Source organism: Pezoporus wallicus, unplaced genomic scaffold (genome assembly GCF_028554395.1).
Source record: "Pezoporus wallicus isolate ANWC-B61680 ecotype Strahan unplaced genomic scaffold, APGP_CSIRO_Pwel_v1 contig_3488, whole genome shotgun sequence".
Lineage (NCBI taxonomy): Eukaryota > Metazoa > Chordata > Aves > Psittaciformes > Psittacidae > Pezoporus > Pezoporus wallicus.
Window position 1 is genome coordinate 635,908 of NW_026635397.1, and position 118,747 is coordinate 754,654.

The 118,747-nt window shown below is 47.6% G+C and overlaps 1 protein-coding gene and 2 long non-coding RNA genes across 7 annotated transcripts; all 3 read right to left on the reverse strand.

Moving 5' to 3' along the window:
- Positions 1–6,395: 6,395 nt before the first annotated feature.
- Positions 6,396–21,153, reverse strand: LOC130606302 (uncharacterized). Of its 2 annotated transcripts, XR_008973943.1 has the most exons (3): positions 20,213–21,153; positions 9,860–10,097; positions 6,396–7,037 (listed from the first exon to the last, which is right to left on the reverse strand). It is a non-coding gene; the product is annotated as an uncharacterized LOC130606302 (long non-coding RNA). The 2 variants fall into 2 exon arrangements; XR_008973940.1 differs by lacking the exon at positions 9,860–10,097.
- A 5,676-nt stretch (positions 21,154–26,829) lies between these two features.
- Positions 26,830–80,628, reverse strand: LOC130606300 (uncharacterized). The gene is made up of 9 exons (XR_008973939.1): positions 80,419–80,628; positions 74,246–74,365; positions 40,219–40,412; positions 39,301–39,490; positions 37,116–37,254; positions 32,498–32,618; positions 32,113–32,255; positions 29,464–29,744; positions 26,830–26,967 (listed from the first exon to the last, which is right to left on the reverse strand). It is a non-coding gene; the product is annotated as an uncharacterized LOC130606300 (long non-coding RNA).
- A 19,514-nt stretch (positions 80,629–100,142) lies between these two features.
- On the reverse strand, positions 100,143–114,931 carry SPP2 (secreted phosphoprotein 2). Of its 4 annotated transcripts, none has more exons than XM_057422497.1 (7): positions 114,770–114,931; positions 114,556–114,680; positions 113,410–113,532; positions 111,780–111,890; positions 110,176–110,230; positions 109,135–109,242; positions 100,143–100,374 (listed from the first exon to the last, which is right to left on the reverse strand). In XM_057422497.1, exons 1-6 carry the CDS (start codon positions 114,831–114,833, stop codon positions 109,145–109,147), a joined length of 576 nt encoding a protein of 191 aa, XP_057278480.1. In that variant the 5' UTR covers positions 114,834–114,931; the 3' UTR covers positions 100,143–100,374; positions 109,135–109,144. The 4 variants fall into 4 exon arrangements, with proteins under 4 accessions (XP_057278480.1, XP_057278460.1, XP_057278470.1 ...); XM_057422477.1 differs by having other exon boundaries at positions 100,143–100,459; XM_057422487.1 differs by having other exon boundaries at positions 100,143–100,462.
- Between the last annotated feature and the right edge of the window lie 3,816 nt (positions 114,932–118,747).

Sequence of the window (118,747 nt, forward strand, 5' to 3'; positions counted from 1 at the left end):
GAACAACCCCCAAAATTAACTCATGACTTTTATGCCAGTTTCAGGATTTTGCAACAGCCTGACTCATGGCTTTTACTGTTACGAGGATTTAAAGGAGCCCCTTTTACCCTCACATTTAACTCTTTCTGGGAGGCTTTAACTTGCTTGCCTGCTGGAAGTGGTTCTGTCCCTTTTAACAGTCATTTCAACAGAGTAAGGCAAGGGAAGAACACAAGAGGATGGCTGCAGTAAGTAAACCCCATGAGGCTGGCGTTTTCCACCTACCTAGGAGTCAAACAACAAGCCACCAGGACCAGGAGATGAACTCCTGCTTTCCCAAAAGTTTGCTCTTGTCCCTATGCTGAAGCACTCCACTTCTGAATGCAAAGAGATACACCACAAGGCTGTGTGTGTAATAAGTAACTATAATCACTGTTTTGAGGATGGAACAGAGAGCCTTGAAAGTCCAAAAGGGCCAAGTTAATACTGCAGCATCAGACAATCACATCACTGCTCTCATCCTTTCAAAGGGAAGAGAGGAGCCTGAGCCCTTAAACAACACTGAGTGCAGGAGGCTGTTTGGGAACTCATGTTAGAAGAGGATCTTGTAAGGCCCATCACAACCAACCTACAAAGTCAGACTGCTTGTTCTTGGCATTAGAGACATCAGACACAGGTTTAGCCCTAAAGCTTTGTGTAGGGTGAAAGTGTGTGATGACAAAGCTAAGATGCAACACAACAAAAGCCTTGGGTCCCTGTGCTCCTCATCAATTCATCTCCCTGGTTACAATTGCAGTGTGGGTGCTCTGCCACCCCACTTTGCCTCTGCCTACAGACCGTAACCAACTCACAGTGACCACCCAGCAAAGTGATTCCCAGAGACAAAACAAAGAGATGAGCTTCCCAACTTGCTCATCCACAGCCAGGCCTGGGATTGCTGGAGGGAACGGGAAGCAGGGACAGGGTAAAGGCAGTGGGGATAGCTGGATAGCTGCTTCAGTTCTAGCCCAGCTTCAGTCTGAGCCCTTGCTGACCTATCCCTGGGGATTGCTCTCAGCTCACAGAGCTGGAAAGCAAGACACCAGGGAGGGATAATCCCCACTGGCTCACAGGATGATGTGAGGGCTGGAGCAGCTCTGCTCTGCAGCCAGGCTGAGAGAGTTGGGCTGGTTCAGCCTGGAGAAGAGAAGGCTTCTTCAAGGGAGACCTGAGAGCATCTCCAGTGCCTAAAGGGGCCTCAGGAAACCTGGAGAGGGGCTTTGGACAAGGGCCTGTAGGGACAGGACAAGGGGAATGGCTTTAACCTGCCAGAACAGGGGAGATTGAGATGAGCTCTTAGACAGAAGCTCTTCCCTGTGAGGGTGCTGAGGCGCTGGCACAGGGTGCCCAGAGAAGCTGTGGCTGCCCCATCCCTGGCAGTGTTCAAGGCCAGGTTGGACACAGGGGCTTTGAGCACCAGGGGTTGGAGCTGGATGAGCTTTAAGGTCCCTTCCAATACAAACCAGGCTGGGAATCTGTGATATGATGTGATCCCCATTTTCAGCATCATTGTATGTGCTTAGGCCCTACACAGTGGCTAGAAAGGGAAAAACAACTGATGAGACAAAACCAAGTATTACCATGTCGGTGTCAAGGAGGTGACTTCTCTCTAACCCTATCACACATGCCACCCTTAGGGAGGCCCATCACCACATCTCCCCAGCTTCAAGGAAGGAGCCAGATGGGGTTTTGAGTTGGGCTGGGGGGAGCAGCACATCCTCAGGGCAGTGGCAGACCCCACTGTTGCTTTCTGTACATCAAAGCCAGAGCATCCTCCCTGGAGACACACATCACCCCATGGCCTTTACCAACTTGGGGCAGAGAAAGCATAGGGCTGGGTGCCAGCATGGATGGATATAGCTGAGGGTCCCCACTGGTCTCATATTGAGTGGCCCAGGGAGGGAGGAATGCCTTTGCGGTGGCCCCCCAGAGGAATGCCAGGTATGCAGGGAGCAGAGGTCAGGCACGGTGAGGGGCAGCTGTGAAAGGGAAAGATAAAGGCAATAAATCAGGCTGTGGGAAGGGGAGGAGGGCACAAGTGCACAGAGCTGCAGGAGGATGGTACCAGGCAGCCCCCCCCCAGCACAGGGAAGGGGGGTATGAAGGCTTACCTGTGCCACAGACCAGCCTGGGGATGGGGTGATGGAGGGGGAAAGGAAGAAAAAAGCATCCATGGTGGGGAAAGTGGTTTTCCTGTGCTAAAACAAAACAAATCAAAAGGAAAATACATGAAGACAAAACCCCAGAAGCTATGGGTTTGGTACTGATGGAAAGAGCCCTCAGAATAGAGGTTTGCCCTCAGTTTGAGTCTGTTTTCTATTGTTCCCATAATGGGAGATGGCAGCCTGCATTCACTGCTGGAGCAGAAGACACATAACTCTCCCTGGAGAAAGTTACAAAGGGCTATGAAGTCTTTAAAACCCTCTATTTATTTTCTTCTGATACAGGAGGCTTCCCTTAGGCTCAAACCTCCATTGTGCAAGCATTCATTTCTTGCGGAATCCAGCTCTGGAATCCATTCCTTGTGGCTCCAGGTATGTGAGACTACTAAACAGTGCCTTAGAGATTGGATGGACATCTTGGCAACTTCGCTAGTGACCTGCACCCCTCTCTTGAGCCCTCCAGGTGAAAGCGGGTATCCAGACACGTGGCTCTGGGACACAGGAGTAGTCAGGGAGCTCTGCTTGCTTACCCAGAAAGCAGAATAAGCCCCCAGAGACCATCCATGCTGGTCCACATCCATTCTGTGTAAGGACAAGAGCTATAATAAACCCACACCAGATGCTTTGGATCTCATCCCACCTGGTACGGTCAGAGCTGATGAACCCTGGAAGAGATGATACCAATATAATCTCAGCTTCTACAGCAAGATAAGAGAACCCAGGCCCAGTGCAAACCAAGAAACAAACATTAGCCTGCCTATCTGTAGAGAAGCGGATGGGAAACAGTGACCTGTGTAGTCTCATGGCTTTTAGCTTGGTTTCTTAAGAAGCCCCCAGCCATCCACCATCCCAGTGCTGGGGAACCTCTGAGCCCTTGGCCGGGCTCCTTTGGCAGAGGAGCTGAAGTCTCAGTGACACGAGGCGCCCACGAGCCTTGCGAAAATAGGTGACTTGCTGTAGAAGAAAGCAAAGGGCTATAAATATCCTGAGTGAGGGAAGGATCCATCACTCACTCAGCTCTCATTATGCATCAGAGAAAGTTCTTCTAAAAACCCCTGCCACAAAGAAAGGCCCAGGCATGAATCATGCCTTATGAGCTAGCAAAGAGTCCAATCACAGTGGTGGAATCCTAATGGACCCAGACATCTTCTGGGCCTCTGCTCGAAACCATGTATTCATGCTCATTTCCTGGCCTGGGACCATGCAGTGGGCACCCTGACCCTTGGGAAAGATCTCCTGAGGGCAGAGGACCATCTGTTGGACAAGAGATAACATCTCCCTTTGAAGATGCTGCCCACAAAGGGCTTCTCCCTCTAAAAAGACTGAACAGTAGCAAGTACCCAGGCTGTCTGCCATCCACAGCCTTGAATACACTCCCTAAAAGGTGTTTAGAAATGGGGTTAAGAATGGATAAAATAGAAGAAAGAGGAATTGGCATCACAAGCCCATCTCCTTTCTTGATACTGAGTACCCTCTTTTCCCCTTGGGCTGGATTCAAGCCCAAGGACTGGACCCTATGGGTAAGGATAACAACTGCAAGTCCCTGGGCCAGAGGCTGGAAGGACAACACCAACTCCCTGTTCAAAGCCCACTCCCACAGAGCAGGCTGCCTGCCAGCCTTTGTGAGCTGTTAAACAGAACATTCTGGATGCTGTGCTCTGGGTTAGCGATAATTTAGCAGGCTAAAAGAAACTCTTACACCCTTTTCAGTGAATACAGTGAAATCAAGTGAGATGCATTGGGGCAGAAGTGGTGTGTGATGAAGAGGAGAAAAGGAGCAGTGAAAAGTTAAAGTTTGAAGGCTGTGGGGATAAAACCAGTTCTTCACTGTCCAGGATCATAGAGAGGGCTGGATACTGATACAACACAGATGCCTAGAACAACCTAAATAGCCTAGATAACCTCTAATCTGGGCTATGGCATGTCCATCCATCACTGAACTGGAGACATGGAGCCTGCTATGACCTAATTCAAGCCCACACACTGGATCAGCAGCTCTGCACTACAGATCCCAGGGTTGCTCATGGTCAAGGTCTTTGAATCTGTCACAGGGCTTGGAGCAACATGCTCTAGTGGAGGGACCCATGGCAAGGGGTTGGAACTGGATGAGCTCTAAGGTCCCATCCAACCCAAACCAGGCAGTTCCAAGAGGTCAGGCACAGGCTGTGGAGGGGTGGGTTTTGATGAATTTGTTCCACCTGATGAGCTCACCTCTTGGCAGGACAAACCTGCAGATGACAGGAAGCTTTGTGCCTCCTTTTTCAGTTTCTCCCATCCATGCCTCCAGCAATGATGCTCAGTCTTTTGCTCGAGGTAGGAGCAATGGCTTTCCCAAGTCTCTCCTGCTGTTTTTCAGTTTCTGATGTTCTTATCTGTTCTTTCACTTCCCCAAAGCCCTGCGAGTGCTGCAGCCAAGTCACCTCTAAAGTATGAGCCCTCATTCACCAACAGGTCAAACCATCCCCCAGCGTAATCTCGGTAGTGAACAGTTAAAGCCAAAGCTGAAGCCCCACATGTCCCCTCCCCAGGAATTCCTGAGGGTGGGTGCCTTGGGAAAGGAGGGCAGCTCTGCTGAGACAACAGGGGAGATGGATGGAAAGGATAAAATGGATCAGGAGCCTATTTGTGGGCTCTTTGTTGTCTCCAAGAAGCATTTCTTGTGATGAGAGAATCACATCACACAACAGGCACCCACAGGAAGCTACAGGAGCCAGCAAGCTCCGTTTCAGTCATCACTCCTCCCAAAAGCAACAGCTTCCAGCACTGGAAGCTTTGAACTGGGCTCCCCTCATAAATCACTGTGCTGACACTCAGGGATAAGCAGTTCCCAGGTTGGCATGTTAGAAGCGTGTTCAAACTTCATCCCACACCATTACTCAGATGGAGCCCTCAGAGCTTCTGTCCCTGACAGCCCAGCAGCCCTGCTCCACTAGAACCCATCAGCATGCACTGCAAACATGCACATTAGCCTGATGCCCTGATGCTCTGAGACACTTGCCTTGCTCACAGCAGGCCACAGCACCTAGTTTCCTCTCTTAGATTAGTCATTCTTCCCAAATTTCCTTCTTTTGTATACAGGTTCCCTCTGTTTCCTGCTACAGGCTTCATTTTCTCTGCTCTATAGGCACGTGGAAGTGTTTGTGCTGTCAGAGAGACCATCTCATCTGTTCAGCTATTTTTACCCCTGCTGCAATAGCATCTTAAGAACTGTTTTTCCAGAATACTCTCTGGAGGTCAGGAAGGGAAAGAAATCATTTCTGGTACACTCAAATGGATAGAAGGCAATTTCCTACACAACAGGAGCCCATAATCATGCTGAAGTCTTTCAATCCTGATACTTCAGTTGGAAGGAAATCAGAGGCATGCTCTTTAAGCAGTGCCTTCAGCATAACATCCATGTTCACACCAAGCCTGGGTGCTGAAGGTGCCAGTCCACTGGGAGCATTTTGGGGGAGCTACTGAGAAGTAAAAGCTTTTGGTTTCTTTCCAGAACAACTCAGCCTCATCTGAGCATTGCCCCCTGAGCTGCTCTTTCTGTCAGCACACCCAGCCCTGGCACCTGGAAACACGGGAAGATCAAGCCTCTGCAAACAGGGATTTGTTTGGAAAAGGATAATAAAGATATTTCTGGGCTTGGCTCATTCCTCATGACTGCACCAGGGAGTCAGGTTCCCTCTTGCTGCTTCTAGAAGGCAGCGTGGCCTTGCCCACCAGCCTGGTATGTGCTGAGTGTCCTTCGTACACAACTACAGGCAGGCACACGCAGGCACTGCCTCGGGAACACTGCTCCCAGTCAGGGAATGGCTGCTGTGACCACGCTCTGCAAAGGAAATGGCTTCTCTTTTGCCAGCTGCTTTACCCTGGCTCCCACCACTGGGGCTGGTGCAAGCTGGCACTCATCTGGTCCCAGCAAGCCAACCTCCTGCTTACACTGCACATGGGTGCCACAAGGATCAGCCTACACCTGGTGGGTAATTACACAGGGTGCAAGTCTAAGCATCCTTCGGAATTGCCTCTGTGGACACATGTAGCGCGATGTTGTATTGAGCCAAAATGCATTCTTTTCATTACATTAAGCCGAAAAATATCCTTACATTTATTCCTGAGTTAAGAACATTCCCTTTCATCTGGAAAGCACATCTAGATCACCTGCTCTGCAGTCAAGACATAGGAGAAAAAGGGAGAAAATATGGAGTTGCTTTGGACCAGAAGAGCGTTTTCAGTGTATCATTGATGCTATGTAGCATTTGTGGGACACATCTGAGTGTGCCTTAAACACCCCAAGCTTTCAAAATGGTGTATTCTTCCACAGAGTTGCTGGATTTGGGGCCTTTGGCAGATGTCTTATTTAGAAAGCTTCTTTAAACCACGAGGTTTAAAACTGAGTCTTTTGTCCCCAAGTCTGCAAACACCCTGAGGCTGTTGGTTCAGTCAGATACATCCAGCATTCAGTGGTCAATGGCCCTCAGTCATCATTGGTGCTGCTGCTGCTGTCAGAACTGGTGGCACTTTGTGCTCCACCTGCAGCTTCTTCTTGGCTCAAGTCCTCAGTTCCCAGTGAGCCACTGCTCCCTTGTCAATGGTCTTGTCAACTTTGATGCCATTGATGTCTCCCCTGACTCTCCCTCCTCGCACACAGGGCACATCACAGTCAGGTCTGAACTTGTACCAGCCGCAGCTTTGCTCCTGGCAGTGAAGCAAGAAGTTGACATCTCCCTCTGCTTCACAACGAAGCATCCTTCACAACGCTGAGCTGCACAACTCCCTGGGGTGGCTGCACTGTGAGAGGTGCTGGCAGCCAGCTTGGCCCCAGGCATGGCCTGGGAAAGCAGGTGGCTAAAGTGCTGCCCTTCAGCCCTGGGAAATACATGTATTTACAATCATCATTAGAATCATAGAATCCCTGAAATTCCCCTGTTTCAGTTTGAACCCATCACCCCTTGTCCTATCACTACCCTTCCTCGCTGGCATCCAATTCTCAGGCTCTCAAAACTTGCTGGCTTGGCTGCTCCTCCTGGCTCTGTGCTGGACTGGAGCTGCTCACAGCTTGGGAGCTGAAGGACAAGTCTAGGTGGAAATCACCTCCCCCGACAGCCCTGTTTAATGCAAAGTCAATGTCAGTGTGGGCATGACTCTGCTTCTGAGATGCAGTGGAGGTGTTTGACCACAGCCATCAGCTCCTTGCTTGCTCTTTGTTGTGTTTTAATGGCATATCACCAACAGTTGTCTAACCCACCATCCAGAGACCTGACCAGCTTCCCTAGGGCTCTTTCCTTTGTGTTGTCACTGTGAGGGGCCTACAATGGATATCTTCCTCCCATCAGGTCCATACCCCGATCCCAAAACCTTCTGGAGCCACACCAGAGCTGAATCTGGGTTCTCACACATGCACTACCATGTATAGCTCTGCATGGCAAACCCAATCTACTTTAAGGCCACAGTTATGTGTTAATCCTCCTCTGGCCTCTTCCCTATCAAGGCATCATCTAAACTATTCCACAGCCCTGCTGTTGACTTTGATCATTTATTCACAGGCTGGACAGATTCTCTCCGTTATGAATTACAGGGCTCTAATTGGATTGAGAGCCAGGCCTGCACCTTCCCTTGTAATTTAGCTTTAATTAATGCCCATTCATTATTAACTGTTATCAGCCAGGCTTAATATCAGCTGGTTATTACCCAGAGACCAGCACAGATTGTTTTCATCTCCATTATTACCCATTTCAATAATGTCTCCCTCCCCTGTCGACAGATGCACACAGACCGTGTGTGTCAGCATAAAGGATGGCTGTTAAGCAACAACGGGTCTTTCAGAGCTGCCAAAGTCAAAGGGAAGTCTCCCTGTGTCTCTAGGTCAGTGCCCAAGGCAGTGTGAAAAGGAACAATGCCCCTGGATTCCTACAGGAGATAGACACTTCACCTTTTGCTTCTCACTGAGGCACAGAACCTGGCATTGAAAGTGGGAATGCGCTGTTCTGGAGCTATTTTGAAAGAATGGGGGCATTTTCCTGTTCTTTTTCTAGTTTCCATTTTCTCATTTCTGGCTTGAAGGAGAAAAAAAAAAAAGAACAGAAAAAGAAACTTTTCCTTCCTCTTCCCTTTTATCACATTCCCCCCAAAAATAGCAGCAGTAAAAGTACCACAAAGCAAACCCAAGAAAACAGCAATCCAAGTACTCGGGAGAGGGCTTCAGAGCCTGGTTAAAAATAGAGAGCTGAAGGAGAAAGAAGAATGCTTTGCCTCCAACCTGCATCCACTTTCCATCCTGCAGAACCACTCCTGAAAGTCCTCCAGCAAAGCCAGAGGCTTTGAAGCCAATGCAGCCATGCTTCCAGGCTACTCCTGCTCCTCTGACTTCCCCTGCAAGCAGTGTGTTGAAAGCACTTCTGTCACATCCAGGAGATGGATGGAGACCGGGCAGGCACAGGTAGGAGTCAAACTGGAGCATCCACTGAAATCATGTTATGGTGACAAGGGACATCCCAGACACAGGCTGCTGCCTTGTGGCAGACGGAAAGGAGGGAGAAGTTTTGGGTGACGAATCATCTCATCTCCACATTGCCCTGGAACTGTTACCCTGAGCTGAGTGCATCCTCCATCTCTTCCCTGCAAAGACTTCATTTGGTTTAATTACTCTCATTTGGAAGTCAATTCAGATTGGCTTTCCTGAAAATGCCTGCCTAGAGCAGCCCTGGAGGAACCTAAAACCAAATGCAATTGGTTTCAGTTGCATATCAGCTCCCTCAGGCTTGACAGGAACAGGGCAAATGGGTCAACAAAGCACTTAAGAAGATGCTTTCCTAACTTGCTTTTTACTCAGGCATTCAGCACTGTCAACTTCCGAGCCCTCAAGGCTGGAAAGAATCCTACCCAAGGAAGAAACAAGTAGTAGAGGAGGAGCCTGACCTGTTTGTCAGGAGGGTGATGGGTAGAGGAGAGTGTCCCTGCATGTGCACATCTCCAGGCAGTGGGTCCCACAGCTCCTCACCATGGACCAATGCAGCTGGTGACCAGGCAAGGTGGAGCAATGTCTATGGTCACTGCTGTGATTTTCCAAGCTTGTCAGAATCACATGGCAAGAACCAAATATTGGATGCTGCCAGTCCCAAAGGTGTTTTGTTAGCCAGGATGCAGCCTGGCTGATGGCCCAGCATGTCTGCACCCATGGGCCACCAAAGCAAGAGCTGAATGTGGCCGCACCAGTTGATGTGGGGACATGTGGAAGGCTTTACTTCAGCTTTGCTCCGTGGTGGGCAGCATTCAATGGTGCAGGGGCAAGGTTTGGAAAGGAAGAGCACCTTTTCTAGCACTCACTATTCAGAGCAAAAGGCTGATATTACAGTGGGAAGAAGCATCAAGAGCATGTCTCCTCTGCTGCTCCCCCTTCCCCCAGTTCTTTCAGAGCAGGAGCAGTGACTGCCGTGATCTCTGGCTCTCCCATCATCAGGTTTCAGCCACTTCTAAGCCAGACTCCAAAAATCAACTCTGTATGGCCTCATCTGTGACCCAGAAACGAAGAGCAGAGCAGAGTTCACATCACAGATTTCCCTCCTGCCAGCAGCCCTTGTAACCAGCTGATAACCAGAACCAAAGGGCTTGATATGGTGCTGTTCTCCAGCGCCTGGGACTGATACCCTGCCCTGCAGGAAACAGATAGCCAGTGTGGATCCGGGCATCACCTTGGTTTGCTGAAAGCACTCCTGGCTGCTGTGTCCAAGTCCTCTGCTGGCACAAATGGATGTATCCTGACAGCATTCCTGTAAAGCAGGAACTCTGCAGCAGCATTCTGTGGCCTTTCTTTCCCGTTTAGATGAGGGGAAAAGAGCTGTGGTTTGCATTTGCTGACCTTTCCATGCAACAAAGCATATGTGGTCCCTGACCATGATGGTGCTTCTGGTACAACAGCAGGACTGGAGCCTGGGGATGAGCAGAGAATCACATAATGGTTTGTGTTGGAAGGGACCTTGAGCTCATCCAGTTCCAACCCCTGCCATGGGCAGGGACACCTTCCACTAGAGCAGGGTGCTCCAAGCCCCTGTGTCCAACCTGGCCTTGAACACTGCCAGGGATGGGGCAGCCACAGCTTCTCTGGGCACCCTGTGCCAGTGCCTCAGCACCCTTACAGAGAAGAACTTCTTCCTTATATCTAACCTGAACTTCCCCCGTTTCAGTCTGAACTTACCACCCCCTGTCCTATCACTACAGTCATGGATGAAGAGTCCCCCTCTACATCCTTGTAGCCCCCTTCAGACACTGGAAGCTCCTCTGACATCTCCACACAGCTTCTCTTCTCCAGGCTGAACAGCCCCAATGTTCTCACTGACAAGGCAACCGTGGGGAGCTGGAAAGGTGCCTCAGGGCACTACAAAACCTTCTCCCACGCTTCTCCAGGAGCAGCATGCCCAAGGCTGGATTTCTCACATCGCCAGCCTGCACCCAGAAGAGGCACATATGGCATCCAACACTGAGGAAGGGTGGTTGGAAGGTGCCACAGAGCCATCCTGAAGGGAGGCTCCTTGCTGGGTGAGTAGCACTGTCCCAACCCTTGCCAGGACCTGCTGCTCCTGGCACGGTGCCACCTCAGAGAAACCATCCAGCACAGCTCCTGCTCTAATGAATCAGGGGAATCTCTAGCCAGGATTAAAAACAAAGACTGGACCTGCTGGCAAACCCAGGGCATGGGCTGTAATGCTGGTACCCCCCCAGCCTGCTGCAGGAGGAGATACTGATGCTGTACATTCCACAGCGTGGCATCTCTCGGTGCTGGTCCTAGTGCCCCAGGTAAATCCAGCACAAAGTCCTTCAGGCTGGGGAAGAGAAGGGCTGGGGGCATCCTCCTGCAAGGCTGGAATTCATGCTTTTGTTCTCACTCCATTTGCTGTTAATTGCTTCTGGCCACCAGCAGTACCAGTGTAAAGCAGCATCGGCACAAGGCCATGCGGCTGGGAGAAGCTCAGAGCAAGCAAAGGCAGCTTGCAAAACAGGCATTCCTCTGCTAACAGTGGTGTTTCTCATTGCTCCCAGCCCTTCCCAGAGCCTCCCTCAAGTCCAAGGGTCCACAAAGCCGACTGGGTTTGGGATATGGAGACACCAATCTGACCCTGTATCAGAGACAGGGCAAAAAAGGCAAGGACAGCAACAAATGAATAGCAACCCCCAGCTATTCCAACACAAAGGCATGCCATCATGAAGATGTTGCCCTCCAACCTCTCGGATCCTCTTCTCCAAGGCAGGTGGTGTTTTGTATTCCGCTTCCTCCAGCATCCCAATTCCTGCCCTAATGCAGGGAGAGCTCCTGAAATAGCTGCTTCTAGCCACTTTCTTTTGGATGCAAATCATTGGTATTCTGCAAGAAGAGCTCTCACTTGGAGAGCTATCCTGCCAGACCTGTTCCAGCTGATTTCCTCACAGAGCTGAAGCCCTTCCTATAAAAACCTTTGGCTTCAAACCAAGCAATCAGCCAGGATTTGCCTCCTTTCTTTATAATTCCACAACTGTCCCCTCCTCATTTGTTTCCTTTGATTTCTCTCCCTTTCACATCTGCATTACTGCAGAGTACTTACTGAGATTTACGGCTATATCTCATCTGGCATACAGGTAATTCAATACACACTTGCTGGTCCAGTTTGAAAAGCAAACAGCTTCTCTCACCATTCTGCTTTAGGCTCAGCTACTTTAATTGCCTGGGACATACCATGCACAGGGTAAATATTTGGTCCCAGCTCTGAAGCTTTAAGCTCCCTCTTGCTCTCTGCATGCAAATTGGGATCTTGGCAGTGTTAGGGGATGCCCTTTCCCACACTGGAATGAGCGGGTTCACTTCTTCTATGATTCTATGAATTGGGTCATTGGTGAGGAGCAGCAGAGCAGGGGAAGGGCGAGAAGGGGGAGCAGTGTGGCACTGTAGGAGACGCAGGTCACAGAACCAGAAGAGCTGAGTTTGAAAGGACCTCTGGATGCCACGGGTCCAAACCCCTGTTCAAGATCAGTCCAGCCATGGCTGTGTCCAGCTGCTGACTGTCTCGAAGGATGAGCTTGGTTTGTGGGAAGTTGCTTCTTTCCAGGCAGGATTTTCTCAGCTTTTATTTCACTCCATAGAAGCAGGAGAGATTGAGAGCTTATTCAGGAGAAAAGGCAGGATATTAAAGCTAAGACATGCTATGCCTGCAGCCAAGAAGGCAAAAGATGGGAAAAAACTGACTTCTCCAAGATTATGCAGCTCAGTGATTGAATGGGGGAGACAGCCGAGGTTAAACTCATGCCATGGACTGTGTGGCAGCAGCAGTACCAAGAAGATCATTTGTGGGCTTCCACACTGAACAATGAGCAAGGGAAACTAATCTTAGCTACTCCAATGACCCAGCCAAATGGCATGTTGGATTAGCCCTCACCAGGACCATGCTTTGCAGCACGGGAGGTGCTTTCATGATCCGATCACCTACAGTTCTCCTGGTGAAAGGAGCAGGCTTTAACTTACTGCTGTGAGGATGCTTAGAAAGCAGGAGAAGACAGGCACCACTCTGGAGGAGAATGCACACTCTTCTGCACATGGGCCATGCCGAAGGGCTCTTGCTTCACCAAGGTGCAGGTTACCCAGCTCCCCAAAGTGTGGTGATACCTCACAGTGCAAGGAGAGGAGCCTTTCCTCGAGTGCCAGGTCTCCTTGGCAGCTTCTCTGAGAAGCAACAGAACTAAAACTAGTCCCAGAAGGCAAGCTGAGAAACCACCCAAATCTCTAATCCCCAGGCACAAGCCTGGGTATGCCCTGGGATGGGAAATTTATATCCTCTGTCAACAGGAACTACACACAACAAAAGCAAACCCAAGGGAATTGCATTTTGCATCTCACAGCTTTCTCTTGCTGACTGCTGTGCACTAGTTTTTTAAGGTTGGCTGGTTATAAAGTCATGTTCCCAGCTCCACCAGACACTCAGATCCCTGTGCACTCTCCTCCTCCTTTTGTATCTGTTGCAGACCTTATGGTATTTGTAGAACATCTGGCACAGTGAGGTCTCAGTCCTCTTCAGACCCCTGGATAGGAACATACTGTGAAGTTTCTGCTCTGCACCAACTGACCCTGCTCAAACAAGTCCAGAGAAACACCAAAAAGATGCTGCGAGGGCTGGAGACAGGCTGGTTCAGCCTGGAGAAGAGAAGGCTCCTTAAGGGGAGACCTCAGAGCAGCTCCAGTGCCTAAAGGGGCTACAGGAAACCTGGAGAGGGGCTTTGGACAAGGGCCTGTAGGGACAGGACAAGGGGAATGGCTTTAACCTGCCAGAACAGGGGAGACTGAGATGAGCTCTTAGACAGAAGCTCTTCCCTGTGAGGGTGCTGAGGCACTGGCACAGGGTGCCCAGAGAAGCTGTGGCTGCCCCATCCCTGGCAGTGTTGAAGACCAGGTTGGACACAGGGGCTTGGAGCAACCTGCTCTAGTGGAAGGTGTCCCTGCCCATGGCAGGGGTTGGAGCTGGGTGAACTTTAAGGTCCCTTCCAATACAAAACAGGTTGGGATTCTGTGGCTCTGTAACATGCTCAGGCCCTCAGCAGACGCACACAGAGCTAAGAGCAGCAAGAGGAGGATTATTCATCCCAAAAGCTTTCTGAAAGGCCCACAGATGAGGACCAGAGAAAGACAGAGGCCATATACAAACCCCAGCACTCCAGAAGCCTATCTGCAATGCAGTGCAATCAAGGAGTGACTCTGTGGCAGGCTGAACTCTCTTGATGAGCTGATGCAGAGCGCTGCACGGGCAGTTTTCCCTTTAATGGAGGGCACTCCCTTGGAACAAGCACTTGGCACCAGATGAGTGAGGAATGAGATGGCTTTAAGCCTGTAATTTAATTACACTGTGTAGAGCTGCCTAAGAAAAGGACCATTTCCTGAGCAGGCTGCAGTGCTGGTGCCTGGCAGCCTGGACACTCTTGCTGTGTCACACAAAGGCAGAGCAGAGACCTAAGCTCCAGGTCTCTTTCCATGTGGGGGATGTTCCTGCCCTCCTTTCATTTTGCAACCAAGCAAAGATCTTGACCAAGACAAGACAAGGATCTGCTGCAAGAGAGTGCTGTGGTGGTCATGCCTCCCCTGATGATGAAGTGGAGTAGCCCCCATATGCACTCCCATATACACTGCAGGAAAAGCTGGCGTGGGCATCACTTTGGAGCACAGTAATTCCCTCTCCCAACTGTCCTTAGTGCTCAGATGCTCCTTCGTGGCTCAGGGCATGTCTAAGCACAATGACAGGCTGCAGGTGATGGGATGCAACAGCCCTGAGAAGAAGGACTTGGGTGAGGAAAAGCTCCCCATGACCCAGCTTCAGTGTGTGCGCTTCAGCCCAGAACCCCCATGTGCTGGGCTGCACCCCTGGAGCGTGAGCAGCAGGTCAGGGAGGTGGACCTGCTTGAGCAAGTCCAGAGGAGGGCCTTGAAGATGCCCCTTGAAGATGCACCTCTATGGAGACAGGCTGAGAAAGCTGAGAGATTCCTTCTATGATTCTATGAAATGATAGAGCCAAAGGAGCTGTGGATGAGGGACCGGCTTGTAAGGGCAGGGATGCATCAGCGCATCCCTCCAAAAAGGAGAGCAGCGTGGGCGGATTGATGCCTCACCTCTGTCTCAGGGAACACATGCAGGGTAAGCCTGGCCTGAAATGTGAGTGGGATCAGCTCAGCATGAAGATTTGGTCTGAGCCTTTCTGGCTTTCAAGCATGCCTGGGCTATGGCTCCCAGCAGCCCCAAAACTGCCCTGGTGCAAACCAATCCCTGCACAGCAGCAGAAGCCCAGACTAGCCAACAGCAACATCTCATTAACAGCAATTGGCTCCTCACCACATACCTCCCAGGCCCAAGCTTGCACCCACCCCAGTAATTGCTCCGTATTATGTTTTCCGGATGCTCCAAGGTGAAAGGGAGCTTTGTACAGGAGTGCTGGAGGGGTGGAGTCTGGGATGCAGCAAGCTACTCAGGAGTTGTTCCTGCACAAAGTCCTGATGCTGCAAGAAAGGCAGGGCTGCGGCATCCCATTCTGCTCCTCAAAGCCTCAGCAAGAGCTCCCAACCCCAAGGGAGAAGGGGGAGAAAGCAGTTCTGGCATCTCACTAAGTGTCCTGGCCAGTGTCACTGCCTGTACACTGCTGGGGGTGCTTATTCAGGACATACCCCACAGAAATGCCCCCAGGAGATGTTACTTGCCCAGGGATGCCACCAAACAGGGGGAAGGGACTGCTGGTTGCAATCAGTGTAGGTGCAGTGAATCATCCCGCTACCCTGGCAAGGGGTGCATGGGCAACTGGGGTCCAGGTCTCTGACCTGCCACAGCTCTCCTGTGGGAAGATTTATACCCTTCCCAAAGGAGGAGACAAGGGCAGTAGGCAGCCCACCTCATCCTCATGAGTGGAAAACCAACAATCCTGCTTGTACAAGAAACATCCAAAGGTTTCCAAGCTTGTCTGAAAGATTTTGGGGGTGGGGATATTATTACATTTTAGTCCTCAGCAGCATGGCCAACCAGATATCCATGGCCAACCAGATATCCATCTTCCACCTCCACTGTGTCTGACCTCAGGATAAGCAGTGGCTGCATCTGCTCATTCAGGATGACTAAAGCAGATGGTCTGGGGTTTGATCCAGCTTTTCCCAGCCCAGAACTGCACCCACACCATGTTCCTCTTCCAGAGAAAGGGTCTGGGGGTTGATTTTTCCAGCACATCTAACCTCAAATAAAGGGCAGTCACTGCAGTAACACTCGTGAAAATCCACCCTCTTTTATACCAGTACAACATCACTATACAGGCAAGTTCATGTTTTTATCTGGAGCGTGGCCATCCCACCCTGGGAAGTTACACCCCATTGCTTCACAGAGACTCTGGGAAGATGAAACATTACATCAACATCTCATCTGATGGGGTAGAGAGGGACAGAGATAGCCCTCATTTAAGGTGCCCAGCAGCAGTTCTCTGATCAGCAGGTGCAGGGAAATAGGAACCTTGATGTTCAGTGTTCCCCTCATGCTTCAATACCCGGCTTCAGCAGCTGAAAATGCTCTTGAATTGACAATGCTGACACTGGGAAAGAAGCCAAGGAGTGTGGGAAAGTGCCCAGATTCTCCCTCTCCATGTGCAGGAAGAATTTGGGCACTTCATAACCATTACAGTCCTGGGTAAGTTACTTTAGGTTAGAAATGACCAAGCCTTGGAATAAAGGGAAGACAGGAAATAAACCCCTGTATATTTGTCTGTTGACCAAAAAAACATCCATCAAAAGCTCAGCAGGATTGATGGAGCCACTGCCCATAGACAGAAAGCATTAAGGAAAACACCTCGCAATATACACCCTGCTTGAACACCAGCTTGGGCTGATGTGTCTGCCACAGACTCAAACCCTTCAGATCGAGATGGCAGTGGCTGCATTTCACATGACACTTAGGAAGTGAAGCTTGTAACAGCTACCATATATACACATATATGAAACCATAGTCACTTCCTGCAGGCTACTGGAGGGTCAGATAATGGGAAAGGCTTTTGAGCACCAGGTTTTCTCAGCTCCCACCACCACCAGTCACGTCTTACATCTGTCTACAAGACTGGGGAGTGCTGGCCATGGGTGTTGAGTAACCTCCACTTACCACTGGGCTGAACTGGTCCCTCTGGGGAAGTGGTGAGCGGTAGAGAGGACAACGCAGCATTAAAGCATCCTCTCTACATGCACAGGGAGAAAAAGAGTCTGGGGAAATCTGGTCTAGGCAGGGTGCACTCAATGTGGGCAGGTCAGGGCCAGCCTGTTAATAGCCAGCAAGCTCCTACCTGAGAGCTTGCTTTGGAGAAGGAAATCAGGAGGAGCTTATGTCATACTAAGCTAGAAGTGTCTACATGCAGGACTGAAGGCAGAGGCTTGTGACAGGAGGCCAAGTGACTCAGTTGTGGTGGGTGGGGGCAACAAGAGAGAAGGGGATGTGGTTAGGGAACAGGCTATGAGTCACCAAGGAAGCACATATGTTGATAACAGCTGGATAAACTCAAAGCAGAGACATAAGGTCTGCTCAGAAGAACATCCAAGCTATACTGGAAGCCAAAACCTGGAGACAGCAATCCCAAGGGTGAATGCAACAGAGAGTTCTAAGTGCCTGCCACAGCTTTTTCCAGCTTTGCAGCTCATCAAGGGTTGCAGGATGAACATTTATCTTATATGTGACAGCACCTCAGCACCCTCAGAGGGAAGAGCTTCTGCCTTGTCTCCAGTCTGAGCTTCCCCTGTTTCAGTTTGAACCCATCATCCCTTGTTCTGTCACTCCAGTCCCTGATGAAGAGCCCCAGTATCCTTGTAGCACCCTTCAAACACTGGAAACTGCTCTGAGGTCTCCACGCAGCTTCTCTTCTCCAGGCTGAACAGCCCCAATGTTCTCAGCCTGTCTCCATACGGGAGGTGCTCCAGCCCCTGCTCATCCTCATGGCCTCCTCTGGACTTGCTCCAACAGCTCCATGTCCTTCTTATGGACACCAGAACTGCACAGTGCTGCAAGAGCAGGGTGAAGGGGCAGGATCACCACCTGCTGGTCACTCGTCATTTGATGCAGCCCAGGATATGGTTGCATGGGATTGAGACTTCCCATCCTAATCCCTGCTCTCCCACACATGCTGTCTAGTTTGCAGGTCCCCCTGCCCAGGTCTAAAATGTCCCTGAAAACCTCCTTGGGAGCACAGTCAGCTTCAGCTTGCCCGTTCAGTTGGATCTGCCTTCTTTTCATGCTTTCCCAGCAACTATTTAGGAGGCATGTGCTCATTCCTTTGTCCACTTTGAAACCAGAGAGGATTGCTGTTGACTCACAAGAAATGTGTCACAGTCACATGCCTGCTTCTTTGCATCCATCACTGCTGTGGCACTTCCCTTTCGGTGGGGAAATGGGAGAGAAGCAGCGTCAATTTGGCACAGGAAACTCAGCTTTGGTGTGTTCCTGAAACCTCAATTCAGTTTTAAGTCAAAGAGTCTCCATGACTCTGAAGAACAGGCACATAAACACTACATAACAGGGGTGAATTCCTTTCTGTCAAGCCTAATATTTGCCAACATGTGCTGTAAATGCATATTTTATGTCAACAACCCTTGTGGAACAAAGAGATTTATGTGACCACCTTTGAACTGAACACTATCTGGTAAATGCATGCTGCAAAGAACAGGTCCTCCCTCCAACTGCTCAGAAGCAACAGGAACTACAATTCCACTTTGTGAGCTCTCAGTGGGTTAGTTTACCAAGAAAAGCCTTTCTTTACAAATTCATTAGCTAGTGCCTGCCCATAGGGATTATAGAAACACATCAAGGATGCCTTTCCTTGCCAGTATTAACCTTGGTTGCTGCAGGGAGGTATAGGCCCTAAACACAATGAGCTCCGAAAATGTGCCAAAGCGTAAGGCAGTTCAGATGTCTTCTTCCAGGGCAGATCAGCCTCCCGGGAAAGCCAGGATGTGTTCACTATCTTCTGCTAGGTCCAAAGAGCTCATTGCTTTGCTACAGAAAGTCACCTGCACTCAGAGCTTGGCATCAAGAGTGAGCCCTATGCCAGGGCATGTCCTGGCTGGGTTCAGGAAACCCCACAGGGCAGAGGGACCTGTGAAGCTGTAAGTACACCATTCCCAAGCAGGCAGCTTGCTGAGAGTGCACTTCTTAGCCTGTTCCTATCCACTCTCTCCCAAAGGCAAAGACTACTGCTGCTGAGCAGCCCCAAGCCTAAACCTCCTACAGAGAGCAATACAACCAGTGCAGTGATGGTGGGGCATTACACCTCAAAGGTGCTTACTTCTGGCACCCAGAGCATTCACATTAACTTAGATGGGCTAATTACTGCAGTATCACAGTCTCCACAAATCAAGTAGGATCATTTCCTTGCCTAGATAACCTTAATGATGCTCCTGTGCGGCAAGCTGGGAAGGCAGCTAAGAGAGAACTTATAGGTTTAAAGGGCCTGGAAATGGAGCCAGCTAAGATGGTTAGAGGAGATAGAAGTGCATGCAGACAAGTGCACGCATGCAGGCACAAATGTCACACTGGTAAAGTGAAACCATCAGGATGCAATCTTCTCTTTCTTGCCAGGCTACAGTCTGCTTTATGTATTTCTTTACACTAGGACTGTAGTTTTCCTGGGTGGGAATAGCTGTACACAGGTACATCACTTTCATGGCATCAGTGATGTCCTCACTAGGATGAAAAGAGACTGCCGAATTTCCGGCCCATGCCTGCTTCATACCCAGCCCATGTTCTCCAGTCTTATGGCACAGTGTCCTCATGTCCTGACCTTTTCAAAGGGAGCAAACGAGAGGCAAAACTGTAGCCATAAGATACAGGGGGCAGAACTATACCCACACTCAGTGTTGTATTTCCACAAGCCCACTGTTTAGCATCCCACTGTAGGACAGGCTCTCTACTGCCTGCTCCTCTACACCACTTCTGGCACTTTCCCCTTTCTGAGATATAAGGAACATGCTGGACAAGGTCTAATCAAAGCCTCATATGGAGGCAGCAGTATTTCCCTCTCTGCTAAATACATCTCTTAGGCTTGCACTAGCAGCATCCGCCTGTGTCTATAGTCATCCTGCAATTAGTTACTACCCCATTTCCTCTTCATCTGGTAATTCACATGGATGAGAGTGTAGCGAATGGAAGAAGTCTTATTAATAGCTCCAAACACAGCACCTGCATTAGATCTCACACTGCTGCTTCTAACAGTCTCCAAGGTCAGTCCATCCTTCCTGTGGGACATCCACGTCCCCTTCCACCTTGGCAATGCTCTCAACTGTCTCATCTGCAGAAGTGCTCCATACATTCCTCCTATATGTATCCTATTGACTCTTTCCTCCTGTTTCCCATCCACTTGGAAGTTCTAGAGCAGGGCTCAGGTTTGCTCACTTCATTAGAAATAAGAAATCACATATCAGTTAGAGGTGATAAGTTATCTGAGCTTCACCTGTTCAAGCTTGCAGGATCACTTAGACATTCAGCTGCGTTATTCACATGAGCACTCACTCAGAACACTGTCATAGGTTACCTTGACCCAAATCAGTCCTTCCATCTAACGAGTCCTGCTGGCAGGTTAGAGGAGCTGGATACATGTTTTGAACAGGACATCTGTCCATGGCTTAGGTTGTGGAGGTGGTGGAAACACCTCTGTGGACATGGCTGTGTAGGAGTCAGCAACACTTCTAGATTTGGGGAAGAAAATTCTACATTAATGAGCTCTTTGCTTTTAAAAGCCGGGTCTATAAATGGAAAAGAATTAATGGGTCCCATTCCTTTGGCACAGATGCCCAGTGATGCGTGCTTGTGTAAAGAACATCTCTGGCAGAGCCAATGTCACCTAGTCCAAAATAGAACAGGCCCAAAACTCAGCTAAAAATCAAAGCAAATCTGGCTCAGGCTACTGAGGGCAGTGATGAGCAATAACTGTTTGCTCAGGAAAACTGCTTCCAGGAAAACCAGCCCTGTCTTGCAAGGACATGTGTTTCAGGGAGCAAAGAAGCAGGATCTTGACTGCTTGGAAGTCAACACCACTGACTTCCACAGAGCCAGAATTGCTCACCCCAAGCCCTCCAAGACTAATACAGTGGCATCTAATAGAGAAGTATTTAACCGCAGGTATGTAAGAGTAATACATAATGCAGAACATGGCTAAGCTCTTCAGAATTCACACCATCCTCCCACTGACAGCACAGAGCTGTGCCCCCAACCATGTGAGCACACAGGGCTACTGCAGACATCCCTTGGAAAGGGGGAAGGGATAGAAGCATGACTGGGCATTGCAGGACTGGAAGTTTCACACCAGAGCAAGCAAATGCCAGACCCTCTGTGTTCTTGCCAAGAGAGAAATTCCCAGAAGGAAATGGATGCTGTCACACTACTGTCACCTCAACAGCATCTGTATATGTCAAAAGGGTCACTGCTGGGTGCTTCCTCATGCGTTACTGCTCCTCTCTGATCACTCACAGCTCTCAGCAGGAGCTGCTAGCCAGAGTGATGCTAACTCAGCATACTGGAGGCAAAAGTGAGATGATGACCCTTTAAAAATGCATACACCACTGTGCATGAACTCTCTGTGACATACACAACTGCTGAGCTCCATGTGAGGCAATGTAGATGAAGGACCAAGAGCACTTTCTGCCTCACACATCCCACAGACTAACAGCACATGCACATCCTACTGCTGTGACTCAGTTACACTCAGTACTCTGTGAAGGTGCAATAAATTGGTTTGCTTCCAAGCTCTTCCTATCTGTGCCTTGGTGTCAGACAACACTGGAAATAATTTCTGGAGACAGGGAAGGAGTTGCCCTAGGCAAATCTAGGTGCATTAAATGGCTGGTGGAGTCACAAGAGAGTCAGAAGGCAAATGAATTAGAAGTCAAGGTTTGATGCCCTTAGCTTTACAGGAAGTTCCACCAACCTGCACTAAGAAAAGACCATGTCTTCTCAGGAAATGATACAGAAGAGTCAGGATGAAGGGGATAGAATCCCCAAAGTCACTATTCCAGGTGCCTCAGAGACAAAGCAACTTCCTCTGCTTTGTATAAGGGTTTTGAAAGTGAAGCAAAATCATTCAAGCACTAAAGCAATGCCCAGGCAAGGATGTTTTCCTGTACCCCTCAGTGTACTACAGGTAGTAGTAAGATCCAGGAGGGCAATTCCAATAGTGCATTGCCAGCCTTGGCAGCTTTCCCTGGGGCTTGATCCAAAGGGGCCATTTGAGTTCAGGACACAAGAGACTGCAGAGATTCTGTATTACAAAGCAGCCACCTCAGCTGGCATGGACTTCTGTAAGTGTTGAAACACACGCTCCCTCCCTGATCCTTTCCAGTATGGAAGGGAATCTACAGGCTCAGCATCTTTGGCTCCCTGAATGAGGCCGCAAGAGGGGCAGGCATGATGCAGTCTGGCAGCTCCAAACTATGCCTGCTGGGGAGCACAGTCAGTGGCTGTGCTCTCTGGAAGAACCCTCTTCCATTGCCTCTTCAAAAGGATAACCCAACATTCCCTATATATTTGCATGAAACCAGTATCCACACAGTGCTTGGGATTAACGTGGCTGATCTCTCCCATCCACCAGCTGTGGGTTTGGAAGCAGGGGAGGATTGCAATGGGTTTGCTGCCAACACTTTCCTGTGTTCCCACTTGCCCCTACAGCTTGAGGAGGTTGGACAGGTTCCTTTGCCATGATAGAAACAGTAAACAAGACCTTTGCCATGTCTCCTCCCCAGTACAGCATTGCCAGCACTGTGTGAGTCCCCAGCTGCAAGTGAAGAACTGGGGACCATGCAACCTGGTCCCTGTGGCAAAGGGGAGGTGACAGCAGGGAAGGTGCAGGCACTGTGCTCCACGTTCTCACATGGCAGCCCTGCACTCACCCTGAGCCTGTTGGGAAACTCCCAAGTCATGCTGGCTCCTCTGAAGAGCTCCTTTGGTTGCAGCTTAGGTTTACATGGAGCCATAGCTTGAGCTGGCAGGAGCATGAGGGATAGCAGATACCAGAGTTACTTGCACATGAAGCCCGAGCTGTTCCCCTTGGGAGGCACTGAGACCTGCAAGGAACCTGGGGCAGGCATTTATCACCTCCATTCCTGCTACCAGCACCCACTGCAAACCCCCAGCACCTCACAGCATGGCTCTGACCTCCCAGGGATGTGTGTTTTTCTCCTCATTTCCAGAAAAGTGGTTGCTATGGCAACGGAAAGGATTTACATTTTTAAATGCTTCCTCAAGAACATCCATTCAAGAGGCTGAGGATCAGGAGAACAGAGGGATGCGATGCAGCACGATGGCCCCACCATAGGACAAGAGCTTCAGAGCAAGCACAGGTGCCCATGCATGGACATTTGTATACAGGACTGCATCCCCAGCAGTGTAACCAGCAGCTCAGGGAGGTGATCCTGCCCCTCTACTCTGCTCTTGTGAGATCCCACTTGCAGCACTGTGTGCAGTTCTGGTGTCCTCAGCATAAGAAGCACTTGGAGCTGTTGGAGCAAGTCCAGAGGAGGCCACAAGAATGAGCAGGGGCTGGAGTACCTTCTAAGGCAGAAGCTCTTCCCTGTGAGGGTGCTGAGGCGCTGGCACAGGGTGCCCAGAGAAGCTGTGGCTGCCCCATCTGTGGCAGCGTTCAAGGCCAGGTTGGACACAGGGGCTTGGAGCAACCTGCTCTAGTGGATGGTGTCCCTGCCTGTGGCAGGGGGTTGGAACTGGATGAGCTTTAATGCCCCTTCCAACACAAACCAGCCTATGAATCTAAGTTTCTATGGACAGGCTGGAGTATAAGTGCCTCCTCTTCATGCTTCCTCTGCAAAGGCAGCTGCTTACACATGCATTGTGGTAAAGAACATCCAGGGAGAAAAGCTCTGTTACTGGCAGCTTATCAGGGAAAAAAACCAACCACAGAGTCTCTTTTCTTCACTACTTCTTCACAAGATACGAAAATGGAACCCACTGTTCTCTTCTAAATGGTCAAGGACATTCAGGCAGCATCCACCACGTTTCCTTCCCAAAAGAGACTTAGAGAAAGTCCTCTGAGGGATAACTAACTGCCTAACAGACAGGAAATGAGGATAAAAAGACGTGGAACATTTCCACCATGGAAGAAGATCATCTGTGAGATCTGTTCTTATGATCGCACTGCTCACTACAGAGTTACTCACAAGACAGCCACTCAAGCACGTGTTTGGATGCCTGGCCACCAGCAGAGAAGGGAAAGCTCCTAAATCCAAATGTCTTCATGGAAAGGTACTCCTCTGAGCTGCTGCCTGGATGGTGACATGGAGTAGCCACTTGCTCCCTGTGCCCACCTCTGCCTCAGTTTCCACATCCTACCTGCAGGATGAGAAGAGCATGCACAAAACAGGAGGTGGAAACCTTCCAGTGAAAGGGGAACAAAGTCACCCTGGGGACACCCAAAGTGGTCTGGGAGGGGAGACTCTGCTACCTCCTACCCAGCAAGGCAGAAAATGAAACCGTTGCCACGGTCTTCCCATGTTGGAGTTTTTCGAGGTTTTGCTGGGTCTGTGATTGAAGTAGGCAAGGATCCTGTTTACAGAAGGTGCTATAAAGAAAGGCAGCATGGATTTCAAACAGCTCCTACCAGCAAAGAGTAGTTGGGGCAGAGCAGTGATATTAATGCGATATTAATCGCATGTCTGCAAAGCGCAGGCATGAGCATGCCCAAATTACAACACCAAGTGACAGTGCTGCCTACCCTCTGGCTTGGCATAATCTGTTCCCATCCAAAGGAGCCGTGTCGGAATTGCATCACAGGTACTTCATGACAAAAGGCAGAGAGGGCCCAGGGGCAGGAGGGAGCACTCTCAGGGTGGGTCTCTGCACCTTGCCTGCTATTTTAGTAAGAAAGGTTTGGTTAGATTCTGTCTTCTTTGCAAGCCAGAGATGGCAGCTAAGCTCTCCTTAAGCAAAGAACAGAAAGGGCAAGGAAAAACACTTTACCAGAGGACTTAGCTCTATGAAATGCATGTTCCAGTGGGATAAGGAGCTCAGAGAGATACTGAACCACCCCAACCTTGTGTAGGCAAGAGCTGAGGCTCTGCATCCTACTTGCAGCTCAGAGAAATACTGCACTGAAGTGTCTCTTTTCTTATGAGGAAGAACTCCCGTAGGTGTTCTTTGGACAGTTGCTGCAGTCCCTCTGGGACTGTCAGTCCAGAATCTGACACTGCTTTTAGGAGCAGAGCTCACAGAGATGTGATGGGGGACAGAGCCAAGCCAAGAGCCAACCCCTACCCCCCCCCCCCCCATCCCCCATAACAGAGACTTGACTCTGAGGAGAAGCCCTCAATTTGGCTGAATGCCACTGGCAGGACTGAGCCTTGTGTGCCAGATGGGCTTGACACCCCTTCCTCCTCCCTTCTGTGAGCACACAGACATCATGATACTTTCTGTTGTAGCTACCAAACCATTCAATGCAGCTTCCCCTGCCTCTTTAACCAAATGCCATTAACAACAGTTTAAAAGAGGAAGAAACCTTCCCAATCCCACAGATTTAGATCCACTTAGGCCTCCCCATGAAGTTCAAGTGCTCCCCTATAATAATTATAGCCGCTAATGACTCGGCCAGTGACACAGAAAGCCTATGAGTCCTTTGGCAGTACCACAGTGGTCTCTGCAGCAGCTCAGCTTGATTTGAGAACCAGCAAAGCCAGGAACGATGCCAAAGAAAACCATTGTCACGAAGAGACCAGGGCTGCTGAGGACAAGGAGGAATCAGCTCAAGTGGTTGGTGGTGTGTAAGAGACATCCTACAGCAAGCCCAAGGCACTACCAAACTGCAACAGCAGCAGGGACCAGGCACAGGGTTAAAGAGAAGAGCATCTATTGCCTGTGGAACTAACCTACAATAAGGACATCCAGCCAGGGCTGAGCAGTGCCCTATCGGCATCACGAGCCTGAAGGCAGAAGCAAAACTGTGTGTGGATAGGCACAAGTGACGTGGTTTGTATTCAACCTGTGTGTGTATGTATTTGAATAAGTGATTCTCAACTGAGCCAAATGTACATGCCCATTATGCTGTGAGAGTTTAAAAGCAATTAGCAACACAAATCCTGGTGTGAACCCTGCTCTACGTTGTTCGTTTGGTTTTGCCTTTTTCTCCCCATCCATCACAGTACCCAGTAATTTCTTACAAGTCTTTCTTCCTGGCCTGAAGCTGGGATCTCACACAGCCTTTGCCCATGCATTAATCACTGTTCTTGTCACTCTCAGCCTGAGCCCCTGTTATCTCTGCTTTTCTGCCAGCAGCCAGTGATGAGAGGCTGTGCTTCCCCTGCTCCTGTGCTGCAGGACAGGGTGCTCCACACCAGACATATTCTGAAATGGGGATATCAGAGGAAAAAGGCAGACTCAGTGGCAGAGGAGATACGTGTTTGGAAACTGCATGCAAGCATGAGAGAGCTGGGCTGGTTCAGCCTGGAGAAGAGAAGGCTTCTTCAATGGAGACCTGAGAGCATCTCCAGTGCCTAAAGGGGCTACAGGAAACCTGGAGAGGGGCTTTGAACAAGAACCTTTAGGGACAGGACAAGGGGAATGGCTTTAACCTGCCAGAACAGGGGAGACTGAGATGAGCTCTTAGGCAGAAGCTCTTCCCTGTGAGGGTGCTGAGGCGCTGGCACAGGGTGCCCAGAGAAGCTGTGGCTGCCCCATCCTGAGTGAATCTTGGGGATGAGAAGCTGGAGAGGTGGGCATTTGTGTGGCCCAGAACCCGAGTCACAGAGCAGGCCAATCATGAGGAATCAAGCAGTGATGTGCTGCCATGGCAATACCAGGCCAGGATAAAAAGCTATTAGCAAGGCTTGTATAAGGTGGGTAATTAATACAGTCCTCCATGAGGGGGGGTTGTATGAGATTCTCAACCCCACTAATCATGCTAGCAGAGGAGAAGAGGCTGTGGTGGAAGCTGTCCAGGAGCTGCTGCTGGTCTTCACCAGCTCATCATCAGCAGGGCTGTCCCCCAGCAAATCCAAGCCAGACTGCACCAATGCTCACATAAAACACTCATGATCCATCGTGAATGGTGGGGTTTTGGTGTGAGAAGGGGGAAAGGGACTGGAGACAAGCTGTTAACTCTCACAGCAAGTGAGATGGTAACAGCTTTCAAAAGCTCTAGCAGCTGTGGTTCCAGCATCCTGAATGTTCCCAGAAGACAGGTGGCTTGTTGGAGGTTGGTTTTTGATTGTCCACAGTAAGCTGTTTGCTTCTTCTCGGTTTCCTGGTTTTAAGACATCCTTCTTGAGGCAGCAGGGCTGGTCACAGACCTTTCTGAAAGAGAAAGCAGGGATTCTTAGGCAATTGCATGATTTCAGAGCTGAGACTTTAACTGAAAGCAGACAATGAGCTAGTGCTGTGGCCTGTTCGCAATGCTGGGGTTTGTTTCTGGAAGGGGCCTGCTATGGGGAGCAGAAATCTCCCTCTGCCAGCCAAGTCAGTTCCTCCAAATAAGCAAATTCCATTATTCAATCCCAGAATTGCCAGCCTGCAAACACAAGCGTTACCTGTGCTCTGCTCCGTATCCGCCTCCCACCCACCAGCTGTCTTGCTGGTGCACCTCCCATCCTGAGCCTGCTTCAGCAAAGGATGCTTTTCCTCCAGAACAGCTTCCCCCAAACACTGTCCTCCTCTCTGCTAAGGAATGGAGTCTGAGGATGGATTGCTTTGGAAGCTGGTGTTCCCCTGTTATCCAGGCTCCTGTTTTCACTCAGGCCTTTCCTTCTCGATCTGCAGAGATGGTCCCAAGCAAACTTGTCAGCAAGCCAGGTTTCTGCCCCATGCATTGGTTCCCCCATGCCAGAGAGGTTAGGGAAAGTGCAAGGATTAAGACAGGCTGACTAATGGCAACGCCAGGGACAAAAGCAATGGATTTACTAAATGAAGCAGAAATTCCTCCTGTTTTCTCTCCTGCTCTTGCTGGGAAGTATCTGCCTGCTCTCCTCCCAGCTTGTATCCAGAACCTTGCAGGAAATAAAACTGTTCAAATATAGTCTTTCTGGTTGCAGTAGTTTCTAACAGATCAAAACACTCTTTGGCCAGCAGCAGCACTTCTTCCTCCCCCCACATCTGGTATGGCAGGGGTTTATGAGATATTCTTGATAGTGTTTTCTTCCCTCTTCTTTGACCCACCTCAGGTTCTCTACCATTAGAAATGCCTTGCCCTCTTAACACCAGCCTCCTCCCAGATGTATTTGGGGCAGAGCAAAGTAGTAGCTAATATCCTTGGGGAATGCCTGCATTCCCTCTGGCTCACTTTTCCAGGGCTCTCTGGAATCACCCTGCCAATCCGTGTGACCCCCACAGGCCATCAAGTCTTTCCAAGTACTTGCAGAAGAACTGGAAAGTTCATTTTAAAGGAAAAGCAGTGGGGTGGCTCACTCCCTGTGTGCTTCTTCCTCTGCAAAAGAAGCCATATGGCAGTGCTTAACTGCACTTACTGTGCTGGAATTATTTGGCCTTCTGGCTTCCTTCTCCAAGACTGCCCAACTGTGCAATTGCCACCAAGCTGCCACCTGCCTGCCTGGCAAGCACTGTCCCAGTCCCTGCCCTTGGAACTACTGCAGGCAGCTCCATTCCTGGGTGGCTGCAGAGTGCTGCCTTCATCTCACCTCATGTATTCCTGACCTCGCCTCTGTCTGCATTAACTCCCTCAATATTTAGATTTATCTGATGTCCCTGAGGATCCTAGACCTTGGGCTGAACCAGGGCTCAGCACCTCACTGCTAATGGGACACACTGAGGGCTTGAGGTGAGGGTAGCTCCTAGGGCAGAAGCCACAGTGTCACAGTGACAATCACTGGAAAGCTTAGGAATGTTTTTCAGATCCCTTTCAACCTGCTACATCTCAGATTTATAGTGGACTGGCTCTATGTGACCTTCCAAAGAGCCATCAGGCAGGTATGTTGCTGCTGGTACCCTCCAAGACCCAGGCTCCTGGATAAGCTGTTCTGTAAAGCAGCATTTGGGGCCATCAACTTCTCATCTGTCTTGGACCCCATGATGCTTAACAGTACTCTTGTTGTGTACCATTTGGGAACGATTTTTCCCTCAGTCTTGAGGGAAGTTACAGGTAGAAAAAAGCCTAACCAAAAAGCCAACAAACTTGACTGAATATTGGGGAACACTGACGTCTGTTGCTTCCACATCACACAGTGCCATGCCTGATGCCTGCACCTTAACTCAAACCATGCCAGCTCTGCCATAAAGGCTTCCTGTGGGAAGAAATGATGACATGACAAGACATCCCTTTTTGGAGCAAGAAACACTCCTTTTGAACGCAAGTCAGTGAGATTCTGGTGCTCGGGGATTGTCCTGTGTGCCAGGACCTTGCCAGAGTCCACCGAGTGCTTCTCATTCCCAGAACCACACAGAACCATGTGAAGAGCAGCTAGATCCAGCCATGTTTTTAGAGCTGAGTAGATGGAAACTGCGGGAAAGGAGAGCCTGATCTGCTCTGAAAAGAAATGCAAAACCAAAGAACATTTGAGGGGAAGCCCAGCAGTTCCTAAATCACAACAGCAGGATTCTGCCTTATGATACACAACAGCGTGAATGATAAAATCCAGGTCTCTGCTTTCCTAGCAAAGAGAAGACAGCCGGGAGGCTATTCAACATTAGAACCTAAGTTGGGAACAGGGTATGGGACCCTTCTGCTGTGCTGGGAGGAGCAGCAGGGGAAAACTAAATGATACCTACTGGAACTATATGGCTGGGTTAAACAGTACTAAGATTTAATATAAAAAAAAACATGTTTGATATTAAACTCACTATAGTTAGCAGGTGAGGCTCACTTCAGTCCTAGGAAAGAAGATCCACTGTGGGTTCACCTGCAACTTAAACAGATCACTTGACAAGTTAATCTAGATCCACTGTCCTAGGGCAGCCAGCCCTTGATTACCACATGGTGGATTGCACAAGCCTGACGAGACTGGGGTTCTTTGGCTCTGCTGTGCAGCTGGGTCAGCCCAGGCTCTGCCTCTGTGTCTGACGCATCCCCTCCAGTGCTGGCAGCCAAGCCCTGGTGCCCGTGGTGATAACACAGGCTGGACCTGGCAGAGAGGGGAGAGAAGAGCAGCAGCTTTAGCACCAGCTCAGCTGTTCGCATACTGCCTCCAGCAGCATTCACCCTCTTAATGCTCCTGCAAGCTCATACAAGCTTAGCTGGAGAGGAGGATGGGCTTCACACAGTTGGACCAGAGGCGTGTGCCAGGCAGCTCCAGCAGAGCAAATTGCCTTTTTCCTAGGCTTTGCTTGTGTCATTTGATTATCAGGACTCAAAACTCCTGTCCCAGACTTGTGGAGGGGTTACACACAGTCAGAGCACCTGAAGAGAAAGGAGTTGCTGCTACCACAGCACCTGACCCTCCAAAGAGGTGGCATTTCAGTCATGTTGTGCAGAATGTCTGCCAGGCACCATGCCCTAGGATCAGGGACTGGCTCAGAGACAATGCAAAAACAGCACCCATTAATTCCACTTGCTTTGTAAAAAAGTTGTATTTTTAGTGCTTATGAGTGGTGCCAGATTGGCAGTGTTATAAATAGAAGGTTGTATTTATCCTGCTGTCTAGGTACCACAGTGCTAAGTCAGTTTTACGACCTGAATAAATCCAGATTAGATTCTCTCAAGGATGCGTCACCACAGAAATAACATTTCCTCTTTGCATTCATATGCATGGATAAGGAGCACGGATTATGGCAAGGGAGGGGTGCTGCCCTCATAAGCCAGCCTGATGCTTTCTGATCTGCCTTGATGAGACGCAGGCTGACATTCAAACAAGACTGTGGATCCCAGCTTTAGCTCTCCAGGTCCTATCTAAAAGGTGATTCCATACCTTGCATTTTGGGGTAAAAAGCCTACGGCAGCACTGGCAGATGAGGCTAGGCCTCAACCTGGGACAGGGAGCATCACACTCTGTTCCTGGATGATGGCCAGAGCTCAGTTGGCAGATGAAGTTATAGAGTCCTTGCTGACATTGGCCGTACCCACAGTGACAAAACACCAGGGTAGAATTAAGAAGGAGCTTTGCTTCTCTGCAAAAGTGAAAGAAAGGGAGACAGAAGGTAAAAAGAGTCCTATCTAGTAGAATAACTTACAGGGTATTGCTAAGGTGCTGCTTTTCTATCAAGCTGACTGCCAATAAGTATTAAAACTGAAGAATAATCCTTCCCCTCTTAAAAGAAACAGGAGAGAAGGTAACTCCCCCTCAATTCCCTTCCTTTTTTCCTTCACCTCCTGATGCTGCTTCATCAAACCCGTGGCAACATGTCAATTCCCAGCACAACAGGCACTTTCTAGTGGTCACACACCTCCCTCTTTGAACAGGCTGTGCTGCTCCCAGCACCAGGGGATGCTGAACTGCTCAGTAAATGCACCTCCTGCAAAAACCAGCCCTTCAGGATGCCTGCTCGCAAAAGTGACATCTCATTCCTTATGCTCCCATTTGAGCCTGTGTCCACCTGCAAAAACCCACACATGCAACATGCCTGAAGACTGACTGCTCTTCCTCTAGGCTCTCCTCTGCTGTCTATGGCTACCAAGCAGGAAAAGGCAAGGGAAAGGGACTGGTAGATTTCAGTTACCCTGAAATTACCTAGTTCCCTACCTGGGAAGCAGCCTGTCAGGCTGCTTTGGTGTCTGCAGTCTCCATTGGGAGCCCAGAGAGCAAATACACTGGGAAGCCAAGCATATCAAAGAGCATATGAATGACAGCAGCTGAAGGGTTTTGATCCTTTCACTCTCTGTGAGGTTTTTATAGTTCCACAAGCTGGAAGCCTGAGTGAGCACAAGCTGCTTGGCTTCACATGCAACGTTTTGTCTGGTCAGCTGCTTGGCAGGAGGGAGGGTGTTGGGTTTGGATGTACCACACTGCCTGCCTGCCCTAACTCTTGGTGAAAGCTTGCTTCTCCTCCTCATGTCAGAAAGGGGGTCTGGAGGGCTGGGGGTGCTTCAAGCCCACTGGAGCCCACTAAAAGAATGAAAAGTTGATTGTGGAGAGAACCACAGAATCACCAAATCAACCAGGTTGGAAAAGCCCTTTAAGCTCATCCAGTCCAACCATTCCCCAGCACTGCCAAGGCCACCACTAACCCATGGCACTGAGGCCTCATCTCCACGGTGTGTGAACACTTGCAGGGATGGTGACTCCAGCCCTGCCCTGGGCAGCCTGTTCCAATGCCTGAGCACCCTGTGGGGAAGGAATTGTTCCTCAGCTCCATCTAAACTTCCCCTGGTGCAGCCTGAGGCCATTTCCTCTTGTTCCATCCCTTGTTCCTTGGGAGCAGAGCCCAGCCATCCTCCCGTCAGGCAGTTGTAGGGAGTGATAAGGTCCCCCCTGAGCCTTCTCTTCTCCAGACTGAACCCCCAGGCCCCTCAGCCATTCCCCATTACACTTGTGCTCCAGGCCCTTCAATCCTTACCAGTTTTCTCAGATAGGCTCAATATCTGGGTCTAGAACAGCCACTGGAGAAGACTAAAAGATCGGCTGGTCTTGTGCTGCCCTTTGTGTGCACGGGAATGGAAGAAAAATGCAAAATGAATCAGGGTGTGAGGAAAAGGAAACCTAAAATAGTAATAATAAAATAAAAAGAAGTAAAAGGTACTCGTGCATAGCAAGATGAGAAGAACTAAAGCAAGCCTTAGTGGGAGTGTTATTTGCTTGACGTTGCTGTCTGATTTGAGACTCACATGCCTGAGCTCTAAACCCGCCATGGAGTCATCACAGAGTTGCAAACCCAGCCTGCACTGCTAAATGAGGATGTTGGTGAACTTCCTGGTATTCCCAAGTGTCACTGCTTAACTCACGTGCCAGGCTGGTGTGAGAGTTAGTCACGACTGCTTAAGGCATGGAGGCACCAGAGCTCCCTGGAGGATGACGATCCCATTTCACAGCAGCTCTTGAGGTTTCAAAATGAGTTTCCTCTGCCTGAAATGAAAGCAGCACAGAATTGTAGAATCACAGGATGGGTTGGGTTGAGGGGACCTCAAAGCTCATCCAGTTCCAATCCCCTGCCACAGACAGGGACACCTTCCACTACAGCAGGTTGCTCCAAGCCAAGAACTCATCTCAATTTCCCCTCTGGCAGGTTAAAGCCATTCCCCCTTGTCCTGTCCCTACAGGCCCTGATGAAGACAAAAAGATAAAAAGAGGGGGGTAATATGGGGAATTTTGTTGCAATGTCTATTTTGTGATTAAAAACTGACGCCTTTTCAGGACAGAGGGGATATTGTACTGCACAAGGCACTGGTCAGGAGGATGAGACACCCTGGAGGCATGGGAGTAGTTTGCTACCCCAGTAAGTTTGAACACACCAAGCTCAGCAGCAACACTGCTGTGTCTACACAGAGCCAGAGAGCCAGCATGAGGTTTGACATATAGCTCCTCCACTCTTCTTACTTGGAAAGGGAAGAAGTGGAATAAAGATTTGAAGCCACTCAAATAAAGCTATTAAGGATCTGGAAGGATTATTGGGCATCCTGTGGCTTGCTAGCACCCTCATCTGGTCTGTCATCACTGTCAAAACCCTTCCAACCCACAGCCACCTCCTACCTTGCCTCTGGCGCTTGCCTCTCCTGCCTGCAGACAGCTCTCCTCTGCTCCTGACACGAAGAACCTCTCGCTGGAGGATATGGAAGTGAGTCTGTCATTCATTCTCCATGAGCTCTGCCTTGTGCCTGCAGTGGTCTCCTGGACAGTGGGCAGCAAATATATCCTGCAGGGTCTGGTCCATATTGTGCCCATCCAAGGCCAAGCAGCACCCTCAGCGGTGCCTGACCCTCTGGTTCCTGCTCCCCTCTGCACAGAGCAGAGCTCCCAGACATACACCAAAGGAGGAGCAAGAGGCTGGAAACCTGACAGCAAGCTGATGGTGTTGGCTTCACTTGGATCCCTCCATAAGCTGCCAGCTCTGCTAGACAGGAGGCTGCTCTCCCGTTTATTTAGTAATCCAAGTGAACGGCATCTTCTGGGAAGCCCATTTTCAATCATTTACCAAATGAGGTTACAACATTCAGGGGTTTGCCTGAGGATTCACATCATGCTGCTCACAGCACTATCAGAGCCTAGATGGAGTCAGGAGTGGATGGAAGGCCTTGCTGAAGAGGCAATCATTCCCCAGCTATGCATGATGTTAAAACAAGCTGCATGTAGAAAGGCAGCTGCTTCCCTTCTGCCATGCCCATCAGCTCATGGCATGAAGCCTCTGTGATCCTGTGTTCAGTGCTCTCAAGGGTTAATCCCCTCCAGAGGGAGCTGGGACTCTGCTCCACCAGTCTTTTATCATTGGGGCTGAGGACCAGCAAGTGAAGGAACAAAGCACACAACCCATGTTCTGGCTGCGAGACTTCTTCGTGCTTTCCTTTTCAGTGCAGAAGGAAGCTAAAGGGAACAGTACTTAAATGAGAAGCAGGGAGAGGGACAGGGAACATTGTGGCTGCAAAGACTCAACCTCCCATATGATTGCTGGGCATGTGGTGCCAGATAAATGTGCTCCTGTTAAATGTGGCACTCGCTGTGCTCACACAGCCCCACAGAGTGCTCTGGAAGCGGTCACAGCCTCAGATGAAGCAGTTTCATTACAAGATGCTGCAGGGTTAAGACTGAAACATTCTGTGCATGGTGGCTCAGGCTTGAAGGGCTGCTGCCAAGGCAGGGAAGGACACTGAATCAGAGTCATAGAATCAACCAGGTTGGAAAAGACCTTTAAGCTCATCAAGTCCAACTGCATTTAATCCATTTATTGCATTGTCCAGTGGAAAGACGACTCCTCTCCAGACCTGTGCTTCCTGCACAACAGCCATGCACTGCTTTAGACAAAGGCAGAAGAGTTTACAGCTTAGAGGAGCACCTCGTTCCATCTCATCTCACAGAGCCTTAATTGCACTCATGGGACTGTCCTCCACAATGCTGAGCTGAATCCTCCAACCCATGAGATGCAATAAAACAGCACTGAGTTTAGAGCAGAAGGAACATGGGATCCATCTTAGCTTTCTCATTTAAAATCCTTAAAGATGGACTCAAGTCATCTCTCAAGTTGACCACAGGTTATTTTCTTCCGTTGAAGCAAATTGCCCAACAGCCTTTTGCCACTGATATCCCTGGTAGGCAAAGCACACTGAGGTTCTGTGCCCTGCTGAAGGGCAGCTCCTCAGGCACAGCACAGCCCTGACCCTGGAATGGTTTTACACTGCTAATGAACACACTGAATCCCAGCCCAGAACCCAAACCAGCAGCCTCTGCTGGGAACAGCACCAGGATCTACAGCCAGCACTGAGCATTTTCAATTCCTCCCTCCAAAAATCATTGAATCATAGAACCCCAGCCTGGTTTGTGTTGGAAGGAACCTTAAAGCTCATCCAGTCCCAACCCCCTGTCACAGGCAGGGACACCTTCCACTAGAGCAGGTTGCTCCAAGCCCTGTCCAACCTGGCCTTGAACACTGCCAAGGACTGTGCCCTCTTTCTGGTCCTCAGACAAGAGAGATGGTCTCAGCACTGAGCAGAAGCTGGGAACCTGCCGCAGGTTCAGGGGTCCAGCCCTGTGGTGGGTGAATGCTCTGCCCAGGCATCATCCCCCTGCCCTCCAGCCTTGTGAGAAAGTGCTAACTCCTGTCTCCCCAACTCCATCCTTTGGCAGGGCTCCATCAAGAGCTGCAGTTTAGCACAACTAAATTGAAGCAGCCCCAAGAGTGTGCAGTTTATGTATTCCTACATCATTAAGCCTTCTCCTAGCGACAGTGTTTAAAAGGCACAGTGACGTCTCATTCCCCTCCCACTCCCCCCCGTTGCTGTTTGGCTCTTGAAAATTAAAAGATAAGCTTTGTAAATCTCCCAGAGAAGAGGGAACTGTCACTTCAGCTTTAGGAGAAAAGCCAGCAAAGAAACAAAATGCTGCTTTTGGCAGAGGAGAAAGAAAATCCATTCTGAAAGGCTTAGAGACAAAGGCTCTCAACACAATTAAAGGCAAACCTAAGACTTTGAAAGCAGAGGGCATGACACTGGAATACACACATGAGGTAGAGATGAAAGGCTTCATTGTGGCACTGTTGAAATAAAAGAAGTTTCAATGGCTGCATTTGCTAAACCAAAGGAGATGAGAAGCTTGCTAGAGAAGGGCTGGACTCTTCCCATGGGTATGCACAATGACAAGACCCGCTGTGCTCAGTCTTAATTAGGATCCTGGGGCAGTACTAGAATAGCTTGGGGAGAGAGGGTCACAACATTCAGGAATGGGAAAGAAAACAGGGCTCCGATATTTTCTGTGGGAACTTTTCCACCTGAGAAGCCTAAAATCTTCCTTTCCAGCCTGTTGAGCTGAAGCAAAAGGTGTTTTGATTTGTCATGTCAAGGTGTGTGCTTCACAGGAGAGCTTGCTCCGGATGCAGCGCTGCATTGCAGGCATGAGGTGGCTTTCAGCCCAGCCATGGTCTGAAGAGGTGGCTGCCTCTAGAAAGCACTGAGCAGAGTAGTCCTGACTCTAAACTAAGAGCATCACAACCAAGGAGAACCACAACACACCACTGTTGGAGTGCTTGCTCCTAGCAGGCAGTGAAAACTGCCCCTTGCTCTCAAACCCTTTATCTCCAACCAGCAGCACCATGAGCCCCAAACATTCACTACAAGATACTCCCAACCAGTGTGCAAATGCCAGACTGCCAATCATGAAAGTCTGTGCTGGTAAGGGAGCAACACCATTCAGTTAAACCACAGTTTGGCCATCCACCCCCTGCTGTAACTGCCCAAAGCCAGCTCCGGCTTGACCCTAGAGAGTTGCACCATGCTGGAAAGGTGATGATTTCTGCTATCTTATCTATCCTATTCTCAATATAAGGAGGACATGGAGATGTTGGAGCAAGTCCAGAGGAAGCCACGAGGATGAGCAGGGGCTGGAGCAACTCCCTTATGGAGACAGGCTGAGAACACTGGGGCTGTTCAGCCTGGAGAAGAGAAGTTGTGCAGAGACTTCAGAGCAGCTCCCAGTGTCTGAAGGGGGCTATAAGGATGCAGAGAAAAACTCTTCATCAGGGACAGTAGCTACAGGACAAAGGGTAATTAATGGGTTAAAACTGAAACAGGGCAAGTTCAGGTTAGACATAAGGAAGAAGTTCTTCCCTGTGAGGCACTGGCACAGAGATTGCCCAGAGAAGCTGTGGCTGCCCCATCCCTGGCAGTGTTCAAGGCCAGGCTGGACACAGGGGCTGGGAGCAACCTGCTCTAGTGGAAGGTGTCCCTGTTTTCTGAAAAGCAGGGAAAAGAAAGCTCTGTAGACAGTTTTAGCTTCTTTCTTCTGTGTGTTTTCCATTGGTTGGTTTTGTCACCAAGGAGACCAAATTCCTACACATAAATCCACGTTTCTGTGCCAATGGCCATCACAGCACCATTACATAAGGCGCACGTTGTGCTTGTGAGCTATAGCTTTACTCACTGTATGGAGGATTTTCTGGGCTGTTATGTCCACCCAACATCCTTTAGGTCTGCTCGAAGCCCAGGTCCCCAGTACTGAGACAAGAAGTCACCTTGCACCTGAAGTTTCTTGCATGTTCCTCATATCCATGTAGACAGTCCTGCATAAAACACACCAGCACATTAGAGAGAGGAAAATAAACTCTAGTGTGCAAAAGGGGCTGAGGCACAAATTCATTCAGAAAATACCACCGACCCCACAGCACTTGGGTTCCTGTCCTCACTGAGGGAATAGCTCTCTCTACACTCCAATCCTGCTCTATCACTGATTTTTTTTCCCTCCCCCCTCTCAAAACAGCTCCTCAGAGCTCAGTTTTCAAAGCACTGAACAGGAGCACCATTTGATGGTGTTAATGGGAATTCTGTGCCCAGGATGCCTTTCAAGAGAGCACATGTGCTGAGTTTATATCAAGTCCCCCAGGACACAGCCTGTCTCATGTTGTTTGTGCAATGCCTGTCATGCTGACCTCCATCTCCATAGCAATCCACAGAAGCAAATACCTGACTAGAAAATGTGAGGCAGAGCTCCCCCTGCTCATCTCAGTGGGACAATGAGATGGACTGGGCAAGGCAATGTCCACTGTGGGCTGCTCAACTCATCTGGGGCAATGAAGTAGGTAACTGTGTCATAGAATCCCAGAACCCCAGACTGGTTTGGTTTGGGAGGTACCTTAAAGCTCAGCCAGTTCCAACCCCCTATAAAACGTCCCTTTATATTTAACAGCAGCTTTTGGAACAAGGAGCTAGATCTTGCCAACAGATCTGTGGAAGAGATCAGGGAATATCAATTCAGGTGGCTATCATGAAATTCAATCTGCACTTTTGGTACTAGAACCTCAGTGATTTATTCACGTGACAAGAAACCATTAAAGTTTTGCCTCTCACACTTTCTTGTACAGCATCCTAGAAAACCATCCAGCTTCAGGTTCTACAAGCAGTTGCAAATCGAATTCCTCAAAGCCAGAACTGTGTATCCAGCGTGGTCGATGGCCATGGGTCAAAGATTCTATAATGGCTTTCACAGCTGTGAAATCCCAGTGCAAGGCAAACCGACGTCAGATCACTTATATAAATGGTTACCTAATGCTATGTCTTCCTGTATCTGCATCACGGGGAACTGATACACAGCAGAGTAGGCTCCAGTAACACCTTGTGGAAGACTCATCAAGAGGAACTAAGAATCCTGAAGACATCAGAGGTGAAGGTGCTGCCTCTCTAAGCCCCCACAACCAGGCCCAAAGGAGCATCTGCGAGGAGGCCAGGCAGTGAGCTGGTGCACTACTGACAGACACCGCTCTATGCACTTCTTACTGTCTTCTAGATTTGACCCGCCAACCTTTCAAAACACAGTCTGAACACATCTCCAAGGCTGTTTTTTTACATCAGCCCCACACTCTCCTGTTCTAGCATCAACAAAAACCCTGGTTCTCAAAGCAACAGCTGCTTTACATGATCTCAGTTTCAAGCCAGCTCCTTAACAGATACTTCCCTCCCCTTCTCCCCACTAATTTTAGCTGTGTTGCTGTTCCATCTGGTCCCCCTGTGCTTGGAGGATTGCCAGTACCTCCTAGGAAAAACAAAAAGCTCTCTTCGATTTGGGATTGTTGGGATAATGTGAGCAGAAGCGGTAGCATCTGCATCCATTTCCAGTTCCGACTCTGGACCATGCCAAGAAGCGGCAAGCAGCTATGAGTCTGAGCTCTTCCTCCGGTGGCAGTGCAGCATGGATGAGACAACTGCATGTTATGTCTAAGCATGTTTTCCCCATGGGTCAGTCTGAGGTACAGGCAGGGGCTGATGTCTACAGCAGAGAGAGAACTGAATCACAGAAACATAAAATGGTTTGGGTTGGAAAGGACCTTAAGATCATCCAGTTCCAATGCCCTGCCATGGGCAGTAACACCTTCCATTAGACCATGTCACCGTAGGCTCTGTCCAGCCTGGCCTTGGACACTGCCAGGGATGCAGCATTTATCACCTCTCTGGGCACCCTGTGCCAGTGCCTCCCCACCCTCACAGGGAAGAACTTCCTTATATTTAACCCGAACTTCCCCTGTGTTTCTGTTCCTAGATCACACAGTACATGAGCAGAGGTCCCACTTCCAGTAACCACTACTATGGGGAATCAGTAAGAGTTAGAAACTTACATTTCAGAGCTGTCAGACCAGACAAGCATCCTGGAAACCATCAGGAAGCCTGGTCCAGGATGAAGTAAAGGCTCTTGGGCACTTTGCATTGTTGCTGGTACTTCCGAGGAAAAGTTCCTTTGTTTTAAGGACAATAGATTGCCTGCCTCCAGGGATCCAAGTGTGGGTTCCTTTCTTGCCTGTGTTACAGCTCAGGAATGAAAAACAAAGAAGAAATTGAAGAAAGAAGCTACAAGTAACCCCAGGAAAGGGTGGGTTTGTGTTCCCCTGAGCGCAGGCTTTGTTTGGGCAATGAGGGCGATGTGAGGTTCTGACAAAGAGGCTTTTCCCTGGTGATATCAACCACCAACCTGCATGGGTCCAGCCTGCCTGGTAAAGACCTACTGCATATTAGTTAATTCCCTGTGATGCAGATACATGAAGACACAGCATTAGGTAACTATTTATATAAGTGACCTGACTTTGGCTTGCCTTGCATTGGGATTTCACAGCTGTGAAAGCCATTATAGAATCTTTGACCCTTGGCCATTGACCATACTGGATACACAGTTATGACTTTGAGGAATTAGATTTGCACCCGCTTGTAGAACCTGAAGCTGGATGGTTTTCTAGGTGCTTTACAAGAGGCAAAACTTTAAGAGTCTTGGTGTCTGGAGCTGCCCTGGTACCCCTATGGTAGGTGTGGGCTTGCTTGTTCACAAGCTACAGCTTGATGACACCCATCAAGCTGTATGGCCAGGGCTGCAGGGCCATCTCAGGGAACTGCAGCCCTGGAAGCAGTTATGAGCTAGCTCAGCTCTGTTCTCTGCTCCTGCAAGTGGGAGGAGCAAGCATTCAGCTCCTGTCCTGAACTGCCTAATCAGAAGAGACAGCAAAGAGATTCATGCTGACAGCATCTGTCTGAGAGCATGGCCATACCTGCAAGGGAAAAAGCTCTGCAGCACTTCTGAGCTCTGGGAAGGCAGGGGATGCCCTAGAAGGTGAGGAGGCAGCTGGCTTATGCCTATGAACAGCATCTTCCAAAGGGAGACCTCCTGCAGCAGGCAAATGACTTCCTCATTGAGATTTAGGTATCAGGCTCATTCAAAAGCAGAAGGAAGCCCAGGGACTTCCTAAGACCAGCAAAGAAAAGGATTACCTTGTGCTTGGAAACACAGTGACATAAGGTAGTCTTTCTTTAAAACCAATATCCCCCCCAACCCTTCCCCACTCACATTTTCAGGTCCAGTTTGAAGGGATTCACAGAATCCCAGCCTGGTTTGTGTTGGAAGGGACATTAAAGGTCATCCAGTTAAAACCTCTGCTACGGGCAGGGACAGTGAAGAAGCCACAGCTTGTGAAGCACTCAGCAGGTTCCTTGCCCTGTCCATTGCTCACCTCCAGTGTGTGCTCATGAGCAGAAGGGGGCAGGATGCCACTCTGCCACCCTCCCTGTGTAGGCCCAGCTTCCTCAGGAGCAGGAGTCACTTGAATTTTCAGCAGCTGGATAACAAAACTGCTGAACTTGTCCTGAACAAACTATTCCTTGAGGGTTTTGGCTGAACTGAGTTGTAAAGTGACTGCAGCAGGGCTGCAGGTATGGGTTTAGTGCAGAGAATTCAGATGGGCAGTCAGGCTTCTTACAAGGGGCAGATGAAAGCAAACTCACTAGTCAGAGAAATGAAACTCCTGATGCACCGGAACAGTGGGGGTTCTTGAAAGAGGGAGAGATTATGTCAGGAAACAGGAATGGAGGAGCTTAGCCTGAATATACATAGTTGGGTGAAACATGACAGAGGGACATGGGTGGTTATAATTGCAAAATCTAGTTGGCATGCTGAGAAGGTGCACGGCTCCAGATGCTAAATTCATGCTTCAATCTCAATGGCCAGACCCACAGCCTGCTGAAGGGAACAAAAAGGCTCATATTCACTTCCACAAGCCTTGGATCAGAGATGAAGTTTTAACAGCCCTTTGCACCACTGATAAATTGTTCATGGGAGTCAGTGAAATGAATTAGGAAGCTTTAGTTATGTTGCCTTTCTCCAAGAGAGAGGGAAGCATCTGAATAGTTTGGGGGTCTTGTGTCCTCTGTTGCCAGCAGTCCGGTTTAGCCGAGTTCAACACACAAGTTATGTCTGATCAACCATGCTGCTGTAACCTGGAACTCTGCTTCACTCTACCAGTGTGCTCCCTCACACTCAACACACTGCTTAAATCCATCAGGACAGAGCTATTTTCTGAGTGCCAATGCTTTTGCTCCTAGTTCACATGCACAGTGAAGCTCAACCATGGCTGACAGCAGAGTCACAGAGGCTGTTACACTCCATCTGCTTCCCTAATAACCACTCCAAACAGTCATTTATGAGGACTTTTGCCTTGGACTATTGCATTTCTTCAAAATATGTATTCCTCCCTCACCTCAATAGCTGCATTACCTGCTTCCTTTTTTTTGCATCTTCTCTCAGGCATCCCTGCTGATGCAGAGGCTTTAGAGATGCTGGTGTGTCTCCAGCAGACTCACCCTTTTCCTGGGTATCCTCACCCAAGCACATAGCGGAGAGTTATTGGGTTTGGTTACACACAGGACATAGTAGAGGTGCTGTTCCAGCAAGATAACAGACTTACTATGGACCCAGAGGAGGTCATGGAGAAGCTGCAAGGGCTGGAGCAGCTCTGCTCTGGAGCCAGGCTGAGAGAGCTGGGCTGGTGCAGCCTGGAGAAGAGAAGGCTCCAGGGACATCTTAGAGAAGCTTTTCAGTACCTGAAGGAGGTGACAGGACAAGGAGGAATGGCTTTAACCTGCCAGAACAGGGGAGATGGAAATGAGCTCTTAGGCAGAAGCTCTTCCCTGTGAGGGTGCTGAGGCGCTGGCACAGGGTGCCCAGAGAAGCTGTGGCTGCCCCATCCCTGGCAGTGTTCACGGCCAGGTTGGACACAGGGGCTTGGAGCAACCTGATCTAGTGGAAGGTGTCCCTGCCCATGGCAGGGGTTGGAACTGGATGAGCTTTAAGGTCCCTTCCAACACTAACCATTCTGTGATCCTATGAAACAGATGTATCAGGGTGCTGACTGGCTCTCAAGAGCAGATCACACTGCCTACGTATAGGCAGCACTGGTTCAATATGCTGGAAGCAACATGGCTGCTCCCCCTTTTATGCCTTAGAAGCTACCTTAAAACTGTATCTTTGCTCCTGTCAAACTCTTTTATTCCCTCTGCCCTTCTCAGCAGGTATCTAGCACACCTTGCCCTTCTCTCATCAAGGTCCCTCGTTTATCCTGTGCCAGCCACTCTGACCTGTCCTTTGTGGTATCCCTGGATGTTATTTATGTGCCCAGGTGCTCCCTCCTTGTCTCACCTTCCAGGGAGGATTGATTCTTCTCTTCTACCATCTCCACAAGTCAAACCTTGACAGAGGCCACAAGAGAAGGAGCAGAGCTGAGGGTGTCTGCGGCACACACAGCAGTGCTGGGGGCTCACAGGGTGATAGCATGACAGCTACCCCAGCAAGGAGCAGCACTGAGTCCTGCTCCTGTTGGTTCTGCAGCTCCTCTGGACTGCAAATAGCACTAAAAAATGAAGTATATGCAGCATACAGGCACATTCCTACACCCATCCCTTGTTTGGAGGGTTGTGTCTGCCTTGCGTTCATGGCAGCTCCCTACAGACAACCTTAGGTCTTGGTCCAGTCTTTGACAACATCAACCTTTGGCTTGCTAGATCACCATGACACAAGTCATTATTCCAGGTTCCTCCTGCTTACACCTCACCCAAAAGCATACACTTGCACTGCACTCATCCAAACATTTTGCCTTCCTATGATCCATACCCAGCATCCACATGAACCAGATGCAGAAACGCAGCCCCAAATCATGCACAATGAGACATTCAAGCAGCAATGTCCATCAGGGCCACCCTTGCTGCCTGCCTTCTGCTGCTCAGGTGTACAAGCTAGAGCCCTCCTTCCCTTTGAGCCACCTTGGAATGTTCCTTCTGCTCCACATGAAGCATGACTCCTTAATAGATTAGCCTGGATCTGTCACACAGCGAAGCAATACAGCAGGCAAACAGAAGGCCAATGCAGTTGTGCAGAGACAGACCCCAGCCTGTGCAGTGAGGAAGTAATCCTTCTTCTCTGTAGGACCCTGGTAATTGCATCTGGATTTCATTGAGCTCATGGCAGGCCATTCCCAGAAAGGCTGACAAACCCAAGCAAGCTCAAAGCTGATTAACAACACACAGCCAGGGTCTTGAGGGATTGATTTATGTGGAGAGATTCACAGAGCTCAGTAGGGCTTGCTCAGCCAAGTTATGATTAAAGGAGATAAGAGTCTGGAAATACCTGTGGGCTAAAAAACTGATGACCCATCATTGTGGGGCTGCCCAGAGGTTAACTTGAAAGCCTGAAGATAATGAAATACACCGTGTACCAGGAGGAGCCTGCACCAGGCTCAGCCCTGCTGAGAACTGAACACACATGCAGCAGCACCCATGGGTCAGAACATGCCCCAGGGGACAAAGCAATAGGGCCAAGATGGGGAGGACCCCTTGAATGGTCCCAGAGGGGCTGTAGGTAGCCACTGGGGAGGGAAGGGTTGTCTTTTCCACTGAAGGGTGAGGAGAAGGGCATTGGCTGTCATGCAGCTCTGGGACAGACCATGACACTGGGGCTCTCCTTGCTTCTCCTCTTGGTGTGGTGTCCCCCCGATATGGCCAGCTGTAGACTGGTGCTGCCTGCTCCATTAGCATCAGCAAGGCTTGAGCTGGCCCAGCAGTGAAGACTGTGCAGCAACTGGACAATTCAGTTTGCAAAGTGATTCAGCGATATATTGATTTAACTCTCTGCAGACAAATGACCTCTCTCTGGGCTCCAGTCATCAGCATTAATATCTTAATAGATTTACTGTGTAGTCACTTCTCCACAGGGTGAGGGAAATGTGGGCAGCAATGGGGTGAGGCAGAAGGGGGCTTGGGCAAATCAACCCCATCCCTGGCAGTGTTCAAGGCCAGGCTGTATGGGGCTTGGAGCAACCTGGTCTAGTGGAAGGTGTCCCTGCCCATGTCAAGGGGCTGGAACTGGATGAACTTTAAGGTCCCTTCAACCCAAACCAGTCTGGGATGAACAGAGCACAGGCTGCAAGGTTGGGGTTTTCTGAAAGCAGGCAATGAAAAAAAGGGGTGTCAATATAAAGAGGCACCACTTCCTCCTGGTCTTCAATTAACATTTTCTTAACCACAGTCACAAGAGCAACCCACTTGGCTCAACTTCTCCAGCCTGCAGCTCAGAGGAGGATGAGGGACCAGGACTAAATGGTAGCAGACACCAATTGGACTGTGCAGGGGGCACAGCCAACAGCATCCTATGAGCTGGGTGAGGAACACACCTCACCCAGACAGCTCACAGGCTGTTGTTCAGCAGCACAAGACCCCTGCAGAGGGGGTCCTACATTAATGCAGAACATGTTTTCTTGTACACATACAACCAGCACACAAGCCATAAGCCAGGACCTAAGCTGTTATCAGTCATCACAGCCCTGGAGAAATCCATGCTGATTTACACAAGCTGAGAGCATGCAACTTCATACTGCAGGTATTTCATGACCACATAGCTGCTGTGACAGTTAAAGATGCCATCTTGTACCACAAGGGATCAGCTGTATCCCAAATCCAAACAGTCTGTATTATTCTCTGCATCAGTAACCTATTGCTTTTCACTATGAGCTTTCAGACACCATGATTTAGCTCTCTCTTGCCTCCTGCCAATCTATAACCAGGATAGTACAAGTGTTCTGCTCAGAGTAACTGTCATTAGGATACCATGTAGATGTGATACATCAGCCCAAACTCCCAGTCCAGCCCTGACTCTCACTACATAACCACACATACACATAATTATACACAATTACTCTTCCAAGGAGCCTATTTCCAAAGTAAAAAATAGATGTTTGGGTTTTTTCAGACTGCTCTTTCCTGGGCTCCCACAAGCCTCTTCTTTTCCCTGGGATCACTCAACCTTTTCTTCTCCGCACAATGGAAGGGATCCCAAGTTGCTTTTCTCCCCACCCCCCGAATAGGAATCTTCCACAAAAATGAGGTGTAGCTGAGACCTTCTAATGTAATAACCTTCATTTTTCAGCACATTTATGGGACTATCTGCTGCCAGGCTTGGCCATCAAGCAAATGAGCTTTGATGGAAGAATCAGGTGGGAGCTCTATAGTTATAGAAGCTCAAGTCACCTTGAGAGAGCTCTCTCCTAACCCTTTCCTTACATTGAACCAAATGCGTTTCCTCACACCGAGGAGAAAACAACACCATCCATCTCCATTACAAAGAATGCTACTTGGAATGTCCAAACTCCCTAAGATACTTGCAGCATCTCAAACCTGTTCAAGTCATCTCAGCTCTTTACCCAAAGCCAGTCTGTGTGTGAAGCACCAGCGCAACTTGTTGTCCAGCTCAAGAACAAGGCAGTGGGGCCAGGGAATCACACCTCTCACCTGCTCTCCTATGCAAACCTTCAAGGTTTGGAGGAGAGCTTTAATAACAAAGCAAAAAACCCAAACCTGAAGTGAGAGTCACAGATAACACCTATGGCTCCTTGGGAGTGACACAGACAGGTTGGAACAACAGCATTTTCACCTGTTACTCCAGCCTCATTCAAGGCTGCTGATAAGGCACCTACCCCACTCCAGGAGGTACAGGTAAAGCACTTTCATGACACAATTGCCCTGGATACACAACATCAGGAAGACTGCACTTGCTCACAGATTTCCAGGAAATAAGTCCATCAGCATATAAGAAACACTGGATTGAAAAGGAGAATGGGAGTTCAGAAGATTTCTTTTAAAGACAGCAATCAGAGAGAGCCATCTGAGCTGCAGAAGTTACTCAGTTTGCCCTTAGGCTTCAGTGAATGAGTAATTTTCCTTTTCTCTCAGTATTAACATCATTCTTTAGTGACTTCACCTTCTATTGTAGTTTCCCTTTCTCTGCATAGCCAGAAGGTGAAGTGGCAGGTACTGTTAATAGACAGGGTTTTAATACAGTAAAAGGGCTGGTGGTTCCCTGTCAGGTGTTTATTATGACATGTTCCTCCTGTGTCAGGCACTGGGAGTGGAAGGATCTTAGAATCATAGAACCAACTGGGTTGGAAAAGACATTTAGCTCATCAAGTCCAACCTTTACCCCAGCACTGCCAAGTCCACCACTAACCCATGGCACTGAGGGCCTCATCTTCTCTGCTACTTTGGCTGGCAGGATGGAAGGAATGCAGGAGGGCTTCCCAGCAATTCCCATCAACTTCATCTTGCTGATGCTGGCCTTGTAACCCAAGGTCCAGCTAAAAGATTTTCCCATCTAGATTTCAAGCATGCTTGCTTCCAACCCGGTAACTTGAATCATAGAATCATAAGATAGTTTGGGTATGAAGGAACCTTCAAAGGTCATCTGGTGTAACCCCCTTAAATGTTGATAACTAGTCTAACCCCCTTAACCTTTCTAGTGAGGGTCAAGTACCAGAGCTGACACAGCCTCCAAGTAACTCTGATTGTTGCTCGAGGTGTTAACAGAGGTGCAGACTCCAGCTCTGGGTATTTTACAGCATCATCCCTCCCTTCCATGGCTGAGAGGTGTTTGCCTGCACTTTGGCTTCAAGCAGGCTTAATAACACAATAAGCTGATATGCAAAATGCGTGTCTAATCCTGGACAGTTTTCTCCAGCTGACTTTTAATGCAATGTGGTCTCCCTCCCTGCCAAGCCCCCTTTTAGGTTAACTTTGTTCTCTGCCTGACAGACTGAATCCCCTCATCAAACACATGTGAGAAGCTGCTGCTCTGTGGCAGCAAAGGAAAGGCATCCTAGAGAAACACACTTTCCCCTCCACATCCATGGCGTTCGCATGCAGAGCACCACCACAGCAGAGGGAGGCAGGGAGAAAGCTGAGCCCTTTGCTGGAGGAATAACTGGGCACTTAATTGCATGCACTGATTTATCCCACGTGCACACAAGTACAGCTCCTGCTTTGATGCACCCGCCCAAGAAAGCAGAGCAGATGTGCCTCATGTTCTGCAACCAGCATCGGGAAGCTTTCAACACCATGAGGCCCGCAGGCAGGGAAGAAAGCTGCCTTTGGCTGAGGATGAAGGCACCTTCTTGCTCTGGACAATGACAGCTGGACCCAGCTCACGTTCCCTTCAACTGCTCTGGTCTTTCAGTCCTTGCCTCTCTAGACAAAGCAGAGTCTGACCTTACTTGAGCAGTGACCGCTGTTCCTCCTTCCCCTGGAGATGAGACTCCCATTTAAACTCCCAGCCCAGAGAAGCTGTGGCTGCCCCATCCCTGGCAGTGTTCAAGGCCAGGTTGGACACAGGGGCTTGGAGCAACCTGCTCTAGTGGAAGGTGTCCCTGCACATGGCAGGAGGGTGGAACTAAGACTGACATAGTGTCACAGCCACAGCTCCTCTAGACCCTGCTGGTGGATGAAAGAAATCCTTTCTCTACATGGCTATGAGCTAAGGCAAACTCTGCTCCTCCCCATCAATGTTCAGAAGGGAGAGAACTATATTAAGTTTTGCAAGAAGGAGGATATTCCTTTTCCCCTGTTACTAAGACACTATTTCAGTATCTGGGGTGACAACACATGGGACATAGATATCAATGAAAACTTAGCTTCCCAAACTTTCTGCTTTGCTCAAAAAGGCATTTTCCACAGGGAGAAGATTCAGTTGACTCTAGCACAAGGTCTCACATGCACGCAATGTCCTTTCTAATGTTAACATCCCCTGATTCCACACACACAAGGCTGCAGACATGGATGAACAGAGGTGGATGGACTCAGCTGCACGTGCATGAAAGGAACTTAAGAGAAACATCTCACAAATAAGTATGCAGGTTCCTTCTTGCCCATCACATCACCTGAGCGCAGCCTTGCTCCCCACCTCCTGGCTACCCAGCTCACTGCAAGAGCCCCTGCAGTGGACTGATTCAAGAGAAGCAGGAGTTGGCTTTGCAAGAGTATTTCTGACAATGGCCCATCCTGATTTCCCCATCACTAGGTTGTAGTCCACTTGCCCCCTGTAACAGTTAAGGCTGCAAGTTCTCCAAGCCAGCCTACCTGAGCCCTCCAACACCAGATCCAGCTGTGGAACCCTCAGTCAAGACATGCTCACCTCAGCACCCAGATGTGCACTGCTCCAACTGCAACGCTATGGCTGCCCTCCTGGCCTCACAGAGCCACTGTAAGTGAAGGAGCAGAGCTTCTCACAGCACCAAGCAGAGGCAAGAGATGTTCCAGGAGCTGCCATCAGAGTGCTGAGAAGTGGCTCAGGCACCAGTATAACTGCAAGCTCAAGACCTAGAGCCCATCTGACCTTATCTGCAGTGGATCTGTGGAGAGAAACACACGGGTTTGTATCTCAGAGGAGCAGAGAACAGGGGCTCCATCCCCTCTGTGCAGCCTGCTTGCAGCCTGGCTCTCTTTGAAACACAAAATACATGGCTGACCTTCATGTATAAGCATATGGACTCCTCTAAAAGTACTGTTTGGCCTGGCTTTTGCAAGAGTTTTAGTTACTGCACCAGCTTCATAACAGTTTTCTTTGGAGGGGAGAAATGCCTTGGTAACCTCCAGAGTAATTACAATGTTCAGCTTCCACGTCTTGCTTCCTAAAGGCCAAGGAAATTGCTAGGGGCAATAAATAGCAAAGGGTGGCCTGGCAGTCTGGTCCCCAGTGCAAAGTCCATCATTTGAAACTGGCAATGAGATGCTAATCTGCCTTTTTTTAAGGACCAAAGAACATGGATGCATTTGAAGTGGTTGTACTTAGAAGTCCCACACCAAACACAGCCCACTCTTTTCTTCAAGACAAGATCTTTTGGCTTTGATGTGTCCCTGAGAAGCTTCCTCCCAGCCACTGTTTCAGCTTGTGGGGGTAGGGGATCACTTGCTATCTCAAGAAGAAAAAGAATTGTCTAGGTCTGAGCTCTCTGTAACTAACCATACACTCACAGGACCATCCATGCTACACCTGTACATGCCTTAGTACAAGAGAGCTGCCCAGAAAGCGATACAGCTCCAGAGCCCACTTACCTGTGGGTTCCCAGATGCTGCTATATATAGCTCAATACAGGAGCAGCTCTCAGGGCACCCCTATTTTACAGAGAATGTGAAGGGCCAAGTGGGATTTCTCAACCTCTGCCTTACTCCTCCAGTTTCCAGCAGCACACCCTATCCATAATGCAAGGCTGGTTCCTCAGGAAGAATTAGGAAGCACCGGAGATTTCCTCAGCCACAAAATACTCTTTCCTCCATCATATTGTATCCCTGGGCTCCCAAGCAGGAAGATGCAGAGGCTGAGAAGCCCGCATGTGGTTTCCCATAACAAGCCTGGATTTCAGGCTGTGTACCCTGCAGCAGGTCAGAGAGCCCTGCCACATCTCCAAGCAGGAGCCATGTGTCCCCTTGTCACATAGCAATTCCCCAGTGTCAACAGGAATGGCCTGGATGACGTGCTTGGTGTTGAGGAAGGATTACACATGGTTGCTGGCAGGTATCAATACAGAGCAGCCATACAATCACTGAACAGGCTGCACTGTATGGCGCAGAAGAAATAAAAGATATTCACAAAGCCACTGGCAGCACAAAGAAAGCACTGGAAGGTGCCAAGTCAGAATACAGGCCCATGGAATTTGAACTTCCATTACAAAGGACCCCTCACCTTTCAGCAAGATAGCAGGATGAGCCAAGCAATTTGCTACCTTCGAGGTTCTCCTGCTTGAAGATGTGGTGGCCACTCAGGCTGGTCAGAAAGCAAATGCACTTAAGGACATATGCTTAAATAGCTTTACTGCTCCGCCACAAGGACTTCTTTTAAATCACCTCTTTTGGCTGGAAGCAGGCCTGAAAACATGAAGGTTGCTCTTGTCCCCCAGCCCTCTGTGGTTTAATGTCATGGGTTAGTGGTGGACTTAGCAATCCTGGGGTAAGGGTTGGACTTGATGATCTTAAAGGTCTTTTCCAACCTCACTGTATGGTGCCAGCACTTGTGCTGGGTGGGTTTGCTCCTCTTTCTGAGGAGAAGCAGGTGCTTTAGAGCATAGATATCTTCCTCTCTTTCTGTTAGCTAAGAACCACTTTCTTACCTTACTCAATGTGCATTCCCCCCCCCATCTCTGTTCCTTTTTTTCCCCCACTATTGGCCTAATTCCATCATCACTCATTCCTGCCAGAGGTCACAAATACAGGATGCAACAGCGAGCAGCATTCTTCACAGATCAATGTGGAGATTTCAGTGATTTGCTGTAACATCTGACCATCTTACACTGCATGTTACCTGAGAAGTTTACACCAGTAAACACCTAGTAGTAAAAATAGCTAATACCAGTGAAGCACCAATAAGAGATCAAAACCCACAAGGAAAAGGCTAAACCATGCTCTGGTCTATGTGGAAAGGCTGGTCTGCCTTATAGCCTTCCAAAAAATGCAGCTTGTATTGAAAGTCTGACTGGGTTTAAAAATCACTTTAGTTGAATTAGTTTTAAGTAAGACAAAGTGTCTCACAAAAGTAAACATGACTCTTAGTGAAAAATAGGACCCTGTTAGTCTCCATGGGAGGGTTGTGCGGTCTCAGCATGCCCCGAGTGACTTGGAAGTCAAAGAAAGTCAAGAGTCAGTTCAGGTTTTGCTCCAACTTCACAGAAACATTTACTGGTACTTGGGTAGGAGTTTGCTTGCCAGAGTCACTCTCAGAAGGAACAGGCTTGATTAGACCATGCATCACTCCAGTGAGGACACGAGTCCTCCCGCTCAGAGCTTGTCATTAATCTCAGACAGCATCACCCATATGTGGCACAGAGCAAAGGACCAGGCTGGGGGAAGCACAAGCCTGTCTCATTAGCAAGAGCCATGGTTAAGCACAGCAGTCCCACTGCTGTGAGCACTTAAGGTTTGTGAGCACTGCTGTGACACTTCCCTGTCCCCTCAGCTGACTCTCCAGACCTGCAGGAGGCAAGAGGCCTCCTTTGGAGCCAAGCTGGCAAGTTGCTCTCTGCTGCGTTCAGCATTTAACAGCCTCTGGTTGTTTATTGCACTTAAATGCGATCCGGGCGGGAGGACTCGGCCCATTTGCTCTCATTGTGCCTGCTCTTTGCTAGCCTCCTAACTGCAGCATGGGCAGAAACATGCCTTCAATGCAATTAAGACACAAACACAAAGCTTGTTTTATTTGAACCTGCTGCAGGAGAAATGCAATAAAGTCCCCCAGTGCTTCATGCTGGACAGTAGCACTGGGGCAAGCACAGGAAAGACCCTTGCTGTTGAGATCTGCTTTCACAGCAGGAGTGAAGAAGGATTTACACTTGGTTAGGGATACCCAGGAGGCAGATAGCTTAGTTCAGTCCTACAGGGAGTCAGTCAGCAGCAGTGGATGGACAAGTGGGGCACTTTACAGTGGGGGATGAGAAGAGATGCTGTAGAGCAGGGCAGTGGTGGTATCTCAGGGATGGTGCAGTGTACTCTAGATTTAGGGTCCAGCAGACCTAAGGTCAGTACAAAGCAATACAGGGTCTTAGATTTGGGGCACATGCAGAGAGTAAGGCAGAGGCCCTTCACAGCATCCAATGCACCTAGGCTGTGTGATTAGCTAAGGTCTAGCATGAGGCCAGCCCTCTGCTTGCTGACAGCACGAGACAACTGCTTTTTCAGCTCCTTCAAGGACAGATATTCAATCAAGTCGTGCATATGAAATAGAAGGATCCCGATTAACTGCATCTTTGTGAAGGTAAGGATTTAAGGTAATCATAGTAGAGGTTTTGCAGGAAGATCAGAGCAACTTCCAATAAAATCCCTGTGCTTACAAATGAAAATGGGACAGACTTCAAGAGGAAGGAAAAATTTCTTTGGCTCAGTCTGGAAGATATTGACTTTAGTAGTCAACAGCCACTGTTGGCCAAAGCTGGACCTTGGGCAACAACGACAGAGTACTGGAGGGGTTCATAAAGCTGGGGTTGTAGTCTTGACTTCCCATGTATAGTAACAGTCAGGTTTTCTTTGGAAAGAAGCTGCCTCCACACCTCACCTCAGAGGGTGCACCAAGACCCAAGAACATGGAGAAATTTAGTTCAACCAAGGGTGCTTCTACTTCTCTCGCGAGCCACCCCTCCCTTGCAGCACTGTGTGCAGTTCTGGTGTCCACAGCATAAAAAGGACATGGAGCTGTTGGAGCAAGTCCAGAGGAGGCCACAAGGATGAGCAGGGGATGGAACACCTCCCGTATGGAGACAGGCTGAGAACATTGGGACTGTTCAGCCTGGAGAAGAGAAGCGGCATAGAGACCTCAGAGCAGCTTCCAGTGTCTGAAGGGGGCCACAAAGATGCAGAGAGGGACTCTTCATCAGAGACTGTAGTGACGGCACAAGGGGTGATGGGCTCAAACTGAAACAGGGGAAATTCAGGTTGGAGGTAAGGAAGTTCTTCCCTGTGAGGGTGCTGAGGTGTTGGCACAGGTTGCCCAGAGAAGCTGTGGCTGCCCCATCCCTGGCAATGCTCAAGGCCAGGTTGGACACGGGGGCTTGGAGCAACCTGCTCTAGTGGAAGGTGTCCCTGCCCATGGCAGTGGTTGGAGCTGGATGAGCTTTGAGGTCCCTTCCAACACAAACCAGTCTGGGATTTTATGACTCCACTGTAAAAGAAGGCCAGGTCAGCTTATGGCCAAATTGTCATGAACTTTGAGTGCCTTTGCTCTGAAATATGCTCAAGCCCTATGGAAAGCTACAGATCTGTATAATTAGAGGGGACTGACAGACGTGCTATGGCTGATGGCAAGTTGAACACCCAGGAGTTCTCACTCATTCCTGCAATAATCAGCACAGCTACCATACTGCTGCAGGATTTCAATACGCAAAAGGCCAGTTTTTAATGCCAATTAAATTTAGGATTAAATTCCCCCCTCCCTTATTTTTCCTTTCTCCAGAATCTCTCGAGGCTTCAAAGGCACCTTTCACATCACACCAGGATATTTTCTCATTACAGGGAACAAGCTTATCAAACAAGTGCTACTTCAGTCCATAAGCACTGACCCAGATTTCGGGTCTCTGTTAGGAGAAGTTGTCCCATAAGTATTTCAGCCTGGATAACAAGGACATGGCACAGAATAAGGCAGAAGCACATGCATCAAAGGAGCCCAGGAGCTTGGCCTTCATGTTGGTCAGATGCATAGAGATGGGCTCATCTCCAAGCCCAAGGAAATAATGCCCCATACAACAGATGAGATGTTTTTCACATGCTGCTGCAAGCTCAGACCTAGTTTATAAGGGCTGTAGTAAAAGTGTGTGGTGCGATGTTTGAAATGGGCTGGGAATGGCATCAATTGACTGGTTGGCTAAGCCTCCTCAGAGTCTAGCTTCCAGGTTGCCAGGCTCAGGAGGGGAACATGGAGTGTGAAATAAAACATTGAGAAGTCATAAAGAAACCCAAGGAGATGAGCAAAGCAACAAGATGGGTTCCTCCCACCCCAGCTCTGCTAACTCAAAGGCTGAGCTACAGAGGATGAAGTGCTCCAAGAAGCCTGGGACTCATTTTCTCAGAGCAGTGGCCTTTTTCTGTCAAACAAAAGCAAAACCCACAAGAACATGGGGGTTTTGGCACTGGAATTGCCTCTTTTTATCCAGAGTCTGGCACAGGAGCACTTGAATAGATTGCTGCATGAGTGCTAAATAGCTCTTTCCTAGAAATCCCTGCTCCCTGAAGCCTTGCTCGAGATACTGACTGAGCCCAACGGAAAGACTATGAGGAAACAGAGCTATAACATCTTGTGACTCGCAATTGCCAATGCTAACCTATCATTTAGGGATATCTGCCCAGGGCTGCAGGTCTCTTTCTGCTGCTCTCTCTCATCCTCAGTCTGCCTCCTGGCTAGATTTGCTTTTGTCATCTGCTGCAACTGAGGTTCTGCCCTGCCCCATCTCAGCCTGCACACATGAAAAGCTTCTTCCTAACCCATTAAAAAGTGTAAGACTGGGGACAGAAACTGCATATTTGGAGGTTTCTGGGGAAAGGACAGTTCAGACTTGCTAAATCACAACATTCAGCTATTGGTGAGCAAACTCCTGTTGCATCTCCTAAGGTCCAAGTGACCCACCACAGTGAATATGGCCATGGTTAAATCCTCTCCAACTCATCTGCAATGCAGCCCAGAGCACCCAGACACTGCCACTGCAGGCAGCTCACCTCCCAGAAAGCAGGGCTTCAACGTCTGCCCAGTTTTCTTTCCACATTACTCTGCATGACCCTAGAGCATCTTCTCTTACTTTGACAAGTTGCCATCAGCTCTGCCTGTCCCTCCAGGAGCACTTGGTGCTACCAACCAACCTTGCATTTTGCTGCATCTTCATCTCTGTCAGACTGAAAGGGATCAGTCAGGACTTATTTGGAATCTACTTACTCATAAAACACAGCTAGCACAGAAGCATTTACCATAGTCCTTCCTAAGTCACCACAGATGCAACATGACCTGGAGAGAGGACTGTATTCACTCTCCTCTCTTGCATGCAGCACTGCTGAGTGCAGCACTGGGCAGGGATTAGAGTGGGACCAGTGGCAGAAGGATACTGGTGTTACCTTGTGGGGCACTTGTTCATAGAGGGCCCCTATTCTGTCAGGTAAGGACAGGCATCTTGAAAGAGCCATCCACAAGGAGGTAACAGTAGTAAAAGCCTGTCAGCACCCAAGGAGAGGAGAGCAGGGGTGATCAGCAGCTCATCACTCCCCCTCTCTGCTCCAGGACATGGCTACACATCTGTATTTCAAAAGGCAATGCAAGGCCCATGAGGTCTCATGGAACATGACACTCCAGCATCCAAACCCATTAAAGCAACCACTTCATGGTCTCACCCAGCACATGGGCAAGGGCTAAACAAGCTGTTCCATGCATAGAAACACAACCACTGGGCTCTCCTGGTGCCTTTTCTACTTAGATGTCACTCCAACCAGTGATTCAAAAGAATTAAAGTAGAAATTAAAGGGGAAATACTGATCAAAAGAAGGAACATTGACCTGACAGGCTCTGCCACCCCGTCTTGAGGAGCTTAGCTTGGCTTCTTTGAGCTGGCTTAAGAGTTTCTCAGCAAAATAAAATAGCTTTGTGCTTAAGGACCCTGAAGTAAAAGTCCAGTCACTCCTGGCTTGGCAACACCTTTCCATGGCTTAGACATGACAGGTAACTTTGATGTAATTTCATGCCCCATGTCCATCCCCTGTATGTGTCCATATAGGGATTCTTGGCTGCAGAAGGAAGACTGTACCATCAGACAGAGCAAGCAGCATGAGACACAAGTGTCTGGGGGTGGAGGGATTGGATAGCATCCCCTGGACTCTCCTTTGTGGCTGCTTAACAGCATGCAAATCATCTCCAAGTGCACCATAGTCTGTTGTGACCCTAAGTGAGACCCTGAGGTTTTCCAGCTCCTTGCACACTCTTTTGGCAGAAGTGGCACTGCACAATGTGGGCAACCAGCTCTGTTTAGAATGTCCCACATGAGCAGACTCATTTTGCCCAGACAGGATACTGTCTACACTAAGCATGTGTACACAGGGAATCATTCATGCTGATGCACAGTATCTGATGCTCCTGGCTTTGACCCCAGATCTGGAGAGCTGCTTCTGCCACCTGAGTCACCAGAGGAGCAGCCAGGCACAGCTGCCATCACCCCAACACACAGGCTGGAGACACTGCAATAGCAGTGACCCTGATTCTAATAGACCATGTCACCCAGACAGGCCAAATACAGTCAGATTTGTCAGCACAGCTAGAGCCAGGATATAAAGAAAACAAATCCTGAAAGTCCATGGTGGATCACAGCTGGGCCCTGCAGTGAAACAGATGTCCAAAGCTCAGTGAAAGGATAGGCAAAGCACATCAAAGCTTCAAACAGCTATTTTAATAAAGCCAGTCAGCTGCCTAATGCTGTAGCAACCCTTCTGAGGCATGGGAGGTGAAATCCACCTCCCAAGAGCCAGCAGACACAAGCTCCTCCATCCTCACTACTCATCATACTTCAGGAGGCAACATGCTGTTCCTTTTTAAGGTCAGGACAAAATTTGGGATGGGGGTGAGGCCATCAGGACTGCTCATGTAAAACAGAGGCAACTCTCCCTTGGCGTTGCTTACCAAAAGGAACATATTCCAGCCATGAGATCCATGAACCAGCAGAGCACACATCAGACCAGGCAGATAAGCTCCCAGCAGTGCATTCAAATGCTACTTGGCATTAGCTTTTAGGACTCCATTGCTGGGAATCCCTTGTATCAGCGACTGTTAAGAATCTGCAAGAGGGAAACTACACAGCAGCTCTGATTGCCCAGCTCAGTTTGGATGTGATGGTACCCAGGTGTGTTTGTATCAACAAGCCTTGGAGCTCTGCTTCAGGGAGAAGCTCTGATGTATCCCAGCACTTCCAGTTCCCCGAAAGACACAGATACCAGTTTCTGACACCTCAGGACTAACTGCATAGGAAAGATGGATTTCCCTGTGAAAGGAGACGTGAGAGGGGAGCAGAGACCAGCAAGTGAAGGACAGGTCTCTGTCACTATTTGAGCCCCAGAGCATTTCATCTGCTTCCCTAATGGCTTGTCTACAATAATATTTCCTTGGAAGACTGCTCACTGAAAGCAGATAATTGCTTTAAAGCAGCCAGAATTATTCATTTTGAATACCCCAGCTATCCTCCTCCCTGCATCACCATGCACTTCTGACCATCCCCTGGAGCTGTCATTCCCTCTCCTGCCCCAGCAGCAGCAGTCTGCCTTTCCCTCCCCCCCCCCCCCCCCCACCTTTTCCTAGAGATACCATTCTCCAGGCTGAGGCCAGCAACCCAGAATTCCTCCCTGAGGCCACCTGGTAGAAGACAAGTATCCAGGTTGCTGGAGGCATCCATGCATGCCAGAAACAAAACCAGCCACGCTGGACCCATACTAGGATTTGTCATTCCAGCTTTGTCTGGTATGGGTCTCCAGAGACCTGGGGGAAAGGTTGGAGTAAGGAAGATGTACTTCTGATGGAAGAGGATCAGATAAAGGGATACTAAAGCAAACTAGACATACATTTGTCCATGAGCCCTGGATGGGATGCACTCATGAATGCTGAGGGAGTTAGGAGATGTCATGGCAGGGCCACTTGTTACCATCGATGGATCATGGTGACTGGAGAAGTGCCCAAGGGCTAGAGAAAAGAAAATGTCACTCCTATATTCAAGAAGGGCTAGAAGCAAAACCTAGAGAAATACAGGTCAGACAGTTTCACCTTAAACCTTGGAAAGGATGGAGCAGCTAATCCTGGAAACCCTTTCCAAGCACATAAGGACAAGAAAATCATCAAAAGTAGGCAGCACAGCTTCACCAAAGGGAAGGTAGCTTGACCAGCATGTGAAACTTCTACAATGAACTTACTGGCCTGATAGATGAGGGTAGAGTAGTGAATATTGTCTACCTGGACTTCAATAAGGCCTTTAACACCATTTCCTGTAAGGCATTGTTGGGGCTGACGTTCCACAAAGCAGCTCTGCAGATAAAGATCCGAGGGACTTGATAGACACCAGGTTGAAAGTGAGCCAGCGATGTGCCACTGTGGGCTGCATTAGACAACATACAGCCAGCAGGACCTCCTGAAACACAGGAAGTTCCCTCTGAATCCTGGGAATATTACTGTATCTTCTTCAGAATTAAAACCATGCACTAGCTCATCAGTCTTCATGCATTCAACTTGCCAAGCCACCAGCCACCCTCACTGCCGCATCCTGCCACTAATAACTGTTCAGAAGCACAAGTGACACTTCATGCCTGAAGATTATGTCAACCAGGACACCTGAATTGTCTTCATCATCTGATTTATGGTGTTTGCAGTGGTTGTGCTAAATCATTAATGGGAGGTTAGCACTGAATTCATTTGAGGAGTGCTGAGCTGAGTCACTGTTACTCTCCCACTTCACTTTATCCTTGCAAATCAGCTTCACTTGAATGGATTCCTTATTCTGCACCCAAAAATAACACACAAGTAGAGGTTCATTCGTGAACTTTGCTGAGCAAGTGCTGATTTGTGGCACCAAGTACATTCAAGTTGATAGGACACATTCAGCACTTCACAGGCAAAAACACTCCATGAGAACCAAAGGTTTCCAAGCAAGACAGATTTGATATTGGGAATTACCTTCAGCCTCTGGAATTCACCCAGTGAGTCATACAACTCCCTCCTATCCCACTGGTGCCAAGGAAAGCGTAATTCTCTCTTCAAGGGGCTCCCAAAGGGTTTGCCATTACCCATCCAGACTTCATGGCCAATGAAGAGGGCAAATCCACTCCTGATGGTGAAACAACTAGACATGCCCCAACAGCCATTATGGCGGTCACTTAATCATGCCATGTGCGTGGGGTCAGATAAGCTGACCTGGAGAAGTCAGCCACAGATCTGGAGACATGGTTTCACTGTGAGGTGCCAGAGTTGACACTGAACAAATAATCAGAATCCCAGACTGGTTTGTGTTGGAAGGGACCTTAAAACTCATCCAGTTCCAACCCCTGCCATGGGCAGGGACACCTTCCACTAGAGCAGGTTGCTCCAAGCCCCTGTGTCCAGCTTGGCCTTGAACACTGCCAGGGATGGGGCAGCCACAGCTTCTGTGGGCATCCTGTGCCAGTGCCTCAGCACCCTCACAGGGAAGAACTTCTGCTTAAGAGCTCATCTCAGTCTCCTCTCTGGCAGCAACATCACCATCATAGACATAATCATCAATAAAACTATCACCAGTCACAGCAAAGAGCCCATCAGATTGAAACAGGAACTTCCTCCCTTCTCTTCCAGCACAAAGCTTGGTTGCAGCAGGCTGTGAGCAGACAGCAGGGCCAGCTGCCTGGTTACCCACTGCTGGCCTCCAGTTTGAACCTGGAATTGCCACCAACAGTTCGCAAGCTCCAGAGGCAACAGTTAAGATCTAGCATGTACCCATTCATTCACACACAAGTGGGTGCCTGCTTCTTGGTCAGAGAAAGATTAAACCCAAATCCCAATAGCCTCTTTCCCACAGAAATGACATTAACATAAGGACTTGTAAGAGTATGCTAGATCTATCCCAGAAACTCATGTGGTTGCAGGGATCACCTTACATCAGCATCATTCTGAAACCCTGCTGGGGACCAGCTGGAGCTGCTTCAGTTGTGTTCAGAGCACACTGCGCACACAAGCTCCAGTCATTATGCCTCTAAATGACTCAAGTAAAGACTTGTTGCCATTGCTACTCAATTGGATCCCTGACCCAGCATTGGGCAACCACCAGTACATCCCACTCTTTCAGTGTCTGTCATGGGCAAAGAGCCTTTGGAGGAAAAAAAGCCTTAATATTCCCCGCAAGAAAATCCTGAAGAGTATCTGCTGTGCAATCATTCCCTGCAGGGATGCTATTAGGAAATAAGTGATCATAACCCAAAACCTACTGCATGGAAATTATTGATCACACAAATATCCTGGCATTCTCAGGCAGTACGTGCATAGATACTGTCACACCAGAGCTACTCCAAAGAGCAGCTCTGCTGCTTCCGTAGTTGCTTCACTTCTTTATTACAAGTTTCAGTCTTGTGTGTGACTATCAGAGCAGAAGTCTGCAGCAGGATGGAAGACAGAGCTCTGACTTCAAAGACTTGTAAGGACAGGAACCAGCCCAGCACTGGTGCAGATCCTGACTGCTGACAGGCAAGCAATCCTGCTGCAGACTGTTTTGATTGCAAGGCGAATGTGACTTCTACTTCTGTAAACACAGCTTATTTTTTACCCCTCTTAAATAAGCCGAACAAAAGAAACCTCTGAAACAACCCAAAGTAAGCAAGCTCCAAGTGATTCTGTCACTAGGTGATAGCTCTTAGGGCACATGAGGAGTTGCCAGGAGCCATGCAGCAGGATGCCTGTGGCTCTGCAAGAGAGCTCCTGCACCCGGAAGGATGCAGAGGACATACCAAAACCAAACAGAGGACAATTCCAATCTGTCATTGCAAGGCCAGTAGAGCGTGACCTAAATGCAAGTTAGCAAAGAAAGAACTGCAATAGAGTCTATCTCCTCTGCAGAGTCCCATGGAAACTCATGGGAAAGGAAAGCCTTCCAGGTTTCCTCCAGCAACAAGAGCTGCTGGAGAGACAGGACAAGCATGCTTATTGCTTTCCCCACATCCTGGTTCTTGCATGTTCTTGAGCACCATCTGCTGGCATTTGGTCCATGAGCTTTCCACACAGCTGGTACGCAAGGCAGGAGATTTGGGCTGAGGATAACCCACACCATGAGCAGTAGCCCTGACATGGCAGTGTGAGCACATCCCTGGCAGTGTTCAAGGCCAGGCTGGACACAGGGGCTTGGAGCAACCTGCTCTAGTGGAAGGTGTCCCTGCCCGTGGCAGGGGAAGTGGAACTGGAGGGGCTTTAAGATCCCTTCCAACACAAACTAGGCTGTGATTCTAGGCTATAGCTTGCTGCTTTGGAAAGCACAAGTGTTCCCTCCTCCATCCTCCCTGAAACCCCTCTCATGTAGTGCCCATGCTGCCCTCAGAGGGCAGGCTCATACCAAGAACACGCTGCATGCCTTGGCTGATGAATGGCTGCAGGAACAAAGGATACCAGTAATGTGCAGAGCCAAAAGCAGCTTGGCAGCAAAGCTGATTTATCACTGATACACTGCTCTGCACAACAGCTGGAGTTAAATCACAACCTGGCTCTTCCCTGTTACAGCCATACTACTGCTGCTTGCCACCAGATATATATGCATTTGCAGTAATTTTCTTTGAGAGTGACACTAGAAATTACATGCACAGTGCAGATAAGGAGCCCTTTGCATTATTACAGATAATGCAATGACAGAGATACTGGGGAATCTATTCTCTATCATTAACCAAAACAGCCTGGGAGAACACAAAAGCATAAGCACATTCCCTTTAGGAACAAGTTCTCTGTGCTTCAGGAACAAAACACCTTTGAAACATTACAGTGAATGAAAAAGAAATGAGATGTGCTGAAGGAGGAAGGGGAGACCTGCTTTCCTTTCCTGCTTCTCTGGGATATTTTAATGGTAACCCTCCCAAGGTAACTCAGAACTCTTCAGTAGGATAGTTCAGGACAGTGGACTGTTGAACCAGCAAGGCTTCTACTGCCATGGGTGAGCAGTGTGAGGACAGAGACACCTAAGAGCATAAGTATCTCCTCCCCATGTTAATAATAGCCAGCATAGCCAAAGGGAGAGGAATTGCTACTGGGGCTTAGAAGTTTCAGTTGACTTTGCAGTCATCATATCAGAGAGGCTCATCAGAGGCTTGTCCCTGCCTTCTGAGCAGTGTGGTCCTTGCACTGTGAGCTTACACATCATGGGCTTTTTGCCATCAGCCTCTGGGTGACATCCTTTGCCACATGTGTCCCGAGACTCCATTCCTCTTCATGCATTTTTCCTCCTGGAAATACACCTTTGTAGGGTACGGCCTGCTATGCCCATTCCCCTGTGATCTGCATGTAGTGTGACCACAGCTAAGACCAAGGTGGATAAATGCACCTTTGATTTCCTCAGCCATAAGCAACCTCACATCTCCATCCTTCAGAAGGCAGAGAAGGTCTCCATCCTCCTCACCTCACAGACTACTTTGCTGAATAAAAGCATAGACATTTGCTGAGGCCTGAAGCAGCGTCCACAGAATGAGGAACACATCTAAAATCCCAGCCCAATGCATGGTGCTCCATGCCTAAGGCTCCCTTGCTACCACACAGATGCTGCTCTCTTGGTTTTTAACCCTAATTCCTCTTACAGATGCCATGAGGCCACATAGACTGGAGTGAAACTGCCTGTGCCACATTTCCCTTCACCTCAGCAATAATTCATAATCCTCAGCTTATATCTTATGTCATGGGGGTTATGAAGAAAAGACAGGCAGAGGCACCATCAAGACCTCAACAATCACAGACCCTGTGTGTTTTACTACTGTTATTCTAACTCCCCAGGCATATCCTATACATTCATGGCCAACAAGGTTTTGTATTCCAGTTCTTGTCATCTCTTGCTATTGACTTGAGGCAAACCCATGTGTGGATGAATGTAACCCAAGTAACTGAAACCCACTGCTCTCTCTTGCAGTGATTTCCACAAGATAGCTCTGTACTTCCATAAACAGAATAAATGAGTTCAAAATTGCAGCCATTCAGATGGAAATTACTGCTGGACAACGACTATGTTGTAGTTACTATTCAGTTGTTACTATGTGTAACCAAAGTAAAGACGGCAAAATTCCAATTTCACCAGAGCAGGAAAACCTGCATGTTTCCTCAGCTCTAGAAACATAAAACCCCTGGCAACATAAAACAATGAAAGCATATTGGGATCCAGACATTTACACCAGTCAAACCTGAGCCACATTTGCTTGAGTGCTCCTTTACTCTGATGCTGAGTAGGAAAATAACATCCAGCTGCCAATGGTATGAGAAACCTGGGAAGAGAACCCATGAGAAGAGCTCCACTCACACACTCCCTGATTAAACAACAGCCCTGAACAAACAGCCTGGGCCTCAGTTGCTAAATGATACATCTTGTTCACCAAATGGAAAGAGGACACGAGAGAGAACATTGCTTTGAGCTCATTATTTCCAGGCTGATTCAGCTGTCAAAACACTGTACAATATCCCTGTCATGTGAGAAAAGAGCTAGAGAGTTCAAGGTCCAAGTTCCCTAACCATGCAAAGTCAGAGTCCAAGACATCAGAAGTATCTCATCACCTAGGACTGATGTACTCACCTACACACACTGAAGCACTAGGCCTAGAAATGCTTTTCAGTGGGATTCTTGATTTCCTGTCCCTGAGGGTCACTGCTATAACATTAGTCTCAATGTCTCAACAGAAACAATTCTCAGCAAGGAAAAACAGAAAGAGAAAAACCCACAAAAGGATGTTAAGGATGCTTAACACAGGCTCTTCTTCAAATCCACCAAGTTATTTTTGATCTCTCGGTTAGGGTATGAGCACTACAGCCAGTTTCAGGATCTTGTGTCCTCATCTCTGCTGGGAGCAGACCTACAACACAGGCAAGGTAAATAAAAGCCTTGCGAGCCAAGGGCTAATGGAACTTGGGCTCTGATAGATGGGTTTTCATGGTTACAGCTATAACAGTTTCATGTGTATGGGGTGCTTCTTGTCTCTTCTCTATGTGGATTTGCAGGCATGGAGAAAAACTGGAGAGAGTAAAGGATTTACGCAAGTGTGGTTGAAACTAGTAGCACATTTATCCTGAGCTTGTTTATTCAGGCTTTTGGCTATGAAGAGCTCTGTGGATGGTACTGGTTTTCAGCAGTCAGGACAGACCCACAGCCTTTTCAGTCCTGCGGCCTGGGCTATCCCTAGAGAGGAACATCTCCATCCTCTCCTGCAGCTAAGCACTGAAGTGAGCACAAGCAAGGTGGCATTCCACAACTACCTGTGTGCCTGACAGGCCCTGCCTGCTGCTCTTCCCATCTCCCTGCACTTCTGGAACACATCTGAAGCCCCACGGGGTCTGCTCTGCTCCGCTCCTCCGGCACTGTCTGATGAACTGCATATCCATTAAACACATGCACACAACAGGAGGAAGGTGTGGAGCAAGCAAAGCAGCTACCTGAGATGTGAAACACAGCTCAGCAAATATTTGCTAGGCTCGAAAAAAGGTGACTTTCTCCTAGCAGCAAACCAGAACTCAGCCAGGGAGAGGAAATGTGCTGCACTCACCTTCATCAGCCTCCACAGGCTCAGCACTCTCGCAGGACTTGGAGGCAGCATGAGCTGCTGCAGTCCTCCAACAGCACTTGGAAGGAGCCTTGTTTTCCCAACGACTGCACAGGAGAAAAGCAGGAGTGCTGTGGGATCAATGCTGAGCACGTCTCTTCCCCAAGCTATAAATGTGAATCATTTCTCTATTATCATGGCCTGGAGGAAGTAAATGCGCTCGCCTGAAATTTATGTCCCCAGATCCCTGTACCAGAAAGTCTCTAAGCAATTGTCTGCCAGGACACAAACTGGAAAAACAGACTTTAAAAGATACAGAAAGGGTTACATTTGATCAGTTGGTTGTTCTCCAAATCCAGCCTTTTCAGGCTGGGATAATAGCACTGGCAGTAAGATTTGGAAAGGATCAGGGAGATCTCTCCAGGGAAGCAGCAATGGAGCAGGATGTTGACTCCAGTCACACGATGGACACAAGGCCATAAAGAAGGGCCTTGGGATGGGAATTGCAGATGATTACTCTTCCCCACTGGTGAGAAAGGTGATGGTGGGTCACCTGGAGAGGGACAGCTTACAAATCTGTGTTTCTAGCTCAGAAGAAATAAGTTCAGGAGGTGTCTATATTTATTCACTGGGAATACAGGCCTGAAATTTACACCCAGAGCAGCTGACAAGGCTTGTATTAGCTTAGGGCTAATGTGCACCATCTGTCAAAGTCAGAGCAGAAAACAGCAACTTGTCTCTTTTTGGGTTGGATTGCCTTTCTGCTGCTGTGTCTTCATTGCTTTGCAGAAGTGCAAATCATGCTCTTTATTGCAAAAAGCCATGTTCTTGACTCCCTAAGTGTATCTGATACCTACAGTGAAGAAGCTAGTCCACGCAATATCATGACAAACCCACCCATTTAGTGCAGCTCTTCTGGGCTTTTCCACCTTGGATTCACAAATGCTTCCACCTCCGTCTCTCACAGATATGTCCTTCCCTGAACAGCCCTGGCCATACTCCAGGATGTCATTCTGAACTGGAAATCAGCTGCAAGACCAAACTACCTGCATCTCCCTGCCCGTCACTGAACCATAGTCACAGCAGGGGCTGAATACATCCTTCAAGCATCAGTCAGCAGGTTACTCATCTCTGCACTTAGACCTGCACAGCATTCAAAGTAAGGCAGCCTCCAAATAGGTTCTGCATTCCCTGGCTGGAGCAAGAGCTCCTATTTCTATGCTTGCCCTAGTTGCTGGTCAGAATTCAGTGGTGCATTAAGATCAAGGCTGCTCGGAGCACCTGCACGGCATTTAGAAGAAGAGGATTTCTCCAGAGGGAGTTTTAAAAGCAACACTTGCAGCACTGGTCAAGTTGAAGATGTCCCTGTTCATTGCACAGGGTTTGGGCTAGATGACCTTTAAATGTCCCTTTCCAACACAAACCATTCTATGAATCCATGATGAGTGTATACTAGAATCTGTTCAGAGCACTCAGTTTAAGATCCTGCAATCAGCATGAAGTACCACATCTCATGACAGTGCCCTGCACATTCATTTGAGCAGGAGAAAGCAGGAGGAAGGGCTAGACAACCTGCTGGTAACTGCTGCTGCACAAAGGCACGTGGGTATGGGGTGGTGGATGACAGGCTGGGTTTGTGGGCTACTCCAGTCAAACTGCATGAGGGAGGAAGGATTTTAAATACCAGGAAGCAAGGAATGAAAGTAGGGAGGGGAAGGAGGAGGAAGAGAATAGACAACCAACAACTATTTATTTAGCACAAAGAAACCAAGATGTCAAGAACAACATCAATCAAGTCATCAATTGATGAGACAAATTCTGTAATTGCCTCTACACCGATGTGAGAAGCTTGGGTAATAAACAAGAGAAATGGGAATTGCTCATTTACAGAGCATCAATTTGACCTAGTTGGTACCACTGAAACCTTCTGGGAGGAATCTGCATGATTAGAATGTGTAAAAGAAGTCAGTGCCCATAACCTGTTTGGGAAGGGAAGGGATGACCTGTGATGGCACTATCCATACGAGCCACGGGTGGTTGGAAGGACATTATCTCCAGGAGGTACCCTGCCCTGTACTGGCTGCTCTGGAGCTGATGGGAGAAGGGGCATTAACCTCTTCTCTACAAAACACAAAGTAAACTCTTTCCAGGGGGCAACCCAAGTGATTCATCCTGACATTTCCAAAGCCTCTCCCCAAGACTGTAAGTCTTATCTAAGAAAAGCTGTTCAGAATTGACCACAAGTGTCTCTAAAGCTGCCCCCTGCAGAGCTCTGCCAACACAACCCTTTGTCTGTGAAGAGAAATAGGGGAAGCAAGCTGAACTGAAAGCCAGCCTTTGCTTCAGTGCAAGCAATCAAACTAATCTTTTAATGCACAGACAAAGCAAATGCCAAACTAATGAAACACTGGCTTATGCGTTCAAAGGGGGAAGTTTCAGAGTGAACATACTCAAGGGAAAATAGTTGTGAGAAGTTAACAAAAGTCAAACTGAGGATATTTCCCCACAAAACCCCTCCAAAAATAGAGCTAGACAACCACAAATACCATGAATCAAGACTGCTGTTCTGAAAAGCCTGGGGCTGAGAGGCCCGTTGAAGTGATGGGCAACATGTAATCTTCATGAAGAGAAGGAAAATTAAGGAGGGATTTGATGCAAATCAGTTATTTCATTCCTAGATCATAGTCATTGGGAAGGGAGGGGTACTCAATTCAACATCCAGGAAACTTCACAAGAGCTTAAAGAATCCTTGCAATAGAGATGCTATTTCTGGTATGCCAAGAATAATACAGGGATTAATGATTTGCTCTGCATTTGGGAACAGGCACAGGAATTGCCTTCCCTCCTTATGGCTGACATCCCTAGAAACAGCCACTCTATTCCATTTCTTTTGCACCCTCCAAAGAACAAGCAAGATTTTCTACATGCTTTGGGGCCATTCTCTTAGGAACCAAACTCACTTCCAGCACTGCAGCCTCACAGTCCCAATCTTGGTACTCCACATACAAACATTCCCAGTTCTTGTACCCCCATTCAATAAAGTCCACGAGAAAACAAACTCTCCAGCCCCTTTTGTTAAATTCTTCTCTGTGAAGGTGCTGAGGTGCTGGCATAGGGTGCCCAAGGAAGCTGTGGCTGCCCCATCCCTGGCAGTGTTCAAGGCCAGGTTGGACATAGGGGCTTGGAGCAACCTGCTCTAGTGGAAGGCGTCCCTGCCCACGGCAGGGGTTGGAACTGGATGAGCTTTAAGGTCTTTTCCCACCCAAAACCTATTCACTGAACGAAGGACTTGTACATTTATCACATGAACTACCCGGAGTGTAATCTATCTGCTTTAAAATGTGTCTATACAGGCATGAGCTCTACACGGTAAAGCATTTCCTACAAGCCCCATGAAACTTTACAACTGCAAAGGATTTACACTGCTGCAGCTGCCTCCTCTTCTGTTTTCCAGCCTTTCACTAGAGCCAGGGTGACAGATCAGGGAAGCCCATCATGTTCATGGACTTCAGCTTGTGAGCTTGTCATGTACAGTACCATCTTTCTAGCTAACTGATGCCTTGGTGAAGCTACTTTGCTTCTGAAGCTTAAGACCAATCCAAGCAAAATAACACTGCCATGGTTAAATAATCCCATAGTGGTCAGAAATCCTTTGATGCTCAAATTCATGTAGGAAGAGCCTTAGAAAAATTGGTGGCTTTAGCTTAAAAAGAGTCTACCCAATATGCTAATCATCAAGTGATGAACAGATAGTCTTACCTCTAAATCATGCTGATCTGAAGAGACTCCAACTTTATATATGAAGATTCTTGCCAGCTAATTTAAAGAAGCAAAAGTGAACACAAGCAGAAGTAGCTGCAGGAATGAAAGACTACTACACATCAATTCAAAGAGCCAACATTTTAATAAGAAAGGAAAAGCACTGGATGCAAGAGGAAACAATAAACATCGATCTAAGCATAATAAATACACCAAGTCATATACTGCAGCAGAGAAACATGGGTTAATGTTTCAATGAGTCTGGATCTCCCAGGATGAGTAAGCCCTGCCCTGCAGACGACTTGTGAAAATCAGGTTGCCACAGGTTCTCAAAAGAATCAACTGTAGAAGAGCATCCCCATGAGAACTGAGTCCAAGTGTTGGTAGCTGGGCCAAAAGGGTCCCACAGCTGTAAAGGTGTAATTGAAGACAAGCACTAGAGAAGCACCAAGAATGACAAAGGAACACTTAGAAACATACTCTCTCACATTCAAGCACTTGCAGCAGGCATGACCAACCATCCACTTCATCTTAAGACAGAGTTTGTCCCAAGACCAGCAAATGCTGGAATTTACTTTAAACCAGCCACAGCCTTTACACTCCAGAGCAACCACTCTGCAGTCATGTCTTGACTTGCTGCAGGTATTACTTGGTGACAGGAGCTCTGCACCTCCTGTTGTCCAGGGCATGGGACTAGATGGCTTACCATCTTCAAAACTGCAACTTAAATATCTTCCTGGCCTGACAATCTTCACTTTTGAGTCAAGAAAGAGAATGAAGAGAATATGTCAAAAGACACTTCAATTCTCTCTCATTATGCTGCAAATGCAGCTGCATGTTTGGTGCTTCATTATTCATCTCCAGAAGACTACCTACTTACTGTCCCTTCACATATACAGCCCATGACATGAAGGAGGTATATTACTTTAATAACTTGCAGAAAGAAGTTCCTATATATGCCCTTGACTACCCAGTTTGCATTATGCAAGCTGTCCATGAGCTCAATAATTTTTCATCTCTAAGCTGGTTTAAAGTGCTCTTATCTCTTCCACACCAATTTAAATTCACTTTCAGCAGCATTGCCAAAGATGTCATCTCACAGAAGGCTTGGCAAGTGAGTTTTCTACACAGCTATGTGGTTTTTAGCCTCTTAAGCACATTTGTTCATTTGAAGATCCAGGGATGCAGTTATTCATCCAAATGAGCTATAATATTACATAGAAATATGGAACTTCTCTATTGACAGAGGACAGCACATCTGAAAATATTTGTTCCAGATAGTGACATAAATTTTTCATGATGCAAAATAAGTGGATTCACTTAAACACCTCAAAGCCAGGTTGGACGGGGCTTGGAGCAACCTGCTCTAGTGGAAGGTGTCTGCCCATGGCAGGGGCGTGGAACTGGGTGAGCTTTAAGGTCCCTCCCAACCTGTTATCCTGCTTGTCCTGGGAATACTTTACAACCCCTGAAGACAGATCCTTAAGTCTTGCAGTTCATCATCAGCATCATGGCATCTCAGATCCAGCCAAAGTAAATACACAGATTCTCTAACACCTTTTGCCACTAATGCAAGAAGGGTACAAGGATGAGGAGAGTTCTAGTTTCTTCTCTTTTAGTGCTTTAGTTTTACTCATAGAGTAAAAGTTTTATGCATAGAGTAATTCAAATTCATCTATACATCACCACCTGACAGTTCTGTACCTTTCCCCCTTCCCAAGATGGTTTTCGGCTGTATCTTTATTTCTCCATCAAGGCATCTTAAAAGCTCACCATTTCATTTTGTAATTTATGCATGTTAAAGTTGCCCACTGAAATTCACTACTCTCCATCCCCACTGCTGTGGTGGTTTATGGGGCAATTGCTTTGATATACAGCAGCCTAGCACAAACAGAAGTTTAGCAAGCACAGCAAGGCACCAAGATTTAGAAAGAATTAAAAGAGTCTCAACAAGAAAGCTCCTCAGAGGCAGGCGATTCATTTCCACTTCTTCTACTACTATTTTAATTAATATTTATCCTACCTACTTACATGCAATAATCTGTGCAATGTTAGCACTGGAGTATTCAACAACTGATGCTGTTAATTCTACCCACCGTGGTGTCTCCCTATTCCAGATGCAAACTGAAGCAAACACCAGAGAACATTTATGTTTTTGCAGCCTCTCACTGTGCTGAAAAAGCAGCACCAGCTGTAATAGCATGCTAAAGCAGATAGACATTACAACACAGGAAAGCTTCCCATATACATCTTTAAAGCATCAGCTTTGTCTTCCCTTCATTTGCAAGAAGTGCCTGCTGTCAGCCTAACAACAGCATTTCAGTAGTGCTTTGCAAAGCAAACAGCTAAGAGGCCACTGAAGAGCTCTTCAAAGATTCAGCTTGCAATGCTCCATAGAATCATAGAACGGGCTGGGCTGGAAGGGACCTTAAGATCATCCCGTTCTAACCCCCTGCCATGGGCAGGAACAGCTCACACTAAACCATGTCGCCCAAGGCTCTGTTCAACCTGGACTGAAGCTGCATAACCCCCAGAAACAAGGAGCTGGTATAAGTCAAAGCAGCTGTTCTCCGGGTTGCTCTGGTAGCCATCTGACCACGTAAGACAGGAAGTTGGGAGGTGTCCCTGCCCATGATGAGCTTTAAGGTCCCTTCCAACCCAAACCAGTCTGCCATCCACAAACCTTGTTCAGGTTTCAAACTGTAGAGCATTAGAAGCAGAAGAATCCTGATATGTATCAGGGATCCCTATCAAGATAATTATTTACTATCAGAAACTCTTCAGGCAGCGTGCAGCCTCTTCTAAATATAGATCCATTTAAAGCTTTGAGGGTACAAGAAGAGGAGGGGGAGGAAACCAAAGTTAACTTGGGATGAGAAGCGGCATGAAGACAGAGCCACAGCAGCACAGACAAGGCAAATCACTCCTCAGGATGGAAACTGCCTTGCTTAGATGCTCTACTGATAACTAGCACATAATAGCTCATCACTTAGCCCTTGACCAAAACCAGTTTCCTGGCCTTATGCACCCCTACCAAGGTCTCTGCACTATAACAGTTCCCAAGAGCTGGGTGCCTATCTTTTACAATTGAAGTCAGCAAGAGCTAGATTTTGTGGACTGCAGCGTTTACCTCTAACAGCACCTCAGGTGAGAGGAAACCTGAAGGGCAGCTCTCTTTACTTACATGTACGCTACTGTAAATATAACTCCTCTGTTCACATGCAAGTCCAAAGGACATCCAGAGAAGGGTTTGTTCAGAGTATATGCTTCCATAGACACCATGGGTATGAAGATCCTTTTGAGAATAGCCACTTTGGAAGCCAATTAAACTAAATCAAATAAAAAGCTACTCTGATTCCAAAATGGTGATTTTAATCATGTTGGGTTTCTCTAATTAAAACAGATTCATTTCTACTGCATACATAAGATACAGTATCCTTATGTCAGTGTATTACCCTCACTAGTCAAAAGATATTAACACGTCCATGGTAAAGCTCATTTTTTTCCCCATATCCAGCATAAGAGTTTAAGCCCTTCCTGGGTGTCAGGAACTTGCAGATGGGCTGTAACTGGAATCGAACCCCTTCTATACTAAACATCCACCCAGCTGGGTCATTCCTCTGTGTAACTACATGATGTTTAGTATCAAGTCATATAAAATCACCTGGTGTTCCAGCAGCCACTTCTCTCTTGCCTACCTATTTCTTGCAGAGGGCACTTTGGCTTTGCACTACAAAGTGAGCTGGCTTGCTTGCCTTCAGCCTAGGAGAGCTTATGGTGTAAAGCTCACCCTGAGCTGTACCCCAGGTAAAAGTGTACTAAGAAGAAAATCCATTTCACCCAACACAGGACTGAAGTTCAGCAGCAAACCAAGCCACTCAGCAGCCGTCTCTGAGGTTGGCTTCAGTGAGAAGAGACTTGCAGCAGGATTAGTGATGCTCTCTATAGGGCTGCAGGCAAACAGTCAGTTTCAGATTCTTCCAAGAGGGACAAGCAATTCTAATTTGGAAGATGCTTCGTAATACAGTTGTGGGGCCTTTTTTTCCTCCTGCTTTTTAGAAGTCTGGTTTGAGACTAAAGGAAGGCTTTGAAGCAGCACTGAATCTTAATTGGCCTTGCACGTGCAGAGGCAGCTGCTCCCTGCCACACTAGAGCTGCTCAGAAACATGTATATACCTTTTCCTTCAAAAGACAGTTAAAAGCAGCCTTAAATGCCTTTCTTTATTGCACACGGAACAACTGACTCCACCAGTCCAAGACCATCCACCCCACTGCAATCGATCTCTCTAAAGGAGAATAAAACCACTGGATCAAAACTGAAGACAGGCGTTAAATCACAGGAAATCCAAGCAGCTTTGTGGCAGAGGAAAACAAAGCAATAGAAAGGTCAGTACTGTTCTCTCCCTCCAGGAGAGTCATAACTAGCTGGATACCCTTACCAGTCTTAGGAGAAATGCTATAGCCTTATCCTGTACCCAATGCAAGGAACAGCACGAAGGTCCCTTCCAACCCAAACTATTCTATAATTCTACAATTCATGTCACAGGTGAGGCACAGTGTGAAGTGAGGAAAATGCAGTTAATGAAACTCCTGGTTTAGGTCTGCCAGCAGGAGCAGAGGAGAGGTGATGCAGAGCTCCCGGAAGAGTAATCAAAGCTGCCTAGCACAGGATGTAGTCTATTTCTTCTTTAATGAGCTGCCCCATTCCCAAGGGATGTTTCTTTGCTGCATTAGCTGCAGTAACTAAAAATCAGCTACCAGATGAAACCAAGGTCTTTCCAGAGTACAGGCATGGCAGAGGAGCTTGGAGAGGCCACCACACCTGCATCACACCCTGCAGGGATCACCTTGCCTCCATCCCCTGCCCTGTGTGAGCTCAGCCTTCCCACTCTTGTTTTCCTAGGACAACTATGGCTACTGGTACCTCAGCAGCAGTTACAATGACCACTTGCCAAAGGCTCTGCAGTTCATGCAAGGGTGCCCATGCTTCCTTCAGCATGGCTGCAGAGCTGTAGGACCGGCTGCTCATGACCTCAGCAGTCTCACAGGGAGTACTTGGGCTCCCAAGTTTTCTCTAGAGATGTCTGGTTTGCTTCCCAAAGCAGAAGCCACCCCTGAGGATGTTCCAGATCTTGCATCCAAGTGCAAGAGCTCTTCCCTTGTGCCCAGTACTGAAGGGAAAGGCCAAAGCTTGGTGTTATAGAGTCATATGATGTATTGCAAAGTGAAGAGTAGCTGCTCTGACACACAAAGCAGAACAAAGAGGATTTCTCTTCACAGATGACAGCTGTGAGAAAGCCTGGGCTGCACTCCACTGTTTGTCCCCATTCCCTAAGCACATCCCACCACTCATCTGGCCAAAGCATTTCCAGTAACCATGTGCAGAGTCAGCATTCCTGACAGCCATCGTAGAGGCAGCAAGCAAAGGGACAGCACCAGGGGCTGGGGACTCCACAGTAGAATGTGGAGCATTGCTCAGAAATGCATACAGAAGCTGTTGCTCAGGAACTGTTTGCAAGCTGGCATACATAGAGGTACATAGGACATACAGGTACATGTGATATACGCAGTACAATGTCAATTGAAAAAGTCTATAGATGTACAGTGGTGCAGCTCACTTTAAAACAAGATGCTACCAAATAAAATAGACCTAGGGAAGAGATCAAGTGATCCAAGAAATCCTTAAGTATTCTCTTCATGCTAAATGCAAATGTCACACATCTGAGAAGCCAGTGGCAGCTCAAGTTCAAAGCCCTCTGCAAATCATTTGTCATTTGAGTATAAATGATACTAAGCTCTATTTCTGAGCCAAGTCCCAGAGCTGGCACTGATGACATTCAATTAATCCTTAGAGTAAGAGTCTAATATCACTTTTTAAACCCCACAAAATGAGATGACTGAATATTTTCTAATACTTGTACACAATACAATTTATGAAAAAGATAACAAAACCCATCCATCTTCATTTCTAAGTCATGGCTTGTGCCTTTGTTAAATTTAATTGCTTCCCCAGTGGCTTTAAATCAAGGGCAGATTCTATTAAAAGTAATTACTTTGCTGTGCAGCTGACATAGCAAAGTTGCTTGATAAAGGTTAATCTACTAAGTGATGGCAGCTACTAAATGAGGATGATGATTTCCATTAATAACTTCATGGTAGAGATGATGCTAGAACTTCCACATACATTGATATGATAGCCACAGTGACAGCTCCAGAGCATCTGCTTAGCTCTTGTATCCAGAAGTCTTCGCCCCAGCTAAGTGGTGAAATGGGACACAGAAGACGCTGCTACCATGGGGTCTTGCTGCAGATGCCAAGCTACTTGCAGAGGACAACCGTGGACCAAGTGCTGGCAGCTTGCTTGTTGCCCATGCGGTTGCTACTCACACTTAATTCCAAGGATGTGCAGCTTGGTGCGTAGTCTTGCCAGGGTAAAGAGATTAGTACCTTGCTGCTAGTCCAGTGTAGAAGCACGTGATGAAGTTGCTCCAAGGCATTTGCTTTTTGGGGTTCATTTTTTCCATGGGAATAAGTTTCTGCTGCAAGGAAAGCAGGGGCAGAAAGCTCCTAATGACCAGGAGATGTAGTGGGACAAAATGCAGGAGAAAGGAGGGAGTTATATTGCTTCAAAACCAAGCAAACACCTTCATTTTACTTTCTGTACTTCCTTCCACTTCATCTCTTTTCCTTACAGAGTAGCAGCCATAAACATCCAAATGCTGCAGCAAACCCTTTTTTCTAATACAAATTTCCAGCTATTTCCATGTCTCCTGGGGGATTTTGTCACTTCTGCTGCTCCTGACCCAAAGGAACAGATAGGCAAAAGCACTGCCATTCACTCCAGACTAATTCTGCTTTTAGGCCCAGCATCCCACCCAGGACATGGCTGTTCAGTGCCTACTCTGGCAGGTTTTTAATAAAGCAAGTCTTGTCATGTTCTTAACAGGCAGCTCCTGGAAGCACAGAACCTGGTTGTAGAAGGAAGATGCAGAATGGCATAGAAAGCTAGACTAGCTCTCAACTGCAGGGAAGTTTCACACTGTAAGTCACAAACGACTCTGAATTCAGAAGCGCAAGCAAAAAAGTAAGAATTAGAAGTTTAACACAGTAGCTATTTTTAACATAATGCTTAGAGTAACACCCTGCAAGTGACATGCACACATGTTCTATGAATACAGTCAAAATACAGCCTTCTGCACATGCCTGCCCCTCTGCAAAGGGAGCTGCATGCTGAAAGGATTCTTTTCCATATGTCATTGGGCACCACTGAGAAGAGTTTGGCATCATCCTCCTGGGACCTGCACATAACATCTCCAAGCTCCCTGACTCTCACAGAATCACAGTATGGTTTGTGTCGGAAGGGACCGTAAAGCTCAGCTGGTTCCAACCCCTGCCACAGGCAGGGACACCTTCCACTAGAGCAGGTTGCTCCAAGCTCTTGTGTCCAACTTGGCCTTGAACACTGCCAGGGATGGGGCAGCCACAGCTTCTCTGGGCACCCTGTGCCAGCGCCTCAGCACCCTCACAGGGAAGAACTTCTGCCTAAGAGCTCATCTCAGTCTCCCCTCTGGCAGGTTAAAGCCATTCCCCTTGTCCTATCTCTCCATCCCTTCTCCAAAGCCCCTCTCCAGGTTTCCTGTAGCCCCTTTAGGCACTGGAGCTGCTCTAAGGTCTCCCTCTAAGGAGCCTTCTCTTCTCCAGGCTGAACCAGCCCAGCTCTCTCAGCCTGGCTCCATAGGTGAGAAAAGGTGTTTCAGACGTGTTAAACCCTCTTTGTTTCTACGGCCAGGACAGGGTGCACCAAAGACAATGCACCTTCCCAAATCTCTCCTATGGTAGCAGGGACAGGCTGGAGACTTCTATAGCCACACACAGGTTTACACAACCGCATCTCTCGCAAAGCCCTGCAGTTGCACAAGCAGCACATCCAAGGCCATGCAGAAAAATGTGTGTTGCAGCAAGACATACAGGTAGAACTCTTATTTTCGCAGCATGCCCAGCATCATCAAGGGCTGACTAGAAACCAACTGCATGTGACAGAGAAAGAGGAAAGAAGTTCAGCAGGGAAACAGATGCAAATACTTAAACCAAACTACGTTATTTCACACAACAGCTCCATTTGCTGGCACAGGAACCCAGTTAAAAGGAACCTCCCTGGAGATAACATAACACTAATTGCAGCCCAGTATTTTAGGGTCTCAAACAGTGCCCTGAGGCTGGACCTCACCAGAGAAGCATCAGCTAAAGATGACACTTTAACAGTGCCTATCTCAGGAATAAACAAAACACCCCCAAAACAACCACCCTTCAGATCTTCAGCTACAAACAGCATATTAGATGGAAATTCTTCTGCAGTCTGTATAAATCAAAATGAGAAAGAGTACACCCAACCTCATGGTAACCCACAGAGTGGGATGCTCATGAACACGAAATCAAGATTTAGGAACTAACTCAAAAGCAGAGCCTCTAATTCATCACTCTTTAAATTGGTTTCAATCCCACAAGAAATGCCTCAGGAACAGTGAACTGAACCTGGCAGCCACACAGGGATAGCAAAGAAGCACACAGCACTTCTAGAGAGAACCACAGCACTAAGCCTTGGACACTTGAACTGCTTTCTGTGGAATAGCTGTAATGAAGTTTTATGTCTCCTTTACAGCCACAATAGGATTGGCTGGATTTCAGCAACCTTCAGTGAAAAACATACATAAACCAAACCTTTTTAAAGAACAAAGCTTTCTGCTTTACAGATGATGCAGTGAGAAGTTAAAGAGAAACTGGAAAAAAATGCCCTTCCCCTTAATCAAAGGGGTTTTTCCTCCCTTGAGGCCCCAGAAAATAAAGATAATAATGAAAAAGCTGAATGAAGCACAAGTTTGGCGGAGGTTCACATGTGGATTTGACCTACATACAGTCACTTGCTTGGGATTCATTTGTAGGTTAGAATGTTATAGCAGAGTGCTCGAACTCTGCCTCTAAAACAAATGGGACAGAGCGTCCGATTTCTCTCTCACACCCCTTGATAGACCACTCAATATCTGCATATATTGAACAGATCAAAATTCAGTCTTTTCCCTTTGAATCCTGTATGAAGATAGTTTTCTTTCATGCCCTGCAAATTGCATTTGACTACAAAGGGACTGGGATACTAAAGGAATATGAAACCCTTTGCCAACATGTGAAAAGGCTGTGGGAGGCACCAGGTGCTTATACCCACACTGAACATTCCACTCCACCTCAAAGATTGTGTAAAGCTCTTCAAACCAAAAACGCAGGTGAAAAGGGTTTAAAAAGAGAAAAGAGAGCAAGTGAATAGAACCATAGAATCAGCTAGGTTGGAAAAGACCTTTAAGATCATCAAGTCCAACTGAATAGGGCTATTGCTTCTTGAGTTTCACCTGCAGGTGTTTTCACTAGTCCCAGAGCTCACTGAGACCCAAACACACAATACTTCCCCACTTCTGCTCCCACCCACAACTGGGTTTCTGCTTTTCAAGAGGCTGGTTCTAGTCTGTCTCTTTCTTATGCCACCTTAGAAGAGCCCATTCCCACCCATGGGAAGGCAGCTTTTGTGGATCTCTGGCCTGGCATCACCTCACCTCACTGGTAAGTGGAAGTTACATCATTCCTTTAGCCCGCTTCAGACACTAGAAGCTGCTCTGAGGTCTCCACACAGCTTCTCTTCTCCAGGCTGAACAGCCCCAATGTTCTCAGCCTGTCTCCATACAGGAGGTGCTCCAGCCCCTGATCATCCTCATGGCCTCCTCTGGACTTGCTCCAACAGCACCTGAACTTATTTGGCTCCTAATGCAGCTATATAAGATTGCATAGCTGGCTTCTCTTATCACCAGGACCAGCAGCAGGCCAAAGACAGACATTTGCAGTAGATACAGTAGGGAAGGAGTGAAGTAGTTTTTATTAGAAGAATTGAGCCTCCTTAGATATCTATTAATTTCCTATGAGACACGTTCACCAAGATCTGAAAGCAGGGAAAATACTTTGCCCTCCCTGATAGGTCCCTGGTGATACATTCTCACCATGCTTTAGGCAACCACATCATTAATTTAGATGAAAAATAACAAATGAGAGCATCTCTGCCAGGGCAGAGGTAATCTAAGGCTGGTTTGAAGATTAAAACCCCTGCTTTGGCTTGACAGATGCACGCATCTCATCAGACCATGATTCTTAACCCTTCTTGAGCTGACTGCTGAGGTTTCCTTCATTTGCACCAACTAAGCTTTCCTGGCTCACCTATGATCATTCCAGGACTATTCTCCCAGTTCTAAGTCAGCCCTGGATACTCAGGTCATGTTCCACAGGTTTCTGCAAGCAATTAGTCTCTTGATGCCAGCCTGAACAATCAGGACACCCAAAGCCTGGCCAAATAAACCAGGTGCTAGCATCACAAGCATCTCTTTCTTCCTCCCCCAGTGTCTCAACACCCCCCTTGTGAACGCAGCCTCCTTTTCTCCCACTAGCCACAATGACACTGTTTGTGCACAGTGAGAAACAGGGCAGGCAACTTCACTGGCAGATACCTCTTGCCTGGTGAGGAGTAAGCAGCTGTAGACAGGGCTCATCCCTAAGCTTGGAGTGGAAGACAGGAGGGAAAAAGTGCTATGAAAATTTACTTTATGTTAATCTCCTTCATGGCTAAGGTTCAGTTACCATTAGTCTCACCTTCCAACTTTGCACATATTTGCCTGATCTCAGGAAGATGAAACCTCCCAATGGTCTCTCTGCTTTGCCAACATGCAGCCCAAGTCTCCCTTGGTGTAATTTCAAAGCTCAGATATCATTTGATTTGCCCTATGAAGAGACCCAAACAAGGGAAATCCACAGATTTCCATGTGAAGCAGTAACACGGAACTCTTTGTGGGTTCATGAGCTTTGCACCACTCTGAGGTTGCCTTTTGCAAGATGCCATTTGTGGGGACAGAACAAGGCTGTTTTGGAGAGAAGGAGGCAATATCACAGCAACAGGCAAGGTACATGAATACCTATACAGGTATCTATATCTCCCACACGCTTTGCAGGACCAGGTAGCACTGTTTAAAAGCAGGACAACCACCCCATTTGGCCCCTTCCTCACCTGTTTTCACCAACAAAACAAGATGGAACTCATTGCTACCATAGTCTGAAGCTCATCAGCTTTTCTGCATTATAGCCTGATTATTTGGCCAACCTCAAACAGGAGAAGATACTGAGCAAGACATGACAAAGAAAGCCCAGAAGCTCAGGGAAAACTTTTGCTCGGCTTCAATACCAAGGCACTCATCGGCAAAACACAGCAGAAAGAGGAAAGGTGATATTCTCTACTGCTAAACCAGCATGGAAAGTTGCATTTCTTTCTCTGTGCCGTCTCCTGCGCTGCTTGGCTTTCTCTTTCAGCCAATAGCCTGGTATTTTTGTGGGTATCTCCCTCGAGGTTCTTATGGAGAAGATTCTTCAACACTACTCTCACCCTTTCCATGGGGAGCTCAAAGCCTTTCTAATTCTCCTAGCCCACAACCTGCATGGCTATCCAGCTGGGAAAGCGATGTCTGTCAACAAACCACAGCAAAGGCCTATAGATCTGACCTTCAGGACAAAGGATAGCAATGGGAAGGAGACACTGATGTCAAAGAAGGCAGCCAACTCACATCGGCATCTTCACGCATTTCATGCTTTCACCTGGTATGGATTTGCCTTGCCCTAGAGAAAAGCATTTTAAATAGAATAGAGGAGAAAGTTCCACTTCTTACTACTTTGTGCCCAGAAGGCCAAAATCAACATATCCCTGAAAACAGACTGGAACAGGTACTTAACAGCTGAAGAATGTACTTTCCCTTAGGCTATATATGTCTAAGTGACATTTGATTCAAGTAATGGCAGACTCATTAGTATTTAGAAAAGTAAGTGTGAAACATGAGCTTATTTTGAACAGAGTCAGCATTGTGGTAGCCAAAGCTCATTAATTATGAATTTTATCAACTGCTCACTGAAATTTGTTCTGCTAGCACAGTGTAATTGCCTGCAAAAACAATGGCTTTGCATGAAGACATACCATGCTCAAAAATAACACATATCCTTCCTTCTCCAATAGCTATCCCATACCTGTTCCAGAACAATTACAATGTTGGGAAAACCGTTGAGGTTCTTTAATCTTATCAGAGGAACCACAGCAACAAATACTGAAGGGCATAAATTCAACGCCAGGTTGGACAGGGCTTGGAGCAACCTGCTCTCATGGAAGGTGTCTCTCCCCATAGCAGGGAGTTGGAACGGAATGAGCTTTACGGTCCTTTTGAGCCCAAACTGTTCTGTGATTCTATGATAATCTGGCAAAACATGGATGCAGAGCACTGGAATGAACTTTCCTGATTGTACCTTAACTGCTACATGCATGTAGCACACACCAGGGTCCCAGCAGGCTGCCTGGCATGGTAATGTAGTCCCACCACTCAAACATCATGTTACGCTCACTCTTAAGGCTCCTGTTTAAGCACTGAACTAACAGAAAACAACAACTGACAACTCTGCAGGACACAGGCAGCATTTAACATTAAAGTTATTTATAGACACTAATTTTAATCAGCAAGCAAACCCTCACTAATTAATTTAATTTCACATGCACACACAGACCTACCTTTAGAAAGGGAGTTCAGCATTTTGGTAGTGATGAAGATCACTCTCAACAGAACAGCATTTTTACATTAGATGCTTTGGGAATGCACAAGTACAGCACTTGCAAACACCCCTAACTCCTTGAGTGATTTGATTTGAACAAGTTGCCATCCAGTTCAAAGTTGCTTCACTAATAAATTACGCCTTACACATAGGCTGCTATCAGCAGCTTCTCCCTCCACTCCCTATTGCTCTCTGGGGTGTTTGCCCTTGCTTTAAACACCGTTTACCCAGAGGCACCCCTCGTGCCAGCATCGGGGCACCAGGACACCTGCACCCAGTACAAATCACTTATAACAAAAGGACAAGTAAGTGACTCATCTGTATTCAAAGAGAAGCTGGTGGGCTAAAACAAATTCCTCCCATCTCAGAACTAATAAAGGGTATTCAGTGTTATCCCAACTGGAGTTAGTGAATTAAATCTAACCTGGGTAACAATGATGTCAGGAGTCTTGGATGAGCTGGCTGAGATCTTCATTACCCCCTTAGAACAGCAGGAAAGCTCTAAGTGTCTTGCTGATGTGGTGGCACCACTTCAGATTCAGATTCATCATGATTCAGATTAGGCTACTGAGATGATGACCTTCACAGTGACATTTCTATTAGACAGGGACACTGGAAATGTACAGTGAGGTTTAACTTGCCTCCTTTGTTACCCTAATGAAAGCATTGACACAGCTCATTATTAGAGAGGCCTCAGACAGGAATGTTAATGACTATGAAAGAGTTTCTGTTAATCAGTTGTCAATGAACAATGATATTTCTAGGATCATTTCCAGGTGCAAAGCTGTGAAAGAATATTTTCATCGATGCTCTGCATTACATTTCTTCCTAATCAAGTTCCCAATGATATTTTGATTGGGATGAAAGGAGACATAGAGTATTACTCAAGCTGAAAGAGATCTATTTCTCTCATTAAGTGGAAACACTTCAAATAAAAGACATGTAAATGTCATGAGATGCAAGCCACTAGGACACACATCACACCCAACATGGGAGAGAAAAGCAGTGGGGAACCAAATTTGAGCTGACAGTTCATAGAATCATAGAATCACAGAATGGTTTGGGTTAAAAGGGACCTTAAAGCTCATCCAGTTTCAAGCCCTGCCACGGGGGCAGGAACACCTTCCACTAGAGCAGGTTGCTCCAAGTCCCTGTGTCCAACCTCGCCTTCAACACTGCCAGGGATGGGGCAGCCACAGCTTCTCTGGGCACCCTGTGCCAGCGCCTCAGCACCCTCACAGGGGAGAACTTCTGCCTTATATCTAACCTGAACTTCCCGTTTCAGTTTGAACCCATCACCCCTTGTCCTATCACTACAGTCCCTGATGAAGAGTCCCTCTCCAGCATCCCTGTAGCCCGCTTCAGATACTGGAAGCTCCTCTGAGGTCTTCACGCAGCTCAATGTCACTATAAAAAAGAACTGTGGTGAGAGCACTGGATATAAAATGTGCTAAAATGAGACAGATTCACAAAATACCACCAAGCTACAAATACTCTGTACTTGAAGGAAGCGACTGCAGAATGGGCAGCCATCTGTGCTTGGTTTCACATGCCCAGCCTGCCAAAGCCTGTGATTAACGCTGTCCGGACGGATCTTCTCCTGTCTGCTGTCAGCAGTGCTGTCTGTTCCAGAGCCTGCCCATGGCACTAACAACAGATGTCCTTAGCATTTCAAAAGCTTGCCTCAAACTCCAAGTTTGCATTACAGTTTCTACTGTGTAAGGTCTATCACTGGTAGAGATGGGAAACTTGAATTAAAAAGAAAGTAATTAGTTAAAAATCCTCTTCCTAGTGTATTAATAATTAAGCTAAAATTGTCCACTTGGCATCTTCTCCACACTGGAGGAAACCTCAGCAGAATTACCACCAGGTGGGACAATCAAGAAAGCAGCACAGAAAGGCAGACAGGGCCAGAGCTGAGCTGTTAACGTGAAACAAGGATCTGACGTGTTGGATCCTCCTTCACAGGCAACTCTCAATGCTCCCTACTGCTATTTTGGTAAGATTACAAAGGTTATGCCTCTTCTTTTCAACCTAGGATTTTTTTGCAGTTATTCCTAGAAGGTACCATACACCCCATTGGCATTGCTGTTAAAACATAGGAAAGATCCTGAAAAGCATCACAGGATGGTTTTTACTAATTACACTGCTTTCAATTAGTGCTTTTCAATTTCTTGCCACAGCAGTGTATTTGTTGCCACAGCTTCAAGCCCAGCCAGGATAGATCTGACTTGTTCAAGCCCATGTATCAAGGCACTGATGTGCAGAATATGCTCTCCACTTGCACTCTCCCAGAGAGAATTCCACAAGTAAAGAGAAGAGAGAACAAAGAAAAGATTCACCATAAACCAGTCAGCTGAATAAGAAATAAACAGTCCAGAGGTACGGCAATAGTTAATGCATATTTGAAACACCCAACAGCTACAGGGTGTAAGCTGTGAGGCCAGGTCTCAGTAAAACCTTCTGGGAACACTCAGTTGTATTAGCTCAGAGGAGCAACCAAGTCAGCAGCCTGACAACAAACATTCATATGAAAAGCCTCTACAAACCCACTGATAGCTGTCAAGTTTGAAAGGAAGCAGGAAGCAAGCCAGGGGCAAGTTTGAGCGGATGTGCAAGTTGAGAGGTCCTGGAAAGTATTATGTTAGTAAGCAAAATACTCATCTTCAAATGCAATTGGTTGCTGCTATCGATTAATAAGTAGTGTACTTAATATTAAGGTCTAATTTGAGTAGCAAGTCAGAACATTAATAATTTGGCAAATGGAAAAGCATCTCTAGCTATGTGCATTACAGAGGGCTCACTCTCCAGGTACACAGGTAGGTAGCCAGGTTAGTCTCATCCCCCTAAGTGCTCAGGAGACAATATGAGTTTGGTGCTAAATTGATTTGAAGGGACATGAAGAGTCTCAGGGATGTCTCTCAGAAACCTGCTGCAAACTGTACCGAACCCCTGATTCCTGTCTGACAAAACACCCACAGGACACACAAAACATCTTCCCACCATTTGCAAGATACCACACTAGAACATGACTGTAGGTGGCAGAGGTCTCGGTATTGAATAAAATGAAGGAAAGAACAAGGATGTCCAAAGATCCAGCTGAAAACCATGGGAGACTGGAGTTATGAATGGAGTCCAGGGGTTTGTACCCAGCAAGTGCTTTTCCTACTCAGGAAAGAAGCATTCTGGACCATAAGCTGACTTTGTTTCATGCTCTTCAGAAGTACTTGACCATGTACCTCAAGCATGCAACTCCCACTGGCATTTATTCCAGCCTACATGAGGTAACAAGAGCATACACCCTCCTGCCTGTTTGCCAAGTTCCTCTTGGGAAAACTGATGTCTCGGGCAGCTTTTACAACCTTCCATACAGAAGGAACCCCAGCATATCAAAGGTGATTTTAAGACTCCTTGCAGGCTGCTCAGCCTTGGATCCTGCAGAATCCAACTTCCCACAATTACTGCTCCAAAGAAAGGTTTTGAAATCCCTGTCCAAGTGCATTTTATCACCTTGGCGGTAAAGCGACAGGCAGCAAATCTGACCCTGAGTTTTGAAATCCCACTCCAGTTTGAAGTGTAAAAACCTAAAGGTAGGTTTTTTATTCCCACTTTTCTGTGACTTCCTGGAAAATCAGCATGCAGACACATAATCAAAAATAGAGTTTACATGTGACACAAAGTGCTTTGCTTTCAGAAAGCTGAAGTGCAATTGGGACTAGAAGTGTAACAGGGTATTTGACAGTCACTCTTCCACACCATTTCCAGATCAGAGTAATGATGGGTAGTACAGTCAGACATGAGCCAGGAATGTCAGCAAAGGGTGGTGCTGGCTTTGGCCCTGGGAGTCAGCATCTCTATTGCCACAACAGCATTACTGTTTGCATTCAAAAGTCGCAGCACTTCTTGGTTTATATAAGGGAACCAAGCTTGGTTTTGCAGAGTTAAATTTTAGCTGGTATATAACTGGGTGGTAAAAACACTTCTGGAAATCAGGTTAATTAAACAGTGCCAGAAGCTTATGTATGCATGGTCACTCGCCATATGATCTCAGCACTTTACAGGCTCCTGCAGAATAGGAAACCCTGGCTAGGGGTACTTTCCCCTACTTCCCAACATAATTGAATTGTATAGAAGGACTAGTAGCTTCAAGTAATGTTTTGCTCCATTTGACAGCCACTTCTGTTGGGGTTACCAGCATATGGCTGAAGGCAAACAGCAATGACTCCCATGTTGTGGGTCTGCTTGCTTTTACAAGGACAAAACTGATTCATTCTACAAGATAAACATTTCTCTCAGGGCAGAAAAATCCTGAAGGTTGCTAAAGACAGACAACCTTGATAGCTCTGGCACTATTTTTGCATTGAGCCTATCTCTGTCCCAGCTGTTTATTCAAGTCACACCATTTACAGTAGCCTCTATCACCCACCCCTAAAAGTCCAAGTCATACCACTACTGAAATGACTATTAATGCTACGAAGACTTTAAGAAATAGTAACCACTGCAGGAAGCTTCTGAGGGCTATACTGCTCAGAGCCAAGACCATCCACTGCTGCACACATTGGGTGTGAAAAGACTGGAAATAAGAGAACGTGTTATCGTGCAGTTGGAGACCAGCAACTGATGCTTGGTGCCACCTGCCACTGACTCTCACTGAGGTGGTAAGTGGCAGTTTTCCAAACACATTGCTCCCACAGCATATCCAAAGCCACAATCCATATTGAAACAAGGTCAGCCCCTCTTGCAGAAGGTAGAGACACCCTACACATAGCCCAGCCCCTCCTGTGAGCACAGCAAACCCTTTCTCATCTCAGCCTGATAAAAACTAAATATTGGAGAAAGCGTGCAGGCAATGCAGTAGTAGATGCCAGTGTTCACGTTGTTACAATCACAATCTGTCACTGGTGGATCAGGAAGGATGAAGGGAAGGGAGAGGGGTTTTTCTTCACTTGTGACTCAAACAATCACCAAAATTTCCACTTCCACGCAGGGAATGTTCAGCTTTTAATCCTGATGAAGGCAGAAAAAGTCAAACACGTACATTGAGGCTCATTTACTTCTCAAGTTTCTGAGCCACGGGTCAAATTTTAGTGTCTGCTTAAGTCATGAGGTAATGACTTAAGTCATCAGGGTAATGAAACAGGAGCCCTTTCTGGATGTGCAGGAGTAGCAACACTGCAGCAGCAGTTGTTGCTGCTATGGAAGGGCACTGATTGCTCCAGGGAAGCAAATGGGAAAAGGATGTGGATAGGCTTGGACTGTCACATTTTCACCCCTTGTTTTTGTATCAGGGTTAGGATTAAAGCAATTTTAAGGAGCTACCACAGTGCCACCAGCTCTCTCCTGCTTTGCAAGCACAGATCTCAATCTCTAACTTCTTGTTGTTGAACTTCTTGTTCAACAAGCTACTATTTCATTCAGCCTGAATAATTTAGAACCAGAGAACATGAACAGCACTGAACACACACATGCAAAATAGGAGAAATACTTCAAGCCTCTCTAATTGAGCAAAGGTTTTGCAAGCATGATCAGAAGATAAGACGGGAGCTGTTTCTAAAATGATCACTTCAACTCTCAGCTGCTTCCCATCCCTGCTCAGTGAGCTGCTCTGATCAGTGCCCTTCTTGCATGCTGCATTAATTCCAGCATCTCATTAGCTCCTTGGGTTCCACTTCTGAATTGGATGCGTGGTGTTCACATTTACATCTGGTGTGGCTAAAGGGTATTAGTCTGTTTTCGTTCTCCACATTCCTCCAGCTGCTGGCTTCACCTCTCCTTTTCTCACTCTGCCCTTACTCTCTGAACTGCAGAAGTCCCCAGGGGAGCTGCCTGTGCACAGCAGCTGTGACCACCCTCCTCACATAAGAGCAGGGAGCATTTTCCTGCAGAAACCCAAAGATATCTCCTTCCACAGCTGGTGCAAAGTGGAAGTGTCAAGTTTCCTCATGGCAATAAAACCCCAAACAAGTAAAACTGAAGAGTATTGAATCTGATATTGGCTCAGTCAGATGTTTTGAGGTCAAGAGGAAACTAAAGTGTCTCCAAAAACAGAAGGACTGGGTTTAAAAGAGCTTTCAGAAAGAGCTGTGTTTAAATGTGGGAAAATGGTCAGAAACCAAGACTACAAATGGGCTCTATCCACGGTGTTTTTCTGACTGACACCTGCTGTTTCTAGAAATAAACTAGGCACTAGAAGAGTTTAAGGGATCTGCTGTTTCTAGAAATAAACTAGGAACTAGAAGAGTTTAAGGGATCTGCCTTACAGTAAGAAAGGTATCTACATATTTGCATCTATAGGCCAAATAAAGATGCTTACTGTGAGTTTTAGAACAACTGAGATGAGCCTAGATATAATGCAGTGTAAGAACAGATAACAGGGACAAGGGGAAATAGAGTGCTAAATACTTCTAAATACCAGAGGCAGGCAGGCAGGCAGGGGTTTGGGGAAGAAGTTCTCCTCTCAGATTAGCTTACAAAGGCGATCTCAGGCGAATTCCAGATAAGAAAATCTGCATGAACAGGAGCTCAACATCCATTCTGTAACAAAGGTCCTTTCTCCTCATTTCTTGGCAGGCAGAAAGCATCTTGAGCCCTGTGACACAGAGGTACACTGCATCATCATTTGGAGTGCAGCTTCTTCTGCAGTCCAGCTATGAGAACTCACAGTTCCTCTTGCCTGCAGTGCCTTCCTGGTCTCCTCCTCTCCATCATTTCAGCTGTACTACTACTGTCAAACTGAGCACTCACTGTCTCATCCAGACACCATCAAGACTTCATTACAAATCCTTTTTTCCCTGCTATCTAATATGCTTTAGAAGCCTTTGTGCAATAGGAGATGCTTGGAGTGTGCATCTTGTATCACACACGCCTGGTTTAAATCAGGGCACTGTGGTTACTCAACATGTTCACAAATCTTTCAGGAAAGGAACCTCAGCCAGTTCTGACTGGCATAGCCAAAAACCTCCTTCCAAATAGAAAGCGAGGTCTACATCCAATATATTACAGACTGTTCTCTTAAAACACATCTTCCTGAGCAAATGTGTCTGCTGCTTTGCAAGCTAATCTGAGAGAACTTCTTCCCCAAGCCCCTGACTACCTGGCCACGATAGTTAGAAGTATATAGCACTCTGCTTCCCCTTGTCCCTGTTACCTCTTATTATGCTGATTGCTTATTAGGGAAAACAAATCCAGGAGGAGGATAAACAGGTTCTTTTTCCAGATACCCAGCTGAAGTACTGGCAAGTTCCAGAGACTTGGAGGTTTTGTTCAATGAGCCATCCATCTTAACTTGGTATGATGTGACATTTAACACAGATGATAAATCAGGCCCAGATTTCTCTGTTCTGGAACAAGATCTCAGCTGCCTGGACTGGAGAAACAGCTCGTACAGCAAAGGCCCATGAGCAGCTGCTAGTGCTGTAGTAGCTGCCAGGAAAGAAGTGGGAGGACCACAGACTTGAGTCAGCTTCAGATACACTAGCCTGGCTGAATCAGAAGCAGCCTATTTTTACCAGCATGTAGCTGCTCTGAGGTCTCCACGCAGCTTTTCTTCTCCAGGCTGAACAGCCCCAAAGTTCTCAGCCTGTCTCCATACGCGAGGTGCTCCAGGCCCTGGTCATCCTCGTGGCCTCCTCTGGACTTGCTCCAACATCTCCATGTCCTTCTTATGCTGTGGAGATCAAAACTGCACACAGTGCTGCAAGTGGGATCTCACGTGTGTACATGCACATACACATTTAGTCTCCAGCCATCCCCACCAGTCTGCATTAAATAACCACACTGGCCATGGGAACCCAATGCATGTTTCTATGCTTCTGGAAATAAAGAAGTCATCTGATGGGCCCAGAGACTGGCTCTTCAAGCTAACTCCTCATGAACAGGAGTTTGATTGGCAGTATTTACACTGCAAACATCTGGACCTGAGCAACAGTGATGAATTTGTGTTTTTAACTGCAAAACCCCCCAACTTTGTGGGCATAGTTATGTCATTGCAAAGTCTGCATCTATAAATCTAACAACAGATGCAACGAGTTCCCACAAGCCACTCTTCCCTCTCCAAGAAGTTGGTGGGGGGTGTAAACACAGATCTCTCTTCTATTTAGACTACACTGACACAACTATCAGCATGACAGATTAGCTGTGATTTGTACAACTCACACCAACATTCCACTTGCCTGAAAGAAGTATCTGCCAGGAGAAAAGCAGAATGAGATCTGAACCTCCAAGGCTGCTACTGCTTCTATACAGAAAGCCACTGGAAGCCCAGGAGATCCAATATTCCTAATACACCACAAAACCTGCTCTGCCCAGGGGTTCAGTGGGTGACAGCAAAGCTAAGTGCAAATACCAATAAGTAAAATGAAAAATTGTCTTTCCAAGCTGCCTAAACAGAGAAGGAATAGCTGTACAGATGGTAAATCCCAATACCAAATGATGAGTCAACTCTCAGAACAGGGTAGTAGTGAGGAGACCCTGCAGTGCGCAGTAAAGCCAACACGAAGTTGACGTAAGGGAACTACTTGCCTTCTGGGAGATGCTCTTGCGGTCTTTCCTCTACATCATTCACTCCCACATGGCTCCTCTCAGTTTGTGTCTTTGAGATCCAAACAGTAATGCAATCCCGTGATAGGCTAATCACACCATTTCATTAATCATTTATTTCATCAATCATTTTGAGCAATTTCCCTAGGGCCACCCAGCCTTGCCTCCAGCTGCCAAATTTCAGTCTCGTTTCATCTCTAACCTAGTTTCAGAGCGGCCTTGTCTCCCTGCCTTTCATGTTTGCAGCTTGCATCTTACTTGCACATTTGAACTGGCTGTCCCTGATCAGTGAAGAGGAGAAGGAAGGGGGAGAAAAGAGGGGAGCCAGATTTTTATTGGTTTTTTTTCTGCATTCAGTGTCTTGGAACCAGATGGTGGCTGACTTGTTTAATTCTACTCTAAAAGTGCACTCAAAATGAGCAAGTAACTTCAATCTAGGCAGCACTCCACACCAGCAAGCACCTACAGGTCCCTAACAATTGCAAAGCATTTGTTCACTGTATCTTCATGCAACAGCATGTCTTGGGGTTACATTAAATGGGATTAGTGCAAGGGAAAGTGGCAAAGAATTTTGGTCCCTGCTAGGCTCAGCCACTCAGAACATTATTTACCACCTCCATCATGAGCAGATGCAATATTTTATTAACATATTAGTGGCTTGGGAGGTGTATTTTTAGCACAGCAGCAGCACAGCAGCCACATACGCTGAAGTACAGGGACAGCAGGTAAGAGGTAAGACATCTGAAGAAGGATAAGACAAAGTGCTTACAAGACTTTCAGCTTAGCCTTTACGGAGCTCTGCCATGTGTCATGGGCTGCTAAAGAATAAACTTCCCATCCTGGCAAATCACACATACGGGCAAAAAAAGCCTTCATCTTCATGCCTCCTTTTAGTTGGAAACTGAAAAGGAGCAATTCCATGCAAATACAGGTCTCTGCTGTTTCTCCTTCTCTCTAGAAAGAAAGAGGAGGTACAAGGACAAGAAACCCCCTTGTGCCAAATCAGTCCTTGGCTCTGACAGCTCCTAGGTAAAACAAGCCCACATCCTTCCACCACCGCACATACTGGGGCTGTATAAAAGATGTTAGACGTAAGAGTGCTCAGAGTTAAATGGAAAAACACTTAACGCCAGGTGTCACAGATGCCTTATTCTTAAATGAACAGCCCTAGCATCAAGTACCCCAGACACAAGAGATAGTTCTAAAACCCAGACATGAGTCTTGCAAATTCTCAGGTTGCTCAGAGGTGCACATTGCAGAGATCACGCTCCACTCCTACCAGTCAGGCTTTTGGGTGCATCGGCTTTTGAAGCCCAGAGCCCTTCAGTATCACCAGAGCATGGGTATGAATTCAAAACAGATGGAAGTCCCTCCAGCAGCATTCACATTCAAACTGTGGCAGTTTCCAGCCTACCAGCATATCCCTGTGGAAATACAGCCCTCTGCTCTAAGTTGCTCTTCCCCAGCAGAGCCAACACTGCAAATGTCAATGGATGACAGGCATGAGCACCATGCTGAGCCTCTGTGCTTTTGTTCACAGTGGGACCACACAACAGTTTCAATAAATAGTAAGTTCTCCTAAAAACAGGATTTTTAGGGAAATTCAATTATTGGCAACTTCTTGCAGACTTGTTTCAGCCAGAGAGAGACAAGAAATCCAGAAGTGTCAGAACATCAGCTTGTTGTGCAACAGTAGATAGTAACAAAACAGTGATTTAATGATATGCTATATGCTGTGGCAGTCAAACCTCAGGTTTAAAGGGTGGGGCCAGTTCTGCACAAGCTTCACTTCACCTAAAAAATCCACTGCGCAGGCTGGAAGGGCTTACTCTCACTTGTCTGTTTGGACAGGCGAGGGTCGGTAGGTGACAAGGTGCATAGGTGGCTGCAGATCCAACCTTGCATGCGGGCGGACCAGCACATGGGTAGCTCGAAATCGCTCAGGAGATGACAGCCCTGGTTGGACACTTCCTGATTGTCTAAGCAGCCTTTTTTCCAACCAGATTTGCATATCTTACTTGCCCTTGGTCATTGTGCTTGTAGCAAGCGTGGTTAAAGCCCTTCCCAAATCTTCGCTTGTGAAGCCAAGCCATCATATATTTCATTATATAATATTTCATTATATATTCAAATAGTCATAATGAATAGCCATTTTAAAAAGGATTCGGTCATGTAATTGGACAGAAAACCAAGGCCTAACATTTCAGCTTCAGGTTCTTGTTCCACCCTCTTTCCACGAAATAACGGCATGTGTGATACTCTTTAAACCATGGTCAAACAGCAATAAGCACCCAACCATTAAATGCCCCATTCCTGGCAGGAAATTTCAAGGCCAGGCTGGACAGAGCCTTGGGTGACATGGTCTAGTGGAAGGTGTCCCTGCCTGTGTCAGGGGGTTGGAACTGGATGATCTTAAAGTCCTTTCCAACCCAAACCATTCAATGAAACTATGATTCACGTCTGGTCTTCCTCCAGACACCCCCACTTCATTAAGTATATTTGCAAGCTTTGGCACATAAGATTTTGGACAAAAGGTTGTGTTCTGGTTCTGAATACGTTGCAGCAGCACAAATGCGTTGCTCCGAATCTTTGAAAGAGGTAGGTTTCAAATGCTGCTCCTGTTCCTGTGACAGTCTCTCAAAGCAATAACTTCATCTAAGTCACATTCATTCTGCTAGAAAGGATGCTGTGAGGCCTGGGCTATCTTTTGATACTGCCTGTTCCAGAAAATTCACCATCAGGACCTGTGAATCCTTTTAGTGGAACAGGCTGCCCAGGGCAGTGGTGGATTCACCGTTCCTGGAAGCTAATTTCAATTTATATTCTTGATGTGGACACAAGGCTCTAATTCCCAGGTTTCAATGTTTCTGGCCTGCATTCTTCCCTTTGTGATGAGATTATGGGCTTTTTTCCCCCCATTTATATCAACAGCCTTCAGTTTGGAAGGCTGTCAGTTTTTAATCCATTATTCATTCCAGATCAAGGGGCTCAGCCAGCAGCAGCACCTCCCCATTGCTCAGAAAGAGATTGTCTCCAAAAGCACATAAGATTCTTTTTAAGTCCTCATTAATCATGGCCTGTAATCCCTGGGATCCTGCCAGGCTCTGCGGTTTTCCTGGTGGTCTCCTCCTTCAATTCCAAGTCTCACAGATAGCTAATGCCCTAAAACAGATTGGTCTCTAGAGTCCAACAAGAAATCTTCATTTCCTTCTTAGGCTCTGTTTCTTCCAGCTTAACCTCCCCCTGACTTAATCTGCAGTGAACATCTAGACCACTTCCAGGAGCCCGACTTCCTTGAAAGAGTTAAGACCTATCATAGCATTAACTAGATTGGAAAAGACCTTTAAGATCATCAAGTCCAACCATTTTTTTAAGCCTCCCTTTCTAGCACTGGCTTTCTGCACACTCTCTGCTTGTCACAGAGAACAAGTAATGCCCTTGGAGGCATTGTGTCACCATGCCCATCTTCTCAGAAGCCTTCACCACATGGAGGATTGCCAAGCGCACTATGGGCCATCCAACATTACCTGGATGGAAGCTGTAGGGGAGATCCACTGCTGGTCCTCACAGCAAGTACCACACGTGTTGACAATCAGGCAGATGTGCAGATAATCCTGGCTTCAGCATCGATCTGCAAAACAAAGAGTATTGGGAAGATGGGGAGAGTCATGAGCCCAGGTACTCCATGACCAATCTGATGGCTCCCCAAGCTTGAGGGATTAAACAGGATTAGCATTCTCCTATCAGCATCTCCTATCAGCATCTCAGCCTCTCAGTAAAGGACTGACTTCTGTCTTGCTGCTTCCTCATGGAAGGAAAAGTGTTTGTTTCCCAACAGCTCAGTTGGGAAGCCGTGACAAAGTAAGGACTGGACTCAGGTGCTGCAGAGATCCCTGATGGTGAGCTCCTGATTCACCAAGGAAAGTGACACATGAGATGGTGTGAAGAAAACCCAAAGTAAGCGGGAAAGGAACATCCCATTCCGGGAGAAGGACCAGGTAAGCTCAGGACAAGCACACACATAGCACTCCCTGTCCTGAGAGATGTTTTGAGCCACCCCTGACTGAGACCATAAGCCAGCAAGAGCATGATAGAAATACAGAGGCATAGAATCAACCAGGTTGGAAAGACCTTTGAGATCATTGAGCCCAACCATTACCCCAGCACTGCCAAGCCCACCACCAACCCACGTCACTGAGAGCAAACTGATCTCCCCTCATGGCTGCCCCTCATGATCTCCAGTCACAGCCACCCCTCATCTCATCCCCATAGTGGCCCCACACTCCATAGCTGCCGCCCCTACCCCTCATGGCCACCCCTTGTCTCCTCTGAAGATCTCCCCTGATGGCCACTTTTCACATACCATGGCCACCCCTCCTCTGTCCTTATGATCTCCCCTCACAACAGCCCCTACCCCTTATGGCCACCCCTCATGGCTACCCTCATCTCTCATCATCTTCCCTAATGGCTGCCCCTTCACTTCCCTCACGATCTCCCCTCATCGTCTCCTCTCACCCCTCATGGCCACCGCTCATCCCTCATGGCTACCCTCATCTCCCCTCATCATCTTCCCTCATGGCCGCCCCTCTCCTTCCCTCACGATCTCCGCTCACGATCTCCTCTCACCCATCATGGCCGCCCCTCCTCTTCCCTCACGATCTCTGCTCACAATCTCCCCTTGCCTCTCATGGCTGCCCCCCTCCCCTTCCCACCAACAGAAAGAATGGCCTTTCCCCACCGAAAGACAGCCACAGGCACAGCTCACCTTGGCCAAGATGCTCTGGGCCATCCCTCCAGGGCCACCCCATGGCTGCGGAACCCCACCAGCCACACGTGCAGATGCTCACCCACCGATGTGCTGGTGCCATTTCTGGCAGTGGGGCTGAGGCACCTGGGAAGAAAGGGAAAAACAGAGGATTTAAAAGCCAGCAGAAGATGTGAAAGGATAAAACCCATTGGCAGCTGTGACAGCATCTCATTTCTTCCTGGCTGGGCAAGAGCTCTTAGGGCACCTCATCTTTAGAGCCATCATGATGCCTGTGCTAATGTCCACCAGCAGCGGAGCTCTTGAATAAGAGATGGGAATAATGGGTGAGGGCAAAAGGTACAAAACTTCTACTATAAGATCAAACTCTCTTTGCAAGCAGTGTTTCTCTCGCTTTCCTCTTACCAAAGGCACCTTACAGCCTGTAGTGCAAGGCAAGGGATGGCTGGGACGTGTTATTTAAAGCCATTTTATCAAACAGGACCTCCTGACACACGGGAAAGAGCAAACCCAGATTTGTGCCTGGAGCAGAATTAAGCTCTGGGTTCCCAAGTGCAGAACAAGCACTCTAACTTGGCCAGGGTTTTTTGTCCTCATCCACTGCTCTCTTCACCATTGAAACAAATGACCTTTCCCAAAGGTCAACTGATCACACAGCATGCCAGGAATCAGAAGGGAAAACAAAATAATCCCCATCATTTGACGACTGGGGCTGTCTCCCTGTGCCAGCCTTGAGTTTATTCAATTCTGACACCTAGTGGGCATCACCACTAGTGGGAAGCAGGAGCAGAAGGGGCCCAGCCACGTTCAGCAACTGCCCCTGCAGTGATTAGCACTAATTCTGCCCCGAAGGCTCTTCTCCATCCTTTACACATCTGTGCCTCCTTAAAACCCTCCCAAGCCTCTGCGTTGAACTTGCACATGCAGACATCCTGACATCTGCATGTTCCAGGGGAGAATCAAGACTGGAAAATGCTCAGGACTTGATCCCAGCATCTCACTATGAATCAGCACAAGGGTTTGGCGATTAACACCTATCTTTCATTTCTGAGAGATCATCTAGGGTTTAGTCTGGTTTGTCACCCACCTGAGGTTATGTTGCTGACAGTATTGTGCACACCCGGAAATCTCCGCATTCCTTCAGGATGAGCAATAACCTTTCTAACAAGGGCTAGGCTCCATCCAACTTTCACTTGAGGTGATCTCTGCTCTCTCAAAAACTTTTAGGGCTAGTTTCACATAGCACTGAGCCCTTCTTAGTTGCTGGTACCTCTACCCCTTCCCCAGCTAGCACCACATGAGCAGAATTGCTGTGGGACTGCCAACACACCACACGCATCCTGTGGTGGCACAAAGGATTTGCTCATCCTGAAGAGAAGGCTCCTTAAGGGGAGACCTTAGAGCAGCTCCAGTGCCTAAAGGAAGCCTGGAGAGGGCCTGTAGGGACAGGACAAGGGGAATGGCTTTAACCTGCCAGAACAGGGGAGATTGAGATGAGCTCTTAGGCAGAAGCTCTTCCCTGTGAGAGTGCTGAGGCGCTGGCACAGGGTGCTCAGAGAAGCTGTGGCTGCCCCATCCCTGGCAGCGTTCAAGGCCAGATTGGACAACAGGGGCTTGGAGCAACCTGCTCTAGTGGAAGGTGTCCCTGCCTGTGGCAGGGGTTGGAACTGGGTGAGCTTTAAGGTCTCCACACAGACCAGGCTGGGATTCTATATGACACTAGTATGAGTCTATACTAGCATCAAGCAGCAATTATCACTGAGCACGTATGGCATGATGCCAAAGACTGAGTTTAGGAAATGAAATGCTGTGGCACCCTGGAGCCCAAATACTACAGTTTCCCCAAGTGTTGACTGAAGGGCAAGAAGGGAACTGAGCCTGTTTTTATTGCAACATTACCACATGGTGTTGTCTTTCATCCACACCACACTATGGGAAGTCCTGCTCAAAGACTGCCAGCATAAAGAGGGATTTCGTTTGAAAAAAGGAGGGAGAAAACACATGTGAAGAGGATCAATTCTGCCGTGAGTGTAGGTTTTACTGCTTTTGAAAAGACAGCTAAGAGTCAGCAGTTTCCCACCTTCCACAGGGACAAACTGAGGTACTGGAGGTCTGCACAGGACATGTTCACTATGCAGGGACAGGTCCCCTGACACTGTCTAAGCAGCAGCTGCAGATGCTCCTACTAATTCCTTATGTTATTGAACAAGTCCAAATCAATGCTTCTTCACTTCCTTCCTCATCCTGCAACTGCTCTGCATTGAAAGGTGACTACATTTTTACCTTCTGGTGTGGCAAAGCTCAAACAATCTGCACAAAGCCCCTGTACGCAGCAAGCCTCAGTCTAAGAATTTGTGGTTTTGCTGTCTCCCTTCAGACATAGCTCTCTTTTTTGCTCTCTCAGAGTTTCTGAACAACCTCAAAGTCTACGAGGGGAGAATTTCTACTCTGCACATTCCTTCCACTGCAAGTAGTATCTCTAAGAGGTCAGGGAAAGCTCTCTCTGTCCCTGCTGCTGCATAGATCTTCACTCTCCAAGGAAAATCCAGCAGCAAAACTAGTGCTCTGCTTACACAGATCCTGCCTCCTCCTAGGGGTACTTTGCTCTGCATCTTGCTCTTGGCAGCATCCTTCCTTTCTCTGCTAAATGGAGAATTCTGATGTGCCTTGTACAACAAAGAAAGGTGGTACGTTACTTGATGAACTCCAGTGTAACACCCTGGTTTTTGAGGGACTCAGAGCTTGGGAAGAGTGGCCATGGACAACATAGCATGCCAATGGACAAGTCAACACGTTTCTTGGTGCAAGACTGCAAGAAGAGCTTGATGATAAAGCTTTCTCCCTCTGAGGGAGGCAGTTTTGGAGTCCACATAAGGCTGGGAGTCTCAATTGTGAGGATGTGGCTGAATCCAAACAGAACCACGACTGCGGTAGGATTCCAGGTTGCAGTCACAGTGAGGGTAGATTTGCTCTTGCCACCGCTGTGATGTTTCAGACCAATCTCTCAGACATGGGAGTCGGAAGGGAACATCCGTAGCAATTACCATTGTTATGTTGGAGCAACAAGTGCTTGAGTCAGCACAGAGACTTGAGACCACAAAAGACTTGAGTAATGCAGGCAAAGAAAATATTACTCCCTAGCGCCAGATAAGCATCTGCACAGCAGATGCCACATCAGCTTCTAGGTGTGAAGGTATTTGTTTCTTGGCAGCAAGGAGCTTAAAGTACTCGTAATCCCTTTTGCTGGGGGAAAAAAATGGGGTTTTTTTTTGGATGCTCACATATGATTATATTCTATGATTCTATGATTAGCATAGAGGTGTCTCAAGCAAGCTGGAGAGGGCTGGGCTTTCATTGTTTCTGTCAAAAGAAGGTGTTAGACCCAATGCATGTGCTACAATGATGCCTGCAGACAAGCTCCTGCTCTTGTTCCCAAGGGACATGACTGCAAAGAAGTCCTGCCGTCTAAGTTTTAGCTTGTTTTAGCAATGCTAAGAGATCAGACCTTTCCTATACAAGGGTCATATCTGGAGGTCAGATGCAAGCTCAGTTTTCATTCATTCTTTAATAGTAGTAAGTTGCTTTAGCTCAGACAACAATTGTGAATGTAGAATAATCTAAATGTCCACACATTGCCAGTGACAAGGTACTGGCAGCTTATCCTGTGAGTGATGGAAATCACTGTGGGGACAGATCCCTGCCACCAAACTTCTGTCTGCAGAGGGCAGAGAAGATAAATTGATGATGCTGAAAGTAGCTTCCTGAAGGAAAACATTGCTCCACTCTTGTTTGCTTACAGATGGTTATTTCCCCAAAGATACAACACCTGAAAGAGCTCTATTCTTCATTCCAGGGTCAGCTAGCCCATCCTTAGCTCAAAGACAAGTTTTCTACTCCGCTGTCAAACTCAATAGGCTCTTCTGTCTCTTTTCCCTGATGTACAGAGCCACAAGATAAGGATTTTGTACAGAATGCTCCCCTCCTACTTCACTGATGCAGAGGCCTGACACTACCCTCCACCAGCAAAACACAACTGCTTTTATGCTGCCTGTTGGGAACTGGGAAAAGCAAGAATGAAATAGGGAAGAGCACAAGCACAGCTGAAGCTGGCTAATGTGTCAATCCACCTCATTCCATCCAGGAGATAAAGTCAGGTCCTGGAGGAACAGCCCAGAAAGTTCTGCTCACCCATACTTTGCCTAGGACAGGAAGATACTCGTATCTACATGAGAATATGAGGTGCATGATCACTTGAGCTCAGGAGGTTCAGAAAGTAGCTAAGCTGGTTCTTTCTACCAGCTTTTAAATGAAGAGTCATGGGTCTACCTAAAATCAGCACAAAGGTGTGAAATCACTGCTATTAGGAAGAAGATGCTCAGCAAAGATTACCTGAAGGGTTGATGTTCCCACTCCTGTTGACAGAGGCAAAGCAAAATCACCACGAGAAAGGAAAACAGCCCTTCCCCTGCTGGACCTCTACATGTTAACAGTACCTTCCACCTCCTTCTATTTCCTACTGCTAACCATCGAGGGCTCTGACTACATGTTCTTACACTTTTGAGATAGAAATTGGGTTACCTTGCAGCAGTCAGTACAGTCAGCAGGGAAAATGAACCGAGAGTCAAACCAGATGGGAGAGCTGCTTTAGTCTGAAAGGAGGGACAGTTACATAACTGATAAAGAGCTGATGATCCATTCTGCAGCTCCCATGACCACCACTTACTGAGCAAGAGAGCTGGGTACTAGCGAGTGCAGCAGCAAAATGCAAACCAAGACAGTGTGCTGGGTGGGGGGAGGGAACAGAGATGGGAGCAGATCTTCAAACTCAGCTTTATTATATCCAAGTGTTTTGAAGATTTCTACAGCACTAAATGGCACTGTTGTATTCCCACCAGACATCCAACTAATTTGCCTGTTTCTATCTTAGGAAATTCACCTCTTATTTTGATCCAGTTTGCCACAAAGCCATCATGAGCATGAGAGAAAACACCTAGCTGGATATCCAGCACTCAGTCAATGGGCATCTCTCCCAGAGGCCTCTTCCATTCAGTAGCAAAGAAACAGAGCTGGAAACAGGAAAGCAAAGACATAGAGAAAGACAGGGGGAAAAACATACTTGGTCCCAGAACTGCAAGCTCCTCACCTGTTTTCTTTGCACTGCATCCAGGTGCAGTGGAAAGCCATTCTTCATAAGGTGCTTCATAAGAGGAAAGCTATTTCATTGTGATCTTAGTGTCAAGTAACACACAGGGAATCAAACTGCTGGCTGTACCAAGAGCTTCCTGTGTGCAGTTTGAAGGAGGGCCTGCAGCTCAGTCAGAAGGTCCCCTTCACCACAGGGCTGCTCAAGCTTTATAATCCTGCTGATACAGGTGCCTGTGCACCAACCCAGCATAAAGGTGAACCTTTGCTGTTACACCAGCTACATACAAAACAACTCTTCAGTACCTCACTATGCACACAACAGCTTCTGTAGGAACAGCTTCTGTTGCCTATTTACAGATGACTTGTGTGTGTCCAGTGGGGTCACATCTGCACTAGGTGAATTAGGTGTGCAGATCCCTAACGCCAGCCTGCACCATAACGAAAGAGCCCACTGAGGATTACTGAGAAAGCTGATGCATTTTCACTGCACCCAAAGGAAATTTTTAACAGGATTCTTTATATATACATATACATTTTTGCATGCATACATTTGTACATATATATATATATCTTTGTGTGTGTGCACTGGTTTACGTATTGGATTGCAGCTGTGTGTGTATTAGCTTTAAGTCAAGTTAGAAATCTTGTGATTCATCTTCAAACTGTGAATGAAACCTGCACTGCTGCTGGACACACATATAACCTCTTAACCCTAGGCATAAACTGTTGACCAAGTTTGAGACTAAGACTGGATCCAGTCACGAGTTCAGAAAGCAAGGGTCCATGCTGAACCTTGTGACTCAACAGGAGGATCTCCCTTATCCCTTTATATCCCCAGTTTCTGTACACATCACATTACTCCAATTCTATATAAATCATCACCAATTTTGATAGTTTCCTTTTGCATGTTGTAGAGTGAACCTTGCCATCAAATTCTGTTGAATCAATAAATCTCTAACATCACTTTTGCTGGTATCTCCAACACTGATTCTTTGAGCAATTCTAACCACTCTTGTCATGACAATTAGTACAATCACTGTCACAGATTCCCTCAGCTCTCCACATGAGTCAAGTATCCATTAAAGCTTGATTACTTGTGGGCTAAAACTTGGATTTGCAGGAAGACACCTTGTCTATAGCTGCTGCACCCCAGAGAAAAAGAAATGGAGTGTTTATTAGTTTGACTAAAGATTACAAGCAACCAGAGAGCAACGCAGAACAAACAGATGGAATAACGATCCTTTAATAGCATCATTAGAGGATGGTGCACCACATACCGGACATGTAACTGTGTCTAGGTGCCTGAGAGAGTCCTCCCACTGAGATCTAATGCATCAGAAGGCAGCTATCAACTCACAAGTGTGGGCACTTAGCGTCTCACGAGCTCGTCCACTGGCCATTTGACATCACAGCAGAAAGTGAGCTTAGGGAAAGACTTCCATTTCATTATGGAATGGTTCTGTCATGGCAAAGGAAAGGAAATGGCATCAGCTTCTTTATTTCCATGCTCCATCTTTGAATCTTGATTCTTCTCATTCTCCGATCTACTTTAAGACAAGGGAGGGGGAGAAATGGCATAGCTCAGGATTTTTCTCGTACTTGACAGAAATAAACAAACATCCATGGCCTCAGATAAAAAAGTGCATCCAGCTTCACTGAGCTGCTTATTGATTGGTTTAGCACCAGAATCACACCATGAGGAATCTGTCATTGTGCATCCACAAACCACTCCACATGTGCACAGATGAAATGTCAGCTGTTCATTGGTGTAAAGGCAAAAAAGAACCAGACTGATAGAAAAGATAACAACAGGGACGTAAGTATAGGACACTGATCAATAATACTGCAAAGTCTCAAAGCAGAGCTGGCTGAGGCTGGAAGCTGATTTCTCAGATATGCATCTGAATTAAGAGCTACAATATGGGGAAGAAATCTGGGATGTGTTTTTCCAAGGGAGCATATGACTGCTTCCACAGCAGTCTGTAGCCTGCAGTGTATCTTCAGCAACTTTGTCACCATGGCAACCTGACATTCTTCAGTAAGACACATTGGTTAATAACATTTTAGGGATAGATTTGTGACAGAAGGGAGCATCCACACATGACAGATACAGCAACCCTCTGAGAGGAGCTTGTCCAGGAGCACCTGGGTAGTGCCCAGCCCTGCAGATGGGGGATGCAGGCCAAAGAACCAGGACCAGCTGCAACACTAGGCACTGGGAACAAAGAGATGAGAAAAATAGGAACAAGTGGGAATATGGGAAATTCCAGCTCAGTTTAAGAAAAAATCTTTTGCTGAGAGAGCTGGGCTGGCTCAGCCTGGAGAAGAGAAGGCTCCTTAAGGGGAGACCTTAGAGCAGCTCCAGTGCCTAAAGGGGCTACAGGGAACCTGGAGAGGGGCTTTGGACAAGGGCCTGTAGGGACAGGACAAGGTGAATGGCTTCAACCTGCCAGAACAGGGGAGATTGAGATGAGCTCTTAGGCAGAAGCTCTTCCCTGTGACGGTGCTGAGGCGCTGGCACAGGGTGCCCAGAGAAGCTGTGGCTGCCCCATCCCTGGCAGTGTTCAAGGCCAGGTTGGACACAGGGGCTTGGAGCAACCTGCTCTAGTGGAAGGTGTCCCTGCCCATGGCAGGGGTTGGAACTGGATCAGCTTTGAGGTCACAGTATCACAGTATGCTAGAGATTGGAAGGGACCTCAAAAGATCATCTAGTCCAATCCCCCTGCCGGAGCAGGAACACCTAGATAATGTTACACAGGAATGTGTCCAGGCGAGTTTTGAATGTCTCCAGGGAAGGAGACTCCACAACCTCCCTGGGCAGCCTGTTCCAGTGCTCCGTCACCCTCACTGAGAAGAAGTTTCTTCTCAAGTTTAAGTGGAACTTCTTGTGTTCCAGTTTGTACCCATTACCCCTTGTCCTATCACTGTTTGCTACTGAGTAGAGCCTGGCTCCATCCTCGTGACACTCCCCCTTTATATATTTATAGACACTGATAAGGTCACCCCTCAGTCTCCTCTTCTCCAAACTATAGAGACCCAGCTCCCTCAGTCTTTCCTCAAAAGGGAGATGCTCCACTCCCTTAATCATCTTTGTTGCCCTGCGCTGGACTCTCTCCAGCAGCTCCCTGTCCTTCTTGAACTGAGGGGCCCAGAACTGGACACAATATTCCAGATGGGGTCTCACCAGGGCAGAGTAGAGGGGAAGGAGGACCTCTCTCGACCTACTAACCACCGCCCTTCTAATACACCCCAGGATGACATTGGCCTTCTTAGCCACAAGGGCACAGTGTTGGCTCATGGTCATCCTGTCGTCCACTAGGACCCCCGGGTCCCTCTCCCCTACACTGCTCTCTAACAGGTCGTTCCCCAACCTATACTGGAACCTGGGGTTGTTCCTGCCCAGATGCAGGACTCTACACTTTCCCTTGTTATATTTCATCAAGTTACTCCCTGCCCAACTCTCCAGCCTATCCAGGTCTCGCTGGATGGCAGCACAGCCTTCTGGCGTGTCAGCCACTCCTCCCAGCTTAGTGTCATCAGCAAACTTGCTGATAGTACACTCAATTCCCTCATCTAAATCGTTGATGAATATATTAAGTAATACCGGTCCCAGTACTGACCCTTGAGGCACTCCACTAGTTACAGGCCTCCAACTAGACTCAGCCCCATAGACTACAACTCTCTGGCTTCTCTCCTTCAGCCAGTTCGCAGTCCACCTCACTACCTGATCATCCAGTCCACACTTCCTCAATTTAGCTGTGAGGATGCTGTGGGAGACTGTGTCAAATGCTTTGCTGAAGTCAAGGTAGACCACATCCACCGCTCTGCCATCATCCATCCACCGTGTTATTTCCTCATAAAAGGCTAAGAGATTGGTCAAACATGATTTCCTCCTGGTGAAGCCATGCTGACTGCCCCTCATAACCCTCTTATCCTTGATATGCCTTAAGATGGCACCAAGGATAAGGTGTTCCATCACTTTCCCAGGGATGGAGGTGAGGCTGACCGGTCTATAGTTACCCGGGTCCTCCTTCTTGCCCTTTTTGAAGACTGGAGTGACATTTGCTTTCCTCCAGTCCTCAGGCACCTCTCCTGTTTCCCAAGACTCGGTAAAGATGATGGAGAGTGGTCTAGCAATGACTTCCGCCAGTTCCCTCAGCACCCGCAGGTGCATCCCATCTGGACCCATGGATTTATGGATGTCCAGATTGCTCAACTGGTCTCTAACCCATTCCTCATCGACTAAGGCAAACCGCTCCGTTGACCTGACTTCATCTAAGGTCTCAGGGGTACAGGGCTCTTCAGGACTGCCTGCAGCAGAGTAGACAGAGACAAAGAAGGCATTCAGTAACTCTGCCATCTCTGTATCTTCTGTCACCAGGGCACCCATCCCGTTCATCAGTGGGCCTACATTGCCTCTGGTGTTAGTTTTGTCTGCCATGTATTTGAAAAAGCTCTTTCTGCTGTCCTTGACCCCTCTTGCCAGATTTAATTCTAAGGAGGCCTTAGTCCTCCTAGCTGCCTTCCTACATTCTCTAGCAGCAGCCTTATATTCTCCCAAGTGGCCAGCCCCTCCTTCCATGACCTGTAAACTCTCCTCTTCCACTTGAGCATACCCAGCAATTCCCTATTTAGCCACACAGGTCTCCTGGCCCTCTTCCTTGACTTCCTACGTGTCGGGATGCTCCGATCTTGAGCTCGGAAAAAGCAATCCTTGAATGCCAACCAACTATCTTGGGCCCCTTTACCTTCAAGCAGCCTTGCCCATGGGATTTCCCCTAGCAATTGCTTGAAAAGGCCAAAATTTGTCCTGCTAAAGTCCAGGGTTGCAATTCAACTTGCTATTCTACTAGTCCTACTGCACAAGATCCTGAACTCCACCATCTCGTGGTCGCTGCAACCAAGGCAGCCCTCAACCCTTACTGCTTCGACCAGACCCTCCTTGTTAGTGAGGATGAGATCCAGCAGTGCTCCTCTCCTGGTTGGCTCATCCACCATTTGCAGGAGGAAGTTATCATCCATACACTGGAGGAACCTCCTGGACTGCGGCTGGGTTGCCGAGTGGTCCTTCCAGCAAACATCAGGGAAGTTAAAATCCCCCACGACGACGACAGCCTGTGACTGTGAGGCTGCTCTCAGCTGCCTGTAGAAGGCCTCGTCAACTTCCTCACCCTGATCTGGTGGTCTGTAACAGACACCCACAACAATATCGCCCCTGCCAGCCTGCCCCTTAATTCTCACCCACAGACTCTCAACTCGCTCGTCATCTGTCCCTGGACAGAACTCGGTGCATTGTAGTTGCTCCCGCACATAAAGAGCAACCCCACCACCCCTCCTGGCTGGCCTGTCTTTCCTGAAAAGCACATAGCCCTCCATGACTATATTCCAGTCATGTGAGCTGTCCCACCACGTCTCTGTAATTGCCACCAGATCATAGTCTCCTGACTTAACACAGGTTTCCAACTCCTCCTGCTTATTTCCCATGCTGCGCGCATTGGTGTACAGGCATTTCAGGGAGCGAGCTGAGCACACCGATTTCACCCTAGGATTATAGGAGGCCTCCCAGTCTTCATTAATTCTGGAGCGCTGCCCCACTGGGGCAAGCCCAGCTACAACCCCATACCCTTCGAATCTAGTTTAAAGCTCTCCAAATGAGCCCTGCTAATTCGTGCCCCAGCATCCTTTTGCCTCTGTGAGATAAACCTTTCCCACTTGTCATTGTCCAGACTGGTGCCCTATAAAACCAGCTGTTATCAAAGAATCCAAAGCCCTGCCTGCAGCACCAGTCTCGAAGCCAATCGTTTATGGACTGAATTTTCCCATTCCGTCCCACATCATCAATGAAAGATGGAAGGAGTGAGGAGAAGATCACTTGAGCCCCAGACTCTTTCACCATCCGCCCCAAGGAGCTGTAGTCTTTCTTCATCCCCCTCAGACTGCGGGAAGCAGCTTCCCCCTCACCTGTCTGGAAGACCAGCAGTGGGTAGTAGTCTGTCGGGTGCACCAGGTTGGGGAGCGTCCTGGTGATATCCCTGATCCGGGCTCCAGGCAGACTACACACTTCCCTATGATGAGGGTCAACTCAGCATATTGGGCCCTCTGTTCCTCTCAGAAGGGAATCGTCCCTTCGAACCCAAACCAGTCTGGGGTATTCAAACCTCATGAACATGGCCCTGTTTGAACCAGTGCTGGGCTTCCAGAGGTCCTTCCCAACCTTTGTGATATTTTGACAAGCTCATTTTTATTGCTTGCAAAATCCAACATTAAGCAGTAACCTGGAAGACAGTCCTCAGTCGGTCTAATCCTTCAAAACAGATCCAGAAGAGGTGGACAAAGAGCAAGGCAAAAATCACTGCCATTCAGAATAGCGATAAGAGATTATCACAGCAGCTCTCCTCTCTGCTGTAACACCTCTGCTTCAACCCAGCACCATGATCTGACCTGAGCATCAGGAAAGGTCCTGCCTCGGTCTGTTTCAACTTCAGTCCTTCATTCTGAGAAGATGAAAGAAGGGTGACTTCTCTGCTATAGAAGCCAGATGACACCAAGGACTCAGCTATCACAGACAGGCTCCAAGGCAGCTTGTCATTTCCTCCACGTTGCCTAAGTGATAAATTGCTCCAGCTTTCACTCTTAAAACCGATTGGATATGGAGCTCAGGCACTGTGCAACAGATCCCATTCTGCTGGGATTTTCCTTCCCTCTGATGCTTCACTTCTTTCCCCCAGAAAGCAATAAGATTATTTCTGAGAGCTGCAGAAAGTGGAGTGGGTGAATGGAGAGGAAAAGACAAAGGCAGAACATATGAAGCCATGAGAATACAAAACTGGAACTAAAATCAAGCAGCTTCTCAATGAGGACACAGAGGATAAAAGCCCTGCTTTCCACACCCCAGGAGGGTGATGCACCCTGCTCCGTTATTGTTTTTGTAGAAGACACCCCAACAAGCATCCATTTCACTCTGAAGGTTGGATCCTGGATTTCTTGGGTTTGACAAGAGCCCTGATATTATTCTTCCACTGAAAACAAACCACTACTATTCAATGATGCCAGGCCATTCACTTCTGCTTCTGCAAGGCTGCTAATCAGCTTCTAACAACTGCCCTTGCCACATTCCCACCGGCTGTGGGCTCTGCCTGGTGAGAACTCAGCCAAAGAGCCATTGTCACAGTCCCTTGGCTTGATGCAGACAGAATTTGGCATTAACTATACTTTCCTTGTGTGATTAACAACAGTAAGAATCAGCATTCACAATCTCCATGCATATTACAAGCAAAGGCAGGAGCTTTCTTCTCAGTTTTCCTGTTCAAGGAAATGAAGCACTGCTGGCGAGACTCCCTACAGCAGTCATAGGTCAGACTCCACCCTGAGGAACATAACCTGCCTTAGGCAGTTGATTTTGGAAGAGCAGAGTGTTGGGGCCCTTTTCCTTTGCTTTCTGGGGTTCAAGGTGTTAGTGAGTTTGAGCCACTTTTTCAGCAATTCAGAGCCACAAACACCATCAAGCGGGTTCCAACCCAATGGAACCTACCATTTGCTCACACTGTGGTGACCAACACAGCTCCAACTAACTCTACACACACCTGGCAGGCCAAGCTCACTGATGACCTTAATGCCTGTTGAAGGCTAAGGCTGTGAGGGTGACCAGATGTTGTGCAGCAGCTGGCTCTCCTGCTATCTCTCGCTGACGTGCCTGAGCTCCTTGTTGGCCCACAGCACAACATGTGAATTTTACAGTTCCGGAGATGCACTAGGAAGTAAATCCAGCAAATCTGATTAGGATTTGTCACTGAAGTAAGCTCGTTAATCACTGATGTGGTTCTTTCCTATGCAGTTTGCTAACTCCTGCAGGCACCAGCAGGGTCTGAAGGCTGCAGACTTGGAAAAGTTCTTTATATAACCACTGCACTGATCTTTTTTTCCTCTTGAATATTAATATTCTAATAAATAAAGAGCCACAAAGCACTGGTGAGCTACTTTAGCCTCGCTTTTTGCATAGACTCAGGCACAGGATATTCACATTTCCTTACTTAATTGACGATTGAACTTGTCTTGCTTTGCCTCTCAACAACAGGTTCTTTGAATTACAGCTGAAAGTCACCTAGTATTAAACTGCTGCTTCCTCAGCCTCTGCCAAAATACTCTCAGATAAGCTGAGCTCCTGCCGTCTCAACACACAGCATGTATTTTCCATTACCCACCAAACACAGCCATCAGAACATGGCTTGTAAGGATGCCAGCCATGATCCCACAGGTGCCAAACAGAGGGGAAAAAGCCAGGAATAATATGAACTCATCTGGATATGTGCAGCTCCAAATTGAAGCCATGGATGAAACGCTCTAATTCTAAATACAAGTGAAACTGAGAAATAAGACTTCTCTCCAGACTTTAAACCTAATAAGTCAAATGAATAAAAACAACAGGAAAAGGGAGTTTTGAGGGGGTTTGAAATTCTCCCTTAATCTCCTGATGTATCTGCCTCTGAGATGGCCAAAACCTAGGACACTGATATAAAACACGGCTCTATAAATGACACTTACAACCCATTTTCAAAAGCAAGCAGAAAGTATTAAAATCACAGAATATCTTGAGTTGGAAGGGAGCCATAGGAATCATCAAGGCCAACTCCTGCACAGGATTTCAAGAACCATAAATCCCTCCCCATTTGCTTCAAATTCTCCTTCCAGGAGATTCGACAGCTTGTTTCTAGTGTAGAAATCTGTTAGACATTAGATACAGGAACACAAAACATTTGTGATTACTGCTTAAAGGGGTCAGCTCCCCTTGTGAGCCACAGAATTCATTTAAGATACCTGGCACTTTCCAGATGCCAAGACAAGGATATCTCACCATTCAGAGCACATGGATACCCTTGCACACAATTCTTCTGGAAGACCAGTTGAAGAAAACCCAAATTCACTCAGCCAGACTGAGAGATGCCACTCTTCAGTAAGCCTCAGTCTTTTCACACCATCTCCTTGGATGAAAGGTACCCAGAAAGACACAGAGTGCACACCAGAATGGCACTGCAATATGCTCAAGGAAGTTCAAATACACTTAGGAAAGCTAAAGGTTCTTATGAGAGGAAAGGCAGTGATTACAACAGCCTATCACCTTTTCTGGCTCATAGATAAACTAAAATAGCATATGGTTTAATGAAATCCTTCTCACAAATAAAGACCTGCCTCAGCAGAATGACTGGGTTTTCCTTTCAGATCTAAATTTCAGGAGAGTAGGGGTTACATCTCCTTCAGCACATACAGATATATCACAGATGTGCTTATGAGTAACATGTTAGTTTTCGGTGAGTCATCTAAGGCTGTCTTGTTGCCAATGCAGCAGGCCTGAACTGAGCTCCATGCACATGGAGCATTAAGTTCTGGCACTTTCCGCAGGGACAGGGACCTGCTAATGAGATGTACCCAAGCGTGTGTGCAAGCCTTTTAATCACAAAGACATAGTGCTAAGTGATTTCGTCTTCATTTTCCAGCTACTTTAGAACTGGTTAGCATGCCAAAGAACATCCTCCATTCTGTGTTCCTAAAGCTCTTTCTTCCCTTTAGATTAACTCTATCAGACAGCAGGTGAAATATCAGCAGCAATTACAGCTGCTCCCACATAAAGCCTTAGAAGTAGAACAGCAAAGCTGGTTTGTGTAGGATAGACCTTGCCAGCTGCAATGAAGCATGAACACCATCTAATATCATTCCCATTAACTCAAACATCTCCTTCACAGCTTCTCTGCAACAAACATGTGCAAACAAACAGAGTAAACCTCATCTTGGTTCTCCCAGATACCATATTACACATTCGCTTTTTGTCTGCTGACCTGTGTAGCCTCAGTGCCCTGTTGCATTAGATTCAGCACAAAGACATGGCCTGCAAACGAGCTTGCAGTATAAACAGGTACAACAAGCCAGAGCACCAGCACAAAAGTGGTGGGTGACTTGCTGAAGGACTGGGGTACCCAACAACTCTTTGCCAATACACAGCCAGAGCAGTCCACTGGCACTGGAGGTTGCACCCCATCCATGGTGCTTGTAGTGCTGTTTGTGTCCCTGAATTTCTCCATAAGCAAGTCCTATAAATGCTGGGAGTTACATAGCTTTTAACATGTTCACTGCCAAGAAGCACATTCTCAAAGAGGTCCTTTATCCTGAGTCACTTGCCCACCTTGTTGCAAAACTGCATAAAAGCTACCCTTTGAATTTTACTTACCCAAAGGGTATTATTCCATCTTGTCAGAGCTGAAGTAGCTGGGTTTATGCCAGTCTCCACGGCTGCTGCCTCTTCCCCTTGAAGGGAAAGCTTCAGGAGCAAATATGTCTTTGAAAAGAAGAATACAGAGACATACATGAGCATTGCATACTTTCAAACATGCATTCATTCAGCACTTCACATAACAACAAAACAATCTCAAGGATGCCCAGAAGTACTCATTACAGAATCATAGAAAGGTTTGGGCTAGAAGGGACCTTAAAGCTCATCCAGTTCCATCCCTTGCCATGGGCAGGGACACCTTCCACTAGAGCAGGTTGCTCCAAGTCCCTGTGTCCAACCTGGCCTTGAACACTGCCAGGGATGGGGCAGCCACAGCTTCTCTGGGCACCCTGTGCCAGTGCCTCAGCACCCTCACAGGGGAGAACTTCTGCCTGAGTTCTAACCTGAACTTTCCCTGTTCCAGTTTGAACCCATCACCCCCTGTCCTATTGCGACAATCCCTGATGCAGAGTCCCTCTCCAGCATCCTCGTATCCCCCTTCAAACACTGGAAGCTGCTCTGAGGTCTCCACACAGCTTTCTCTTCTCCAGGCTGAACAGCCCCAATGTTCTCAGCCTGTCTCCATACAGGAGGTGCTCCAGGCCCTGATCATCCTAGTGGCCTCCTCTGGACTTGCTCCATCCTTCTCATGCTGAGGACACCAGAACTGCACACAGTGCTGAAAGGGGGGTCTTATGGGAGCACAGCAAAGGGGCAGGATCACCTCCTTTGAGGTGCTGCTCACACTGCTGGGGATGCAGCACAGTTACAAGAGCACAAATCTGGTCATCCAGAAAACATGTACACAGACCACACAAGCCTCAGCATTGCCTGCTTCACACTTCCTCAATGAAACATCCCTCTGCAATGGAAAAAGCAGCTGGCTACGACCTGAGCAAACTGCTTTCCTTGTCCATCAGATAGATGATCTTCAGGTGGTCCAAGCAGATGATCCAAAAGGCAAGCACATGCTAGTCCAGCATGGCAGGAATGGCTTACCTTCTCTGGGGCTGCTGCCTCGCCTGTTGGGGTTCATTACGGGCATGTGCATAAACTGTAAAGGAAAGATGTTTCTTATCAGACCTTATCAGAAGTCTCCCTCTCCTCCATTTCCCCATGTACTGTGTGATCACTCCCAAACATCGTTATTCACTCCTCTGAAAACAAGATCTCTGCTGATACTATTGCAAAGCACTGATGTTGCTAAGGAAATCTGCAGGCTCTCCAGTCAAAACCTTTTGTCCTTCATACCTTACCTGACCTTCTCCAGCCAGGCCAGCAGAGCCTGCAGAGCAGAGTTAGTCTGCTGCAGTCACACAGGGCACCTTTGTGACTCATTTAGCCCAAATTACTCTTTTAAAAGCTCTCTGTACTCTTCTTTTGTTGCTCTCTATCCAAGTAAAATGAGCCCAGACTCAGCCAGTCACAATTCCTTCTCCTATTCAAATGCCACCAGCCTACAGGAGCTACACCACATCATCTCAGCCAGGTTGAGTTACAGCTCTAGAGCAAGAGCTACAGTGCAATTGCTGCAGGTCTTTGCAGAAAGAAATACTTCCCTTTTCATGTGCAATAATTCCCTTTGGCATTTATTTCTTATTAACATTGCAGGAAATATATTCCCTAGCAGGAGTATTGGCAGCAGGACTGAATTTTAAGTGATAGTTAAAGAAGACTTGCAGAAAGATGCCTGCTTGTAAAAACAAGTGTTTATACTGAGTGCCCTATTAAACAAGAGTTATGCTTAACCCACAGAGGACAGACTGAGCATCCCAGACTATGTTACATATTTCAGTACTTCACATGCAGCCTTTCTGTTCTGCAAAGCAAGGCTTCCTGTGGTGCATTCACTCCATGGTTGTGAATAGAGCCTGAACAACAAAGATGTAAAAATAAAACTAAATGGGAAGCCATGTTGGCAATTCAAAGCAAGGAAAAGTGACACAGAATCCCATTTGCTGCAAGTTATTCATTCAGTTACTCGCACTTCCCCAAAATAAAGGCTGTCCATATCCTCTGGCACCTTGCTTGTGAAACTATCCTGGCTCCCTGTATATAATCCTCAAGGACAACACCCTCTGCAGAGCTCCGCAGCAGGCACCTAGGTTCATGTGTCAGTTCATGGAAAAAGTGGACATGAGCATGATGTGAAGAGCTCAAGGAATTCACAGGTTGGGTTGGCATTTAATCACACCTTAAACCCAAATAAGAGCTCAAAAACAGCATACAAATCTCAGTAGAGCAAATGTTCTTCAGCTGTACTGTGATTATGCTCAGCTGGGAGCTGGCTTTGGTAACAGAGCCAGAGTCAGGGGTATTTGTTTCTGCCTAAGACGTGTCAATCACTTTTCTCCAGGCATTGTGTCAATGAAGAAGGAGTGCTGGAGCTGGTGGATGTGCCAGACTGCTGCAGAGATTCACACTCTCCCATGGCATCCATCAGGCAAGGTCAAACTTCTCAGCTGATGGCAAGTGAAGTGTTACAGGAGACAGCTGGGTCTTGTGATCAAAACCTCAGCTGCAGCAGCACCTGACCTCCTTTAAAGAGAATGAGCTGAATTTTTGCTCCCCAAGCAGTAAAACTGAGCTTTCCCCTCCCTTACCTCCTCACTGCTCAGTGATTCGGAGCTGGATGCACCTTGATGGCACTGCACAACAATGTTGGAGATGAGCTCATCGGAGACTTCCACAACACTTCTGCAGAAAGTGGTTGGCTGTAACAGATCAAACCAGAGCAAATCTCATAGAGCAAAGCCACAGGACAAACCCTCTCACGGGGCCTTCACTGGGGATGGGAACTTGTACAGGGATTAAATTCCAAGAGGAAGACCGTACACCTCTCACATTATCAGAGCAGACTCTAGTCAGGTAAATATATTCTGACAGCACATGACTACACCCAAGTCATTGCTCCCCAATTACATGTCAGCTGCATGAAGCCTTCAGCCTGCTTGAGGTAGAAGAAAATCTCTAACTCCTTTTCATGGCTTTGGCATCACCAAGCACAAGCAGAAGGGCTGTCCAGGGCTATGCTGATGGGAGCTCCAGCTCTACAAGTTAAACTACCTTTAAGTCAGCTACCTTTAAGAAGCTCCAGCAAAACCTGCACCCAAGTTTGGAAACAAAATATGTCCTCACACTACCTTTCATACTGCATTTCCCCAAGAAGAAAAGCAGAGGGATGGTGTCTGTCCAGGATATAGTGATAACTTCACAGCAGCCAGCCCTTGTATCATTGAAGAATACCTAGCAACAACCATCAGTTTCATGTTATCCCACCTACATGCACACACAAGGTGCTTAGCTCAAGAGTAGTGATACTCTGAGATGTTTGCTCCACTCTTCATGGAGTGGACTACCTCCTGAGGTAGTAGCATGACTCATAAGCTATGACGAAAGCCTTTGCAGCATCTGTCCTGCGTCTTCCCAGAATCCCTCCTGCTTCCTAACAATTGTGCCCAGGAAGGACAGGTAAGGTTACAGACATTCACAGAGGAAAAATAGTGTTTCAACATCTCATAGAATCATTGTAGAATCAGACTGATTTGTGTTGGAAGGGACCTCAAAGCTCATCCAGTTCCAACCCCTGCCACAGGCAGCGACACCTTCCACTAGACCAGGTTGCTCCAAGTCCCTGTCTCCAACCTGACCTTGAACACTGTCAGGGATGGGGCATCCACAGCTTCTCTGGGCATCCTGTGCCAGCGCCTCAGCACCCTCATAGGGAAGAGCTTCTGCCTAAGAGTTCATCTCAATCTCCCCTGTTCTGGCAGGTTAAAGCCATTCCCCTTGGCCTGTCTTCACAGGCCCTTGTCCAAAGCCCCTCTCCAGGTTTCCTGTAGCCCCTTTAGGCACTGGAGCTGCTCTAAGGACTCCCCTTAAGGAGCCTTCTCTTCTCCAGGCTGAACCAGCCCAGCTCTCTCAGCCTGGCTCCAGAGTAGAGCTGCTCCAGCCCTCGCAGCATCTCCATGGCCTCCTCTGGCCTCGCTCCAGCAGCTCCACATCCCTCTTGTGCTGTTGCCCCAAGAGCTGGATCAGGACTGCAGGGGGGTCTCCCCAGAGCACAGCAGAGTGGCAGGATCCCCTCCCTGAGCTGCTGCTCATGCTCTTGGGGTGCAGCCCAGAAACCACCCGTGTCCTGTCAGGTCACTGGGAGCTTCTCCCCATCCAACACCCTCAAGTCCTTCATCCTACATCAGTTTGGGGTTTCACATTCACACCACATTCACTTACCACAAAAGGCCCAATTCTGAAGTCACATGTGAACGGGTCTCTCCCTGACGCTTTCGTGCACTCTGTTTCACGGATGCTGAACTGCAGCTCCAGTCTATAGGCATCACTGTTCCACATGTCAACCTGGTCAAAGGAAGGTCAAGACAATACGTAATTAGTGCCTGTCATTCCTCTATGCCTGCTACATGGCAACCTTGCTTCTTTGTCAAGCAGAAGCCGACATAAGGGCATTATGGCTCAGTGCCCAATTTAGAGCCGATTACTGTGTGTGAGAAAGTCTCTTTTATTGTGCTCAGGAATTTGTCTCTTAGTCAGCAACACAGAACAGCTTTCCATGGGGGTCTCACTTGAATCCCTACAACCACTGCAGGATCCTCCTACTGCTCAGAGTCAGCTGGGGGGACTTAGAGCTCTCAGAGGTAGATAAGCATACCATTACCCTGTGTGCTACCCCATCTTCTAAAGGAAGCAGGGGGCTAACAGCTCTGCTTTGAATATCTAGACTGCTGGGAAGCCTATTGTGCAAGTAAATAGGCTTAGAAAGTAAATCCCACCACTGGAGGCAATTGAATTAACACAGTTAATACAGTCTTGCATTGTCTGCTCAGGTGCCTCATGGGCAGTCTAAGCAGTGTTTTAGCTCAAGCCGGGAAACTCACCCCACTCCCCACTGAAACCAAAACCCAACAACCAACAACCAACAAATCCCCACTGTTTTCAAGTAGTTTTCCAAATTAGATCAATCCCAAAGTCATCTTGCCATTCATCCTTGCAGAGGATTTGATACATGCCATCTATAGAAACAGAACAGTTACAGCATGTTACTCCTTAATTCTGGGTACCCAACATCATTCTTAGCAATGCAAATTAAAGCAGATAAAGAATTTCCTGCCTGTATTTAGACACTAACAGATTTAAACCAGCATTGGTGCATGGAGACAGAAGACATAAATAAAGACTGGAGAAAGAAAAGAACATTTCAGTTCCCAAAGCCATCATTCCAGATAATGCCCCAAACCCACCCTCTTCCAAGCAGCATCAGAAAACTCCAACTAAATTTGGGGGTTCAGGGTTGGATGAAAAAGAGTTTTCCATCAGAACAAAGCATATTTCAGGGAAAGGAACGCTGATTCTCTGTGCACTTACTCTTGTGACGTGGCTCCTGACAACACCATACAGGTTTGTCCCCCGTGACTGAGAGTTGATCCTTGCAATGGAAGCATTGAGAGCCTCTTCTGTGACAGGGAGATCATAGTCGTACACTGGAAAGCCTGAGATGAAGGCACAGTTCCGTTACAGGTTTATTGTGGTCTCCTAAACCACTGTAAGAAAGAGGCCACGGCTCCTCTGAGCAACTTACCTGAACATGAGAAAATGCCCAGTGTGAGGACAAAGATGAAGCTCCTCATAGTGTGCCTTTCCATATCCTCTGGCCTTTTCCCTTTCCAAGCAAGGATTTCCAGTGCATATTCCTCTGTCTTTATATAAATGCAGCCTTGATCCTTACACCTGACCTTCCTGTGTCCAAGCTCTGCTACAAACATTGCACTTTAAACAGAATTGATCTGACAGTAAATATTTGATGTCCGCTTTCCTCCCTTTAGCAGCAGCTCTTTGATAAGAGATGGGCTGCAGTGCCTGTTTCCCAGTACTGCGACTAAAAGGGAGCACTGAATTCCTGCTATCTCCATAGCCAAAAGCAGAATCTGGTTGTTTTGTTCACTTTTTAGCCCATAGTTTCCCCGGTGGAGAGTCAACTCATTCCTTAGCACTAGATCCAGCATGTTTGTGCCTCAGCAGCGACTGGAAGCACTTACAAGCGGGTGTCTAAGGAGGGGACAATTCCCCAGCACCAGACCACAATGGGGTGAGGTGTTTATTATACCCTCTCCAACACATGGCACTCAGCACTCGCAGGTCTTGCTTTCCAGATACAGGCAACGATCTCATCACTGTACCACAACTACAACACAACAGAGACACTGAAACACTTCCAGTAAGGTTGAGATGCACCTGGGCTTTAAGTGTTTAAAGGCTGCCCATAGGGGTTGGGAGGGAAACTGCTGCCTTCAAACAAGGTCACCCATTGCTGACTGTTCACAAGGCAGAAACGTGCCTCAGCATTTTCACTTTGGAGATCCCATGTATGAATGTCCTCCATTAATCTTCAAATCACAGTGCCATGGGAATGATGCGGCATTTTAAGAACCTCCCAAACAACAGGCATTCGAGGAAGGACACAGGAGGCGTGCGAAGTACCAGGGGTCAGATTTAATAAGGAAGAGGATAAAGTGGCTTCTGCTTGTAAGCTGTCAGATTGGAGGATGGCATCTGATCACAAAGTTGTACACTGGGGGAACAGGACTCCTTGGGCGACAGAAGGAGCTGGGTAAGTTTCACTCACACTGCAAGTATTTAAGGGCAGAGACCCATAAAGGCAACACACTTGTAAGTCACAAAAGAAACCACTGCCCAGTTGTGGGCCCTGATGGTCACTGGATTCATTTCTCATTATTGCTGCAAGATCCTAGAAAAGGAACCTGATGAGCCATGGCACATCCCACGAAAGACTTTGTGTCCTGGTTGGCAGAGCTGCATATGAGCACAGAGCCTCTGCTGGGAACAAGCTGTGCCTGGAGGGTGACAGGTAGACGCAGCGCCAAATAGAAACCTGCCTGAGGCCACATCACAGGCTAGTGCCACACCATGTGTGTGCCATCCCACCCAAGCATTGCTTTGAGAGAGGAGGAGGTGGGTGTCAATTCCAATAAAAGGGGTGGGCACTTTTTACCAGCCAACTTGGATTCCAGCATTGGGAACACACTCAAAAACACCGACTGAAACTTTGCCCAGCCAAAAGCCAGAGCCTCTGTGTACAACCATTCGCCTTGTTCACTGCAGCTGAAGATGCCCTTTCCTGCCTCTTGGACATGCTCATCTATAGCAGGGCCTGACCTTTCTGCTTCCCAGTTCTCTTCAACTGCTGTCGGTGCCAGGGGAAGGCTGGTAATATTCTCCTGTGGCTGCAGCCATGCCAGAACACCATAATAGGGAGGATTCAGACTAAGCTAGAGGTTCTCAAGAACAGAGTTTGCGGTGCTATGCCCAACTTCCCTGCAACCACAGCCACGACCATGCTGCCTCAGATCCAGGAGGAAACCCTCCGGTTCACTGTTTGATCTGCTTCTACAGTGGTTTCTCTGCAATCAGACATGCTGCTGTTGTGGTAATGAAACACAAGAAATGAGACTGCTTAAACCACTCCGGGAAGAACTTGGCACCTGCAGCTCCAGGGAGCTTGGAGCAACCTGCTCTCATGGAAGGTGTCCCTGCCCACGGCAGAGGGTTGGAACTGGATGAGCTTTAAGGTCCCTTCCAACCCAACCTGTTCTACGATTGTTTTCCAGCATGCTTCACCACCAACTCGCTGCAGTAGTCTGGATAACATTTAGCTTCCAACTTCACCCCTAGAGAAGGAAGCATCTGCCTCTCGTATGCTGGGATCCTTTAATATTCCACCAGAACCTGAATATGTAAAAATGCTTCCTACCTGCCAAGCCACAGCGTTATAGCCAGTCCAACAGTCATTTTAACTATTGAACCCACTGTGGGGCTTCAAGATATTCCTTTTAGAGTAGCTACTAAGAAATGCTGCCAGCAGGACTGGAGTTAATGCTGAGTATTAAAAGTGTTTAATGAAATGAAAGTTTCTCTGCAGAGCTCTGTCTTTGCCTTACAGCATCCAGAGAACAGAGATGTTTGCTATTCCACCTCTCTGAATCCTGACTCATTACGTCTCTATTGAAACTGGTAAATATTTTTCCTCTCTTTACACAGATCCATTACACACTCTAGTAGATTCATGTTACAGCAGAATCTGCTTCCTCCACTCTCTGTGTTAGAGGCACGTTTGGGTTGAGGATGCTCAACCCAGAGACAGGAACTGGGGGAGAGTTAGCAACTGGGGTGGGCAGGATGGGAATGGGGTGAAGGAAGAGTCTCTGGGGAGAATAGGCTGGCAGGAGGAAACGCAAGTCTGAGCAGTGTTGTCCACCTCCCAGGGAATGCATCTGCATGGGTACCACCTGCCTGGTGCTAACAGGGCATGTGCAAACAAGAAGAGAAGGAGTGTTTTCCTTTGGGGCAGGGGTTGAGAAAACCATTCTTGGGAAACCTCAGCTTTGGGTGCACTTAAGCAGTGGAACCAAATTTATATTCTCAGACCTGAAGTGTTCTGAGTTCTGGGTTTCTGAGGGGCTCTGAGTCTTTCACCACATTCTCTTGACACTGGAGACTAGAACTGAAGTATCAGGTTGCTTTAGTTGAAACACCACTGAATTTGTGAAGCCAAAGTGGAATTGAACCCAAAATTCCATCCTTTGCAAAAGATTTAAGAGGTCAAATTCCCAAACCCGAAAGACACTTCTGCTATTGGCATATTCCAAATGGAAAGTTATTGCCTCATCTATGCTAAGGAAACAACAGGCATGGTCACACAGACTGAGGACAAAATCCTCTTGAAAGAGAAAAGCATCCCACCAATGAACCGGGCTGAAGGAGTTTGAGAAGACTTTTAGAGAGGGATGGTAGAGCAGAGAGCAAAAGCATCTGGGCACATATTGAGAGGGGGCAAGATGGAGACAGACTCTTCACAACTTAAGGACTCAACTTTGTCTCTACTACCAGCAAGTAATAGATGTCAAGCACCTTGGGACAGAGGGAGGGGGTTGCATCCAGTTCAATCTACACAGCAAACAGATATGTGTTATTTAAGAAAAGAGGAAATTGAAGAGCTCCTGTTAGAGGCTTATTTTCAGCCCACTCTCACTCCCTGCAATCAGGAGTCAGCTCTGTTCCCAGACTACTGGAAGAACAATCATTTCTCTTTGTGAGTGAAACACTGATAATTACAAGACGAGTTTTCATTTCAAATGTAAATCACACAGCATCATGACATGCTGAAAACCATCTAAACAGCGGCTAAATAGCACTGAGGATCTCTTCCTGATCCCTTGTTTCCTGCACATTCAGATGACAGACAAAAAGTTAATGGTCCCTTCAGATAAAAGAAAATCCAACTAAATTCAAAGCAACATCTTCCTTATTTTCCCCTAGCTCTTGCAGTGTGTCTCTGGCAAAACCAAAAGGCTACCTAAAAGTTCTTCTCTATGGGTAACCTCATCGCACATGCAGAACACATCAGCTGATAGAGGTAGGAGAAAGGCCTCTAGATTTTGCTCAGCCTAACAGAGGCTTTGAGACTTGATCAGTAGTTCATAAACACCAACAGAGACTAGCTTTGATTCCCTTCAGCTCTTGTCTGTGTGTCCCTTGAGAA

Excerpts from the sequence above, each read along its gene's own strand:
- SPP2 (XM_057422497.1), bottom strand. The coding sequence starts at position 114,833 with ATGGAAAGGCACACTATGAGGAGCTTCATCTTTGTCCTCACACTGGGC. Across the intron at positions 114,681-114,769 it reads GGGCATTTTCTCATGTTCAG|GCTTTCCAGTGTACGACTAT; the intron begins GTAAGTTGCTCA and ends CCTTCATCTCAG. Across the intron at positions 110,231-111,779 it reads AATCACTGAGCAGTGAGGAG|TTTATGCACATGCCCGTAAT; the intron begins GTAAGGGAGGGG and ends TTTCCTTTACAG.